The 141,626-nt window shown below is 50.0% G+C and overlaps 5 protein-coding genes, 1 long non-coding RNA gene and 1 pseudogene across 11 annotated transcripts in view; 2 read left to right on the forward strand and 5 right to left on the reverse strand.

Moving 5' to 3' along the window:
• On the forward strand, window positions 12,511-35,440 carry TNFRSF13B (TNF receptor superfamily member 13B). Of its 3 annotated transcripts, none has more exons than XM_018064822.1 (6): window positions 12,511-12,788; window positions 25,406-25,543; window positions 27,920-28,165; window positions 34,381-34,569; window positions 34,948-35,211; window positions 35,341-35,440. In XM_018064822.1, exons 1-5 carry the CDS (start codon window positions 12,737-12,739, stop codon window positions 35,196-35,198), a joined length of 876 nt encoding a protein of 291 aa, XP_017920311.1. In that variant the 5' UTR covers window positions 12,511-12,736; the 3' UTR covers window positions 35,199-35,211; window positions 35,341-35,440. The 3 variants fall into 3 exon arrangements, with proteins under 3 accessions (XP_017920311.1, XP_013827439.2, XP_017920312.1); XM_013971985.2 differs by having other exon boundaries at window positions 34,384-34,569; XM_018064823.1 differs by lacking the exon at window positions 25,406-25,543.
• On the reverse strand, window positions 41,439-60,463 carry USP22 (ubiquitin specific peptidase 22). Its single transcript, XM_018064824.1, is given in 14 exon segments — window positions 41,439-43,838; window positions 44,156-44,305; window positions 44,722-44,784; window positions 45,450-45,541; window positions 46,329-46,455; window positions 47,098-47,131; window positions 47,134-47,255; window positions 47,349-47,454; window positions 47,759-47,906; window positions 49,022-49,191; window positions 49,569-49,670; window positions 50,158-50,271; window positions 52,292-52,424; window positions 60,143-60,463. Coding segments are annotated over 14 exon segments (1,542 nt in total). The 5' UTR covers window positions 60,281-60,463; the 3' UTR covers window positions 41,439-43,795.
• On the reverse strand, window positions 76,380-82,204 carry LOC102173120. 2 transcript variants are annotated; one of them, XR_001919721.1, is made up of 3 exons: window positions 81,695-82,204; window positions 77,164-77,366; window positions 76,380-76,626 (listed from the first exon to the last, which is right to left on the reverse strand). It is a non-coding gene; the product is annotated as an uncharacterized LOC102173120 (long non-coding RNA). The 2 variants fall into 2 exon arrangements; XR_001919722.1 differs by lacking the exon at window positions 76,380-76,626 and having other exon boundaries at window positions 76,727-77,366; window positions 81,693-82,204.
• DHRS7B (dehydrogenase/reductase 7B) lies at window positions 104,327-125,373 on the forward strand. Of its 3 annotated transcripts, XM_013972217.2 has the most exons (8): window positions 104,327-104,498; window positions 106,115-106,250; window positions 113,639-113,817; window positions 118,036-118,145; window positions 120,774-120,990; window positions 121,331-121,423; window positions 123,413-123,565; window positions 124,909-125,373. In XM_013972217.2, the coding sequence occupies exons 2-8, from the start codon at window positions 106,129-106,131 to the stop codon at window positions 125,112-125,114; spliced, it is 1,080 nt and encodes a 359-aa protein (XP_013827671.1). In that variant the 5' UTR covers window positions 104,327-104,498; window positions 106,115-106,128; the 3' UTR covers window positions 125,115-125,373. The 3 variants fall into 3 exon arrangements, with proteins under 3 accessions (XP_013827671.1, XP_013827672.1, XP_005693686.2); XM_013972218.2 differs by lacking the exon at window positions 106,115-106,250; XM_005693629.3 differs by lacking the exon at window positions 104,327-104,498 and having other exon boundaries at window positions 106,111-106,250.
• LOC102185219 lies at window positions 108,195-108,761 on the reverse strand (annotated as a pseudogene).
• On the reverse strand, window positions 126,424-135,763 carry TMEM11 (transmembrane protein 11). Its single transcript, XM_018064825.1, has 2 exons — window positions 135,649-135,763; window positions 126,424-127,240 (listed from the first exon to the last, which is right to left on the reverse strand). Exons 1-2 carry the CDS (start codon window positions 135,708-135,710, stop codon window positions 126,724-126,726), a joined length of 579 nt encoding a protein of 192 aa, XP_017920314.1. The 5' UTR covers window positions 135,711-135,763; the 3' UTR covers window positions 126,424-126,723.
• Window positions 141,318-141,626, reverse strand: part of NATD1 (N-acetyltransferase domain containing 1) — a 7,518-nt gene continuing 7,209 nt past the window's right edge. The window contains exon 3 of the mRNA XM_018064826.1: window positions 141,318-141,626. This exon is cut by the window's right edge and continues 2,176 nt beyond it. The gene's annotated coding sequence lies outside the window, so the exon portion shown is untranslated.

Below are 141,626 nucleotides of genomic sequence, written 5' to 3' on the forward strand. Positions count from 1 at the left end.
GACTCACAGATGGAAAAAAAAAAAAAAAAGAAAAGGAGAGTGTGGCATTGGTATCCAGCAGGCAATTAATTAGGTCAATAGTACAGAACAGAAAGTTTAGAAATAGACCCACGGGTCTGGACAAGTGAATTTCAACAAAGGCGCAAAGGAAACTCAGTGAAGAAAGGCTAGTCTTTCAACAAATGGTGCTGGAACAATTGAAGTCTGTATGCAAAAAAAAAAAGGAAGAACTTGGATTTACACATAAAAATTAATAAGGGAAGGGATAGATTGGGAGCTCAGGATTGACATGTACACACTGCTATATTTAAAATAGATAATCAGCAAGGACCTACTGTAAACAAGTAAATAAACAAATTTAATACAAAATATTGCTAATATACTGTATACAAAAATCAACACAAAAGGGAACACGGAGCTTGATGTAAAACCTAAAAGTACAAAACTTCTAGAAAAATATATGAGAAAATCTCAGTTAAGCAAAGACTTTAGACACGACACCAAAAGCACCATAAAAGAAAAAAAAAATCAGCAGTTGAACAAATGCCTAGAAGGTTTTAATATTCAGAGCCATGCAAGAAAAAATTGATGAAATCCCCAGAGGGGCCTTGTTTACAACTGGTTGTATCTGCTCCATATTTTTCTGACCCGCTTTCTCTGAAGAAGCCCAGCAATGCCTTGTCCCATCCTGGAGATAACCTTTCTTGTAGTTTGGTTTCTGCATTTTCAGTCCAGCTTTTGCAGTTTACACCTGGGTGTAGCTGCACCGCATATTATTTGGGGTCTGTGTTTAACATTCACACCAGTTAAGCCACTTTTCTTCAGACCCCAGGTGACACACAGGATCTTACTTCTTCCTGCTGTGCAGCATCCCGCTGTCAGGACGTGTCGTGTCCCAGGTCCCTGTTGTGACCTCAGGCAGAGTCTGGGCAGGAGATGGACAGATGGAGATATAGAGCTGGAGCAGCCAAAACAAGAAGCTGCATGAATGTGGGCAGGGCTGGCCAGAGCTGTACCCCCACACTCTCCCCAAGTCTCTGCTTTCGAACATCCTTGCAGGGACCATTGTTCCCAGGGAGGGGGTTGTGCAGAAGCTCCTCCAAGGTCACCACGAGGTCTGAATCTGCATTACTCCGGGTAGTTCTACCCAAGAAGGTGTATGTGTGTGTGTGCATGTCTGTGTGTGTGCGTGTGTCTCTGTGTGTATGCACGCATACGTGTGTGTGTGCACACTCAGTTGTGTCTGACTCTGTGTAGGATGACTATTTTGACCTACAAATGAAGGCACCTCACAAAGGAATTTGCCCTGAGTCCCCTCCTGGACAGTCACCAAGAGGCCCCCACAGGGCTTCCTTTTCCTTTTTTGGCCCAGCCACGAAGTTCGCAGGATCTCAGTTCCCTGACCAGGGATAGAACTCAGGCCCTCTGCGGTGGACGCGCGTAATCCTCACCACTGAATGGCCAGGCGAGCCCCACCATGGGGTTTTCTTTACACAGTTCTGTCAGCACGACCCCATTGAACCCCTGCAATCCACAGAGTGACAGAGGACAGAGTCCTGGGTCCAGCCTCACCCCTGGCCCTTGCGAGCATGACTCTGTACTTCTGTCTCTTCATTGTGGCTGGGGTATCACAGCTGGAGCCAACCACCCAGAGAGAACCAGTAGGGGGCGGGGGCAGGGGCGGGGCCCTGGCAGGTCCTCAGAAACACTTCTCTTCTGTGCAAAGAACAAAAGTGCCCACCTTCCTCTCACTTCCTTTTTGGGGCCTGGGCGGTTGGCCTGTGAGTGGCCAGCTGCTATTTTTGGGTCTCGGCTGCTCCGTGTGAAACCCTAGTCCCTCCACAGAGGAAGTGGGGGGGCACCAGGTGACCTCGCCCTTGGTCTGGGGTGCGGCCAGCGCAGGTGCAGCGGTCAATCCTCAGAATGACACGCACATTGGAAGGCCGGGCAGGTTCCACAGGCAGATCTCCTAGCAGATAAGCGCCGAGCGTGGTATTCATAGCTGCTCAAATCAAAGGGCTTGCCGTGGGACCACGCCATCCCCTCCCCTGGTTTTGATGGAAGGAAAACAGGCCCAGGATATGGAGAGCCTGGGCTGAGGTCACACACAGAGCCTGGGACTCCTCCTGGGGGGCAGGGCTGCCCGTCTGGAGCAGGAACAGGATTGGTTTTCTTGGACACGGGGCCTCTCTCCCACCCACCCCCACCCCTGTGCTCCCAGTGGGCAAGGCTGAGCCACAGGGAAGCAGACCCAGGGCCATGAGCAGTCTGGGGTCCTGGGGTCTGCATCAGGGCAGACGGGGGCTGCCCCCCTCCCCAGCTCCCCGCCCCTCCAGGGCAGCCGTCTGCAGCCTTTTCTTCTGCACCATCTGGGCTGCTCTCTGGCTTCACTGTGACCCGATTTCACTGGAATGAAAGTGGCCATGTGGGGCCTGTGCCACGAGCCAGACATGGTCAGGGCTGTCCTCACAGAGGAGTGAGGTTCACACAGAGCCTTGCAGGAGCCAATGGGTCACATGAGCAGGTACCCGGCAAAGGGCTTTCCAGGCCAAGGGAACCCCACAGGCAAAGGCCTGGGAGGGAGCCTGGGTCTAGCGTGGTGAGCTCTGAGAAGGAGGGATTCGGTTTCCCAGGCAGAGGGTTCTGGGCAGAGAAGGACAAAGCTGTGTCCTGGGCTGTCGGTTGCCCTGGTCCCAGGCGGGGTCACTGGCACGGGCAGGAGAGGCCAGTGTGGAAGCCACCTGGCCAGGACAGGTGAAGGGCAAGTGGCTGGGAGGAGCCGGGGCTGGAGGCCAGAGTGGCCATCTCAAAATCACCTTGAAGGGACCCCTGCACCTTCAATGGACGGGGGTGTGGAGGGAAGTGGGGAGTTGGAGCCCACGAGTGCTATATATGCAGCACCGGGCTGACCGCTGGCTGTGCCATTCCCTGGATCCCCACTCAGCACCCAGCAGTCTGCTCGGCAAGGGCTCAGGAGTGGCGCTTCTATTGGTGACAAGACCAGGGCTACTGCTCACGGGGATCTGGGGCAAGTCTCCTCCTTCTCCATGTCCCCCTTCTTCCTGAATCAGATGCGGGGCCACTGGACAGGCATTTCCGGAGTGTCTCCTCCCACTGCTCCCCCAGGACACAGGTGGAGCAGCCCAGGTCCCTTCCAAGGACACAGGAGATGACATCTCAGGGCTGAAACAGGAGGCCGAGTGGGGCCGGGGACGGAGACTAGGGGTGCACCCGAGCTCTGTTGGCCGGGAGAGGCCTCCCGTGCCAATGGCGGAGCTGATGCACAAAGGAAGTTGGGCATCAGGCAGGCGGAGGGAGGGAGGGAAGAATGTTTCCAGCAAAAGGAACAGCATGTGCAAGGGCACTGAGCCACTTACAGGACGTGGCTGGTGAGACACTAAAGAGTTTGCAGGCAGAGAAGTGCCGACCGGTGGGCCAGGGTGACACAGGTGTGGGGCGTGGTTGTGAAATGTGTGGTTGTGACATAGGTGTTGGGGGTGGTTGTGACACAGATGTGCCATTTCTGCTTCTCTCCCTCGCATGGTTCACAGGAGGGTCTCCTGGCACCACTAACCCAGGCGACAGCCTCGTGGAGAGGGAGTAGGTGCTGGCCTTGCCCCACCCTGGGTGTCAGCCACCCTGAACCAGGAGGGGCCCCAGATGGGGCTGTGCCCTTCTGCTGTGGGCCCAGCTGCAGTCCCCATCACCTGAGAGGATGGTGGGTTGGAAGCTGGCTCATATAGTCCCCTGAGGGAGTGGGAGTGTGAACTCCAGGATTCAGAGCATCCTGACCCCAGCAGTGTCATTCCTGGAAGAAAGATTCAGGGCTTATCCTCCTGGGACAAGTGAAACCCACACCTGGTACACCCCACCCCACCCCATCCCACAGCCCACTGGGCCCCAGCGGCTTCCCTGTGGACTCAAAGGAAGGAGGGTCACTCTTGGGGAAGAGCTTAAGGTCTTCATTTCACCTGTCTTCATCGCCCACTTTACAGACTAGGAGACTGAGGCTCAGAGAAGGGATGCATTGGCTTGGACCAGGGCCTGGCTGTCTGTGCAATGCCGTCCCCACTGGGGACAGGGCCAAGGACTTAGGCCTCCCCAGAGCGCGAGATTTCACTCCCAGGTAAGCTCTGTAGTAAAGGAACGTTTGCACAGCTGTTTGTAATAACCCTGAACTGAACTTCCCAACGTCCATCAGCCTGAGGACGCAGTGGGTGACCCACAGCAACACAAATGACACAGGCAGAGTGGGGGCCACATCAACAGGCACAGATGGTCCCCAGGGGCTTCTCACCAAGGTCAAGATCGGGCAAAACGAGCCTGGAGCGAGGTGACCAGAAGGGAGGGGATGGCCCTGGGCTTCTGGGGGCCAGAAACCATCAGCCCAGGTGCCAGGGAGCCAGACGCTGGAGCTCTGTGTCACCCTCGGCACCAGAGCCCGGAATCAACAAAGACTGGGAGGCAGGGAGGAGACCCGGGAGGCCAGGGCAGCCTGAGGAGGACCTCGTCCAGTTCCGGTGCAGCTTCATGCTTCTCCCCAGTTCGCGGACCATGGACAGGTCCTTGCTGAGGCACCGCCGCTGCCCGTGTGGCCGGGTATCACCTTCTCGCCAAGGACCCACTTCTCCGGTCTCCTTCCTCTCCCTCCGCCCAGCTGAACCAGGAGGAGGCAAACGCGCAGCATCATCTGCTCTTGTTTTCAGCCTTCTTGTCCTTCCTCTATTCACTCGACATGTGCGTGCTGTGCTCAGAGCTCGCCGCTGGGCTGAGGGCCAGTCCCCGCTCTGCTGCCGCCTCCCAGCCTCCCTGCCCACCTAGGACCCGGGCGGAGGCACCTGCTCCTGGAGCGCTGCCGCTGGGGGTCGAGGGGGTGCCTGGAAATGTTCCCCCCAACACCACGTGTGAAACAGAGGGCTGGGGAGGGGCCAGGAGGGAGTGGGGAGAGCGGTTCCTCCTGCTTCCAAACCCGAGACACAACCGGCGTCTGGAGCCTTGCACTGTCCCCTCACCTGGCTACAACCTGCCCCAAAACTACAAGAAACTGGGAGACAATGCCCCTCTCCTTCCTGAGCTGCCCTGGGGAGAGGCATTGGACAGCCTTCTGTCTTCTGACCCAGAAATCCTGTTTAGAAAGCTGGGGACTATTTGTAAGGCTGGACTTTTTCATTTACAAACCATTTCTCTGCTCACAGCCCAGGGAAGAGGAAGCAAAGCTCGAGCCATTTTCTCCCCTCCTGGAGTGTTGGGCAGGTGGAAGGGGCCGCCTGGAGGGAAAGGTTTGGGGCTGGAGGCAGCACTCTTACCAGTTCTGTGACCTTAGGCAGGTGGGTGCATCTCTCTGACCCTCTGTGTCCTCTTCAGCAAAACAGAATAATAAATACAAGCATTTCCAAATGGATCAAGTAAGGTCTGACTAGGTAAAGTGCCTGATGCATAGTGAGCCAGTCATGGGTGGCAAGTGCTATTATTAACAGAAATGTGAGAGCCTTACGAGCTGAGGACAAGCACACTACATCCACAGGCCCCCTAACGGGGCTCCAAGGGCTTCCCTGGTCACTAACACAGCATCTGCCCGGCCTCGGGGGCCCAGGTGCACTCCCCAGGCCTCCTCCTTCCCCCTGAGTGACCACAGGCCCTCTCTCAATGGCCATTGAGCACGCGTGCATAGCCTCACCAGCAATCGGGAAATTAAAGCCACAACATACACTTTCCTCATGTGAGGTTGCCAAAAAATCTAAAAAACCCTGTCCTGCACAGAAAGAGACACAGAGGAATGAGGAAGGTTGCCCATCACCACAGGGAGTGAGTAGGATGGCAATAGTCACTGAAATCGGGGTGTGCAGACCTCAAGGTCTGAGGTCCTGCTGGACAACACCCACCCCCCAGAGAGATGCTTGTGTGTTGGCACAAAGAGACTACACAGATATCCCTGGGATACCGCTGCTCATAACACCAAAGAAGGAGAAACAGCCTAGGTGTTCAACCTCTGGGGACGGATGGGGAATGGGTGTGGGGTGGTGAGAAGGACCACACGAGGTCCACACCAGCAACACACCAGGACCACACCAAGACCACACCAGGCACACATCAGGTCCACACCAGGAACACACCAGGAATACACCAGGTCCACCACCAGAACACACCAGGACCACACCAGGCACACATCAGGACCACACCAGGAACACACCAGGAATACACCAGGTCCACACCAGGAACACACCAGGAATACATCAGGTCCACACCAGGAACACACCAGGAATACACCAGGTCCACACCAGGAACACACCAGGCACACATAAAGACCACACCAGGCACACATCAGGACCACACCAGGAACACATCAGGTCCACACCAGGAACACACCAGGTCCAACACCAAGAACACACCAGGAACACACCAGGAATACACCAGGTCCACACCAGAACACACCAGGACCACACCAGGCACACACCAGGACCACACCAGGAACACACCAGGAACACACAAGGACCATACCAGGAACACACCAGGACCACACCAGGAACACACCAGGCACACATAAAGACCACACCAGGCACACATCAGGACCACACCAGGAACACACCAGGACCACACCAGCACCACAGCAGGAACACATCAGGTCCACACCAGGACCACACCAGGCACACATCAGGACCACACCAGGACCACACCAGGAACACACAAGGACCACACCAGGAATACACCAGGTCCACACCAGGAACACAGCAGGAATACATCAGGTCCACACCAGGAACACAGCAGGAACACAGCAGGAACACACCATCAACACACCAGGACCACACCAGGAACTCACCAGGAACACACCAGGACCACACCAGCAACACACCTGAACCACACCAGGAACACACCAGGACCACACCAGCAACACACCAGGACCACACCAGGACCACACCAGGCACACATCAGGACCACACCAGGAACACACCAGGAACACAGCAGGAACACAGCAGGAACACATCAGGTCCACACCAGGAACACAGCAGGAACACAGCAGGAACACCATCAACACACCAGGACCACACCAGGAACACACCAGGACCATACCAGGAACACACCTGAACCACACCAGGAACACACCAGGACCACACCAGCAACACACCAGGACAACACCAGGCACACATCAGGACCACACCAGGACCGCACCAGCAACACAGCAGGAACACACAAGGACCACATCAGGAACACACCAGGTCCAACACCAAGAACAGAGTAGGAACACACCAGGACCACACCAGGAATACACCAGGTCCACACCAGGAACACATCAGGACCACCAGGAATACACCAGGACCTCACCAGGACCTCACCAGTAACACACGAGGTCCACACCAGGAACACACCAGGACTACACCAGGAACATACCAGGTCCACACCACGAACATACCAGGCCCACACCATGAACATACCAGGCCCACACCAGGAATACTCTAGGTCCATACCAGGAACACACCAAGAATGCATCAACCATGTGTGCACTAATCCGAGTTGACTGCAACAATGGGTAAAAACATGATGATATATACAGAGTTCTATTTATACAAAACATTTAAAAACGACATGCAAATAGTGCTATGTACTGTACGTTCAGAGATTAAACACGTTCTTTTGAAGGCATAAAAATAAGCCTGGAGGACAGAGCCGTGTTGATGAGGGTGGTTCCTCCTGGTGAGGGGAGGAGTCGCGCGGGGGCAGGCAGCTTCAGAGCTTTCACTGTAATCTTTTCTTTTGTAAAAGAAAAACTTGAAGGTGAATATGCCAACCTCAAAACATCATTCTGGGTGGTGAAAATACAGGTTTTGTTATATTATTCATTGTTATTTTCTGTATATTTTTTTCATCAAAGGAAACAAAAATAAAGCTCTCCTTCAAAGAGAACACAGTCTACGAAATGTGGGAGGAATGACAGCTTTGGAAAGCCATCAGTGAAAGGTGCAGCCATCACTCGCAGTGGCTGGGGACCAGGACGCACGGGGCGCCAAAGCATCAGCCACAGGTGACTGGTTGGGTGTGCTGGGGCCTTTACATGGGGACATCTGGTCCCGTCAGTGTCATGCGAGGCGGGTGAGCTGACACGGGGCTCCACTTGATGAGATGCAATAGGAAGGATACTCCTCACCTGGGGTTCTTCTCAAAATGTATGGCCTGACCCAGGGAAGTCCACAGAGACACTGTTCAGCATTCAGGACTCACAGAAGGAGGAGGAGGACAGGGTTAAACTAGGCAGGGAGGGGCAAGCAGAGAGGAGGCTGCAGGGCACTCCACGGGACATGCGACAGAAGACGGGAAAAGAAGAGAGCAAAGAAGGAGAAAGAGCAAAAGGGAGGGAATGATGCTGGAAGAAAAAGGATCTGAGACAAACCAACGGCAGGCGTGACCCTCGCTGGACCCTGAATCACAGGAAGCAGGCACGGGACTTCCCTGGTAGTCCAGTGGTTAGCAATCTGTCTGCCAGTGCAAGGGACGTGGATTTGATCCCTGGTCCGGAAAGATCCCACGTGCTGCAGGGCAACTAAGCCAGTGAGCCACGACTACTGAGCCCGCACTCTGCAACATGAGTGGCCACTGCAGTGAGAAGCCGGCACACCACAACTGGAGAGCAGCCCCCACTCGCTGCAGCTAGAGGAAGCCGGCACAGCAACCAAGACCAGCGCGGCCAAAAACACAATAAACAAATAAAAATTAAAAAAAAAAAGGAAGCAGCCATGAAAACTTCTTAGGACTGGGAACTGGGAACCTTAAATACGAGCGAGGTATTAGATGATGCCTTTGAATTATCACTGATTTTCTTAGCTATGGACATGGCAGTCTGTGTGCAAGAAGGCCCGCCTTTCTGGAGACGCCTGTGAGGCGTCCAAAAGCGCCGTCCTAAGGTCAGAAGAAGGTACCCGTCGAGACCGACTGCAGATGGCAGACCCTGCTGTGAACAGGGCTCAGCCCCTGCAGGTCCCAGGGGTGTTCATCTCACCCCACTTTTAACCTTTCTCTGACGTTTGAAGTTCTCATATCAAAAAAGTTTTGAGGGGAAAAATTTTTTTAATGGAAAACAAGTCTTTCCACAAAAAGCTATATATTCACTATAAAGAAACCACTGTTTGCTTCTTCGAAGTGGGTTTTGCTAAAATGCCGGCCTCCAACATTTCTGAGAAATTAGCACAAACTGTAGCAAAGAGGAAATTCAGCACCTCTGAGCTGGGTATGTAAATTAAATCATGAAAATCAGGGCTTTCGCTGCATTTCTAAGAAATGTCCTTTTTTGGATACTCTTGCTTTTGTCTTGCCCCTGGGACTCTCTCAGAGCGGGTTGGGCCTACAGGCGTGGGGCGGGGGGCGGCGGGGCCGCAGACAGTGCTGGGGAAGTGGTAGCCACCAGGCCCCGGGGGGCTGACACCACTCTAGGGGCTGGGACCTCAGGGCCCAAACCTCACACGCACATGTGGACAGTGGAGCCATCTCGCTGGAACATTCCGTCTGGCTGAGTAATTCCACCTAAGGAACTCAAGCCTTAGCAGGAGACACAGAAAAGGTAAAACACGCGTGCAAGGAAGGCGGGGACATTTAGAACAGAGCATGCAGAGCTGTTTTATTTTTCTGGATGAGCACAGAAGAGCTTATCTAAAAAGACAAGGACTTGACTGATAAGATGTATTAAGTGGGGAAAGGACCCTGTTAACAGTGTTTAATCTGAAAGAATAAAATGTGTGGGGGGTGATGAGGCAAAATCCATCAGCTGGTGAAACGTGCATCCAGGTTCTGGCAGAGGCCAAGGGGCCAGATCAGCTCACTGGCTGTGGCAGAGCCTCCTGTCCTGCCTGGCAGGAGAGGCCCTTCCTGCACAGGTTCAAGTTTCTCTTTACCATGTCCTGTTTAACTGTTTAAGGACACAGTGGAGTGGAACGAGCACCAAACCCTGAGGTTACCCTGTCTTTGCTCCAGTTCTAGGACTCTCACATCCCCTTGATGGCGGATCTTAAAATTAGAATCCCGAGTCTCCCCTGAGACACTGAGAAAGGGCTGCTTTCAGAATGAGGAGCAGAAATCTGGGCACCTGCTCTGAGGGCTCCTGGCACAAGGAGAGTCACACAGGGGTACAGTTCCTGCTTGGGAGGTGACAGTCCCTGCTGGGGGGAGTCACTCAGGGGGGCAGCTCCTGGTGGGGGGAAGTCACAGAGGGGGGCAGTTCCTGCTTGGGAGGTGACAGTCCCTGCTGGGGGAGTCACTCAGGGGGGCAGTTCCTGGTGGGGGGAAGTCACACAGGGGGGCAGTTCCTGGTGGGGGGAAGTTACACAGGGGGGCAGTTCCTGCTAGGGGGGTAGTTCCTGCTGGGGAGGACTCACACAGGGGGCAGTTCCTGCTGGGGAGGGCAGTTCCTGCTGGGGAGGACTCACACAGGGGCCAGTTCCTGCTAGGGGGGTAGTTCCTGCTGGGGAGGACTCACACAGGGGGCAGTTCCTGCTGGGGGGGGCAGTTCCTGCTGGGGAGGAGTCACACAGGGGGCAGTTCCTGCTGTGGGGGGAGTTCCTGCTGGGAGGGCAGTTCCTGCTTGGGGGGGGGGCGTAGTTCCTGCTGGGGAGGAGTCACACAGGGGTCAGTTCCTACTGGGGGGGTAATTCCTGCTGGGGAGGACTCACACAGGGGGCAGTTCCTACTGGGGGGGTAGTTCCTGCTGGGGGGAATCACACAGGGGGTAGTTCCTGCTGGGGGTTAGTTCCTACTGAGCAGAAGTCACACAAGGGGCAGTTCCTGCTGGGGGGCAGTTCCTGCTGGAGGGGCAGTTTCTGCTGGGGTGGAGTCACACAGAGGGGTAGTCCCAGCTTGGGGGTGACAGTCTCCTCTGGGGGCAGTCACACAGTGGGGTAGTTCCTGCTGCAGGGGGCTGTGGTGGGGGAGGGGTCCCACGGGCTGCCGTCCTATGTGAGCTTCATGTTCATTGTTTGGGCAGAAGGAAATGAAGCTCCCTGAGATTCCCAAAGGCCCCCAGCTTGTTCTGTCTGGTGTAATAGAATCTAACCTTGAGCAAAGAGGCTGGAAGAAAGAAGCGGTGATCCTATTTGTAGGTTCCCTGCCCAGGAGCAGACATGATGAGTCTGTGGTAGCATCCGAATGCTGGCTATTCTGGGCGAGGGGGCTGCTGCCTGTGAGGGGGAGGGAGGCCTTCTGGGGGCTGCAAACGTTTCAGATCTGGATCTGGGGAGCATTCCCTGGGTTTGCCCCCTCATAAGTAGTTGCTGGCCTGCCTGCTGATAATACTGTATTTTACTGCGTGTAAATGACACCTCCAATTAAAGAAAAGAGAGTCAACAAAACTCATTGCTTGTAAACAGTGTTTGAACAAAAGCATTAACAAGCTGTGATCAGTAGTAATACTGGTGGTTGGAGTACCTGAGACTTCAGCTCTCATTGCCCAGAACCAGGGTGGATCTCGTTTTTCATTTCATGCATAACTTTGCTGATGTTAGAACTCCAAAGGACGAGACCGTGTGTGGCCATAGAGACAGCAGTCGGTGCAACGGGTCTGTTCCTGGAGGCACCATCTGCTCACTCCTGGGAGCCAGCTTCTCTGTGAGGTGGTGAGAGCCCCAGCCCTGGGGGTGTGCAAGTCGGTGAGGAGGCCTGCTTGTCTTTGTTTCACTGAAAGGTCTCTTACTGCAAGAATCAGGCTGCAAACTATTCTTTTTAACTCGACCATCAGTCTTAACAGTCTCCACAACCCCGGTACAGACTTGCCTCACTGTCTATGATGGCTGCGTTGCGTTCCAGGCTGTGCCTGAGCCTTGCGTGCTTGGCCATCGCTGCCTGGTGGGTACTGGCACTGTTTCCACAACAACCGTGCTCTGCTGGGCACGCTTCGTGAGTGCCTGTGGCCCCTGGAGAAGAGCTCCTGGGTCATGGGGCAGGCATAGGTTCTCCATGTTACCTGATGTGGACATCCACATCAGAGGTATCGGTGTTGCCATCCACACGGAGGTACCAACACACTCTCTCACACAGGCCGGGGCTTGTGCCTCCCCAGATTTCCTCCACTCTCCATGTCAGCACACTTGAAGACTTTGTCATCCGGGGGGATGAAAAGTGACACTGACAGGGGCCGCAGTGCTCGTCCCAGACGCTGAGCCCTGAGAACCACCCTGAGGCCTGACGGCGCACTCAGCCCCTTCTCATCCCCACCTGTGACCTGTGCACCAGGGGCTGCCTTTACACCCACTTCACAGAAGGGGAAACGGAGGCACAGATAAGTTAAGTACTAAATTGCCACCATGGCTTCCTGCTGGGATGTGGCTGAGCCAAGACTCCAGCCCAGTCTGTCCATCTCTAGTTCAGCCTCACGACTGCTTGGCTGGGAGTCAGGTCAGGGGTTGGGAAGCACAGAGAATCATAATTCACCTGGCCTGGGGGCAGTCAGGGATGACTTCCTGAAGGAGGTGGGCCTGAAGAAGGAAGAGGAGGAGATGACTGGGCAATGAAAGAGAACAGGGTTGCTGAGAAAGAGGGCTGGGCCACCTGCTGCAGCCTGGCATGTGCAGTGCACCCAGGGGCTCGGCAGAGAGCACTCAGGGCTCCTGGAGCGCCAGGCGAGTCCACCCCCTTGGCAGAGACAGACAGCGCAGGTGCGGCAGGAGGCAGCCGCTGATTTACATCCTATAGGTGGGGGGAAAACCCAGGAAGTGCAGCCGGGCACTAACCAAATCTGGGCTAAGAATAAACGTCCTGAGTAATGAGTGGCCTGGGCCGGAGAAGGCAAGGTGGCCGCAGCCAGGAGGAGCCGAGTAAGTAGCCGGGAAGGCGGTGCGGGGAGGGGAGGGGCACGAGGGGGTTTGGCTGGGGGCTCCGCGTGGCCTTGGGGGTGCAGAGGGAATGGCACCTATGGCAGATGGATGAGCTCGGGACCCCCCGGGACTTGCTACCCTCCTGCACGTGGAGTGCCCAGAGACTGGGGGCCCAGGGTGGGGGCTGGCCTTGCTTTCCAGGGGAGCAGCCACGAGGCTGGAGGGTCAGCCACATGGGCACGAAGTCCCTCTACTGCCCAGGACCCAGAGCCAGGTGGGCCAGGACCCTTTTAAGACATTCTATGTTGAAGCCAACACACGCAAAAGTAGGAGAGCTTAAGGAGCATCCCACAGACATGGCCCAGCGTGTGCTTTCCAGGACCCTTGGGCCCTGCCAGGGCCTTCAAAGGCCATCACAGTTTTGATCTGTAAATACCTCCGGATCTCTCTCTTAAAAACAAAACCCCAAAGGCCCTCACGCCAGGACGACTTCTGCAAAGAATGGTTCCTCGGTGTCACCAAGCGCCTGGGTTCACACTGCCTGGCTGTCTTGTGTCTTTTCCAGCTGGTTTGTTCAAGTCAGGACCCAATCGCCATCCTTCTGGTTACACGTTTTAATCTAGAACATTCCCATCATGCCTCATGTTTTCCTTTGCTGCTTTTCTTTAATCAAAGAAACCAGATCATTTATTCTGTAGAATTGTTATCAGGGGAGGTTTTGAAGGTTTGTTCAAAGGCCAAAGCAGAAGGCAGCACCCAGGTCGGGCCAGGCTGTTCCATCCTCACACGCCAGGCAGGGAGCACAGCCCTTCCGTGATTCTCTTTGTGGGGAGCAAACACATCCCAAGACGTGTCCCCAGCTACGGCTTGAATATACAAGACTCCGGGGATAGCTGGACCAGGCAGGGACCAGGGGTCGCTTTGACAGGGTGGACCCCTCAGGTCCACAAGTCAGGAGCCTGCCAGATCTGGGCCTGGCACTGCCAGAGCCAGCAGGAGCAGCAGAGTCGGGCCTGGCTTCCCTAGTCCACTGACTCGCTGTGTTGCTAATTATAAGTCCTTAGGAAAGCCTGTATATTTGCCTGGGAAAAAAACATTCTAAATGATCTAACCCACCTGTTTGGTAGAAGTGGTAAAACCCCAAAGGACATTAAAGAAAGTAGAGATATTCTACAGGATTAAGGGGTGGGACTTCCCAGGTGGTCCAGTGGTTAAGATTTCCCCTCCCAACTCAGGGGGTCGGGTTTGATGCCTGGTCGGGGGTTAGGATCTCACCCTGGAGGACCCCCTTCACCTCTCTGGGCTCCTCTCCCTCGGTTGTAAAACAAAGGTCTGCCTCTGCCCTATCAGATATCCCTGAGAAAATGCAGCCGGGCCCTGAACCCACCAGAGCCCCATCTGAAGGGCGACAGGCGAAGGCTCTGAGAAGGACTACAGCTGGAAACAACACAACTAAACTCTGACTTTCCTTAGCCCAGCATTTTTCAAACTAACTTGACCACAGGGGCCTTTCTTGGTCCAGTGCCTATGAGGCCAGGCGAGTGAGGGAGACGGCAGACGGCTGGGGAGCACAGGAGCCCAGGCCTGCAAGAGCCCTCCCTCCTTCCCTATCCTGCCAGCCAGGAACAATCTCGGGTGTCTCCTGCCCTTCTTTGGGGCTGAGGATGGTTCTGGAACCTTACGTAGGTCCCAGGGGTGGAGGAGGGGTGCGCAGGGACAGCGCCCTTTGGTCAGCTGGGCGGCTGTCATCTGGCCCAGTGGCTCAGAGCCTCTCAACCATGAGTGGGTCTAGGTGGCTCCCATCTACCTCTGTCCACCAGCCATCACCTCCCAGAGGGCTGGGGGGTGGCTGGTGTCCCCCTCCCTTCTCCCCAAATGAAGGAAGGACCATCAGGAGTCTCCCTTCAATTCTGTTTGGCCCTTTTGCTTTTTAACTAATGCATAATTGATTTACAATGTTTGTGTTAATTACTGCTGTATCGCAAAATGACTGTGGATATTACAAGGATACTGAATATAGTTCCCTATGCTATAGAGTAGGATCTTGTTGTTTATCTACTTTATACATAGTAGTGTGTATCTGCTAACCCCAAGCCCCTAATTTAGGTCCTTTGCTTCGTGAATAGATGCCAGTCCCAGGTTGGGAGCCCAGAAAGTATAAAAGGTACAGAACACAGCCTTCCTCTCCTCCAGGTCCTCCATCTGCCCAGTTTTCCTGTCTCCTGCAATAAACAGCTTTCTTAAGAGAATTTACATGACATAAAGTTCACCAGTTTAAAATCTACAACTCAGTGTTTTCAGTATATTTAGAGTTGTGCAACATCTCTACCATCTAATTTTAGAGCATTTTCATCACACCACAGTCCTCCCCACCCCCAGCCCTAGGCTACCACTGTCTCTAAATTTGCCTATTTTGGATATTTTCTAAAAATGGAATGTGCTGTTTGATGACTGGCTTCTTCCACAAGCACAGTGATTCTGAGGTTCATCCCTGTGGCAGGGTGTCAGTGCTTCACACCTTTTTATGGCCAAGTAACATTCCGTTGTATGGGTGGGCCGCATCTCTCATGACTCCTGGTAGCACTAGTGGTAAAGAATCTGCCTGCAGCGCAGGAGATGCAATGGACACAGGGTCGATCCCTGGGTCAGGAAGATCCCCTGGAGGAGGACATGGCGACCCACATCAGTATTCTTGCCTGGAAAATTCCACGGACAGAGGAGCTTGATGGGCTACAGTCCATGGGGTTGTAAAGTGTCTGACATGACAGAGCACACACTGCTACATTACGATGGCAGTTCTGTGTTTAACATTCTGAGGAACTGCCAGACTGTCTTCCAAAGTGGCTGCACTGTTTTCAAGATCCTGCTGAACACACAAGAGTTCCGTTCCTCCCTATCTTCCCTAACACTTGTCCGTGCATTCATTTCCACCATCCCAGCAGGTGGCTCAGCTCGGTTTTGGTTGTTTCCCTGATGACAAATGCTGTTCAGCATCTTCCCATGTGCTTATTAGCCATTCAGACAGCTTTTTTGGGAAAATGTCTCGTTAACTCCCAAACCCACTTTTAAACTGGGTTGTTTGTCTTTTCATTATTCAGTTGCAAAAGTTTTTGCCTATAATCTGGATACAAATCCCTTATCAGATACTCGATTTGCAAATATTTCCTCCAAGTCCGTGAACCATTTTTGATTTTCTTGATGGTGTTCTGTGAAACACAAAAGTTTAACATTTTTATTAAGCCTTATCTCTCAATCTTCTCTTTAACCATTTGTGCATCTGGTCTCACTGCCCAGCCCCAAAGCATGAAGACTTACTCCTGTTTTCTTCTAAAAGTTGTCTAGTTACATTTAGGTCTATGATCCACGGTGAGTTACTTTCTGGTGTGAGGCAGAGGTCCACATTTCACTCTTATGAAAGTGGCTATCCAGCTGTCTCAGCACTATGTGTTGAAAAGACTATACTTTCTCCTGTTGAATCTTCTTGTTACTCTTGTTGAAAACCAACTGACTGTAAATGCTCAGCTTTAGTTTGCGATTCTATTTCATTGACCCATGTCTGTCCTTCTGCCAGCACCACACTGTCTTATTTACAGCTGGTTTGTAGTACATTTTGAAATTGGGAAGTGTGAGTCCTCTAAATTTGCTCTCTTTGAAGAGTATTTCAGCTCTTCTGGGTCTCCTGCATTTCCATATGATTTTAGGGGATTAGCTTGTCATATTTTGCAGAAAAGCTATCTGGGAATTCTATTGGGATTGCATTGAATCTGTAGAATAATTTCAAGAATATTGCTATCTTACCACTATTAAGCCTTTCCGTCTATGCATGTGGGATATCTTTCCATTTAACTAGGTCTTCAGGAATGTTTTGTAGTTTTCAATGTACAAATTTTGCACTTCTTTCATTCAATGTATTCTTAACTATTTTACCTAAATCACTGTTTTTGGTTTCCTATGTTTCCTTACAGTGTTTCTTTATGTATGTACCCATAAATGTAGATTAGAACTTTCTCCCTTTTTTGCAAAAAGAAAGAGAAGAAGGGAGCCTATAAGCCATGCTGTTATGGAACTTGTTTTTTTTTTTTTTTCCGCTTAATATATCTTAGAATTCTTTCCAGAGCAATAGAGAGAGAGCGTCCTCACTCCTCCTCTTCAGCAGCATCACAATCAGTGCCTCAGTGGATGCACCGTGCAGGAACCAGGACTGCTTCCCACTCCACCCGTCCTCCCTGAGGATGGCTCTGTGAGCATCTGCTCAGGACCCACTTATGCCCGGTACTATGGATGCCCACTATAGTGGGCTCAGAGACAGATGAGACAGTGTAAGGAGGCAGACGGGTACACCCCCGAATATCCAACTCAAGAAACATCAGCAGGCTGAGACATCTCTGGTGGTCCAGTGGCTAAGACTCTGCACTCCCCGTGCAGGGGGCCCAGCCTCCATCCCTTGCTAGGGAACTTGATCCCACACTCCACAACTAACAGTCTGCATGCTAAGGATTCCGAGTGCCGCAATGACCACAAATAAATAAATATCAGAAAGAAAGAAATGCCGCCAGGTAGAGGGTGCTCAGACTACATGGCCATCCAGGAAGGCATACCTGAAACATCTCAGAGGCCTCAGGTCACATGGCAGCTGCAGGGACAAATGTCTTTGGGAAGTTACAGTGTTTCAGCCACAAGCTGAGGTTCTGGGGGAAGTTCTCAGGTCTGGGGCACGAGTTTGGTGATTATGAAATGATTATAATTAATCCATTATGTTTTTAAACCACTTTATCCAAATAATAACTACCACCTGGCAACTGTCTTGGGTCAACTCTGTGCATGTCACATGCATGTCCATAAGGAAACCTCCTCTGCAAAGGAGCACACACAGTCCAGTTTACAGAATAGGAAAACCAGGGCGGTGCTGACCGGCTTTCTCAAGCTGACTGTGGTGACTCAGCTGCATTGCCCCCCAGCCCCCACCTCACCCCCCCACAGGCGCTGCTGCTATCATACACATTCTGTCCCTGAAACGCGGCAAATCAGGTTTCAGAATGAGCCAACAGGAGGCCGAAATTAACAACAGGAGGAACGGGGAGGAACGGTCATCCCCACCTTTCTCTCTTCCTTCTTATCCTCCCCCTCTCCTCTTCCTCCTTCTTCCTGATTCATAAAAGAGGGACTGTAAACACTGTCATTCTCCCACGTGTTGCCCCAAATGATGAAGCTACTCAAATTCTCTCGGAACCCCCAGCCCACCAGGTGCTCAAGGATAGACCGCTCACTTTGCTGCCAGCTAAGCCATTTGCCCCAAATGCAAAACCCTCTGCAGTTTTTCTCCCTCCTTCCTTCCTGTCACTAAAGCCCTGTCATTGCCCTGTTTACAACAGTGGTCGAAGGGTGTCCCCTGTCACGGGTGAGTGACTGTTCTACAGCAGACACAATTCAAAGTTTGAGTTATTCCCTGACTGGTGTTCAATCGTTATGACGATGTAAACTGTGTTCATAGCTAAGCCATGTACAGCTCACAGTAGCAACTCACCCCCAGCTCCGCGGCAGATCCAGCCTCTCAGCTGGGCCACCAGACTCCCTTATCTACAGTCGCATTTCCACTGGAGATGTTCCTCCCACTTCCCTCCTATGTTAGCTGAGCTACAGCTCCCGCTCAGCCTCCTGCCGAGTCCCGGGACTTTCTCCACCACCACTCTCAGAATTTCTACCTGTACCTCTTGGCTGCAATGAACCTGCTTTTCCCTCTCCTCCATCTGTTGAAAATCAATTGACTGTACGCAGACGGAGAGCTTACTTCCGGGTTCTGTTCCATTCACTGGGCTTCCCAGCTGGCAACCCACTCCAGTATTCTTGCCTGGACAAACCTATGGACAGCGGAGAATGTCAGGCTGCAGTTCATGGAGTTGCAAAGAGTCGGACATGACTGAAGCAACTTAGCATGCATGCATTCTATTCACTGGTCTGAGCATCTGTCTTTATTCACCATCACACTGCTTAGTTTAGCGTTGTAGTAAGTTTTGAAGTCAGGAAGTATGAGTCCTCCAACTTTGTTCTTCTTCAAGCTGTTTTTTTTAATTTTTTTCTCTTTTTTTTAATTGTAGTGGTTTTGGCATACATTGAGATGAATCTGCCACGGGTGTACATATTGAAACATGTATATTATCATATGTGAAATGAATCGCCAGTCCAGGTTCAGTGCATGAGATAGGGTGCTCGGGGCTGGTGCACTGGGATGACTCAGAGGGATGGAATGTGGAGGAAGGTGGGGGGGGGGATTCAGGATGGGGAACACATGTACACCTGTGGCAGATTCAAGGTAGTTTTGACTATTCGGGGTCAAATGCAATTTTTAGGAGGGGGGTTTTTCTATTTGTGTAAAAAAGTCATTGGGATTTTCTTAGGGATTATATTGCATCTGTGATCACTTTGGGTGGTACTGACATTTTAACAACATTAACTCTTCTAACCCATGAACATGGGATGTCTTTTTTTGGATCGTCTCTAATTTCAGCAGTGCTTTCTAGTTCTCAGGGTATACTTCGTCACCTTGGTTAAATTCACTCCTAAGTATTTTTTAACTGTTTATTTATATATGTATTTGGCTGTGCCGGGTCTTAGCTGCAGCATCTGGGATCTAGTTCCCTGACCAAGGATCAAACCTGGGTCCCCTGCATTGGGAGCATGGAGTCTTGGCCACTGGACCACTAGGGAAGTCCTTCCTACTCCTAAGTATTTAACTTATTTTTATGCCTCTGTATATAGATTTGTTTTCTTAATTTCCTTTTAGGATCATTCATTGCAAATATATGTATATGCAACTGACTTTTGTGTGTTGATTTTGTATTTGCAACCTTGCTGAGCTTTCATCTCTAACAGTTTTCAGTGTTTGAAATTATTAGAGATATTACATATAAGATCGTGTCATCTATGAACAGATAATTTTACTTCCTCCTCTCCAATTTGAACCATTTATTTCTTTTTCTTGCCTAATTGCTCTAGCTGAAACTTCCAGTACTATGTTGAATTGATGTAATAAGAGTAGGCATTCTTGTTTTGTTAACAGTCATAGGAGAGAAGCTTTCGATCCTTCATCACTGAGTGTGAGGTCAACTATGGATTTGTCATATATGGCTGTTATGTAGAGGAGGTTCTCGTCTATTCACACTTTAATGAATGCTTTCATTATGAAAAGGTGCTAAATTTTGTTAAATGGTTTTTCTGCATTGAGATGTCCCTGTAGTTTTTCCCTTCATTCTTGTACTGTAATAATGTACATCAACTGATTTTCATATGTTGGACATAGCACTGCATTCTGGGAAGGAATGAATCCTACTTGGTAATAATGTATAATTTTTTAACATGCTTTTGGATATGACTGGCTAATATTTTGTTGAGAATTTTTACATCTATATTCATAAGGCATATTGGTCTACAATTTTCTTTTCTGACAATGTCTTTATTAGACTTTGTCATCAGTATAACGCTGGCCTATTCACTGGTCACTCATTCTCAGGAAATGCTCTCTCTTCAACTTTTTTGAAAGAGTACGGGAAGGATTAGTTTTAACTCTTCTTTAAATGTTTGGTGGAATTCTCCAGTGAAGCCGGCGAGCCCTGGGCTTTTTGCCAGAAGGTTTCTGATCACTGATTCACCCTGCTTACTTGTTATAGGTCTGTTCAGATAGTCTGTCTCCCTGAATCAGTTTTTGTAGATTGCATGTTTCTAGGAATTGTCTACTTATTTAGATTACCCAATCGCTTGGTACACAACTGTTCACGGTACTCTCTTAAAATCTATAAAATGTGTACCAATGTCCCACTTTCATTTCTGATTTTGGTAATTTGGGTTTCCTCTATTTCTTTTTAAGTCAGTCCAGCTAAGGTTTCCTTAAATGTCTGACTCCTCGAATAAGGGAGGAGTTAGTTTCTTTGCTGTTGTTTTCATAGTTCACAATTCTCTCCTTGGCTTTGGATCTCCACAATTTCATTAGAGTGTGTCTCAAGGTGGGTCTCTAAGTTTATCCTGCTTGGAGTCCACTGAGATTCTCAGACGTGTATATACGTGTCTTTCCTAAGTTTTGGGAAGTCTCAAGCCATTGTTTCTTCTCTCTGGGGTTTGGAATTCCAAATGATTCCATACGGTGGTATATTTGATGGACTCCCACGAGGCCCTTGGGTTCTGTTTACTTTCCTTCATTCTTTGTTTCTGCTTCTCACTCTAAATAGTTCAGTAGTCCTATCTCTAGGCTCACTGATCCTTTCTTCTGGCTACTGATCTGCTACCGAACACCTCTGGGGAGGCTTTACATTTCAGTTATTGGACTTCTCCATACCAGAATTCATTTCCATCTTTTAATGGAATATTGAGAATGGTTTGGGGTTCACAGAAAAGTTGAGTGGAAATTACGGAGAAGTCCCATATACTCCTTACCCCCGCACAAGCACAGCCTCACTTGCTACCAGCATCCTGCACGAAGTGGCACACCACTACATTAACACATCGTTTTCACCCAAACTCCGCAGTTTACATCAGGGTTCACTCTCCGTGCTGCTGACAAATGTATAATGACCTGCGCCCACCATGACAGTATCACACAGAAGTCTCACGGCTCTGGATAGACCCTCTGCCCCACCTTTCCCTCTCCCTCCCCTCAGCCCCTGACAACCACTGATTTGTCTTCTGTTTCCAGGATGAAATATGGCTGAATCACAGTGTGTAGACTTTTTAGCTTGGCTTTTCTCACTTAGTCATATGCAGTTAAGGTTCCTCCGTGTCTTTTCATAGCTTGAGAGCTCACTTCTTACTAGTGCTGAATAAATTCCGTTGTTGGGATGAGCCACAGTTTATCTATCAGGTCATCTACGGAAGGGCGTTTTGGCTGCTTCCAAGCTTTGGTTCCTTTTTTACAATTGCTCTGTTTATTCATATCCTCATTTTGTTCATACATCCTTTTGCTGATTTCCTTTAGTTCTCTATGGTTTCCTTTAGCTCATGGAACACATTTAAGACAGTAGATCTAACATCTTTGAATAGTATTTCCAATGTCTAGGTTTCCCCAGGGATGGTTTCTGTCAAATCCTTTTTTTTTTTCCCCTCTGTGAATGTGCCATATTTTCCGGTTTCTTTGCATGTTCTGTACTTTTTTTTGAGAACTGAATATTTTGAGCATTATGTTGTGGTAACTCTGGAAATTTAATTCCCTCATTCCTCAGGGATTGCTGATTTTGCTGTTGTTGTTGAGAGCTGGAGTCTGTTTGTGACTTTTCCAAACTATTTTTGTAAAGTATGTATTCCTTGTGTGTGGTCACCAAAGTTTCTGTTCATCTCTGCAGTTAGCCAGTGACCTGACAAAGATTTTCCCCAAGTCTCTGTTGCTCCTGAATTTCATGATGATGGGTCTTGGTTTGAGAGAACTTATTGTGCAGGAGGCCTGATTGGCTCTTTGAATCTGGAGGCTAATGTCTTTCAAACATGTCTCTGAAACTGCCATTGATTAACATTATATCTCCTGAAATAATTCCATATTTTCATATCTTTTCTCTGTTTTCTGGGATGTTTCTTTAATTACCTCTTATAACCCTTCTATAGATGTTTTGATTCTAGCCATTATATTTTTAAACTTCTAGTCATTCTTATTTGTTCTATGCATATTATTCTTTAAAAGTAGCACATCATTGAGAACTCCTTGGCATCCAGTGGTTAGGACTCCGTGTTTTCACTCCCAAGGGCCTGGGTTCGATTCCTGATCAGGGAACTAAGATCCTAACTAAAATAAAAGTAGCACATTATCTTTTTCATGGATGCAAAAGTTCTCTTTCTGAGGATGTCTGCTGATTGTCTCTTAGTTTTCCTCTGTTCCCTGCATTGTCTCCATTGGCTCGGGGTAGGTTTCTTGTGCTTGCTTTGTCCCAGGTCTCTTTCACGCAGAGGTGGTTTTCCAATATTGAGTGACTCCTGGTTTACAATTCCGACTGTGGCACTGACAGCTGATTGGAAGTTGTAGGTAAGCAGACGGGGTTTTCATGTAGAAGTTTTGCTCCGAATGGTCAGGCAGCAGCGTGGTCATTTTTTTGAGAGAATCTCCCAGGCAGTGCCTCCAGGCCTTTTCCTTTGGGTCAGTTTTTCCAGAGCCAAGTGCTGGTTTTCTGCCACTTGCAGAACTGGGAAGGATGAATTTTTACAGACCTCGCCATGACACTTCTGAGGTATGGCTAGGGGAAGAGTGGACCTCAAAGCCACCCTCAACTGTGTCTGAGGTAACCCCCAACCTCCTGCTTGGGTGGGTGAGGGGCCATCACCTGCCTGGGGTCAAACCCTCTTTGTGTAAATTTCCCCCAACCCTATTCCACGGTTCTGCACTCCATCCCCGCTGTCAGAGGCACCAGAGCCTCCAGCTCCAGGAGCTTCCTAAGGTTCGGTGACCCAGTTCTGCTTCCTCTGCTGTGAACTTCAAGAGAGAGAGACGTCACCTGAAGCCAGTCACCCCAGGCCACCTGCTTTCCATCTTCCAAGATGTTGCTGTCATTTGTCCCCTGCTGCAGCTACTTCTTCCATTCTACTCTTGAGGATGACTATATATATATATATGTATATAATTTATTTTAATTGGAGGCTAATTACTTTACAATATTGTATTGGTTTTGCCATACATCAACATGAATCCACCACGGGTGTACACGTGTTCCCCATCCTGAACCCCCCCTCCCACCTCCCTCCCTGTACCAGCCCTCTGGGTCATCCCAGTGCACCAGCCCCAAGCATCCTGTATCCTGCATCGAACCTGGACTGGCAACTCGTTTCTCACATGATATTATACATGTTTCAATGCCATTCTTCCAAATCATCCCACCCTCACCCTCTCCCACAGAGTCCAAAAGACTGTTCTATACATCTGTGTCTGTTTTGCTGTCTCGCAGACAGGGTTATCGTTACCATCTTTCTAAATTCCACGTATATGCATTAGTATACTGTATTGGTGTTTTTCTTTCTGGCTTACTTCACTCTGTATAATAGGCTTCAGTTTCAGCCACCTCATTAGAACTGATTCAAATGTATTCTTTTTAATGGCTGAGTAATACTCCATTGTGTATATGTACCACAGCTTTCTTATCCATTCGTCTGCTGATGGACATCTAGGTTGCTTCCATGTCCTGGCTATTAGAAACAGTGCTGCGATGGACATTGGGGTACACATGTCTCTTTCAATTATTTTTAAAAAATTATTTACTCTTTTATTTGGCTGTGCTGGGTCTTCATTGCTGCATAGACTTTTCTCTGGTTGCGTTGAGCGGGGGCTACTCCCTAGTTGCGGTGCCTGGGCTTCTCATCGTGGAGAATGAGCTCGAGTGGAGCCCAGACTCAAGGACACTCGGGCTTCGGCGGTTGTGGCTCCCGGACTCTACAGCGCAGGCTCAATAGTTGTGGTGCACGGGCTTAGCTACTCCGCAGCATGTAGGACCCTCCTGGGTCAGGGATCAAACCTCTATTGCACTGGCAAGTGGATTCTTTACCAGAGTCACCAGGGAAGCCCCCGAGGACAACTCTCTTGCCCTGTCCTTTTAGTTTGGTTTCAGGAGGGAAGGAAGATAAGCCCCTGTGCTTAAGCTGCCAAGTCAAGTGGGAGCCACTGGTCTTTGCTTGGTGGTTTTTCATTAAAGAATAAGCAAAAACCTCACGATACCTTTAAGAGAAGTTGTTGGGGATGCAAATGCCATGAAATCAGACAGAAATTTAGAAAAGACTCAGCAACACACGACCAGCTGGGATAAGTCCCAGGCGCCTTGTGGAGCCAAAGAACCAGACACAGAAGTTCAAGACTGGGTGGTGCCAGCATCCTGCGGGCCTGTAGTTCTCAGGCTCAGACCAGGAGTCACCGCTGGGAGCGAGTGTTGGGTGGGGGGCCCACGAGAGTCACCAGGGGCAAGAAACACTCACCACCTTGGCACAGTGGCTGTGGCACAGGTGTGCACACATGGAGAGGTTTGTCAGGCTGGGCTTCTGAGACGGGTCACCGTGGGTCTCAGCAGAAGGGACGGGAAAGGACATTTATTGAGTGCTTGCTGTTTGCTAGGCGCTGGCTCGGTCTGCTTTCCTTTCTAATTCATTCATTTAATGAGCACCTACGATATCCAAGGCACCACTGAGATCCTGCGGACCCCGCAGCAAACAAGTAGCGCCTGTGCCTGCCAGGCCAGTGCTGGTTACCAGGGAGACATCAGGGAGGTGAGGTCAGTGAGAGTACATGCAGATGGGGGGCGAGGACAGGGTGTCAGAAAAGGCTTCCCCGTGAGAACGAAGTTGAAACAGATTCGACGGGTCAGGAGGAAGTGAGCAGCCGCCGAGCAGGAAGAGCATCGTATGCGGAGGGACCAGCGCACGCAAGGACCCCGTGAAGGCGTGCGTCCACGAGGGCAGAGAACAGGGCCGAGCAGGGCGCACTGTCTCGGGAGGGGCCTCCGAACCAGCGAGTCCCGGCTGGGAAACTGAGGCTCAGTGTGGCGGGTCCCGGCTGCCCAGCGAGCATTGCTGGGGAGGAGGCCAGCTTTGTCTGTTCCCCCTCCACTCACACATGGGAGGCCGCCTGGGCTACGGCCTCCAGCTGCCCTCACGCTTCCGCCTCTCAGCCCCACAGGGCCCGCGGCGGGGGGTGGCCATGGAGCCCTGCCCGGAAGAGCAGTACTGGGACTCGCTGCTGAACACCTGCGTCTCCTGCAAACCCATCTGCAGCAGCCAGATTCCGCGCACCTGTGCGGCCTTCTGCAGTGAGTTCTGGGGCCCAGGCCCTCGCTGCAGGCGAGCAGCCTCTACTCCTCACACATGGGGCCTGAGGGGGTGGAGGAGGACAGACAGTGTGGGACCCTCTGCCTCTGGACCCTCCTGCCAGCTTGCAGCTTCCCCAGGGTGCCCTGTTCCTTCCTGCCTCAGGGCCTTTGCACAGGGATATTTAACCAGGGTTCCCTCCTGCCTGACCTTTAGGTCTCAGCACCAAGTCAGAGCTCCTCTCTGACTGCCAGATGGAGAGTGGGCCCTCCTTCTCCGTTCTCTGCTTGCACTTCTTTCTGAGTCTTTTTACTATAGAAGTTATCAAACTGAGAGAGAACAGCATAACAAACCCGTCTACCCATCAGCAGCTTTAGAAATACTGCTTTTTTGGTTCCCAATCATTGTTTTAACTTGTGTATTTTAAAGTAAATAGAAGAACTCGTATCGTTTTACCTGTGAATAGTGGATCATGAATCCTTAATACATAGGCCTTCAAAATACAAACTCAACATTTTATCACTCCCAGAAGTAATTCTTTAACATCGTCTATACTCACGCCATATTCTGATTGTCTTGACAAGTGTATTTTGCTTGCCTGATGGAACTCATCATGACTTGTATCATGTTCTTTCCTGTGGGTTTGTTTTATGTGTGTCTCAACCACTAGACTGTGGGCTCAATTCCTTTCTTAAGCCTAGCACAGTGCCTGACACACAGTGCTTCATATAAATACTGGTGGAGTGGAGCTCAGAGAGGCTAAGTGACTTGCCCAAGAGCACACAGCATAACAGTGGAAGAGATAGGATTTGAAAAATGACTCTCTGACACCAACACCATGACTCTGAGCCACTATCCTTTAGTGAGGTGGTCATTCATTATGTTGACCGACAAACCCTGGAAAGAGGAATGGAAATGACTACATTTCATGGTTAAAAGATGAACCATAAAGCACCATACTGAGAGACCCACCAGCTGATGGGCTGAGGAGCATGGAGGTTTTCTTGTAGGAGGCACCACCTGAGATTGATCACTGAAGGCTGAGGATGTGGAGGCCAGATGAGGGGGAAGGGCATCCCCTGAGAAGGGACCAGTGTGGACAAAGGCCCAAGACCCAGAAAATACAGCAGAAACACTGAGGCCCTGTGGGGAGTCTGTGAGGTCTGGCAGTGAGGGTGGTGGCCTGCGGAGCTGTCACCTACACAGGCACATGGGGGACCCAAGGAGGGTAGGAGGTCGTGGCAACCCTGGGACAAGGCTGCCATTAGGCTAACTCCCCCTGTGCTGGGGTTGGGGGCCCAGGACCAGGGCAGGGCAAGGGGAGGTCCCAGATCTATGCCTCCCTGGTCTTGTCCTCTACTTTGAAAAGGACATAAGGGCTGGCATGTTGGCATTGCAAAGAGGCGTGGTGAATATTCTACTTAAACCTTGAGAGTTATTCACTATGTGTCAGGCACTGTGTTGGGGACTTCAAATCCTCATAGCAACTGGAAGAAATCACCATATTATATTGTGATTATCCCTCTCCTGGGAAACAGGAGACTGAGTCACAGGCCCAGCTGCCACGTGAAGTGGGGATGAGGGTGCCCCAAGCCTGAGTAGCTTCAAGGTCTGGCTTCTGGGCCTCTGTCGTGTGCTGCCTCCAAAATGCCTGCAAACCTGCCTGCAGGTCACAGTTCCATAGGAACAGAATCCTCCTTAGAGACAAAGGGGACCCGCCCTGCAGAAAGGCAGGTCTGTAATGCACTCAGAACTGCTCTCTGAGCAAGTATGAATGGCCTTCGTTTTGCTTCGCTTCTGCCCCTGGTAGTGATACATGTTTGAGCTCCTGTGACTCCCATTTATTATTAGGACAGGAAGAACACTGTCGTTCAAGCTTTCCCACCTCCTGTCCAGGCCCCTCCCCAACTCACCAAGGGGTATGCTGGCTTCCTTCTCCATTCCTTGTATTTATAAGAGATATGCTTCTCCTTTATGAGATTTGAAAAATCGAAACAAAGAACTCCTGTGACAACGTAATAACTTAGATATCAACGGTAAAATATAACTAGAAAATCTTTATATGATTAGTACTAGGAAATGCACTTTTAAATAATATGTAGAGCAAAGAACAAATACTAATGAAAAATAAGAACATTTTAAACTAGATATAGAAAAAAATACTACACATCAAAACACATGCAGTGCAGCTTAACAGCACACAGTAGACAAGATACCATCTAGTGTTTGCATCATGGAAAAGGACTGGGACTTCTCTGGAATTGCTTTTGGGGAACTGGACTAGGATTTTTTTTTTCACTGGGATGCCCTTTGAGGCCAAACCTGCAGGTCCTGTGTGTGTCCGTCACCCAGTAACATCATTGATCTCTGTCTCCCAGAGTCACTCAGTTGCCGCGAAGAGCAAGGCAGGTACTATGACCTGCTCCTGAGGGACTGCATCAGCTGTGCCTCCATCTGCGGACGTCACCCCAAGCAGTGCACACACTACTGTGAGAAGACGCTGAGGAGCCAAGTGAGCCTCCTACCAGAGTTCAGGAGACAGCGGGCCGGAGAGGCCCCGACCCGAGCAGACACCCTGGGGAAGCACCAGGTGCCAGAGCACAGAGGCTTGGATGCGGGTCCAGGTAAGCCACCTGCTGTGTTTGGCCTGCACTTGGTTCAAGGTCCAAGTGGGTAGAAGGCAGGCACCAGGCCTCAATAAGGAGGGGCTGTGAAGCAGGAAGTCCAGTGCATGCAAATAACCAGAAGCCAGACTGCGGGGTGGTCATCACAGGAAGAAAAACTAGGCAAAGTTTACAGAAGTCTGTGGGCAAGAAGAAAGCAGCAGCAGAAGAAAAGACCAGACAGTTAGGAGTCTCCTGACAGCCTCTGAATGAGCTCTCAGAACACAGGGCCACAAGTGACCAGCACAGCCAATCTGTGAGCAAGACCCCCAAGCCCATTCAGAGAGACGGAGACTCATCAGGGCCTACAGGCCATGTCTGCCCCACACAGTGTCCCTCCGGAGGTCTGGGACTTACACATGTCCCACTGTGTCCCGACACGTGTGTGTGCAGGTGAGGCCAGAGCTGGGCTTGGCAAGGACTGTAAACAGAAGGTGCTGAGTCCAGACCCTGAGTCCTAAGGGTGGGGGTGGGGCGTGGAGGATGGTCACACAGCAGAGCTGACCTCTCTCCATCCCCTCCTGCTCCCCACATCCTGCCCCCCGACTCACTCCGCACCCTGCCAACCCCCACCTCAGCCCACTCCACCTCTCTGGGAAAGGCCATTCCTTTGTTTGATGGGAACAGTGCAAGCTTAGCTGGGCTGGGGCTCCAGGCATCCACACCTGTGGCCACTTCGCTCCTGTCTCTGTCTTCACGGGGCTTCTCTGTGGGTCTGTCTTCCTCTTTCTAAGGACACTTGTCATTGAATTCAGGGCCACCCTCATCCAAGGTGGCCTCACCTCCAGATCCTTACATTTTTTTTTAAAGTTTTGTTTTGGCTACATCGGGTCTCAGTTGTGGCACACAGGATCTTCCCTGCCTCCTGCAGGGTCTTTCAGGGCTCAGTAGCTGCAGCTCTCAGGCTTAATAGCTCTGTGGGATGTGGGATCTTAGTTCCTCAAACAGGGACTGAACCCCCACCCCCTGCATTGTAAGCTGGATTCTCTTTTCCCCAACTCTACTTATTTATTTTCGGCTGCACTAGGCCTCTGCCCCTGCCAGCAGGTTTTCTCTCGTGGCGAGTTGCGGGCTGCTCTCTAGCTGTTGGGCATGGGCTTCAGTAGTTGTGGCCCATGGGCTTAGTTGCTCCATGGCATGTGAGAACTTCCCGGCCCAGGGATCGAACCCCTGTCCCCTGTACTGCAAAGCAGATTCTTAACCACTGGACCAGCAGGGAAGTTCCCCAGACCCTTAACTTGGTCACATCCATAAAGGCTCCTCTCTCACAAATCAGGTCACATGTGTGTGTAGGGTGCCTGCCCAGGGGGCTCCTTGGGGGCACATTGGCATATAGCCTGGTGGTCAGTCTTGTCCCTGGCTTTTTGCTTATCTTGGGGCATGGAGTGTTTTCTCTTCCCATCCCTGCCACTGCCACATGCAACGTCACCACTGTGAGGGCTGCCCCCAGGCCTGAAGCCAGGGAAGAGGTGCAGACAGCCTTGTGCACCTACCTCACTCCTCCCCAGCTGGCCCATTTGCTGGGCCAGGGCTGTAGGGATGCTGGCCAAACGTTCCACTGGGTCCGGCGGCAGCCAATAGCGTGGAGGCGGAGTGTCTGCCCCATTCCCCCAGAAGGCAGACCTGACCATGAGCACCAGTGGCCATGGGCCCAGGCTCAAATCCTGTCCTCCCTCGGCCACACCAGCCAAGCCAAAGCCACTAGGGCCCTCAGGATGGTCACAGCACTGCCAGTCTAGCTGGCTGGAGTTCCAGCCCAGCATCAGCAGTTTCCAGGCGAGACTGGTTCTGAGAACACTGTAAAGGGTTGAACAAATCAAATGGAAAGTTCAGTTCAGTTGCTCAGTCGTGTTCGACTCTTAGCAATCCCATGGACTGCAGCATGCCAGGCTTCCCTGTCCATCACAGACTCCCAGAACCTACTGAAACTCATGTCCATTGCATCGGTGATGCCATCCAACCATCTCATCCTCTGTTGTCCCCTTCTCCTCCCGCCTTCAATCTTTCCCAGCATCAGGGTCTTTACCAATGGGTTAGCTCTTTGCATCAGGTGGCCAAAGTATTGGAGTTTCAGCTTCAGCATCAGTCCTTCCAATGATATCCAGGACTGATTTCCTTTAGGACTGACTGGTTTGATCTCCTTGCAGTCCAAGGGACTCTCAAGAGTCTTCTCCAATATCACAGTTCAAAAGCATCAATTCTGCGCTCAGCTTTCTTTATAGTCCAACTCTCACATCCATACATGACTACTGGAAAAACCATAGCTTTGACTAGATGGACCTTAGTAATGTCTCTGCTTTTTAATATGCTGTCTAGGTTGGTCACAGCTTTTCTTCCAAGGAGCAAGCATCTTTTAATTTCATGGCTGCAGTCACCATCTGCAGTGATTTTAGAGCCCCCAGAATAAAGTCTCTGTTTCCACTGTTTCCCCATCTACTTGCCATGAAGTGATGGGACCAGATGCCTTGATCTTAGTTTCCTGAATGTTAAGTTTTAAGACAGCTTTTTCACTCTCCTCTTTCACTTTCATCAAGAGGTTCTTTAGTTCTTTGCTTTCTGCCATAAGGGTGGTGTCACCCACATATCTGAGGTTATTGATATTTCTTCCAACAATCTTGATTCCAGTTTGTGCTTCATCCAACCTGGCAATTCACATGAGGTACTCTGCATATAAGTTAAATAAGCAGGGTGACAATATGCAGCCTTGATGTACTCCTTTCCTGATTTGGAACCAGTCCGTTGTTTCCTGTCCATTTCTAACTGTTGCTTCTTGACCTGCATACAGATTTCTCAGGAGATAGGTCAGGTGGTCTGGTATTCCCACCTCTTTAAGAATTTTCCCCAGTTTGTTGTAATCCATACAGTTAAAGGCTTTGGTGTAGTTAATAAAGCAGATGTTTTTCTGGAATTCTCTTGCTTTTTCGATGATCTAATGGATGTTGACAATTTTATCTCTGGTTCCTCTGCCTTTTTTAAATCCATATTGAACATCTGAAATTTCTTGGTTCATGTCCTGTTGAAGCCTAGCTTGGAGCATTTTTGAGCATTACTTTCCTAGCGTGTGAGATGAGTGCAATTGTGTGGTAGTTTGAACATCCTTTGGCATTGCTTTTCTTTGGGACTGGAATGAAAACTGACCTTTTCCAGTCCTGTGGCCATTGCTGAGTTTTCCAAATTTGCTGGTATATTGAGTGCAGCACTTTCACAGCATCATCTTTTAGGATCTGAAATTGCTCAGCTGGAATTTCATCACCTCCACTAACTTTGTTCATAGTGATGCTTCCTAAGGCCCACTTGACTTCACATTCCAGGATGTCTGGTTCTAGGTGAGTGATCACACCATCGTGGTTATCTGGGTCATTAAGATTTTTTTGTACAGTTCTGTGTATTCTTGCCACCTCTTCTTAATATCTTCTGTTACGCTATACTGTTTCTGTCTTTTATTGTGCCCATCTTTGCATGAAATATTCCTGTGGTATCTCTAATTTTCTTGAAGAGATCTGTGCTGCTACTGCTAAGTCACTTCAGTCGTGTCTGACTCTGTGTGACCCAATAGACGGCAGCCCACCAGGCTCCCCTGTCCCTGGGATTCTCCAGGCAAGAACACTGGAGTGGGTTGCCATTTCCTTCTCCAATGCATGAAAGTGAAAAGTGAAAGGGAAGTCGCTCAGTCGTGTCCGACACTTCGTGACCCCATGGAATGCAGCCTACCAGGCTCCTCTGTCCATGGGATTTTCCAGGCAAGAGTACTGGAGTGGGGTGCCATTGCCTTCTCGGAAGAGATCTCTAGTCTTTCCCATTCTATTGTTTTCCTCTATTTCTTTGCATTGATTGCTGGAAAACCTGCTTGGAAATGAACCAAGCACTGCCCCTGGTGGCAGTGCTCAGAACTGCGCTTGCTGGCCTGGTTCTTAGGCAAGCACAGAGGTCACCTCCTTTCCAGACAGAAGACCCTGGGCCTGGGGTCAGCAGACAGCGAGGCACTGGGCCAGGCCGCTCCATCCCAGGGCCAGGTCACTAGGGCCGAGACAGGGCAGCAACCAAGCTGCAGACCTGAATGGCTTGGTGACTGAGCACAGGAAGCAGAGCAGAGGCCGGGACCCTGTGCTCCCATCTGGCAGCCAGCAGGCTCCCCCCTCTTTCCTGTCTGGAAGGGGTGACATCCATGAGTTGTGATGGGAGAGAAAAGGCATTAAGACCGAGGTTTGGGGCACGCTCCCCAGAAGCAATGCCTGCTGGGAGGCAGGGTTGTCGATTCCCAGGTGTTCCCATCGAAGCACATCTCATCCCAGGCTGTACCCCAAGTGCTCGCCTTCCCCTCCCTCCTCACTCCCTGCCCCTGAGGTCCAGCTCATCTCAGTATCCATCATGCAGCTGGTCCCCAGTCAAGGACTGCATCCACGTCACCGGAAGTGATAGTGCAGAGTCTGTGGGACTCTGAAAGCATGCCCGTGTCTCCAGCCTGGGTGCAGCTAGAAGGTGACACGTTCAATGGTTCAGCCCAGCCTGACCTGAGGGCAGAAATCAGGAACCATCTCCGAATGCCAGCAGCCAGTCTCCAGTCAGTCTGAGTGTTGGAATTCACGCTGAAAACACCTGAAATATGCAGATGTGTGGTTGTGAATTGACCTGGCGGTCCTGTGTACTGAGCAACGTCAGAGAATAGACGCTGGTGGCTGGTAATTCTGCCTCTGACGGGAAGGCTTGTCCAGCTGGCCTGATGGTTTCCCTTTATCCCGGGGTGCATAGTAGTAGACGGAGAGACCTGGGAACTGGGAAACATGGTGTCACCTGGTTCTGCACACCCTGTGACCTCTCCCTGGATCCTCTCACCTCTCAGGATCTTGGCCTCCAGATCTGTAGCCTCACTCAGGGTCTTTGCTTTCCCTCCCCCACCCAAGGCCTCTCTGAGCTCTGGTCAGCACCGCTGGCCTGAGGTGGTGACACCAGCCCGCTCAGAGCTCTGTAAACATCAAGGCAGCACAGGCCAGCAGTCACTTTATCCAACTCTGTCTTGGGAGTGTGTGTAAGGAAGAGGACCAGTGTCCATGCTCATCGTGTGTGTGTGGTTGGCCAGGCCCTGGCCTGGAGTCCATCAGGCCTGCCACTGATTCCAGCTCTGCAATTGGGACCACGGTGATTCTGAGGCTCAGTTTTGTTTTCTGCAAGATGGACTATAAGACGGTGCAACCACTGTTGAAAACCATCAGGCTCCTCAAATAGCTAACACAGAGCTGCCATCTGCCCCACACTCCACCCCTGGGATGCGTCCATGAGAGTGAACACAAGGTCCACATGGAAACCTGCAAGTTTGACACCACTCCAATGTTCCCTGTGGACAGACAAATGACACACGTGGCCACAGGCCTGAGCTTCGGAAACACACTGAGGGGCTGACACAAAGGCCCCGTGCTGCAGGTCTGACAGTGGCCAAAACTGGTGCAGAGACAGCCTAGTGGAGCCTGGGAGAGGGGAGTCACCACAGTGGGTGCGGGACTAGGCCTGCCCCCAGGCACACATGCAGCGGCTGCAAAACCCTGTGAACACACTGAACCCCTGCCTCCTCCACTTTACAGCTATGTAGCCATGGACTACACCTCAGTCTCTAAAGAGGTGACCAGCCCTCACTGCCAGAGCACGAGGATCTGGGAGATGCTAAAGAATGCACTGTGTGCTCCAAAGGCAGCAGGCGGCCAGCAGCCCTTCCTCCAGGTGGAGGGAGGCCCACGGCAGGTGACGAGGGCAGGGCTTTGGCTCAGGCCCTGAGAGGCAGAGGGACCAGCACCCTATTTCCCTAGGGCCCCCGGCTTTACCCCTGCCCCCCAAACTCAGAAGCAGCTGCACTGTCTCTCTCTCGAAGCTTGTGCCCACAGGCTGGACAGGCACACACCCTCCCTGGATAGCTATCTCCCTGTTCACCCAGCCACCTCTGGTACTGCCGCAAGTCACACGCCAAAGGAGACGAGAGCAAAATCGGTGTCCAGCTCCACCATCTCAGAGGCTGCTCCAGGCCAGGGTGGGAGCAGGCTAAGCCTGACCCTCCAAGGGGGTGAAGGGTAACCACAGAGCTTGCGTTGGGCTGACAGGGCAAGAGCGAGCATGGAGGAGGAGGGGCTGCTCCCTGAGGAGAGCTGCCTCAGGGAGGCCTTTCTCATTCTCACCCCGGCCTTGTCCAGCAGTGCCTGCAGGGCTGAAGCTGAGCGCTGACCAGCTGGCCCTGGTCTACAGCACGCTGGGCCTATGTCTCTGTGCCATCGTCTGCTGCTTCCTGCTGGCCGTGACCTGCTTCCTCAAGAGGAGGGGGGTCCAGGTCTCCTTCCCGACCCGCCCAGGGCCGTGTCCCACGCAGGCCAAGGCCTCCAAGGGTGAGTGTTCACTGGGGTCCCAGGCATCGCTCTGTCCTGGCCATGCCCTGTTTCTAAGTGGACAGCGCCAGGCAGCTCCTCCTGGGGAGGCCTGGATCTGGTCGGTGCAGCACCCGCTCAGACCAGATGAACAAGGTCAAACATCAAGGTGAGAAGAGAAGGGGCTTGAGGAAGGGTGGGTGGAGCATGGGATGGGGGTGTGAGGCCCGCAGCGCTAAAACCGGAGGTGGTGGGTCTCCTGGCACTTTGGGACTGTAAGGCCCACACCTGCACATCCGCCTCGGCGGAAGATGAGGGCGTGGCCGGGCTGCCTCCGGGAGAAGGCGGAGGAGGAGGAGGGGTCCGCGCCGAGGCCAACGCCCTCTCCTCTCTGCACAGATGATTGGATGGAAGCCGGCCGCGTGGTAGGGACGCCTCCCGAGCCAGTGGAGACATGTAGCTTCTGCTTCCCGGAGTGCAGGGCGCCCACCCAGGAGAGTGCAGGCGCGCCCCCGACACCCGTGTCCGAGCGCACAGGGAGGAGGGCGAGCCAGGAACAGAGTGCAGCCGGACAGCCCTGCGTGCGCGCTGCGAACGGCGGGATCGAGGTGGTGTACACACCAGCGCAGGAAGGAGGCCTGGCCACGTGAACCTGGGGGAATGGTGAGGGGGTACAGAGAAGTGGGGGACGGGGGTGGGCAGAAGGGGAGGAAGAGGTGATGGGGGCAGCGGGGAAAAGAGCTGGGGGAAAGGGCCAGGGACCTCATTCTTGACCCCAGGTCTCCACTGTAGGTCACCGTCACCTCAACGCACCTGCGGTAAAGGCACCGCCCCTGCTGGACTCAGCCCCGGGGCCCCTTGGCGGAAATAAAACCTCCCACACTGCCCGCTCCTCACTGTCCTGGTTTGGGTCGCGTCTCCCTGTGGTGACCACCCAGTTTCATGGCTCCTGCTGCCCCTGGGTTCCAAGCCTGGTCTCCGCGGGCCTGAAATCACATGTGGAAGGAGGTGGCGGGCTCTGCATGTGGCCGACAATGGTGCACTAGGGCTGTGCCAGCTTGCATCGACCTCACAAAACCCATTCCCTTCCGTGTCTCCTGGGAAGGCGTGAAGCAGCGTGCCCGTGTGCCCTGTACATGTGTATGTGCAGCGCTGCCCCACCAGTCAGGGGCGTGGGGTGGACAGAAGCTTGAGCCCAGGCATCAAGCTGCTTGGAAAGCCTGGGACCGTGCCACAGGTTCACGGGCGGGAGTGTGCTCATTTAGACACCAACCTGCACTACTGTTTAGTATTTTTCTTTACATCAACTTTTCTTTCAGACCTACTTGGTAAATTTTATGGATTTTGACTGGTAACACTGTATCTGAGCATTCACAAATTTTTGATGTTACATATATTTTATGTCTGTGCGCAGTCGCTCAGTCATGTCCGACTGAGTCCATGGACTGTAGCCCACCAGCTCTGTCCATGGGGATTTTCCCGGCAAGAATACTGGGGTGGGTAGCCTTTCCCTTCTCCAGGAGATCTTCCCAACCCAGGGATCGAACCCAGGTCTCCTGCACTGCTGACTGATTCTTTACCCTCTGAACCACTGGGGAAGCCCATATATTTATATCAATATCTATATGATATATATATTCTTATATAATACATATATTTTATATCAATATCTACATGAGCAATTAAACCTATATTTTAGTAGCGTTTAAACCTGAAAATACAAAACTATTCTAAGCAGGTACGTAGATAAACACAAGATTATGCAAACCATTCATCCTGTATCTCCCCAAACTGCCTGGCACCCCTACGTGCACCAAAGGTTCACACACACATTCCTGGAGGTGCAGACAGGAAATACACTCCCTCTTTCCCCATCCCCTGTTAACAGGCCCTGTCTGCTTCCCAGACTGGACGGTTTCAGCTCTGGACCCTCCTGCCTCCCCACCCAGGTGTTGCAGGGCTGTTCCTGCCATAGCAGTGACGGGAGGGGCTGCCCCGCCCTCATCCTGGGTTGCTAACGGCCAATGTGTGTCTCTGTCCAAATTTCCCTTTATAAGGCCACCAGTCACTCTCATGACCTCACTTGAACTTGATCATGTCTGTAAACCTGCAAACAGTGTTGCACTTAGAGGTTCTCGGGGTTAGGACCTCAACCCTTGAGAGTGGGGGGCATACATCCTACCCAAAACATGGTTCTTCCAGAGTCCGCCTCCACTTCAGCTGTCTGAAGGCACGGCTCTGACCTGCAGTTCAGAGGGGCCCCTGTGGCAATGGGGACGGCCTGGTGCAGCGTCTCTGGGCAGCCCTGCTGGATGCCAGCAGAGTCCTGGCACAGCTCTGAGCTGCACCAATGTGCTGGTGACGTGAAGGTAGGCTTGTTCCAAAGGTGTGCAGACTCCCTTTCCCTCTGCAGCTCTCTGAACCCAAGGAGAGACTTCTGAAGCGGGGGGTAGGGGAGGAGTGGGAGCTGCTGAAAACACAGGGAAATGCATGCCTGACTATATAGCTTTCCACAGACAAAAATCTTTTGGTCAGTTTTCCCACTGGTCTTTTGTATAAGTTTATGTGGGGTTTTTTGGCATCCTCTCCGCCTCGCCTTTTTAAGACCGAGTTTCCTTGCTGTAAAGAAAATCTGAAACTTTAAGTACCATTTTATCCATGTTTTCTGTTCTGATGGATCTGATTCCTGCTGCTTGCTGCAGCTGCAGCCCAGTTCCCGGGGTACCAGTCCTCACTGGCCTCCTTGAGGCCACACTGTCTCCCAGGCCCAGAGCTCAACTGAGAAGGTAGGGATGACAGAGTCTGCAGCGACTACTCAGCACTCATCCACTGTGGCCACTTACTGTGGCTATACCTGGCTGGCAAGGATGAGGCAGTGGGTCAGCCTGGGCTCAGCCCAGCTCTTACTGCCTGCCCCACTTCACCGTCTTTAGGTCCAGCTTTACTGAGATGTAACTGACAGGTAACACTGTGCAAGTTGATACATGGCACATTTATACATTGGGATATGCTCTGCATGGCGTCAGGAACACCTGGACCCCCAACCACAACCCTCTGGACCCCGTGAGATGATCTCTCATGTGACACGGCCTCACAGCGGGTCAGTCTCATCCCTGAGAGTTCATGCCTTTGGCTAGCATCTCCTCCTTCCCCAATTCCAGCCCCAGGTGACCACCACTCTGCACTTTCTCTAAACACTGGTCTCTACGCTTACCCCTCTCTACATTTTTGCAAGAGCTATTTGCAACATACACCTTTACTTGATGTCAGTTAACCCACAAGCAGCCTCACTTCATTTGGCTGCCCCAACTTCGTGTCGCTGTCCTGATGTCCATGATCCATCAGTATTATTTTTGCTTTAGAAACTCAGTATCTTAACAGTGATTAAAAATAAGAAAAACGACACCATGTATTTACCTTCAAGTCTAGAAATCATTTTCTGTGTGCAGACCCAGGTCTGTCCAAAGAGCTTCCTTCAGCACTTCTTGTGCAAGTCTGCAGGTGATGAATTTATTCTTTGAAAGTCTCATTTCTGAGATTTCTTCTGGATAGATTCTGGGAAGCCAGTTTCTTCCTTTGAGCACCTCAGAGACATTGCTCCACTCTCTCTGGTTCCCAGTTTCTGATGAGACAGCTGCTAGAATTCCCACTTTTGTTTCTTTGCAATGTGTGCCTATAAATTCTGGTTTTTAGCAGTTTGAAATGTGTCCTGGAGTTTTCTGCTGTGGGCAGGTTTGTTATTTACCCTGCTTGGGGCTCTCTGAGAAAGCTTGCATCTGCAGTTTTTTTGTTTTTCATCATGCTGTTGTCCTTTCAAACTGCTGGGTACTGCCCCACACCCCAGGCACCCTGTTCCTTGGGCTTCCGCCCCGTCCCTCGCTTTGGGTGGTCCCAGTGCCGCCTCCCTTGGCTGAGGCCAGTACACGCCCTTGTCACGCAGCGCCGCCACATTTGTCCAGGGTGTCCTTGTCACCATGATCGGGTCTCCTAGAAGGTCCTTCCAAGCAGCTCCCCCCCACTCCACTGAGGGCCCATCTGTTTCACACAGTTTCCGAGGGCCTTCAACACATTAACCCTAATGACTCAGAATCTCCACCTGACAGTTTCAACATTCAGGTCATCGGACTCTGGCTCTGCTGCCCTGTCTCTTGGCAGGAAGCTGTTTTTACTTGCTTTTTTGTGAGTCCTGTGCTTTTCCTACTGAACACCAGATCTCTGTAGGACGCCAGAGACTGAGATACGAAATTTCCATGCCTGGAACTGGCCAGCCTTTCTCTGCCCGGCCCTCAGTGAGGGGCCAAGTTGCTGAGTCACTGGCTGAGTTGGCTGGGTGGTTGTTGCTGGGATCACCCTGGGGCCCCTGGCTTCACCCGCCCTCGGGGTCATGCTCTCAGGTGGGAGCGGCTCCCCAGTTGCTGTGTGCCTTCCTGCCTCCCTCAACAGTGCACACCGTGTCACTCAGCGCTTCCCCCCATGGGGTCCTGTCTCGGCTGCTTGCCACCCCACCCCCCCGAGCAGGAGCCCTCAGCGTCCCGCCTGCTGGAGCCTCAGGGCCACACTGACCCTGCTTCTGCTTGGAGTCCACAGACGCATGGACCATCTCTACTGCACAGAGCATCACTCTGGCCCCCAAGCTGACAACGTCCTGCAGACTGGTTTTGACTAGTTGCTACTTTAGTAACAGTGAACTAAATAAAGCACGATTTTGAAAAAAATGTACAAGTGAACTTATTTAAGGAACAGAAATGAGAGTCACAGATGTAGAAAACAAAGAAGGATAAACTAGGAGACTGGGACTGACATACACACACTCCTAGACGACTGATAAGGACTTCCTGTGGAGCACAGGGAGTCTCCTCAATCCTCTGTAATGGCCTACATGGAAAGGTCATCTAGAGAGAGAGGGTATATGTGTATGTATAACTGGTTCACTTTGCTGTACAGCAGAAACCAGCATGACATTGTACATCAGCCATATTCCAATTTTAAAAAAATAAGAAATTAAAAAACTATAAATACATGAGAAACCCCCAAACTCATGGGGCCCCCGATTTGGTGGCGTTTCCAGGGATTCCATGGTCTGAAGCAGGAAGACAAGGTGCCGCACCCCCATACCCCCCGTGTGAACAGGCAGCCCTACTGACACATTTGGGCATGTTAAGTCCACCTGTCTACACTGGCAGCACATGGCTCCCAGTTAAAGCAGGACCTGCAGGAGCACAAGCGTGCTGCACGACCACTGAGCCTTAGGATGCATCAAGAGTCCAGCAGGGACCCCAGGGCACCAGCACAGGTGCTATGAGCACAGACCTCATCCCCCTGGAGGGTCCATCCTCCTCCATAGGAAGAGCCGCCGCTCGGGCCGAGCACCTGACGCGGACACAGCAACCACACGGCCCGAGCACCCTGCACACACGAGTGCGAGTGTGCGGCAGTGGACACGCACGGGCAGTGGGCGTGGTGGCTCCAGCATCCACACGCACCCTGTGACCAGGGTCCTGAGGGGCATCCCGAAAGACAGCAACAAAGGGCAAGTCCTCGCTCCAAGCAGAACTGAGTACTGTATCTCATCACCCACCTTGTCAGGAACGAGACTGGCCACAGGTACTGACCTATGTGGACATCTGGGGCAGCGCCAACAGCTCGCTGGACAGTTAGACTCAGAAGGAACAGAATTAAAAGGCCAGCGACAGAAGATGTGGGTGGGGACAGACCTCTCAGGTCAGGAACAGATTGTGCTCACCAAGAAGCCTGACAGAGAACACTCACCGGGTGGACAAAGCTGCCTGTTGTGGGTGCCGACGGCTCACCGCCCCCACTCCATTGCTCCAAGGGCCCACAAACAAAGGAGCCGTCAAAATGGGGTAGCGGGGGGATACTGGAACAGGCTCCATGTCAGGCCCCGGGTCCAGCTCACCAGTCACTCCCGTGGGATGCCTGCCCAGCCCAGCTCCCAAACCAGCTCTGAAGCCTGGAGGTCACCTCCCCTATCACAGCAGCAGGTGGCCACCTGCTGGCTGGCCGACTACACAGGGGTCAGCATGTCTCTGTGGGAAGGACCCATCTTCTGGACTCGGCTCCCCCTGCCCTGCCTGTCCACACTCCCCAGATCACGACGCTCCAAGAGCCTGACTGCTGAAGGCACGACTTCCAGGACAATCTAACACTTTTAACCAGACCATGGTCAGAGCGCACAGATCTCCGAACGGAGGGCGAAAGCTGGGGCAGGCGCGGAACACTACAGCTTTATGCCAACAACCCCACTGCAGGTCTTCATTCCCGGCCTGGACAACTCTGGGTTGAAGGTCTGTCTACGACCCTGGGGGCAGTTGGGGGCAGGGCGGGAAGAGGGGGGGGTGCCTTTCTGCAGGGATACAGCAGTGGTCCTGGTTAACGGGGAGAGACTGTGGGGGAAGGCACGGACGGCTACTCTGGACCCCGTGGACTTGCTGGCGCTTCCTGCTATTTCCGCGTGAGGGAACTCAAGACTGCACCTCAGGCATCTTGAAAGGGACGCTTCAGAAATGAAGGGTGGATGGGCTAGAGGGGCCACAGCCCATGACAAGCGCAGAATCAAACAGCACTGACCAGGCTAGGGATCTTCTCTGCTCACTGACTCACACTTGCCACCTGCTCAACAGCAGGGTGGCGTTCCCCACATCCCAGGTCCTGTGCTCAAAGTCTCCAAGGAGTCCTGCGTTTAAAGCCCCTCAGGTGACATTAAACTCAAAATCTGACGGACTACATGGCCCTGAGCCCCAGGCTCAAGTCACCATCGTGGCCAGGATGAGGAGATGCCAACGACATGGGACTTCCTGGCCCAAGGCAGGTCGGGGCTGGAGCTACTGAAGGGGCTCAGGAGGGCCCGCAGAAATGGGAGACCACCAGTCTTCAGAATAAAATGTAGCTTTATTACGACACAGGAAAGACTACAAGCCATTAGGGAGGAGAGGAGCCCAACAGTCCCTCAGGACGGCAAGGAAAGGGACATGGAGACATCCCCATGAGAAAACCCACAGCACGATCACTGGCATCTTGTTCTTATGATTTCGCTGTCAAAGTTACAGTAAATCAGTCACCTGAACTGTCAAAAGAACGGCAATTGGATACGATGGGAGCATCTACACCGAGCAAGCTACGACAGCACGAGTGTACACACGGCAGAAGGGCGAGTCCCAGGCGCTCTGGTGCAGGCAGGAGGGCCCCCACTCCCCAACTCAGGACACCCCAGAGAGAGCCGATGTCTCAGAGACAGTCACTTTGATACATGAGTGCAGGGGGAGGGGTCGCCCAGGAGTCCTCCGTGGTCCGGACGTCGACGCGAGTGGTTGTGAGAAACGGGAAGCTGTTTCCAGCAGCTGCATCGGGAGCTGAGAGAAAGGACTCCCAAACGCAGCCTCTGTTCCTGCCATCACAGCAGGACCTGGCACAGCTGAAGCGCCACGCCCACCCCGCCTCCACCCCACGTGGCTCTAACAGTCAAGGGGCGATCTCGTCAGCAGACACAGAGGTAAGTGCTCAGAAGACCAGGCCAGAGGGAGTAAAGAGCATTAATCCAGATATAAAAATTCAAAAATAACATTTAGAAAAGAGAAACCTGGCTTCACTGTCTCCCCATCCAGGAGCTATAGACATGAGTGCAGGACCCAGAAGGGGTGCAGGGAGGGACAGAGTGACCCAACAGAAACCCAAAGCCAGAATATCCACTCTGTCCCCACTTAACACGGAGGCCCCAGGCCCAAAGCTCCATAGTCACCTCCAGCCCAGGGCCCAGCCGGCAAGGCCTCTGCCCAGAGCCCTCAGAGCAGGCATAGTGCACGGGCCACGCAGGGTAGTTTCTGAGAACGGGTATCCACCTGCATGTCTGATGATGCTCACGGCTGTTTCAAAATAAGCTGAACAACTTGTGTTCCTGAAATACAGAAACACAACTAAGTGACCCTGGCAGGCGCTTGGGCTGTATCCGTCGGGTATGCTGTCCCGACCTAGGAAACCCAGCCAGCACCTTCCACCCTGCACAGCAACCACGCCGCTCCTGGACCTAAGCAGCTGATGAGCTGGACCCAGTCCACTGCCCGTTGGCTGAGAACTATGCTCACACCTTTACAGAGTGAAAAAAGTTAACACCCTGTAACATGGGAAACGTATGTGATATTCGTATTCCCACGCTCCTGTAAAGTTCTCCTGAACACAGCTACATCTGTCTCTGTGTCAGCTGTGAAAGAGACCACAGGGCCCACAAACCGGGAGCACCGACCACCTGGCCCTCTGCGGAAAGTCCGCGGACCTAGCTGCAGGGGATGTGTTCCTCTCCAGGAAGTAGCCCTCACAGTTCAGAACAGATGGGCTTATCCCCGTCTCCAGGTTGGACTCTCAGAACGGACAGTCCAAGTCAGGGTGTGGACAGACGGGTGCATCTGCTCCTTCAGCCCGTCCCACCGGCTCTGTCCCGGTCGTCTTTCCTGCTGCAACAGAAACAAGCAGAACGGAAAGCAGAGACCCCCAGCGTAGAACGCAGCAACAACCCCCAACCCTGCAAGGCCCCCCGACGCCATCCAACACGTCCACTGCCCAGCAGCGACTGGGAGAGCTTGTGGGCCAGGTGGCCAGGAAGGAGACACAGGAGAGAAGCAGTGAAACCACCAGACACGCTTGAGTTACTTAAAGACAGAGACTGTACCCTGCCCAGCCCGCTCCTTACCCTGGGCTCTGACACAGACACGGAGGTCCCTGGGGAGGAGGGGCGGGGGCAACAAAAGCAGCACCAATGAAGAAGCAAGACCCACTCTCCAGAATCAAGGGAAAACGATCTAAGGTTCAGTCTGAACTCGGTGATTCATTCACATTACTATCACTGCATTCATGAAATTCACGATCATGGAGAAGAGAGAAAGAGCGAGAATAAGAAAATGCCTATTTCTAGAAAACGGGGAGGTCCTTCCGCATGCAGGACAACGCTGGCGTCTGCAGGACAGACAAGCTGGAGGCCGCGCGGGGCTGTCAGCTCCGCAGGCTCCGGGCCCTGGATCCACGCTACGCACATTCAAGACCCGAAATTCACCAAGAAAGAGACTGCGAGGCCTGTATCTCCTCTTGGCCCGCTCTGAGCCCCCAGCCTGGAGCCGCTGGCACTCCAAGGGGCATGGGAGACACGCGGGCACTGTCTCCTTTGCCTCCAAGCCCTGGGCCCACCTCCTGCCAAGCATCTGCACAGCGTGGCCCTGGGCGTGCGGGGGCTCCCGCGGAGCTACTCGTACTCCAGGAACTGCTTGTGGTAGAACAGCAAGTACCTGCGGAAGAGAAGGCAAGCTCACCTCCCACCCAGGGCAGCCGCGGGGCACCTGTCCCCGCAGAGCTGAGGGCCCCAGCCCACGCCCCAGCCTGAGACCGCCCTCCCTTGGCTGGGGGTCCCTCTCTGAAGGATGCCTGCCCTGGGTCCCACCCACCCAGCCCTCTCAGGGCCACCACGGAATCTCAAGGCTGCCCCACTGCCTGGAACTCCAAGCCCAGATGCTGTCAGGGTCACAGCAGGTCATCTACGGCAGAAGCCTTCCAGATGGGCACAGCGGGGGCTGCAGTCAGGGGACCTTGGACCTGTGGGACGCACCCCTCGCTGTCCAGCACGTCCGCGATGCTGGCCTTGGTGATGATGGCGTCATCACATTTGAACCACTGGTCCTTGTGCTGTCGGATGAAGCTGGTGTAGTGGCCGCTCTCCAGGGTTCCCTGGTGGTTGACCACCGCAAACAACGAGTACCTGATGGGATGGCAGCAGGGACACAGAGATCACTCAATCCTGTCACCACCCAGGCCCACAGTCCCCACAGGGAGCAGCCCAAGAATGAATGCTGATGGGGAAGGGTAAGGGGACAGGCCGCCTGGGAGACACTGGAGTGGCTGCAGCCTCCCCTCAGCCACCAGTAGGAAGGATGAGAAAGGAAGACAGGGCCTAGTCAAGGTGCCGGGAAGGTCAGGCTCCTGCAAAAGGAGGTAAGCTTAGATGCAGGGGCGGGGAGGCCCTGCCTTCACAGAGGAGCAGTGGCAGCACTATAGGAAGCCAGCCAGTGACCAAAAGACACACAGCCTCCCGGGCAATGCAGGTGGGGCCTCCCAAAGGCCCAGGGCCCACTCTCGCTCAAGACGCTGGCCCGCCCGCCAGGTGGAGCCACTCACTTGTTGTCATTGTTGAGACTGTCTGTCGGCTGCTGGTACTGTCCGTTCATCCTGCTCTCTTTGCTGTAAGGACAGCAGCACACTCAGCCTCAATCAAAACGTTAACTGATCACCCTCACCAGGGACTTGCGAGCCATGACTATGTGGCTTCCACGCATCTGGTTCTCCCAAAAACTCTGCCTCAGGCAGAGACAGCCTCCAACTTACAATGAGGAAACAGGCCCAGGCTGGCCACGTGGACCATCCACACTGAGGTACAGAGCTGGAGTCAGCCAGGACCCACGGTTCCTCCAACCCATCCTGTCTCCCCACTCCACCCCTGGCCAGGGCATCAGCCTCACTGGACCTTCCTGGGCCCGGCCTACATGGGCTCAGGTCTCTGCTGCTTCGACAACCCCCCCCAGTCGTCCACCACAGCAGCCCTTGTCTGACACACTAGTAAGGGTCTGGGCGTTTTATGAAGGTAAATTTTAAGTGGTCCAGAAAACAAAGCAAATGACATCTGCAGCTGCAGAACCACCCTGTTGATTTGTATCCCACCCCAATGCCTGCGGCTGAAATGCTGTCGACGGGCAGACAGCTCCAGTCTGAGCCAGTGCTACGACAGCTAGTCGGAGGCCAGCCTCCCTCACACGGGGAGGGGTCAGGGGCTTCCAAGACATCAGGGCTCACGGGGCCTCACCAAGGACCTGGCACCACCCCCGCCTGACCATGGACAGAGAACAAACCTGGAGGCCATGAAGGGGGTCATGTCCAGCTCCAGGGGAAAGGACACGTAGGTGGTGATCTTACGCCGGAGTTTGGCTGAGTGTTCAAACCGCTGCAGGAATGGAGGGATGGGGGAGACGGGTTAAGGCTCCTCCCATCGTGTCTCTGGGGCTTCTAACATGCCTTCCTGTGTTTTTTTTTTTTTTTCCTTCCTGTGTTTTCTTAAGTGCCCCGATTCTGCCCAGAGCCAGAGCTCAGAATTCACAGGACAAACCCCATGGGGCTTAGCCCACCACCCCTGAAACAATGGACCTGACGACAGGTGTGGACATGACATAGTGTCTGGCAGGAAAAACAGAGCCCACGCCCCATGCCCTGTGCCCCCTGCTAGATAGGACACTTCCCCACAAAATGGGACACTGGACCCCAGCAAGGCAGGGCTGGGGTTCTGGGTTGTCTCACACCTTTAAAAGTCACAAAACGGAAGAATAAGCAACAGAGACCATTAAGAAATGCCCAAGAAGAGCAAACCCAGCAGCCCTGCTGCTATTCTTTCTCAGCTCATCACACAGGACTCACGCTTGTTACTAGCCCTTCACAGAAGGCCTGCTGACCCCAGGATTAGACCTTAGTGCAAAGGGTCTTTGCTTTTAAGTAAATCAGAAAACTTGGGGTGAGGATGGAAGAATTTGGAGGGGAGGAGGAGTAAACCCCTAACCACCCCGACCCAGAGTAACTTGCCCTGTTTCAGTTACAAAATAACTCCTTTTTGATTCACAGCAAACCTTCCGACAACAGACAGAACAGTCACTTACAGGAGGCACTGGCCTATGTGCTCCAGAGGCAAGGTGGGCACTGCACACCCAACCTCAGGCCCGGGACGTGCTCAGGGAACTCACTTTGAGGTGGAAGCAGGCCACAATGGGCAGCTTTTTCATGGTGAGCTGCTTGGTGGACTCCTGGTAGCTATGGCAACCGCTGCATTTGATCTTGGCACTGCTTCCTAAGTGCTCTGGTCTGGTAAATCTGCAACATGTCAAAAACGTGCACTTTTAGTTAAAAAAAAAAAAAAAAAAGGGAACACTAAGAGAGGAAAGAGAAAAGTTTATCATTTTCAGTGGGTTCATTTTATTCCTAAACACATGCACAATTAAACACGCTTATGACGTTACAATGAAAAAAGAAAAAAGCTACTTCTTCCTCTTCTCTATCATAAAGAATTCTCATCCTAAGTAATGATTTTCTAACTACTATAAGACACAGCAGTCAAATTACTCCCTGAAAAGTGAAAACCAGCATTCACACAAAACAGTATGTGAGTGGTTACTAACTGCAGCTTTGTTTGTAAGGGCCAAGAAAAACCTGGAAACAACGCAGATGTCCTTCAGCAAATCAGTGGTTAATCCATGCACACTGCAGAATACTACCGAGCAATTAAAAGGAAGCAACTGATGATAACACAACCTGGATGAGCCTCCAGAGATTAGAGTGGAAAAAGTCAACCCTGAGAGATTACATGATGTACAATTCCACTGATACAACATTCTTATAATGTGCCCCTCAGCTCCTATGTGGGAACGTGGGGCCCAGGGAGGTCTAGCTTTCTCAGGACTGCCCCCAAGCAGCCATAAGGAGGGCCCCCCTGCCCATGAGGCGTGGCCACCTCACCTCCGCAGGCAGTCAGTGAGGGTCGTGGTTCCGACACGTGGCTCTCCCCATTTACCACACTGCTCTCGCTTCCAGGGCTCAGCGGCCAGAAGGGGGTGGAAGAGCCAGGGAGGTCCAGGCTGATGTCCCAGAAGGGGTCGATGGTGGTGGAAACCCCACTAGGAGCAAGCAGGGGCACATGTGACCAAGGACGGCTCTGTGGGCAGCAGAGCGACAAGGCCCCAGAATCCTTGGGTGGGGAGAGCACTTACTGGCACACCTGGCAGGTGACGTCAGACTGCAGCCCTCCTGTGAAAATCTGGTCTATGATACAGTTGCAGTGGTTCGGGTTGTTGGCCTTCTTCCCGTTATCATCACCTGGGGAGACCACGGCTCTGTGACCCTGGGCCCCAAGGCAGCTTGCCATCAAGCCACTGAGCCTAGGGACAAGGCCGGTCCCCTAGGGCAGGTTGCAGCAGGAGGGCCTGGACCTGCCGTATGTTCCGTTTTCTTCTCTGTTTCTCCCTAAGAAGACCTGCCTGCCGTCTATCCGACACTAAATGTATCTCATGTCCAGTAACTGGTCCAGGAGCAGCCCTGTCCTCACCCCTGCTGGGCCCTCACTTTCGCAGCCCACACCCCTGCAGAGCCCACCCTGGAAGGTCGACCCCTGCAGCCCCACCTTTGCAGTGCCGGTGCAGGACGTCCAGGGCTGCGATGAGGAACTCGTGTGCATCCTGCTGCTCGTAGCCTGCCAGGTGCCGGGCGTGCGTCCACACCAGGTGCAGCAGCTTGTACGGGATGTGGGGGGACCGGTGCCCCGAGTAGAACTGTGCAGAGAGAAGGAGCGGTATCCTCGTCAGGAGCAACACAGAGCCCCCGCGTGCACACCCGACAATGAGTGGGCCAAGGTGGTCATCTCCTCTCCTCACGCAAACTGTGTTTTTATTTGGAGTCTGCACGTAAGTTTTCTCCATTCCCACCATCCGTTTTCTAGAAATATGTCAAAGTGATGAACCGTGGCAAACTTTCATCGAAACAGAGAGGAGGGCATGCCAACCCACTCCAGTACTCTCACCTGGAGGACTCCACTGGCACAGGAGCCTGGTGGGCTACAGTCCAAGGGTCCACAAAAAGTTGGACACAATGAAGCGACTAACACTTTTACTTTGGTCAAATGTGAAAAAATGTAAAAAAAAAGCTTTTTTTAAACACACACTCACACATATACACTAAAAGGTGACTTTTGTTCTGTGTAAATTGTACCCCCATAAACCGGAGCCTAAAAAGCAATGTGACAAGATGAACTGACCACCAACAGTGCCTGAATGAGACCCCCACCAGACTATTCTGGCCCAGTGATACCACTCAGCTTGTTCACTCCTGTAACGCCAGCCACTGCTGGCAGGCTGCAGGAACATGGGGACTGGATGGGCCAGGCCAGGGATCAGGAGACTTCTAAAAAGGGCCAAACAGTGAATAACTCCAGCACCGCAGTCAGGCAGGCTCCAGGCAGCCAGGGTACAACAGGGAAAATGAGAGGATGCAATCTAATGCCTGGGGCCAACACCTGAAGACACCTGGGTCCTTACAGCACCCGAGGAGCCTGACCCTGTCCTGCAGTCAGGCCCTGAGCCTGGAGGGTCAGCTCACGAGCCCATCAGGAACAGGGACCTCTGGTGACACAGTCAGCAAGGCTGGCAACGAGACCCACCGCCCTGTGGACAAAGCGGCAGGTGACGGACAGGGGCTGGGGGTGGCAACGGGGTCAGCGTCCGCTGCTCACACCCCGACTATGGCAGCAGTGAGCCTCTGAGAATGACGCCGAGTCTCTCAGCTGAGACCCCCTTGGGAAGAACACGTGGTTTCACAACAGAGGCGTATATGAGATGCCCACCACAGGGGAGGTGACAGAACCCCCCTCCGCCCCCTTCCTGCCCCGCACCTCCTGGAACAGGGAGGACATCTCGCAGACCAGGCAGGAGCTGGGGCTCTGCATCTCACAGCGGTGCCGGTCGGACAGGAAGAAGTCGCGCAGCAGGGGCGTGTGCGTGAGCGCCTGCACGATGCAGTTCATGAAGCACGTGTTCCCCAGGTTGATGAGGCCGCGCAGACCTGGCGGCAGAGGGCTGGGTCAGCCAGCATCAGGACCCCGCCAGCCCACGGTCCCGCTCGTGTGAGAAGAACGGAGCCTCTTTCCAAGGCTTGTGCTCCTCTTATAGGAAAAGGCCCCGAGGAGTGCTGACCCCAGCATTCGGCCTCCAACTTCAGCATCAACCATTCCGGCAGAATTGCCTGAAGGCCTCCAGTAACAAGGGCACAGGTCAGAGAGAAGTCTCCCCGACAAGCTAGCAGCTACGCCACGTCCCCTGCAGTCTCGGCAGGGCCAGGGAGACTGCTCACACTCACAACCGCTTCCTGAAGAGCCCCACCTGTGGGCTCTGCCCTGCCGGGCACACCCCTAAGGCCTCACCGGGCATGTGGCCACCCACCGATGGTGCAGTTGGACGTGATCTTCCGCCGCTTGGGGTTATGTTTCAGCAGCTCGAGCTCCCGTTTGGTCGGTTCCCACGTTGAAAACTTCTCCCCGACACCTAAGCGGTGGAGGGTGCTGTTAGCTACACTGCGTGTGTGAACCAGTGTGATGGTGGCAGTTTATTAGGCAGTGTTTCAAAGATGGGGTAATGTGGGGTCCTTCTAAGACCCTGTTCCAGACACTCCAAGGAGCTTCCTTCAGAGGATGTGCCCTGAGTAAGCCACGTTCCCGGAGGAGAGGAGAGCAGGACCTGTTCAGAGGGGTGTCAGCGGTCCTGAGACCCGCATCTCCTTGGCCTTAATCTCTGAGCAGAGGGACTAGGGCTGAACCCCTTGGGGCAGTCGCAGGCCTGTGAGGACCCAGGCAAAAGCACAGGTCCAGGAAACTGTGGGCACCACAGTGCTTCCCCGGGCCCCTCCAGAGCTTGCAGGAGGGACCAGGCAGGTATGGGGGCTCCTCCCCTCTCCCCGCGTGCCCTGACAGACGAGGGGCAGGGGACGCAGCCTAAGACACAACCAGGCTCACAGAGCTCCGGAAAACCAAACCTTGCATCTTCCAAGCTTTCCGCTGCTCCTCTTTGGCAATGATTTCTATGTCTTTGTCATAAATGTAGTCCTGACACAAAAAGCAGTAGATACCTCCGTACATGAGCTCGATGGCTGAAAGAAAGGAGAGAAGAAACAAAAGTTAAAGGTCGAAAGGTAATGCTTCAAGACACAAACACACACGTAAGCTTTCTGGGTAGCATTTCTCTAACCAGAAAATCCCACTATTACCAAAGGCTGTGCCCCCGCTTCAGACAGTGTGTCCAAAGCAGGTGAGGGACGTGAATTCTCCCTGGAAGCTCCCTCAAGGGTTGAGCAATCTGAGGGAGAAAGAGGCGCCATGTCCGTACTTTACAAAGGACCCAACCCCTCAGGGTATCAGGACCCTCTGCCTTTCCTGTGAAACAAGGGAAACTTGCATTCCTATCAGCCCACAGAGACTCCCGGGACCAGAGCTCTGTGACCCGGGCGCCCAGCAGCTCTCACTGTGCCAGGATGCAGGCAGCACAGCCGCCAAGCAAACAACCTGGACCCATGCCCAGGGCTTCCCAACACGCACGCGCGCGCGCGCGCGCACACACACACACACACACACACACACACACGCGCGCGCGCGCTCTTCCGTAAACATGTAAAGCTGGAGCCCCTGAAGGGAACACACACACACCCCCTCTTCCGTAAACACAGAAACCTGGAACACACACACACCACACACATTCTCTCTCTCCCCCGTAAACACGTAAACCTGGAGCCCCTGAGCCGCGTGCACACATACACACACTCTCCCCCTCTTCTGTAAACATGTAAACCTGAAGCACCTAAAGAGCGCGCACACGCACACACACACGCTCTTCTGTAAACCGCGTTCTAACACAGCAATGGGCGGGATCTTGCTCCTGTTCCGTGCTTTTGTCTCTTAAAAAAACTGACTCATTCTGGCAAAAGTAGAGGCAGAGCTTATCAAGCAGGCTGACAACGTGAACAAATACCGCGTTTCTAAAGTGACTTCTGTAGACGACACTGCGTTTCAGTAAGATTCTTCAGACAGTCTTTTAAGCGTAAAAGTGTTCCCACTTTTGCACAGCCCTCCTAACCACAGAGACTCTCAGCCCACATGTGAGAGCCCTACGTGGGTCTGGTCCGAGAGTCAGACTGCACGACCCTTGTAACCACAGAGGCTTGCAGCCCACATGTGAGACCCTACATGGTCTTCTCTGAGAGTGAGAAGTTCTCTATGAAGTTCTCTACTGCACACCAGAGGATCCCACCCCCCACCGTGACCATCAGCCCTTCTCTCTGGTTCCTCCAGGTAAGATCCCACTGCTGATTGCTGGCCCTACTGGGCGGCCACCCACCCATAGCCTCTGAAGCACCATCAGTGTCATCGGCGCTCCTTCCGAAAAGGCCCGTTAACACCTCGTCCTGGGCTGCCCCTCCCCCGCCTGGTTCAAGCTCTCAGCTAGAGATGAAGCACAACCTCTGGAAATGACTGAGTTCGGATGCCATCTCTACACAGAAAGACTGGGTCATAGGAAGCTGTGTTGTAGGAAAGGGCTTGTGGCCTGGACCTTGTGAAAGTGAGTTCCTTACAGGAATCCTCACCACCTCACCATCGTTTGACAGAAAACACAATTCTCAAGGAGAGAAAAACTTAGTGACAGCAGTCAGAAAATAAAGACTAGAGCAAAACTCAGCTTCGTGTAACCCCATCTTGATGCCAGCACCTCCAGCCTCTCCATGAACAAGGCAAATCCCTCACAGACAGCGCTAAACTCACCCAGTGCCCCCAACCCCATAATGACACCAATAACCTAAAGCTGCATGGAAGGCCTTTGCAGATTTCTGCCTAATCTAATACCTAACCATGCTTTTCAGAAAGAAAGACAAGTCTCCAACGTGCAGGAAACGCACTCTTCAGAGAAAGTCGTCCTTTAGGGTCACACAGCTCTACGTGACCTCAGGCAAGCGGGACAGTAACACTTGTGGACTTAGTTTCTCTCCCCTCCCCACAGGAGTTCCAAGGAGAGCACGGACCACTTCAGATAAGGGCAGACTCCTGGGAGAGCGGAAGGTCAAAGAGGCGAGTCGGGAAGATGACCCCAAAGCCCCGAGGTGTGCGTCAGGAGGGTCTTACCCAGGTTGTGCCTCTTGGACTTGGCGTGCTCGTGAATGTGCTTCTTCGTGAAACAGCCGAAGAAGACACAGTGCAGGCAGGAGTGCAGCCGGTTCAGGTGGAGGCCGCACACATGGCAGACGCATGACTTCGCCTAAAAGTCAGAAGAGAGAACCAGGAACCCGGGGTTCTCAGACTCACCCGAGCAAGGTGATTCCGACAGATGCAGCTCAAGAGGAAGCGGAAGCCTGGGTTTCCTCTCAAGGTCTCCCCACCTAAAAGATCTTTTCCTTGTCAATTGACCCAAAAGGCACGTAGGTCACTTAGCTGAGACTGGCTTCTTGAAAGAGGACTCAGCCAGTCTCAACCACCAATCCGAAGCCACTCAGACCAAGCATGTGAAGCTTCAGGAGCAGAAAAGGTCCTTCTGCATCCGAGGGCCCCTCCACCCCCAGGGCACCCGTAACCAGCACACCGTTTCAAGTTTGATATTCCAGGTTCCGAGACCACAGCAAATCTATAATCAATCAACAGGGATATGAATCAAAGCAATATACAGAAATAAGAAAAAGAATGGTTTGTGGGTGAGAACTATACCACAGAAACCTGAAGTTTTATAACCTCAGCAATAATGAGCACCATGGTAAACAATTCTCTTCTACCCAAGTATCTCTCCCCTCCCAGCAGGAAGCCCTGCTCCAGGGCAATTCCATAGGAGTAGGAGGTTCAAAGGAAAGACTTCTGAAATGTTGCAATACAAGAAAAAGTAATTGTATCTCCTATTTATTCTGCCAAAGATCAATCTAAGGAATTAACTAATTCTAACTGTTCTCCAGAACACAAGGGAAGTTTTAAGTTACATAATGGTTACTTGATGTGTAACAATGAAGGCTTCCCAGTAGTCTGAAAGTTTTCCTTTTATAAAAATAAGGTTAGGAACAGACTCCTGGAATCTGTTTACTGCTCCCAATGGCTACAGATGTAAAGAAAAGATTAAAAGGTGTTCCTTGTTTTTATCACTCTGGATACATTAAATGTATGACCATGGTTTTATTTAAAAAAACAAAAACAAAAAACACCTCTTCTATGACCTTAATAAACAAAAAATCCAATTGTTTATTAAAAAAAAAACAACCCAAACTCAAGACCAGCATGACTCTTAAAATATAAGCATATCAGGTTAAGTACATAATTTTAACACATTATTTCCCCTTAAAACACACACAAGTTTTAAGAACAGATAAAAATTTAACCCTTGAATTTTAAATCCAAATCTGCGTCACCTGTTCTTTTGCAGCACCTCCCAAAAGAAAAATCTGCTGAAAGAAAAAAGGCATCAAGAATTTTAGCTACACGAAAAGGGAACTACAAGAATTAAACACAGGCAGGTGGGCTACAACTAGAAAGAAACTGGTCACATCCTTAAACTATGAAGATCAGGGGAAGAAGGCCTGAGGTAACAAATACACACACACAATTTGACTAAGTCTTTTTCACACACAATAAAGCCCATGCTCAGGACTCATTTTAAGGCCCTGATTCAGATTTTACAACTAGGGCTCCCCTGGCAGGCAGTCCCAAGCACGAATCCATTTCCTGTAAACACCAAGGATTTGCCACATAGCCCTGAGTAAACAACTCTTGGATTAACTGGTGCTCCGCAAATAAAAACAAACACAAACCGAACCTCTTACAAGCCACTGACTCCAGCTGACGCTGATGGGCCTGAGAAGGAATGGGAGCTGCTTTTGGAATTCCCTGAGTAAATTCTCGGAGAAGGGAATGGCACCCCACTCCAGTACTCCTGCCTGGAGAATCCCAGGGATGGGGGAGCCTGGTGGGCTGCCATCTATGGGGTCGCACAGAGTCGGACACGACTGAAGCGACTTAGCAGCAGCACCAGAGGAAATTCTGGCCCCATTTGAGAATAAAAATGAGTAACAAAAGGAATGGATTATACACCCAACAACAGAAAATACCGAAGTCCACTCTGAAATTATACCAACACACACACTGCACAGTCTTTCCGTGGTGTTGCATAAATGTAACAATGTTTCTAACACCACCATCTGAACAGGACTGCAACAGCTGTGGGCCACCAACATTGCACAATGGTTCATTCATTAGTACACAGGCTAGGCTACTTGGCTACTGTAAGACAACCAATTGCTGCTTCTTTGTTACCAATACAGAATTGCTACACCAGTAAACAAGGACTTCTTCTGCTCATTATCTTTTCATTTTTGATGTCCAGTTCCACCCCCTCATCAGCCTATAATTTAATCAGCCACACCTGTGTGATGATTTGATCACTGCCTGTTAATCCTGACTACATAATAAAGCCTCCATAAAACCCCTAAATAATGGTGTTCAGAGCGCTTCTGGGGAGGTGAATGGATCTCTGTGCTGGGGGATGCACCCCAAACCCACTAGGACACAAGCTCCTCTGCTCTGGGTCCCCCAGATCTCACTTCAAGTATCTCTTCATCCGGCTGCTTATCTGTGTTCTTCATAATAACCTTTACAACAAACATGTGAAACTGAGTAATGTTTCCCTGAGCTTTGTGAGCCACAGGAGGGGAGCAGAGTCTTATGACTGGAGACTCAAGTGGGGCTGTCCGCTGGAACCTGCAGAATCAGACACTAACTCCAGGTGGGCACAGTCAGACTAGGCCAGGTTTGTGTGACACCCAGTTGGTGTTGGTATAGACTGGACAAAACTTGGTTGTGCTGGAAAGCATGTCCAGATAATTTAGTGGGATCACAAACTTCAGAGTCAGACTGACTTAATTTCAAAGCCCAAACTTGGCATTTAATCTGCAACCTTGAACAGGTCAGGAGACTTAACTGCCAAGGCCACCTAAAAAGTGTAACCTGAGTTCCAAAATCAACATGTAATACTGTGAGAGATGTTTTATAAGATGAAAAACACTATGTAAACACAAAGTAGTAGTATTAGAAATGAGAAATTTGTGAACCCAAGAGATGTGGGACCACACAAAGTCAAAGGCCACACACCTGGGCAGAAGCAAGACTCAGGCAAACACCCACCCTCCGACCTCAGTACTGACCACCTCAATCAGTCCTTAATTCACATTTTGATCACCTTCCCCACTGTCAATTACAAGTGCCTCCAGGGAGCCACTGGATTCTCCTAGAACCTCCTGTAACCTGCTGGTCCCACTTCATTCCCTAGAACCTTCAACAGGTGATGAAAGTGACTGACAGGCCCACTGCCACAGGAGCTGCCAAGGTTAAGATGAGGCAGGTCAGCTCGGTCCCTAGAAACCAAGTTCCCTTATTTGTACCTCACCTTTCAACATCTGCTGGACACCTGCCCCCTTAAGTATGGGTACTCAAGATAGTAGAACCTTCAGGAAAGACACAGCACCACTCCAGATCTTGCCAGAGGACCAAGCTCAGGTCTGATGGAGCCTCTGAGTTGGCTGCCAGCTTACAGGAAATAGAACAAAACATGGAACCTAAGCCTGCAGCCAGCAAATCCAGACCTGGGAATGATCCTGGCAAAGCCGGGAGCTCTTCAGCAGGTCCCTGTGGGAATGAGAGGGTCGAGGAGACCGAGACACAACAGCCGCACTGGGGCAGCACCCAGGGAGGACTGGCTGGGGCGGTGGGGGCAGGGGGGAGGTGCTCTGACCCTGCACCGGCCACACAAAGCTCGGACCTTCACAAACAGGGCTCAGGATTCCCTGCAAACCTGGAACCACAGCTGCGAACCCTGAGAACACATCAGACAAATCCAAACTGAGACACATCCTACAAAACACCTGATTAATACTCCAATACTTCTCAAAACCACTGCGGTCATTAAAAACAAACAAAAGGCAAATCTGAAAAACCATCACAATCCAGAGGAGCTGAGGGCGGAAAACAGGGGAGAGGAAAGACCAAAGGACTTCCCTGGTGGCCCAGTGATTAGGACTCCACTGCAGGGGGTGCAGGTTCAATCCCTAGTCCGGGAACTACGATCCCACAAGCAGAGGCGACAGAGGAGCCTGAGGAGACATGGACTAAATATCTCCTGAGACAGGACGAGAGAAAAAATAATCAGAGCTGACTGAAGTATGATCTTTAATTAATAATGATATATCAAACTTGTGCATTAGTTGTAACAAAACACACCACAGAAATGTAAAAACTTCACCATCAGCGAGATGTCAGGGATTGATACAGGACCTCTCTGTATTATCATTTTTTTAAAAATATTCGCTTACATTTTGGTTTTCCTAAATAGATAATATCTGTAAACAATAGGATTTTTGTTTCAGCCCCAACTCCCAATTCGTTATACTTTTTGTTCAGGTATATTGTCTAGAACTTCCATTGTCACTGCTGTTATTTAGTTGCTAAGTCGTGTCCAACTCTGCAACCCCTGGACTGAGGCCTCCCAGGCTCCTCTGTCCGTGGGATTTCCCAGGGAAGAATGAATACTGGAGTTGCCATTTCCTTCTCCATCTGCATTATCTCTGGTAACTTTTCTGTAAACCTAAAATCTGAATCTAAAACTACTGTTATTTATTAATCTGCATAGAACTAAACACACACACACACAAATGAGCAAAGGTGGAAACCAGGAAAATCAAGAATAAAGCTGTGGATTGTATCCATGTGGGCAACTGGTTTTAACAGTGAATTAGTCTTGCTAGATGTTACCATAAGGATAAACCCCAAAGGTTCTCTATTTTTCACAACAGCAGGTTAATCTACATTACCTCAAAAGGAGCAATGTTTTCATTTTCGATCTTTTATTTGGAACTGCCTGTCTCCTGCTCCCTGTGAGTGCTGCAGTGCTCAGGTGTACTAACCTGAAAGAACTAATTTGTCAATAAGTAAAGTACAAGTTAATTCCTCAAAGCAAGAAGTTCTGAAAAAGAAAACCTTATACCTAAAAGAATGGACATATCCAAACAATGAACTAAAAACCAAAACTGAATGGACAGGAGACAGCTGTCTGCAGCATTCTCACCATCATCCAAGTGCCTGGTCGAAAAAGACTAGTCACTGCAGTCAGTAACACTGGACATTTACCAGCTAAGTCTACCATCTATCTACCAGACGCTGTATGCTGTCACTCCAGGTATTCTGTCTAAGCCAGTGACAGCAGAACTGTTACTCTCCAAAGATGATTTCTACTAAAAAGTTCAAACATAAGAGATTCATTCAGATCTCTGACTCTAGAATTGAAGCAGCACTGATTAAAAGAGGTGACCAGTAAGAACCCTGGAGTAAACCTTTTTCTAAAATACACAGTAAAGTAACACTGAATCAAGATAAATAAGACCATTTTCCATCTTAAATGCCTCCCTCAACCAAAGGCTTGAACCATGCTTCTAAAATACTGACTACCCAGAAACAAAAAGACAATGTCTCCAGCCCCCTTTCTCAAAAAACCTCTCAGAGATTTCCAACCCAAAGGATTAGGAATGCTGTCACCAAATGTTGTACTGAGAAGACTGCAAGAGTAGTTTGCCATCCCCCAGATTACTGTCCAAACTACACCAGAATCACTAATGGCCCAAGAGTGCTGATGCTTCCTCACCTGTGGTGAAGTATTTCAGTAAAAACACTTATTATGACTACAAAAAGGGCTGTGTTTTTTGAGGAAAAGTTGCTGGAAAACTTCAGAATCGCAGAACAGTTCAGAGAGAGAGAAATGATTGCTTAAAAAACATTACCTGTCCCCCCAGCCAATGTCTATATATTTAAATATAAAACAGACAGGGCTAACTCATAACCACCAGGGGAACTGAAAATCTCTGCTGTCCTCATTGCTGGTTTCCGTCTTCACATACGATCCCTCAAGCGGCAAGAACCACGCCAGAAAAGCACAGCAGCTCGGAGTCCTCAATTCTCAAATCTGATCGAGCCCACCAAGAGAAGAAGCAGAGTTTGGATACAGAAGTCATAACCCACCTCTACTTAAAGGAGGGTTTGAACTCCTGTAGTTGTTACACTATAGCTTAGACTTCACTGTAGCTTCTTTGAGCAACTTCAATGAAGTTTCACTTAGGTTTAAGTATTTTATAGGCAATTTTTCAGTGTTAAAACCAAACTACTAAGCTTGCACCTCTTCTGAGAAACCTCTGCAAATTACCAAACGGACATTACTGTTTCTCAAACCAAACTCCGCCTTGGCTGGGCCACCACGATTCTAGAAGTACACGGAATCCCCCAAATTCAGGGAATAATGGATGGAGGACACAAGGATTCACTGGCGGTATATGACCATAATGCACGGCAGCAGGACAGACCCGAGTTCTGAAAGAGGCTAATACCTCACTTCTTGTCTCTCTGCAGCTCAAGTTCTCACTAGCGAGTAATACAGACGTGTGTCAACAATTTTCAAACTAAGCAATTAACATTAGAAGATTAATCCAAGTCACATGTAACAACAACAACAAAAGTGAATCTTTCCTCAGGAAATTCGGCAACGAGGGGTTAAACTTGACTCCTTGAAGCGATATTTAAAAATTACACATCTTAAGCAACAACATGGAGCAGTAAGTAACAAATCATCGCCTTTACAACAGAATCAACCAACTGATTTATTTTAAAGGCACACAACTCCATAAACAAGAACCTCACTCCCATCCTAGCAGAAGCCTGTTTTATCTCCGATTTCGGTTTATCCAAAGAGTCAGTTCTTCCCAACACCCACACTGATAAGAAGAAAGAAAACTGGTGCTTAACATTCCCTACGTGCTCAGCAGATGTTAGTTTTACCATAAAAAATGTTATTCAAGGTGGACATTGCCTAAAAGCGCCTGCCCTCGGGCTGCGAACTGCAAAATCGCCATACACGAAACAACACACTTTCCTCAGGTAGGAGGAGGGAATAACGCCATTTTCTAATTTTCAAATAGCTAACAAGCCCAAAGGCAGGGCACTGAGTACAGCTCCCTCGGGGAGGCGCCCGCGTCAGATAGGAAGCACCTCGGCCCCCCGTGCCGTCAGACAGGCCCCCTTTACACTGCTCCTGCGCAGCGACCTGCAAATCCCCTCATGCCAAGAGCGACGCGACTCGAAGCGCAGAGCCAGCGGCGCTCCGCATCCGCGCTCGCGCACACCTGGAGGGAGGGGCCGCATCCTGGAACGTCCCTGCGGACCTGGGCCGGGGGCGCCCCGCGCTGAAATGGGGGGCGGGGTGCGTCTTGTGGACCCTGCGACCCGAGGGAGCCCCGCGCTTAAGTGGAAGAGTGGGGGTCCCTGCTGATCTGGGCCGGGGAGGCGCCCCGCGCTGAAATGAGGTGGGGTGGGCGTCCTTGCGGACTCTGGCCCGCGCTTAAGTGGAGGGGCGGGAGTCCCCGCTGATCTGGGCCGGGGAGGCGCCTCGCGCTGAAATGGCGGGTTTGGGTGTCTTGTGGACCCTGCGTCCCTAGGGCGCCCGGCGTTGAAATGGGGGGGAGGGGGCCGGGCGTCCTTGTGGACTCTGAGCCCCGAGCTGAAATGGGGGGAGGCCGTCCTTGTGAACTCTGCGCCCAGAGCTGAAATGAGTGGCGCGCGTCTCTGCACACCCCAGGCGCGTGGCGGCTGTACTCGCGTCCCGGGGACCCCGCCCGACCCCCAGTCCCCGGCCCAGCGACCCCCAAGTACCCGCCAGAACCGCGGAGAATTAGCTCAGCGTGGGCGGCACAGGCCGCACCCTCCGCGGCTGCGTCCCCGCCCCGCCCCCACCAGAGGGTCCCCAGGACACGCCCCGAGCGGCGACGTCTGAGACCCTCCCCTCCCACCCGGCAGCCCCGGGAAAGACCGTCCCCGACGCCCGCCCACGCCCAACCCACCCCCGCCGCGGCGGGGGAGGGGACGGCGGAGGCGCGACCCCCGCCTCGGAGCCGCGCCGCCGGGGCGCACCTTCCGCTTGCGGGCCTCCGCCGAGCCGCTCCACACGAAGCACTGGTAGATGGCGCGCAGGTTCTGCTTCCAGTTGTCCACCTTGAAGCTGCCCAGGTGCGCGCAGCCCGGCGGCGTCACCACGAGCTCCGCGTCCATGGCCTCGCCGTCCGGCTCGGGCCGGGGCGCTGACGGGGACGAGGACGACGCCAGCGCGGCGCGAGGCTGCAGGCGGCCCGGCTGACGGACGGGCCCGGGACAAAGCAGAGGAACGCGACTGAGTGGCGGGCACCGCCCGCGAGGCGTTTGCAGGTCGCCGAGGCCGGGGCGGCGCTACGTCATCGTGGCCGGCGCGCCTGCGCTAGGCGAGCCCCTCCCCCATGGGCTGGCCCGGCGGGGTGGGGCTGCGGAGGCCCCGCCCCGTTCTCCCGCCATTGGTCGGCGGAGGAGACTTCTGACGGGAATTGGTGACTTCCTGCCGTCCGAGGAGGGGCGCGGGCGGAGGGGAGACAGGGCTGGTTTGCGCCGGCTGGGCTGCCGCAGGGACTGGCGGGCAGGGGAGGGCGGTTGCTGGGCGGGGCCCGGTAGCGGTCCGCTGAGCCGGATCCGGTGAGTTCGGACTGGAGCTCCATGTAGTCAGGGCTTCCGGGTAGGAAGCAGAGCATCACACACTCTCAGACTCGGTCCGGTTGGCCCACGCGTCGCCATCCCGCTGGGCAGCACGTTCGCGGGAGCGCGAGTCCCACGACCTCTGAGCGATCCTGTCCACCTGCGGGCCGGCCCCGCTGGTACGAGAGTTCCGTGAGGGCAGGTACGGGTTTCTCGGGGCCGGTCAAATGCGCCCCGCGCAGGCCCGCATCCCGAGAGAAAAGACAAATAAAAGATGCTGTCTGGCAGCCGGAGCTCGGGGCCCGGCGGCATGGGCCACCTGCCCGCCGCCTGCTCGGCGAGGCCTTCCTTCCAGCCTGTTGGACATTACGACCCCCTGCCCCCCGCCGCAATCCTTCACCTCCTTACCCAAAGAACTTACTCACTTTTTAAAAAAATTAACTATTTTCCTCAGTAGCACGAAAATTCCATGATGGTAATTATTTTTCTGTTTTATTAAAGTCTGTATCCAGCAGTGCCCACTGGTTATATGGAGGTCTTCAAAAATAAATGTTTAATTAGCTAATTAACCTAAAGAAACTTTTATAGGAGAAACTAATGCAGTCATTCTCAGACTAAAACACTAGTGAAGGCACATTACGGATATGTTAAAGGAGTGTCAGTCTAAAAAAAGTGAACTCTGAAATTTTAAGTTAAGAATTACAAATTCTATGGCATTCATCTCTATTAATGTTGCGTCTGTTGAGTATTCCAGTATTGTTCTTACGAAAATGACTCGGTTTCAAGAATATGCCCTTAGAATTCAGGCCCCTAATATCAAGCACATTTTTTATGAATTTGGTCATCCAAACATGGGAGAATTTCTATGCTCTCTACTTGAATTATAAGTAATGATTTCAAATGCCCTGTAATCAGAACAGCCTTATACATAAATAAAAGTAAAGCACAATATATCCTTGGAAAGCAATTCCCAACTGAGTCACAGTTAACACTGTTTAACACAACTTTTTTTTTTCCTAATGGGAAAAAAGCTGAGAGCATGCTAACTGACCATTAACAGGCAAATGAATGATTCAGTAAACTGTTGACTAGACTTTGTAGGGATCGCTACGCAGCTGTTAAAATGGATGACGTAGGTCTCTAAGTGCTAGTATCGATGCTGTGCTGGGCTCAGTCTGTCAGAAGCCCCTGGCTCTGCGACCCCAAGGACTGCAGTGCGCCAGGCTTCTCTGGCGATGGGAGTTCCCAGGCAAGAATACTGAAGGGGATTGCCATTTCTTTCTGCGAGGATCTTCACCACTTAGATGGAACCTGTGTCTGCTGCATTGGCAGGCAGGTTCTTTACTACTGAGCCATCTGGGAAGCTGATAATAACAACACTAGTATGGAAATTATATAAGATACATGAATAAAGCAAGTTGCAGAAAAATACAAGTAGTATGGTAATATTTATTGAAAAATAAGACTGTATGTAGGTGTATATTAAAGGGCTGGAAGAAACAAACAAACCCATCAATCATAGTTAATATCTGGTGAGGGAGAACTTCACCTGTAATATTTGAGTTATCTTATAATAAAAATTAATTATATATTATTTCATACTTAAAAATCACTAATGGGGCTTCCCTGATGGTCCAGTGGCTGACTCTACTTCCAATGGAGAGGACTGAGGTCCATCTGTTGTTAGGGAACTAGATCTCATGTGCCTGCAACTGAAAGATCCTGCCAAATAAATATTTTTTAAATAATTTATGCATTTATTTTTAAAAAATAAACTAATAAATATGCATGTTTATTTTTGATCATATTTGTGTATGTTAATCAATTTTGGTTTTCTTGGTTGCTCTTTTCCTCAGCTATTTTAGATAGAAAAAGTGGTGGTGATTAATATCTTGAAATGTTAAAATTTCTCCAAATCATGTTATGAGTTTCTAACCATAATTGTGTTAATAAAGTCATTGCAAAAGTATTATTTGGTTTTCAGTTTGAAATTAGTACTGCCCACTGTATTCAAACACTAAAACTGTGGTGTCAGGAAAAGTTTTTCTAGATGCTACTGTCAGCTTCTGTCCTGAGCAGTTTGAATGATCACAATTTCTTAATCAGCAGAGTTCATACTCTTCATCTAAACTCTCAAACCCACTGTTAAATAATAATCCTAGGAGAGTTGAACATTTTCTGTCATGCATGTGGGAAAAGGAAAGGGGCCAATGATCCCTGTGGTCAGATGTAACAGATATTAAGAATACACAGATTTGAATTACAAGACTCCCCCAGAGCCACAAACTATCAACTAATATAATCCTGTAGAAATAACGTCCTTTCTGTAGGTTGTTTTTTTTTTTTTTTTTGCTTTTGCAGAATGTGGCAACAATTTCTAAAGATTCTGTGTTTAAATAACACTTGCAAGAAAAATGTATTTTCATCACAAACAAGTTATAGTCACACCAGTCCCAATTTTGCATCAGAGGATGGGATCTTATGACCACTCTCAACTCACCATCCTATCAAACTAATTATTTTAAATTGTGATTATAACGAACTGTTTAAAGATTACATTATTTAAGATCGGTTATTTTAAATAGATTATTTTTTTAATATTTTATTATTTATTTATTTGGCTGTGCCAGGTCTTGGTTGCAGCATGCCGGATCTTTGAACACCGTTGTGGCTTGCAAGATCTTTAATTGCAGCATGAGAACACTTATAGGCAGCATGTGTGATCTGGTTCCCTGACCAAGGCCACCTGCATTGGAAGGATGGAGTTCTAGCCATAGGATCACCAGGGAAGACCCTAAATAGATTAATTTAAATATTTTATGGTGCAGAATATTCTCTTTAACACTTACTTCTTCGATTCTTCTTGAAGCTCCCTTTGTTAATACTTAAGATTTCCAGTTTTTAAGGCTTGGCTCTGAAATAGCCTCCTACTCAACATCACATGCAAAGAACATATCTATAAAGTGCCTTTTTGCCTGCAGAAATGGAGCAAAGACTGAATATGGATCTTACTTAATACTGACATGAAACTGAGGAGTGTATTGAATTTTTCTTCTTTGAAATTAAGCTATCCTGTATTTAACTTTCTTTGGGAAAACATACACGATAGTAATAAGCTCTTATATTTCTTGATACAACCACTTTACCATCCACACTTTGTGTAATTGTCATAGCAGCCCTGTGAAATAGGCATTAATTTCCCGTGAGGGGCCCTGTTTAGGCTCAGAGCATTTGTGGCAGAACGAGGATTGGCAGTCTGGTTTTGTCAGCCTTTGAGGACGGCGGTGATACAAATAGTAATGGCAACAACTAATGTTTATTGCATACTTACTCTGTACCTGGGCTTCCCAGGTGGGTCTAGTGGTAAAGAACCCGCCTGCCCAAGGCAGGAGACACAAGAGACACAGGTTCGATCCCTGGGTAGGGCAGATCCCCTGGAGTAGGGCATGGCAACCCACTCTGGTATTGTTGCCTGGAGAATCCCATGGACAGAGGAGCCTGGCGGGCTACGGGTCGCAAAGAGTTGGACACAACTGAAGCGACTTAGCGCACACTCTGTACCAAGCAGTGTTCCATTAATATAAACACCCTCCTGACAGATCAATGAAGTGGTTACAGAAACTAGCTCTATCTTAATACTGATGCACTACTCTTAAGCCTGCCACACCAAAAGATGTTTATACTACAAAAAGTAAAAAGGTTTACATTTCTAAAAACCGTGGATTCTGAGACACACCAAGATAAAGAAGCCTCCCCAAATTCTTTAAGCACAAACACCAAAAACCTGGCATTGCAGACAAACCGTGTCCTGATTTTTATGAATAAGACAGGAATATCTGGTTTTCATAAAAAAGACTACACTGCTAAATCACTTCAGTCATGTCTGACTCTGTGCGACCCCATAGACGGCAGCCCATCAGGCTCCCCCGTCCCTGGGATTCTCCAGGCAAGAACACTGGAGTGGGTTGCCATTTCCTTCTCCAATGCATGAAAGTGAAAAGTGAAAGTGAAGTCACTCAGTCGTGTCCGACACTTAGCAACCCCATGGACTGCAGCCTACCAGGCTCCTCCATCCATGGGATTTTCCAGGCAAGAGTACTGGAGTGGGATGCCATTGCCTTCTCCAAAAAAAGAGTACACTACCCCATCAGATTTTAGTGTATATAATAATCTGAACTCTATACAGTATTCCTGTTCATCTGCCAGTTTTTCTGGAAACCAGACTTTGTACGCATTACATGAAAGTAATATAGGCATTACTTCACTCAGTGCTCAAAATTTGTACACAAGGAGACTTCCTTGGTGATCCAGTGGTTGACTCCACACTTCCTTTGCAGGGGGCAGTGCAGGTTTGATTTCTGGTCAGGGAACTAAGATCTTGCATTTCCCACATCAGCCAAAAAAACAACCTCGTACACAGGGTTTTTTCCTTCAATCATTATCTTAGTCCAGAAACTGAACACAGAACAGCTAGGTAACTTGCCTGGGGTTGCCCAGCCAGAACAGGGAACTAGGCAATCTTTTCTCTAAGCTCACTCAGACCCTCTCTGCCACATTCCAGCCATTGTTTGACTGGTAAGCCCCTGCTTTTATTTTTTGGTTGCTCCATGAGGCTTGGAGGATCTTAGTTCCTGAACCAGGGATGGAACCCATACAGTGGAAGCACAGAGTCTTAACCAGTAGGAAGCCAGGGAAGTCCCTAGCTCCTACTTTTCTTTTTCCAGCTCTGTCCTAGCCACTGGGAGCACAGAGGATAAAAAATGCAGTCACTGTCCATAGACGTTTAGTTTTAAGTGGGGTCATCCGACAATTCGACAGTGGTTATCAGGCCTGGTGGAGACATGGCAGAGGGGTACACAGAGGCCATACAGGTCCAAGTGAGGGACAGCTCACCCAGTCATAGAGGTCAGGGTGGGTCCCTGGGACCAAGTCTTGAAAAACAAATAGGATTATCCAGATAGGGAAAGAGAGCGTGGGAGGAGGACCCATGAAAGCCACTGCAGTTATCTATTTCTGTGCACAAATCCTCATGGTCAGCGGGGCTGGCCAGCACGTCCTCTCTCAGGATCTCTCGTGGTTTCACAGAGGTGGCTGGCCCTAGCTTCATCCTTGAAACATCGGAGAGTTGACACCAGCTGGAGCCACAAATAGGGTTACCAGAACCTTTCATGCAGCCTGGACATTCTCAGCTGGATTCCAAGAGTAAGCGTCCCGAAGGAACCAGGACAGAGCTATCCCACCTTCACCTGGAAGTGAATGGCCTCATTTTGCCAGTCACAAGTCCTCCCAGGTTTGAGGGAAGAGTCTGCCTCTCTCTCTCTTTTTTAATTGAAGGATAATTGCTTTACAGAATTGTGTCGTTTTCTGTCAAACATGAATCCACATGAATCCGCCAAAGGTGAAGAGTCTGCTTCTCAGTGGCGGTTATATCGATGTCACTTCATCAGAGGATGTAGGGTGGGTGATAGCTTGTGGCCATTTCGGAAAATACAGTCTTCTCAGAAGGTCTGTAAGAGCCCCGAGTACTGGAGAGACGATGCTGTGTCTCCTCCCACCACTGAAATGTAACCCAAATACAGCTCTAGGCCACAATACAGGTGCATTGCAGTTCAGTAAAGTATTGGCTCTCCCATAATGACTCCTACCCCATCCTGGGGGTTGGGGGATGGATATCAACCATCAAACACCTTATGTATTTTTTCCCTCGCTTTCTTTTTTGGGGGGGATCCCTGCTTTGCTGGTGCTCAAACTACTCGTTAGGTGCTCCAGTGTAAGGGAACGGTATTTCAGGTAGAAGGAGGGGCACAGGAAAAGACAAGAAGTAAAAGAGCATGGGTAAGCTCACTTGAGTGAGCGGAGACTGGAAGGTGAAGGGGGAGAGGTGATGGCAGGAGGCTGAGAAGGGGCAGATGATGAGGGCCTGGAGCACCAATGACAGCAGCATGCACTCTTCTGTTCTTGACATCCTGAGCACTTTCCATACAGCAACTCATTTAAGTCAACATTCCTGTGAAGTACGCTATATGAGTATCTCATCTTACAAATGAGGAAACTGGTTAAACAATTTCTTCAGGCCTATACCACTAGTAGGAGGCAGAAATATGATTTAAGCTTAGGAAGTCTGGCCCCAGAACCTGCACCTTTTAACACAATATATTTATTTATTTGGCCGCACCAGGTCTTACTTGCAGTTGGATCTTCAGTCTTCATTGTGGCATACAGGACCTTTTAGCTACAGCATGTAGGATCTTTGACTGTGTGGATCACAATAAACTGGAAAATTCTGAAAGAGATGGAAATACCAGACCACCTGACCTCCTTCCTGAGAAATCTGTATGCAGGTCAGGAAGCAACAGTTAGAACTGGACATGGAACAACAGACTGGTTCCAAATAGGAAAAGGAGTACGTCAAGGCTGTATATTGTCACCCTGCTTATTTAACTTCTATGCATCATGAGAAACACTGGGCTGGAGGAAGCACAAGCTGGAATCAAGATTGGCAGGAGAAATATCAATAACCTCAGATATACAGATGACACCACTCTTATGTCAGAAAGTGAAGAACTAAAGAGCCTCTTGATGAAAGTGAAAGAGGAGAGTGAAAAAATTGGCTTAAAGCTCAAGATTCAGAAAACTAAGATCATGGCATCCAGTTCCATCACTTCATGGAAAATAGATGGGGAAACAGTGGCTCACTTTATTTTGGGGGCTCCAAAATCACTGCAGATGGTGACTGCAGCCATGAAATTAAAAGATGCTTACTCCTTGGAAGGCAAGTTATAACCAACCTAGACAGCATACTAAAAAGCAGAGACATTACTCTGCCAACAAAGGTCCATCTAGTCAAAACTATGGTTTTTCCAGTAGTCATATATGGATGTGAGAGTTAGACTATAAAGAAAGCTGAGTGCAGAAGAATTGATGCTTTTGAACTGTGGTAATTGAGAAGACTCTTGAGAGTCCCTTGGACTGCAAGGAGATCCAACCAGTCCATCCTAAAGGAGATTAGTCCTGAGTGTTCATTGGAAGGACTGATGTTGAAGCTGAAACTCCAATACTTTGGCCACGTGATGCAAAGAGCTGACTCATTTGAAAAGACCCTGATGCTGGGAAAGATTGAAGGCAGGAGAAGGGGACAACAGAGGATGAGATGGTTGGATGGCATCACCGACTCAATGGACATGAGTTTGTGTAAACTCTGGGAGTTTGTGATGGACAGGGAGGCCTGGCATGCTTTGGTTCATGGGGTTGAAAAGAGTCGGACACGACTGAGTGCCTGGACTGAACTGAACTGTAGGATCTTTAGTTGCGGCATGTGGGATTTAGTTCCCTCACCAGGGATTCCCAGCCTCCTGTACTGGGAGCACAGTCTTAGCCCCTGGACCACCAGGGAAGTCCCAGAACCTGCTCCTTTAACCAAAATATTGTATCACTAACCAATGGAATTTGCACTTCAGACTGAAAATGATAGGGAGTAATTTATTGAAAAATGAGACTTGATTATAACAAAAGCAGAGAATTCATACAGCTCTGCAAACAAAAGTGGCAGCTCTCTGAAGAGTTGTATAATGGTGCGCAGGTGCCGTATTCTGTACGAGTTCATTTGATACAACAGGATGCTAAGTCATTCTGTATAGGTAATGAGGTGGGAACCTGCCACCTACCGCCACAATCTTGGTGTAGTAACACTTCTCTACCCTCCACCCCTTCAGGGTTTCTCGCCTCACGATCTACGTGCAGTCTGTCTTCCACGATACCCTCTTGGTGAGTCACACCAGCCCCTGGGCCTGCACCCCACAACAACAGAAGAGGCTGCAGCAGCCCACTACCAGGATGCCGGCTCTTCCACCAACGCACACTAAAGTCAACGCCAGGTGCTGGATGATCCGGTCCACAGCTCCTGCAGGGCACCTCCAGTGAGCTGCTGTCCTTTCTCCATTTCCCGCGTCATACCTTGCAGGCCCATTTTCACGTTCTTACAGTTATCTGGCATATGCACACAACACTCAGTGCCTAACAGTGCACATACCCTGCCTTGAGCGACTGTTAGAAAATCTAGGGCCATTTAGTTCTGTAAAACCGTTTTCCTCATTTGATATACTTCTTCATCTGACAGTCTTCATGCTTGATGCATGTAATTCAAAGCACAGGGAATGTGCAATATACTATGGCCACTCCTTGGTGTACAAATAAGGCCAGTGGGTAATACCACCATGGTGTCTGTTTCACCCTAAATCATGTACAGACCGTGTCCCAGTTGGTGGTGTGGTGTGGAAAGGTTGTATACACCAAGGCAGGCAGGTACAGTCGGCTTCTTGTACATCACCCTGTTTAGTTCCTAGGCAAGTAGTCATCCATATGGCTCACATATCCACAAGGTCCCATGGGGAACAGGAACAACACTATTACCCGAACGATACCCTTGGACGATGCTAATGTTAACACAGAGGATTAGAGGAGTCCAACCTGCTGGGCCAACCTGTCTCTCCTTTCCACACAAAGGAGACTATGGTCTGTACTTCAACACTTACAGCAGATAGCCAGGAGAACCCGTCCCACATCAAATGATCCCCCCAGGGTGGGATATATTCTGCCGCTTCTTCACATCCTGCACGAAAGAGCACCTTGTCATTCCATTCAGCTGTCATTGAGTCTGGTTGAAAGAAGGTTAACTTCCAAGTCCAATTTGTGAGTGTCATGGGTTGAATCTGCCAGGGAAATCCCATGGCGGCCCCAACAAGCTGACACATTTTGTACTTCTGCATAAGTGTGGGTCCAATCTATGACTGGATTGCCATGACACACCTTTGGACAAGGGACAAAGACATTAAGAGCACCAACACAGGCAACTCGATTATTTAGTCAGACACAGGCAAGTTTCTTATCCTGGGAGAGAACAGTTCCTGCCATCAGGGACATATACACAGTATATACCCTTGCAGGAATTTTCCCAGTTTCCAAAGGTAAGGACACAGCCTTAACCTCAACTGTCTGGTCACCATATCCATCAGTTCCTGCACTAGGGCCTGGAAACTGCTCAGATTTACCATAGATGAGGCTACATTCAGCACTGGTTTCAACCAAGGCCATTCCTCTCTCTGTATGTTGCTCTAAGACCAGTAAATTGCAAGTTCTACATGGCGCCTCCAGTCCCCGCTTACTCCTTTTGGGCAAGAACCTTGGCCTAAGCCCTATTCAAACTGGAAACAGGCATCCCAAGAGGCGTCCTTAGAAGTTAGTAATCTTCTAACTGTACCACCCATGTCTCTTGCATGGGCATGTCCCACACTGCTGTTCTGGTCTCAGTTGCCTTCGTAATTCTGGAAGCGCAGCATTTGGCTGCTTATCAATTTTATTTCTGTCAACTCCCACTGCAAACAAATTGGCCCACATTTGGATCCATGTGACTCAGATGGGGCCCCCTTAGGGATCTTCACATCACTGGTAGCTTTTGCCTGGCACTCTCCCTCTCCCTTCCGCCTTTCCTACTTGCTACAATTGAGGCCACTTCATAGATGGGGCACCCCACAGAAGGCACAAGAACTGAAGTCAGGGATCAAAAAAAGGTGGACAGGGCATTGTTCAAAATGGCATTTTGCATGCCGCTTGTAACTTGTTCATCATCTGAGCTCTTTGTGTTCAGGTTAAACACGCAGGTTCAGGTTAGACTGTTTCATGCCTAATTCCCTTACGACCTGAGTCAATTTGGTAAATGTACGCCATTGACGTAAACAGTACCTGGGAGTTCCCACATTAGTCCAAACTGTTTGGATGGTTGATCCATTCCATCAGGGAGCGTGTTTGGTTGGGAGGCCCCTGCATATGCTGCCTCGTGTTATGCAATCTCTGCTGCAATAAGGGGTGAGTGGTCATAGATGCCAAACACTCTATTTCATCCCCTGTGCAGATAAAACTGTCTACCCCAGTGTCCCAGAGTTATGACACTAGATGCCCGCCCCCGCCCCCAGCCTCTGTTGAATGCTTCACCCAAATAGAACAACTCTGCTTGAGTAATGACTGACAGGTCATAAATTCAGTCATATTAGGGACCCCCTGGGATGATCCCCTTGAGCCAAAGGTTGTTTATGTTTCATCTTCTGCTGTACCTTGCTGTCTGAGGTGCTGGGTTCATCAAGGCCACACATCTTTGGCTCCAGCAAAAGTTCGTATGCACTGTTCTAGCTTTTCTGCCTGTCTCTGCAACTCAAAACCTGTGCAGCATCACGTAGGGCATTGTCCATATTCACTTTCAAGGCAGTCAAGAATATCCAGCCCAAGGTGCCAGCGGCAGTACCTGCCACTGTATCAAGTAGATGGGAACTCACGGCCTGCAACACTTTTCAGTTTTTCAAGGGTAGGAGATGACCCATCCTCTGCCTCCCAGCCTTCTAATGGGGCCCACGCCAGGACCATGGCCACCTGGTACCACATGCTGGGTGGCGGCCACTGGCTTCCTCCATCCATTGAAGCCTCTGGCTCTGCAACCTGCTGGGAATCCTGCCAATTACACCAACTGTCATGCTGATCACTGAACCCCAAGTAGGTAAAGCGTGAGTTGGGAGGCTGGAAGAAGACTTCAGATATGCTTTATTTGTGGATGGCTGGAGCAGCAGCCAGGGACTTCCACGCAGTCTTATATAGCTCTGAGAACAAAAGTGGTGGCTGTCCAAGGGTTATATAATGGTGTGCATGAGTCGTAATCTATATGAGCTCATTTGTTACTTAAGTATATTGAGTCATTGCCTACAGGAAATGAATTTTGCAATAAGAAGTTCATGATCTGAGCCACAGTCAGGTCCCAGTCTTGTTTTTGCTGACTGTATAGACCTTCTCCATCTTCAGCTGCAAAGAATATAATCAATCTGATTTCAATATTGACTATCTGGTAATGTCCATGTGTAGAGTTGTCTCTTGTGTTGCTGGAAGAGGGTGTTTGCTATGACCCGTGCATTCTCTTGGCAAAACTCTATTAGCCTTTGTCCTGCTTCATTTTGTACTCCAAGGCCAAACTTACCTGTTACTCCAGATATCTCTTGACTTCCTACTTTTGCGTTCCAGTCCCTTATGATGAAAAGGACATCTTTTTTGTGTTATTTCTAGAAGGTCTTGTAGGTTATCATAGAACCATTCAATATCAGCTTCTTCAGGATTAGTGGTTGGGGCATAGACTTGGATTACTGTGATACTGAATGGTTTGCCTTGGAAATGAACAGAGATCATTCTGTCATTTTTGAGATTGCACACAAGTACTGCATTTCAGGCTTTTTGTTGACTATGAGGGATTTCTTCTAAGGGGTTTTTGCCAACAGTAGTAGATATAATGGTCATCTGAATTTAATTCACCCATTCCAGTCCATTTTAGTCCACTGATTCTTAAAATGTTGATGTCCACTCTTGCCATCTCCTGTTTGACCACTTCCAATTTACCTTGATTCATGGACCTAACATTCCAGGTTCCTATGCAATATTGTTCTTTACAACACTGAACTTTACTTTCACCACTAGATACAGCCACAACTGGGCATTATTTCCACTTTAGCTCAGCCTCTTCATTCCTTCTGGAGCTATTTCTCCACTCTTTTCCAGTAGCATATTGGCCACCTACCAACCTGGGGAGGTCATCTTTCATGTCAGATATTTTTGCCTTTTCATACTGTTCACAGGGTTCTCAAGGCAAGGATGTTCTAAAATGGTTTGTCATTCCCTTCTCTAGTGGACTACATTTTGTCAGAACTCTCCACCATGACCCATCTGTCTTGGGTGGCCCTACAAGGCATGGCTCATAGTTTCATTGAATTAGACAAGGTTATGATCCATGTGATCAGTTTGTTTAGTTTTCTGTGATTGTGGTTTTCATTATGTCTGCCCTCTGATGGAAGCGGATAAGAGGTTTATGGAAACTTCCTGATGGGAAGGACTGGCTGTGGGGAAAACTGAGTCTTACTCTGGTTCTTAGGGCCATGCTCAGTAAATCTTTAATCCAATTACTCCTTTAATCCAAAACAAGACCAGGAGCTGACTGTGGCTCAGATCATGAACTCCTTATAGCAAAATTCAGATTTAAATTGAAGAAAGTAGGGAAAACCACTAGGCCATTCAGGTGTGACCTAAATCAAATCCCTAATGATTATACAGTGACAGTGACAAATAGATTCAAGGGACTAGACCTGATAGACAGAGTGCCTGAAGAACTATGGACGGAGGTTCGTAACATTGTACAGGAGGCAGTGATCAAAGCCATGCCCAAGAAAAAGAAATGCAAAAAAGGCAAAATGGTTATCTGTGGAGGCCTTACAAATAGCTGAGAAAAGGAGAGAAATGAAAGGCAAAGGAGAAAAGGAAAGATATACCCACCTGAATGCAGACTTCCAAATAGCAAGGAGAGATAAGAAAGCCTTCTTCAGTGACCAATGCAAAGAAATAGAGGAAAACAATAGAATGGGAAAGACTAGAGATCTCTTCAAGAAAATTAGAGATACCACGGGAATATTTCATGCAAAGATGGGCACAATAAAGGACAGAAACAGTACAGACCTAACAGAAACAGAAGATATCAAGAACAGGTGGCAAGAATACACAGAACTATACAAAAAAGATCTTAAAGACCCAGACAACCATGATGGTATGATCACCCACCTAGAGCCACACATCCTGGAGTGTGAAGTCAAGTGGGCCTTACGAAGCATCACTATGAACAAAGTTAGTGGAGGTGATGAATTCCAGCTGAGCTTTTTTCAGATCCTAAAAGATGATGCTGTGAAAGTGCTGCACTCAATATGCAAGCAAATTTGGAAAACTCAGCAGTGGCTAGGACTGGAAAAGTCAGTTTTCATTCCAGTCCCAAAGAAAAGTAATGCCAAAGAATTTTCAAACAACCGTACAATTGCACTCTCATATGCTAGCAAAGTAATGCTCACAATTCTCCAAGCTAGGCTTCAGAGTATGTGAACTGAGAACTTTCAGATGTTCAATATGGATTTAGAAAAGGCAGAGGAACCAGACATCAAATTGCCAACATCTGTTGGATCATAGAAAAAACAAGAGAATTCCAGAAAAAATCTACTTCTGCTTTATTGACTGCCAAAGCCTTGACTGTGTGGATCACAACAAACTGTGGAAAATTCTTCAAGAGACGGAAATACTAGACTACCTTACCTGTCTGAGAAATCTGTATGCAAGCCGAGAAGTAACAGAACTGGACATGGAATGATGGACTGGTTCCAAATTGGGAAAGGAATAGGTCAAGGCTGCATATTGTCACCCTGCTTATTTAACTTATATTCAGAGTACATCATGCAAAATGCTGGGCTGGATGAAGTACAAGCTGGAATCAAGATTGCTGGGAGAAATATCAATAACCTCAGATATGCAGATGACACCACCCTTATAGCAGAAAGAGAAGAACTAAAGAGCTTCTTGATGAAAATGAAAGAGGAGAGTGAAAAAGCTGGCTTCAAATTCAACATTCAAAAAACTAAGATCATGGCATCCAGTCCCATCACTTCATGGCAAATAGATGGGGAAACAATGGAAACAGTGACAGACTTTATTTTCTTTGGCTCTAAAATTACAGATGATCGCTGCAGCCATGAAATTAAGAGATGCTTGCTCCTTGGAAGAAAAGCTCTGACAAACCTAGACAGCATATTAAAAAGCAGAGACATTACTTTGTCAAGAAATGTCCATATTGTCAAAGGTATGGTTTTTCTAGTAGTCATGTATGGATATGAGTTAGACCATAAAGAAGGCTGAGGGCTGAAGGATAGATGCTTTTGAACAGTGGTTTAGAGAAGACTCTTAAAAATTCCTTGGACTGCAAGGAGATCAAACTGTAACAGGAGGGAAAGAGACAGGGCACAACTTTTGAAAGAATGACATAGCCGAAGGACACAACATAAACTAATTACAATCAAATGGGACCAAGATGGCAGACAAGACTAGACCTTGATCTTCAATCAGCAAGTGAAATGACACACCCAGAGGTGCCCTGACAGTTCCAAAGCACTGACAAAAGACCAAGGAGTGGGCAGTGGCCCAAATCCTGGCAATCTCCACCTCTTCCCAAAAATAGTTGGAATAATTCTCCCACTCATTAGCATATGAAGCTACCCAGCCTATAAAAACTAACCATGCCATGTTTGGCGGCTGCAGTGGCCCTCTGTGATGGCCCATACTCTGTCTGTTGAGTGTGCTTCTGTGTGAATCTGAATAAATCCACTTCTTACCTTTCACTTTGTCTCTCACTATATTCTTTCTGTGATGAGACATCAAGAACCTGAGCATTCAGTTCAGTTCAGTTGCTCAGTCTTGTCTAACTCCTTGCGACCCCATGAACCGCAGCACACCAGGCCTCCCTGTCCATCACCAACTCCCAGAGTCCACCCAAACCCATGTCCATCGAGTCGGTGATGCCATCCAATCATCTCATCCTCTGTCGTCCCCTTCTCCTCCCTTCAATCTTTCCTGGCATCAGGGTCTTTTCAAATGAGTCAGCTCTTTGCATTAGGTGGCCAAAGTATTGGAGTTTCAGCTTCAACATCAGTCCTTCCAATGAACACCTAGGACTGATCTCCTTTAGAATGGACTGGTTGGATCTCCTTGCAGTCCAAGGGACTCTCAAGAGTCTTCTCCAATACCACAGTTCAAAAGCATCAATTCTTCGGCGTTCAGCTTTCTTTATAGTCCAACTCTCACATCCATACATGACCACTGGAAAAACCATAGCCTTGACTATTATTAGGCCCTGAAACCAGGTACTGTGGGTTTTGGCTGGGTTCAAGTCCTAGCCATGGGTGCAAGTCCCAAGCAGAGTTTTGGCTGGGTTCAGGTCCCAAACTAGGTTTTGGATGGGTTCGAGTCCCAAGCAGGGTTTTGGCTGGTTTCCAGTCCCAGCACATGGGTTCAAGTCCCACTCCGAGATTAACGGTTTCAAAACCAGTCAATTCTAAAGAAAGTCAGTCTTGAATATTCACTGGGAAGACTGGTGCTGAAACTGAAGCTCCAGTACTTTGGCCACCTGAAGAGGCCAGTCATTAGAAAAGACCCTGATGCTGGGAAAGATTGAAGGCAGGAGGAGAAGGGCATGACAGAGGATGAGATGGTTGGTGTCCTGGTCTGGGTGCAGGTTGGAAAAGAATTTCCAGACATGAGACAGAATGAGAGGGGGAAAAATAAGTTTATTAGACTGGGAGAGGCTGTTAGAACAGTGGGCCAGCTAAAGGGAGAACAATGTTGAACAGGGGTCCTTAGCCCACCTTTATAACCAGGGTACAAGGAGTGGGATTAGGTTCTTGTGGGGCTTTTGCTGATTGGATGAGGCATGTATACTGGGTGGGGGAAGAGTAGGGCAAATACCTTCTCCCTGTGGGGTAGGAGGAGAGAGATTATACAGTTCCACTAATAGTTACAACATGGGGCAGGGTCTGGTTTTTCTGTTCCTATATTCCAAGACCCTACTTGGTTTTATCTGCTCTTTCCTTCTTGGGTCACTGCAGTTGTGTTGCAGGAAGGGGGATCCCTTCCAGGGCCCAAAACTGGGTTCTTGTCTAACACTCGGAAATGAATTGCCCAAGGAGACACATCTGCTGACAAAGCAAGAGATTTTATTGGGAAAGGGCACCTGGGTGGAGAGCAGTAGGGTAAGGGAGCCCAGGAGAACTGCTCTGTCCTGTGGCTCGCAGTCTCAGGTTTTATGGTGATGGGAAAATTTCCAGGTGGTCTTTGGCCAATCATTCTAATTCAGAGTCTTTCCTGGTGGCGCATATCGCTCAGCGGAGGTGGACGCTAGTGAGAGGGATTCTGGGAAGTGGACGGACACACAGTGTCTCCTTTCAACCTTTCCCGAACTCTTCCGGTTGGTGGTGGCTTATTAGTTTCATATTCCTTATGAGGATCTCCTGTCATAAAACAACTCATGCTGGTGCCTGGCCAGGGTGGGCGGTTTCAATCAGTGTGCTTCCCCTAACAGTTGGATGGCATCAGAGACTCACGGACGTGAGTTTGAGCAAGCACTGGGAGATAGTGAAAGAGATAAGCCTGGCGTGCTGCAGTCCATGGGATCACAAAGAGTCCGACAAAACTGTGACTGCACAACAACAACAGGAAATGAGGTGGAGCCTGACTCCGCCATCTTGGTCCGGTAACAGTTCCCTTTACAACTCGCCAACGGGCCATCCGCCCTTTCTGTCGATTTCCTGACAGCCCACTGAAAGATTATACCTTAACTGCCTGTTAGTGAATGATTTGGGCCGTTCCTGGGTTTGGGTGATTACGAGTGGGGCAGGCAGGCATGTAGCGGCACTTCTGTTGGTGGATTACAGGGTAGGATACCCTTTTAGCATCAAATCCTGAGACTTTCCCATAGAAAACGGGCGGGAGACACCGACCCCCGAAAAGCCGGGCCCCTTCCCGGTTTCAGGGACCCATTGTCTCACCTCGTGGGTTGGGGCCTCCTGTCTGTCACAGCTCCCAGCCGACGTGTCAGCAGGACGCCGGAAGTGGTCGCAGGCTGCTGACGTCCTACTGCCCGCCTACCTGCGAAGCATTCTGGACGTGCAGTCCCCTGTGGGGCAGAGTGACCTAGAGGGACGGGTGGTCTCTCGGCGATGCCAGCTGAGAAGGGCGATGTTTCTTTCCCCTACAGTGAGGGAAGGGGGTTTTGTGGGGATGAAGGAGCGGGAAGAAAGCAGCATCATCATGGCACCCAGTGCTGGGAAGGTCAGCCAACTGCCCTCCTTAGCGCTTTCGAGCCCTGGCCTCGGAGCCTGATTGGCCCGGTCGCCAGGAGACTTCTTGATTGACAGTTGGGAGCCCTGACAGAGGGCGATTCCTGAGGGCCATCGGTGGATCCGGGCTTTTGCCCAGTCCTACGGTGATTCCCCAACCTCCCGCTGTCGTTTAGGTCTCTGGTACTAGAACCCTTGCGAGCGCCCGCCCCCAGGGCCTACCTCTTTAGTTGGGGGGCAGGCTTTGAATCTCCCGGCTTTCAATGTCAGTTGAAAAAGAAAAGTGAGTAACTCGTGGGAATAAAAAATGCGACATCTGAGCAACAATAGCAGAGAACTGTACTGCATAGGGAACTATATTCAGTATCCCGGGACTAATAATGGAACAGAATGTTTAAAAAGTGTGTATGTGTATCACTGAGTCACTTTGCAGTACAGCAGTAACACAACATTTTAAATAGTCTATATCCTGGCGGCTCAGACCATAAGGAATCTGCCTGCAATGTGGGAGATAGGGGTTCGATCCCTGGGTTGGGAAGATCCTCTGGAGGAGGAAATGGCAACCCACTCCAGTATTCTTGCTTGGACAAAACCATGGACAGAGGAGCCTGGTGGGTCCATGGGGTTGCAAAGAATCAGACATGACTAAGCAACTAACACTTTCATTTTATACAACTTAAAAAAATTAAGAACAAAACAAAAAAGAAAAATAACAGTAACATCCCATTCCCCAACAATTACCAGGAGGACGGTATCCATTTCACAAAGGACCAGAAACCCAGAGGGAGGAAAGGAAGTCAGAATTTAAGAGAATTCCAGCCTGCAAGCATTTTCTGGTCCCTCAGTTATGAGGCTTGCCACCTTCAGTCTGCATTCAGTAATACACCAGTTTAACATTTGGACCCCAAAGTGCCATACCACCTCAAAATAACTAACCATTGTCCATATTCCCTTTGTAGATTAGCAGTCCCCAGGCAGAAGGCAGATGAACCTCCAGGGTAAAGCAACTGGAGATTCATTCCCTCTGGACTGAAACTCTAAGACAGTAATAGCAGGACAGTTAAGGGAGGAGGCTGGGCCATGCCCAGACCATGTATCTCTCATTACCGAAATTCAGAGACCTCCCCAACCACAAATGAGCAGAAAGCCTCCAGACTACAGGCCAAAGGGGGAGCAATGTCAGGGAATACCCAGATATGTTTGTGGTAGGATCCATTTTGGCTAAGAGAGATGTGTGCTCACATGGAAGGATCCTGAGATATATCAAATATAGACTGTGAACCAGGCAAATCAAAATTATTGGCCAAAGGAAAACTGGAAGAAATGTCCCATATAAGTGATTCAAACTGCCAAGAGGGCGCAACTCAGGGACTCTCCTTCTGAGTCTGCCCCTTGCCTATGCACACATACTGTACTTTTTTTCCTCTTTGTAAACACTTTACTTGCTTCACTACTTTCTGTCTTTGTGGAAATTCTTTTCTGCAAAACCAAAGGGCCAGGGCACTTGTCCCTGATCACCGGTCTAGTGGCTAGGATCTGGAGCTTTCACCTATGGGATCCAGCCCAATTTCTTGTTGGGAACTCAAGCTTTGCTCCAAGCCCTTGCAGGCTGAGGCCACCCAAGATCAGTCTTATGACTTCATAAATCAGAACCTGAATTACAAAGGGGGAAATTAAGTATTCATAACCTCAAATTTATGATGATGCTTTCAAGTTTCATGTCTTAGGGCTTCCCTGGTGGTTCAGTGGCTAAGAGTCCATGCTCCCAATGCAGGGGGCCTGGGTTCCATCCCTGGTCAGGGAACTAGATCCCACATGCCACAAGTAAAGAATCCACATGTTGCAGTGAAGATCTTGCGTGCCACAAGACCCAGTGCAGCCAAATAAATATATGAAAAAATAAAGTTTCATGTCATAAACTTTCCTCAATAAAAGGCTATTAATAGGAGGGGGAGAAAGGACAAATAGAGCACAGAGAAATTTTAAGGCAGTAAAAATATATGATATTATAATCATGGATATACATCATTATACGTTTGTCCAAACGCTCAGAATATAGAACAAGAGTGAACCCTCAAGTAAAGTGAGCACTTGGGGTGATTATGATTTGTCAGTGTTGTTTCATCCTTGGTAGAAAGGGTACCATCTGATGAGTGATGTTGGTAATGGGGGAGGCAATGCATGTGTGGGGTCCCAGGTGGCTTAGTGGTAAAGAATCCATCTGCCAATGTAGGAGACGGAGGAGATGAGGGTTCGATCCCTGGGTTGGGAAGATCCTCTGGAAGAGGAAATGGCAACCCACTCCATTATTCTTGCCTGGGAAATCCCATGGTCAGAGAAGCCTGGTGGGCTACAGTCCATGGGGTCACAAAGAGCTAACCATGACTGAGCCACTGAGCACGCAATGCATGTGTACAGGCAGGAAGTGTATGGGAAATCTACCTTTCCAAACTGCAATTTTTAAAAAGTCATTAAAAAGAAACGGTTTTTAACACTTAATTTGTGCCAAAAAGGGTAAGGTAGAGAAACACAGTTCCTGCCCTCAAGAACCTGCCAGTTGGACTTCCCTGCTGGTCCAGTGTTTAAGAATCCACCTGCCAATGTGGGAAGGGAAATGGGTTTGACCCCTGATCTGGGAAAACTCCACATGCCATGGAGCAACTAAGCCTGTGAGTCACAAGTATTTAGCCCAAGGTCTAGAGCCCATGGGGGCTTCCCTGGTGGCTCAGACGGTAAAGCGTCTGCCTGCAATGCGGGGGATGCGGGTTCGATTCCTGGGTTGGGAAGATCCCCTGGAGAAGGAAATGGCAATCCACTCCAGCACTCTTGCCTGGAAAATCCCATGGATGGAGGAGCCTGATAGGCTACAGTCCATGGGGTCGCAAAGAGTCAGACACGACTGAGAGACTTCACTAGAGCCCATGAGCTGCAACTACAGAGCCCATGTGTCTCGACTACTGAAGACCATGTGCCCAGGGCCTGTGCTCCTGATATTCTGCAGTTAGCTATTACTACCCACAGTTGTGTCTTTCACACTTAGGTCTACAATCTGTGGTGCCCTGTACCAGGTGTGAGGTCTTGTACCAAGGCCACAGATGGCAGAGCTCCACAGCAAGGTCATCTCCGGAACTGACTAAGTCCCACTGTAACTGTTGCCAAGAACCCTCCTAGGCTTTACTGGCCACCTCCCTGACCGCATATTAGGTAAAAATACCCACCCAGCTACTCACCCTATAGAGCCTTAACCAATCACCTAATACCACCCTTCCAGCAGGAATTTTTCTCTTGAGTCTATAAAAATTGGCTACAAACCCATGAAAAGGGGTCTCAAGCTCAGTGGTAAAGAATCCACCAGCCAATGCAGGAGACGCAGGAGACGCAGGAGGTGCAGGTTCAATCCCTGGGTTGGGAAGATATCTTGGAGGAGGAAAGGGCACTCCACTTAGGTATTCTTGCCTGGAAAATTCCGTGGACAGAGAAGCCTGGTGGGCTACAGTCCTTGGGGTCCCCTAGAGGTGGACACGACTAAGCACTGCTAACCCATGAAAAGGGTCTTCTCTCCCGGATCTGTCGGGATGTTGGCCCACTGTTCTAACACATCTCCTGCTCTAAGAAACTCTATTCTCCTCTCATTCTGCCTCATGTCTGGAAATTATTTTCCAGCCCTTGCACAGACCATGACACAACGCATTTTGAACTTATTTTCTTGCATGAAGTAGGGGTTCATCCCCCAACCCTGACAACCACATTCAACAGATCAAGCTCTTTTTCTTGCTAAGAACTTTCCTATTGCATTACTGTGACTCCTTTGTGAGTCACATACCCCCGTGACTACATACCCCCGAGTCTGTTTCTGGCCTCTCTTCTTTCCCATTTATTTTTAAATTTATCTTTCAGCCAATATCACACGGCTTTAATCACTAAGGCTTTATACTACCTAGCATACAGTCTCATGACTTCCCAGGTGGCGCTAGTGGTAAAGAATACACCTGCCAATGCGGGACACGCAAGAGAGACGACTCCATCCCTGGGTCGGGAAGATCCCCTGGAGAAGGAACTAGCAACCCGCTCCAGTATTCTTGCCTGGAGAATCCCAAGGACAGAGGAACCTGGGCGCGCTACAGTCCATAGGGTCGCAAAGAGTCGGACACCAGTAAGCCGACTGAGCACACACATTCCCCAACTCTGTGTTCCCTGCCCTCCCTTCCCCCCACGCCAGCAGAGTGCACGAAACTCACACCGTGACTTTCTTAATTTCCCTCCGGAATGTGGAAGTAGGGCCTGTACACCAGAGGACAACGTTCAGACCACCCCCATCCCGCAGCTCCTCCCTGTGGCTTGAGGGGCGCACGCGCAGTCTCACGGCCGTGATTGGACGGAGCCGTATCACCGGGCGAGGGAAAAATACGTCACGGGCTGGTGGCATTGACGCGTCATGGTCTCCGCAGCAACCAGGTAGGGCTGCAAGCGGGGGAACTTCGGTGGCTACTGGGGTCCCGCTCTAAACTGAGGCGCGCGGCGGATCCCGATTCAAGCGCGTCGCTCCCTCTTGAGGGGAACGAAGCGATGTGGAGGCTGAGCGGACCCGGAGGGGCGCCCGCGCAGGAGTTCGGGCTCGGCGGTTTTTTGGTGCAGAGCCTCTCCTTCGCTACTCTCTGAGCGTCGGTTTGAATGTGAAAGTGAAAGTCGCTCAGTCCGACTCTGCGACCCCATGGACTACACAGTCCACTGAATTCTGCAGGCCTGAATACTGGGGTGGGTAGCCTTTCCCTTCTCCAAGGGATCTTCCCAACCCAGGGATCGAACCCAGGTCTCCCGCATTGCGGGCGGATTCTTTACCACTGAGCCGCAAGGGAGCCTCGATTGGCTCGGCTACCAGTGGGTGTAGGCGGGCGGCTGATCCGGTTACCCAGGTTTCCCCGATTCCGCGCCTGGCATGGCCGGGGCTTGAGGCACCTGCACCGTGCAGAGTTAGGGCAGCAGGTACCCTTGTTCAGAGGCAGAGCAGGGTGGTGCCTGCTGCGCGCCCGCGGGACGGCCACGACGTCTCAGGCTCTTGCGGCCCGTTCTCTGCCGTCTCCAAGTTGTGCGGCTTGGACTTGTGTTCTGATGTGCAGAATGCCCACCTATGAGTTTGTTGAGAAGCGAGATGAGGTTGCACGTGGATGGTACACGATCCAGGAAGTGCTTTTGATATCTCCAACCCGTGTGTGTGGAAAACAGAGAAAGTCAGTTTTTAGAACTAAGGGAGGACGGAAACAAAGTTAAATGGGGTGTACTGAGGAAAACCGAATGCCACAAAAAGGGTGAAGCTGGTGACCCTGGGCTCTAGAATTGGAGGACACCAGAGCAAAGGGACATTTTGTCATTAAGGCATGGAGTTTCCTACTAGGAAGGAACGGCAGTTGTCCTAAAAGTGAAAGCCAATTGTTCCAACTACATGTGGCACAGAACAGGCTCAACAAATGGTACCCATAGAACCCTATTTTTAGTTTGTTTTGCTGTAGTGGTTTGAGTTGACAAGTTACTTTTAAAATAACTTTTGACCTTTATATACACATATGTTTAGTGAACATAATACTTGGTTCTCTTAATGGAATTACCAGGAAGTGCTTTTCACATCTTCCAACCTGTATGCGGGGAAAACAGAGAAAGTCAGTTGTTAGAAAAATGGCAGATAGAAAAAAAGATCCTCAACGTGGTGATACAGGGATTGCTGAGTCGTGTCCGACTCTTCCTGACCCCATGAAGTGCAGCCGGCCAGGCTCCTCTGTCCATGGAATTTCCCAGGCAAGAATACTGGAGTGGGTTTCCAGTTCCTTCTCCAGGGGTTCTTATGGACACAGGGATAGAACACATTTTGCCTCCTGCATGGCAGGCGGATTCTTTACCACTGACCACCAGGGAAGCCATGATTCAGGGATAGAATCAGCAAAAATGATCTAATTCTTAAGAAGGATAGGCAGGGAAATGACTTTTTTGAGAGCCCACGAGAATGACTGTGTGGATATCTCTTACTCCTAATGCAGGAGAGTGTAGTGAGTGGCATGACTGGTACTCCAGACCATTTTGGGTGCTGAGAGCACCCACAGCCAATAACTGAGGGAAGCAGGCTTTTAAAGGTAGGCGTCTAAAAATAAATAAATAAATAAAAATAAATAAAGGTAGGGTTCTGGACTTCCCTGGTGGTCCAGTGATTAAAAATCCACCTGCCAATGTAGGAGACTCGGGTTCAATCCCTGGCCCAGGAAGATTCCACGTGCTGCAGAACATCGAAGTCTGTGAGCCACAATTAAGCCCCTTCGCCACAGCTGCTGAGCCCGAGTTCTAGAGCCCATGCACCCCAACTGGAGAAGCCACTGAAATGAGAAACCCACATACCACAACTAGAGAGTAGCCCCTGCTTGTGGCAACTAGAAAAAGTCTGCACACAGCAACAAAGACCCAGCACAGCCAGAAATAAATAAATAAAATCATTTAAAAATAAGACTAGTCTTCTATATAAAACATACTCATTCCAGTATAGGCATTGCTTTTGAAGAGGTCTTTGCTCAAGAATTTATATTTAAAGGTAATCTGAATTGTTGCCATAATACATCTTACCAGCCAGATGGAGGTTCCCAACTTTTTCCGAAGGTAATGAGGCTTCCATTTTCTCCTGTGGCTTATGTTGGGTGGGAGTGAGATGGAAGGAAGGGGTAGGGTTGTGATTAGGCCTTGGTAAAGGGTGACCAGTGACACTGAGTGCTCCTTCTCTTTGGGATTCTCTTGGTGGCATTTTGCTATTCCCTGAAGCAACATGATGAGATTTCCAGATTTACTGAAGTATATGTTATCCTAATAGGGCTTGCTTTAAAGGAAGGCATCCTGAAAATGGGTATACATGGAAATAGAGGACCATTTAGTTAATCATTTTTCTTTGCAACATTTGGAGATTCTTTGGGATCATATATTTTATTCCAGTTCAGTTCAGTTGCTCAGTTGTGTCCAACTCTTTGCAACCCCATGGACTGCAGCATGCACGGCTTCCCCGTCCATTACCAACTCCCGGAGCTTACTCAAACTCATGTCCATCGAGTTGGTGATGCCATCCAACCATCTCATCCTCTGTTGTCCCCTTCTCCTCCTGCCTTCAATCTCTCCCAGCATCAGGGTCTTTTCCAATAAGTCAGTTCTTCGCATCAGGTGGCCAGAGTTTCAGCTTCAGCATCAGTCCTTCCAATGAATATTCAGGACTGATATACTTTAGGGTGGACTGGTGGATCTCCTTGCAGTCCAAGGGACTCTCAACAGTCTTCAACACCCCAGTTCAAAAGCACCAATTCTTTGGCGCTCAGCTTTCTTTATGGTTCCACTCTCACATCCATACATGACTACTGGAAAAACTGTAGCTTTGACTAGACAGATCTTTGTTGGCAGAATAATGTTTCTGCTTTTTAATATGCTGTCAGGTTGATCATAGCTTTTCTTCAGGGAGCAAGTGACTTTTTATTTCATGGCTGCAGTCACCATCTGCAGTGATTTTGGAGCCCAAGAAAATAAAGTCTCACTGTTTCCATTGTTTCCCCATCTATTTGCCATGAAGTGATGGGACTGGATGCCCTGATCTTAGTTTCCTGAATGTTGAGTTTTAAGCCAACTTTTTCACTCTCCTCTTTCACTTTCATCAAGAGGCTCTTTAGTTCTTTGCTCTCTGCGATAAGGGTGGTATCATCTGCGTATCTGAGATTATTGATATTTCTCCCAGCAGTCTTGATTCCAGCTTGTGCTTCATCCAGCCCAGCATTTTGCATGATGTACTCTGCATATAAGTTAAATAAGCAGGGTGACAGTATACAGCCTTGACATACTCCTTTTCCTATTTGGAACCAGTCTGTTGTTCCATGTCCAGTTCTAACTGTTGCTTCTTGACCTGTATACAAATTTCTCAGGAGGCAGGTCAGGTGGTGTGGTATTCCCATCTCTTGAAGAATTTTCCACAGTTTGTTGTGATCCACACAGTCAAAGGCTTTGGCGTAGTCAGTGAAGCAGAAGTAGATGTTTTACTGGAACTTTCTTGCTTTTTCTGATGATCCAACGGATGCTGGCAATTTGATCTCTGGTTCCTCTGCCTTTTCTAAATCCAGCTTGAACATCTGGAAGTTCACAGTTCATGTATTGTTGAAGCCTGGCTTGGAGAATTTTGAGCATTACTTTGCTGGTGTGTGAGTACAATTGTGTGGTAGTTTGAACATTCTCTGGCATTGCCTTTCTTTGGGATTGGAATGGAAACACCTTTTCCAGTCCTGTGGCCACTGCTGAGTTTTCCAAATCTGCTGGCATGTTGAGTGCAGCACTTTAACAGCATCATCTTTATTTCAGTATATTAATTAATAGGGTGGGTGGGGTTTTTTATTGTAAAAAACACAGACTCTGGGGAAGAAAAAAAAACATTTAAACTATTGGCAAGGATCTTTGTTTTGATTTTTTTCTATGTTGTAGATGGATTAGGAATCTAAGATCATGGCATCTGGTCCCATCACTTCATGGGAAATAGATGGGGAAACAGTGGAAAAAATGTTAGGCTTTATTTTTGTGGGCTCCAAAATCACTGCAGATGGTGATTGCAGCCATGAAATTAAAAGACGCTTACTCCTTGAAGAAAAGTTATGAGCAACCTAGATAGCATATTCAAAAGCAGAGACATTATTCTGCCAACAAAGGTCCGTCTAGTCAAGGCTATGGTTTTTCCAGTAGTCATGTATGGATGTGAGAGTTGGACTATAAAGAAAGCTGAGCGCCGAAGAATTGATGCTTTTGAACTGTGGTGTTGGAGAAGACTCTTGAGAGTCCCTTGGACTGCAAGGAGATCCATTCAGTCCATTCTAAAGGAGATCAGCTCTGGGTGTTCATTGGAAGGACTGATGCTAAAGCTGAAACTCCAATACTTTGGCCACCTCATGCCAAGAGTTGACTCATTGGAAAAGACTCTGATGCTGGGAGGGATTGAGAGCAGGAGGAGAAGGGGATGACAGAGAATGAGATGGTTGGATGGCATCACCGACTCGATGGTCATGAGTTTGAGTAAACTCCAGGAGTTGGTGATGGACAGGGAGGCCTGGCATGGTGCAATTCATGGGATCACAAAGAGTCGGATACGACTGAGCGACTGAACTGAACTGAACTGAATGTGTGGCATATATCATGCCATGTAGTCAAAAAGAAAGTACGTTTTTAGTTCCGTTTGTACAGATGAAGAAATTGAGACTTGGGGAAGTTAAATAGTGTGTCTAAAATAGGAAGATCTAAGTGAAGATGGAAACAAAGTTAAATGGGGAGTTCTGGGGGATGTGGAATGCCACAGGAAGGGGGAAGCAGGTGACCCTGGGATGCTGGAGGACACTGGAGCAAAGGGCCGTTTTGTCATTAAGGTGTGGAGTTTCCTACTAGAAAGGAAGAGCAGTTGTCCTAAAGGCGGAAACCTGTTGTTCTAACCACATGTCCTGGACTGAGGTCAGCACTGCTGGACTAAGGTCCTTTAGGTTTTGAAGCCCAGGTTTGGAATTTCCTTCCCTGAAATAATGGATTCCTCATGTGCTTTACTTTGAGAGAACCTGATGCTGTGCACAGAATCCAGGAAGTAAATATGTGATCACCTGACATCCTCCAAGACGCTTGGTTCTCTGCTGTTGCTGTTTAGTTGCTAAGTTGTGTCGGACTCTTTGAGACCCCATGGACTATAGTTCATCAGATAGACAGGTCTATTTCATGATTCTTTTAGCTGATACATTCCTATAGTATCATCTAGAAATACTTTTTTATTCTGTAACTTCCCTGGTGGTCCAGTGGCTGACTCTGCACTTCCAGTGCAGGGGGCCCAGGTTCAATCCCTGGTTGGAACTAGATCTCACATGCTGCAGCTAAGTTCTCACACTGCAGCTAAGAATTCTGCTTGCAGCAATGGAAGACCGAAGGTCCTGCAAGCTGCAACTAAGACCCAGTGCAGCCAAATAAATAAAAATAAATAAATGCTTTAAAAGTATTTTTTATTTAGATTTGCAACTATATGTTTGCATTAGGGAGCTGTATTTGTGCCTGAGTCTAGAGCATGGAATGTGTCTTCCCTACCATATACACTCCTCTTTTTCTCCATTTTCTAAGAAAATAATATTTAATAGTCACTGAGAGTCTTAGCACTATGCTAAGCAGTTATTGGATTATTCAATCCCTACAATAATCCTGTAAAGTAGGAATATTTATCTTAATTTATAGTGGAAGAAGTGAACTCAGGGATGGGAAGAAATTTATCCCTGAGATAGTAAGGGCAGAGTCAGTTTCATGTCACTCCAAAAGCTAGTGCTTATCTGTATATTTCATTCATCCCTTCATTCACAGATATTTAAGGAACAGCTGGTTTGTACCAGCAGTTGCTGTATATTGGGGATACACTGATGGCCAAAGCAGACACAGCCCCTGTCCTCAAGTAGCAACTTGGGTTGAAGTAGCAACTCATCAGCAATGAGTCTAGCATGGGAGACAGAATGCAAGTAGAAAATGACCAACTAAATATTGACAGTGGTGGTGGTACCCACCGTGGAGACAGTAGAGGGGGCTGTGAGGATATATAATGGGGCCACTGGCAGCACTTGAGGTGAGGAAGGACAGGGTCAGCTTTCCTGAGCAGGTAGTATTCAGCTGAGACCTTAAGGACAGACTTGGAATTCAGCTGAGCAAAGAGTGAAAAGAAGGAGGACTCACGTGAGACCCCAAGGGTCGGAGGGGCCGTGTCTGGTCCTTATGGGCCAGCGGTAGAGAGTGCTTCCAAGGCAGACGCAGACACAGCTTGGAACTCATTTGAGCAATGCTGCACCCCAGGATGTATTTGCTTTCCTGGTAGCTCAGTTGGTAAAGAATCTGCCTGCAATGCAGGAGACCCTGGTTTGATTCCTGGGTTGGGAAGATCCATTGGAGAAGGGATAGGCTACCCACTCCAGTATTCTTGGGGCTTCCCTTGTGGCTCAGCTGGTAAAGAATCCACCTGCAATGTGGGAGACCTGGGTTCGATTCCTGGGTTGGAAAGATCTGTTGGAGAAGGGAAAGGCTACCCACTCTAGTATTCTGGCCTGGAGTGGACTGTATAGTCCATGGGGTTGCAAAGAGTTGGACACGATTGAGCAACTTTCACTTTCATATAATCAACTCCACAGACTGTGTCAGTATTCCAGCTCCTGGTCTCCTCCTTCAGATATGGTTAGGCCTCTGGTTGCCTTGGCTGGGGACGGGTGTCTGGAGGAGCAGAGACCTCAGTGTCGGTAACTTGTGTGGCAAAACTGAATAAACAGGTGTTGCCAGTGTTGTATTTCATCCTGTTTATCTCTGGTTTGCAAAATTATTTAACATTTTTTAGTCTCATGATGGTCCAAGTCCTATGTTAGCTACCTAGGCTACAAACATGTATTTATTTGCCTTCCATTTAAGATGCTACAGTTGTTCTATCAATATTATTCTTCAGTTGTGTTTATTTGCCATCTGCTGTGTGCTGGGCATTGTGCTAGGGACATAGCATGAGCAAACAGACATGTTCTCTGTCCTCCTGGAGTTTAAGGTCCCATTTGGGGCTGGAGGACAGAGAGGGAGAGGGAGTGAGTCAGGGAGATGGGGCTGGACAGGTAGGCAGGGGTCAGACCTTGCAGGCCTCACAGGTCATGAGAGTTGTTCAGGGCTTCTGCTCAGAATGGTGGGAGGCCATTGAAGGATCTCAATCAGGAGAATAGAACCAGCAGGTGTATTTATGAAAGATCACTCTAGCTCCTTCTTTGGTGGAGGTGGAAGTCATGGGTGTGAGAGCTATTTAAAAGGTAGGATCAGTGGTAATACGTTCATTCTGGGCTGAGACAGAAGAGGGAAGTTCAGGGCTGATTTGTTTTCTGACCTGTGTGCCTGAGATCAGAACCCAGAGGAAGGACATAAGTTCAGTTTTGAGTAAGATGTCTTTGCAGTAATCTAGGTGGGGTGTCACACAGCATGTGGAATCTTAGCTCCCCAGCCAGGGATGGAACCTCTACCCGCTGCAGTAGAAACATGAAGTCCTAGGCCCTGGGCCGCCAGGGAAGTAAGTCCCCACCTTTTCCTTATTGAGAGAGCTGTCAAAGTGGGACCAATGAAGTGGTCTAATGACAATACAGTTTTGCTACGTTTATGCTGAGGAAAGATAAAAATAATATCTCCTGCCACCCTGGAAACTACTGTCCACAAATGTGGAGAAGGAAGTATTAAACAGGCACTAACCGAAAGTGGGATACAATAAAGGCAGTCTGCTAATGAGACTACAAAACAGAGACACCCTTACCATTTGTGGACCATTGCATACAAAGTCTCAAGATTAATGATAGTTTGTCTCCTTGTAAAAAGATGAGACAGCACCATCTTCTGTATGTGCTTTCATCCTAAATTCACCTGGTGATTGGGGTGGCCATCTGTGCTATTTTTCTGAAGGAGAAATAAAACATCCTTAATTTCTTACTTATTTATTTGTTTGGCTGCACTGGGTCTCCATTGCTGTGCATGCACTTTCTTTAGTTGTGGCGAGCGGGAGCTGCTCTCTAGCTGTGTTACACTGGCTGCAGTAGTTGGGGCTCGTGGGCTCTAGAGCACAGGATTAGCAGCTGTGGTGCACGGGCTCAGTTGCTCCATGGCATCTTGGAATCTTCCCAAACCAGGGATCAAACCCATGTCTCCTACACGGGCAGGCGGATTCTCAGCCACTGGACCATCAGGGAAGTTCATTTCTGGAAGAGGCTGAAACTGGTTAGGTGAAGTTTGGTCACATGGACCTCAGTATCAGTGACTCCATTTAACACCAGTCTCAAAGCACAAGACCTTTGGTAGGTAATGTTATGATTTTATGCAGAAATAAACCCTCCGTTTGTCTGCTCTGGAAGCTTGTAAATATGGGGATGGAAAGTGATATTGAATGGCCTGTAAATTCTGCTCGGAAGCTAAGGAAATTCAATGGCCTCTCTTCTAGATTCTACCTGAGCTGTCCCTCCCGTCTTCTGAAGTTCAGAGTAACCTGAGACTTGGCTCCTAAACTGCTTACTGGAGGTTCAGATCTGTTGTTGGCAGCTGAAGTGATTGAGTATTGCTTACCAGTAGTTTGAATTCATTTGCTGTAATCAGCTCTTTTTTTTTTTTTTGGCTGTGCCATATTCTAGTTCTCTCATCAGGGATTGAACCTGCACCCCTGCAGTGGAAGTGCAGAGTCCCAACCACTGGATCGCCAGGAAAGTCCTCAATAAGTAATTTTTAAAATTATGGTAATCTTTTTCAGACAGTGTTGCTCAAATGGTTACTCTTCAAAAAGTTTACTTAGAATTTTTTTTTTTTAATACAACTTTGTAGGAAAATGTCTGTTATATTCATTGGTGTGTTGCATGTTGTAGAATATTGTATTGTGTAGAAGGGTCTCGATTAATGAAAAAAGAGAAGGTTGATTTATTGTTCATTGGTGAATGAAAAGAGATAAGGAAATTTTAACTACAGTTGACCCTTGAATAACATGGGTTTGAACTACAAAATCCATAGAGTTAGAATAGGCAGGTTATTAAACAAACAAACAAAAAAACCCCACCAGTAACTATACCAGTCTCCAACAGGGAAGATCAGAATCTAGAGTTGCTGCAGTGTAGTGTCAGAATGACACTGATGTAGTCGCGTCAGGTGTAGTATCAGGTGTTCAAAAAAAAGTTATAAGACATGAAAAAACAAGAAAGTGTGACTTGAACTCAGAGGGTAAAAGCATTCCATGGAAGCTGACCCTCAGTTCAGTTCAGTCGTTCAGTCGTGTCCGACTCTTTGCAACCCCGTGAATCGCAGCACGCCAGGCCTCCCTGTCCATCACCATCTCCCGGAGTTCACTCAGACTCACGTCCATCGAGTCAGTGATGCCATCCAGCCATCTCATCCTCTGTTGCTCCTTCTCCTCCTGCCCACAATCCCTCCCAGCATCAAAGTCTTTTCTAATGAGTCAACTCTTCGCATGAGGTGGCCAAAGTACTGGAGTTTCAGTTTTAGCATCATTCCTTCCAAAGAAATCCCAGGGCTGATCTTCAGAATGGACTGGTTGGATCTCCTTGCAGTCCAAGGGACGCTCAAGAGTCTTCTCCAACACCACAGTTCAAAAACATCAATTCTTCGGTGCTCAGCTTTCTTCACAGTCCAGCTCTCACATCCATACATGACTACTGGAAAAACCATAGCCTTGACTAGATGGACCTTTGTTGGCAGAGTAATGTCTCTGCTTTTGAATATACTATCTAGGTTGCTCATAACTTTTCTTCCAAGGAGTAAGCGTCTTTTAATTTCATGGCTGCAGTCACCATCTGTAGTGATTTTGGAGCCCCAAAATAAAGTCTGACACTGTTTCCACTGTTTCCCCATCTATTTCCCATGAAGTGATGGGACCAGATGCCATGATCTTTGTTTTCTGAATGTTGAGCTTTAAGCCAACTTTTTCACTCTCCTCTTTCACTTTCATCAAGAGGCTTTTTAGTTCCTCTTCACTTTCTGCCATAAGGGTGGTGTCATCTGCATATCTGAGGTTATTGATATTTCTCCCGGCAATCTTGATTCCAGCTTGTGTTTCTTCCAGTCCAGCGTTTCTTATGATGTACTCTGCATAGAAGTTAAATAAGCAGGGTGACAGTATACAGCCTTGACGTACCCCTTTTCCTATTTGGAACCAGTCTGTTGTTCCATGTCCAGTTCTAACTGTTGCTTCCTGACCTGCATACAGATTTCTCAAGAGGCAGGTCAGGTGGTCTGGTATTCCCATCTCTCTCAGAATCTTCCACAGTTTATTGTGATCCACACAGTCAAAAGCTTTGGCATAGTCAATAAAGCAGAAATAGATGTTTTTCTGGAACTCTCTTGCTTTTTCTATGATCCAGCGGATGTTGGCAATTTGATCTCTGGTTCCTCTGCCTTTTCTAAAACCAGCTTGAACATCAGGAAGTTCATGGTTCACGTATTGTTGAAGCCTGGCTTGGAGAATTTTGAGCATTACTGTACTAGCATGTGAGATGAGTGCCATTGTGTGGTAGTTTGAGCATTCTTTGGCATTGCCTTTCTTTGGGATTGGAATGAAAACTGACCTTTTCCAGTCCTGTGGCCACTGCTGAGTTTTCCAAATATGCTGGCATACCGAGTGTGGTACTTTTACAGCATCATCTTTTAGGATTTGAAATAGCTCCACTGGAATTCCATCCCCTCCACTAGCTTTGTTCATAGTGATGCTTTCTAAGGCCCACTTGACTTCACATTCCAGGATGTCTGGCTCTAGATGAGTGATCACACCATCGTGATTATCTGGGTCATGAAGATCTTTTTTGTACAGTTCTTCTGTGTATTCTTGCCACCTCTTCTTAATATCTTCTGCTTCTGTTAGGTCCATACCATTTCTGTCCTTTATCGAGCCCATCTTTGCATGAAATGTTCCCTTGGTATCTCTAATTTTCTTGAAGAGATCTCTAGTCTTTTCCATTCTGTTGTCTTCCTCTATTTCTTTGCATTGATTGCTGAAGAAAGTTTTCTTATCTCTTCTTGCTGTTCTTTGGAACTCTGCATTCAGATGCTTATATCTTTCCTTTTCTCCTTTGCTTTTCACGTTGGCCCAAATGTTGGAGTTAGAGGACAGAGACTCCAAAACAGCTCTTATAAATATGTTCAGATAACTAAAGGAAACCAGGTTTAAAGAGTTAAAGGGAAATATGATGACATTGATCCTACAAATTGATCCTATAAATACATAATCTGAATAAAGAGAGCATATAAAAGAGAACCAGGTACCAACTCGAGCTGAAAGGCACAGTAACTGAAATGAACGGTTTGGAGGGACTCTAGCAGATTTGAGGTGGCAGTCAAACTTGAGAAAGATCAGTAGAAACCATCCAATCTAAAGAGCAGAACAAAGGTGGAAGGCAAATGAAGAGAGCTGCAGATGTCCACAGGATATCAAGGGTACCAACCTTTGGAAGTCCCGGAAGAAGAGGAGAGAGAGAATGGGGTACGAAAAAAGTATTTAAAGAAATAATGTCCTGATATCTCCAAATCTGATGGAAAATGTTATATTAGTTTCCTATTGTTGCTGTAATAAGTTACCACAAACACAGTAGCTTAAAACCCCACAAAGCTATTATATTATGGTCTTGGTGGTCAGAAGTCCTAAAATCAAGGTGTCAGCAGGCCATGTTCCTTCTGTAGACTCTGGAAGACAGTCTGTCCACTTGCCTCCCCCCGTCTCCAGGCCACCGGCATCCGTTGGCCCAGGGCTTCCTCACATCACTTCAACCTCTTGTTGCTCAGCAGTTGTCGTATCTAGTCTATGACTCAACCCTCCTCCCTCCCTGCGTGAGGACCCCTGTAATTATACTGGGCCAGATATATTCAGGATAATCATCCCATCTCAAGGTCCTTAATTTCACTATATCTGAAAGTCCCTTTTACTGCATCAGTTTGATAACATACTCATTGTTTCTGGAGGTCCACATATGGAATCCCCCCATCTTTGGGGTGTATTATTCAGGTTGCTGTATACATTAATATACATATCCAAGAAATCCACGTTAAATATAAAGACACATATAGATGGAGAGTGAAGGGAGAGAACCATGCCAGCACTAATGAAATAGGAGTAGCTATATTAATTTTAGAGAAGACTTCTGAGTAAGGACAGTGATCAGGAATAAAGAAGGACATGGCATAATGATAAAGGGGTCACTACTCCAAGATGACATGACATTCATCAATGTGTGTGTACCTAACATCAAAGTGTCAAGCTACATGAGGCAAAAACCGATAGGACTCCAAAGAGAAATAAATGAATTAGTATCACTGGAGACCTCAGTACGACTTATCAGAAACAGACAGATCCAGCAGGCAGTAAAGCAGTAAGGACTTCTTCTAACTCAATAGTATCATCAGTCACCTGAGTATCACTGACATCTGTGGTCTGCTTCATCCCACAAAAGTACATCACATATTCTTCTGAAGCTGGACCATGTTCTGGGCCATAAAGACACACCTTAACAGATTTAAAAGAATAGAAAACATACTGCTCTGAGACCACGATGGGACTAAAGTAGAAATCAGTAACAGAAAGCTAGAAAATCCCCAAATACTTGCAGATTAAACAGTACATGTCTAAATAACACATGTCAACAAAGAAATCTTTAGAGAAACTTAACAATATTTTGAACTCAGGGAGTTCCCTGGCAGTCCAGTGGTTAGGCCTTCGTGCTTTTCCTGCCGTGTCCCGGTTTCAGTCCCTGGTTGGGGAACTAAGATCTCACAGGCTGCACAGAGTGGTAAAAATTTGGGAGGGGGGAACTAAATAGAGATGAAAACACAGCTTATACACAACGTGGAGGAAGTAGTGAAAGCAGTGCTTAGAACTGTATAGCGTGGAATACACATATTAAACAAGAAGATCTGAATCAACCCTTGAAACTTCCACTTTAGGAAACAAGTAAGCAGAAAAAAAATTACAGAAACTGGAGTGGGCCTGGGACAGTCAGGTGACTTGCTCTGCAGTAACCTGGTCTCAGGTACCATCGAAGGTCCAAATCAAGGCCCACCCACCTTGCTGCCCATGAAGATGGCACTGCCACTTGACATGGCCAGTTTGTTCCTCTTGATGTTCTATTTGGTAGTATTTTTTAGCTAGCTTTACTTTACAAGGTTGATACTTAGAGTGTAGCTAATTATTCACTTTTCTAACCTTATTTTAGCAAAGCTGAGCATGAAGGAGAAATTATAGAAACGCTCGAAGAGGAAAACACAGCAAACTCCCATATACCCACTGCCTGGTGTCAATCCCGGTGTCAAAGGCATTGGCATTTTGTTACACTGGGAGCAAAGAAACTTAAATCTTGCATTTCCTGGTTCATATATTTGATTTTAAAATGTGTTTGCTTTCACCTTATTCTGTGGCTAAGCTTATTAATGCTAACATGACCAGAAAAATTTGTTATTTAACAGTGTATATTGACTTTCTGGTTTAAATGCAGTTTAAGAAGATAGCCTTTTTGTTGTTACATACTCTAACAATAAATGTGGTGAAAGCATGAATGACATTTTTGATTTAAGGTTTTTTTTTTTTTCTTTTACTATAAGCTCTGGACTTTGCCAAGTAATTTTTTCCAAGCCTGAAAAGGCTCTGAGTGAGAAATATGGGGGGAAATTGGTGTGGGGAAAAGTAAAGCTGCCAACAGTGTTTGTTGAGATAAACAGCTTGACTGATGGCCGCTGTGCCCTGACCTTTGGCGACAGGGCTATGTCCTTGGGGAGTGATTGGTGGGGTGCTGGAAATAGTGACAGGGCCCCGGCAAAGCTATTTTTAAGTGAAAGCTTAGCGGCTGGCTCTGGGAAACCCTCTCTGGTTACTCTGCTTCTTCAGTCCTTCCAGGATGGAGGGTCCTTTCCATATATTTTCTGGCATTAAAGTGAGGATGCTTCAAGTGGAAGCATTATAAAAATGGCCTCAGAATAAAGGGCCTTTCATAGTTACATTTCACAATTATGTTTTCATTTCTAAAAATAACTTGGAGTTGGAAATCAGAGTGAACCATCATCCTAAGTAAATTGTCTAAGAGAGAACAGTGGGCCAAGGCAAATCTATCCAAATCCATGAGGAAATTAATGTTAGAATTTTTAAATTATCTAATTTCAGGCATGAACGTGCTTGAAATTAGATAGCATTTAATGTTTTATCCTTTATGAGTGACATACTTAAATATTTTATTGTAAAAAAATATACATAATTTAAATTTACATCATTAACCATTTTTAAAGGTATAGTTCAAAGGTGCTAAATACGTTTATAATGTACCACTATCCCCACCATCTGTCTCCAGAATTCTTTTCATCTTGTAAAATGGAAACTTTGTACCCATTAAAACACAGCTCCCCATTTCCTTCCCTGCCCCCAGCGCCTGGCAACCCCCAGTTTTCTGCCCCTACGGATTTGACTACTCTAAGTAGCTCATGTAAGTGGACTCATGTTGTATTTGCTTTTGTGTCTGGCTTATTTCACTTAGCATAAACGTTTATAAGGTTCATCCATGTTGTAGCATGTGTTAGAATTTGCTTCCTTTTCAAGCTGAACTGTGTGTCTATATCCTGTTGTATTCACGTATCACGTTTTGCTTGGGTAGTCTCTCTGTGTTTTCTCTGTTGTGCATAATGCTGCTGTGAACATGGGGGCACAGGTGTTTTTTCAAGACCCTGCTCTCAGTTCTTTTGCATGTGTATCCAGCTGTAGAATTGCTGGATCATGTGATAATTCTATTTTTAATTGTTTTGAGGACGCTCCATAGTGTTTTTTTCAGTGGCCATACCATTTCACATTCTCACCCACGGTGCATAAGGTTCTAATTTCTCCATACCCTCACACTTTGCATTTTCTGTTTTTTTTGATAACGGTCATTCTAATGAGTGTGAGGTGATATCTCATTGTATTCATAGTTATTATTTGCATTTTACTAATGACTAATGGCAACCCACTGCAGTACTCTTGCCTGGAAAATCCCATGGACGGAGGAGCCAGTCCATGGGTTAGCGAAGAGTTGGACACGACTGAGCGACTTCACCTTCATTTTTCACTTTCATGCATTGGAGATGGAAATGGCAACCCACTCCAGTGTTCTTGCCTGGAGAATCGCAGGGACAGGGGAGCCTGGTGGGCTGCCGTCTATGGGGTCACACAGAGTCGGACACGACTGAAGCGACTTAGCAGCAGTAGCAGCAGCAGTGATATTAAGCATCTTTTCATATACTTATTGGCTGTTTTTATATCTTCTCTAGAGAAATGTCTATTCAAGTCCTTTGCCCATTTTTGAATCAGGTTGTTTTGTTTCAAAGTTTAGGAGTTCTCCATATTAGATATTTGCTCTCTTATCAGATATATGACTTGAAAATATTTTCTGCCACCTTGTGGGTTACGTTTTTACTCTGTGAATAGTGTCTTTTAATGCATAACACATAAATATTCATGAACCAGGGTATCTAGTTTTTCTTTTGTTACCTCTGCCTTTGGAGTCTTATCCAGGAAATCATTACCAAGTGCAATGCAAAATCAGCTTTTGCCTGTTTTTTTTCTAAGAAATATGCTTTAGGTCTTACATTGAGGTCTCTGATCCATCTTGAGTTTATTTTTGTAAAAGGGTCCAAATTTGAACTTTTGCATGTGGATATACAGGTTTTTTCTTTTTTAATTTGATTTTCTTGTCTTTGGCTGTGCCACACCGCATGAAGAGGGCATGAGATTGAGCTTGTGCCGCCTGCAGTAGAAGCATGAGGTCTTAACCACTGGACCACCAGGGAAGTCCTTCGATATCCAGTTTTCTCAGCGTCATTTGCTTAAGAGACTGTCCTTTCCCCATTGAATTGTCTTAACATCCCTATCAAAAATTATTTGGCCATATATGCAAAGGTTTATTTCTGGGCTCTCTATTCCATTGGTCTATGTCTGTCTTTGTGCCAACACACTGCTTCGATTACTCTAGCTCTGTGGTAAGTTTTGATATTAGAAAGTGGTTCTTCCAGCTTTTTTGCTCTTTTCCAAGATTCTTTTGACTGTTTGGTTCCTTTGAGACTCCATGTGAATTCTGGGATGAGTTCTTCTCTTTCTGCAAAAGACATAGTAGGGCTTTTGATAGGGACTAAATCGAATCTGCAGATTGTTTTGATTAGGATTGACATCTTAATAGTAGTAAGTGTTCTACTTCATGCACGTGGTATATGTTTCCATTTATTTATGTCTTGTTTAATTTCTTTCAGCAATATATTGTAGTTTTCACTGTATAAGTCTTCACCTCCCTGATGTATTCTTAAGTATCTCATTCTTTTAGTTGTTATAGTAAGTGGAATTGTTTTTGTACATTTTTTCAGACTGTTCATTTTTCATGTATACAAATACAGCGGAGTTTGTGTGTGTGTGTTGACTTTGTGTCTTGCTGCTGAATGGATTTATTCTAACACATTTTATTTTACTTAAGGTTTTTATGGATTTATTTGGCTGCACCTGGTCTTAGTTGTGGCATGCGGGATCTTTAGTTGTGGCAATGTTGTAGCCACGTGTTCTGGGAAACAAACTCACTCAGAAGGACAATGCAGATAGTGGAGTGCAGTTTATTACACCGGTGGGCCCAAGGCAGAGTCTCCTCTTAGCCAAGGACCCCGACCAGTTTTTGTGAAAACCTTATATACCCTAAGTGTACATGCTCAAAGCCACCTCCCCAAATTCTCTGAAACTAGTCTGAACAAAGGAAAAGAAAGATACAATCAAAGTTAACCTGTGATTTGTATGCCTTAAACCTGTGATTCGTATGCCTTAAGCCTAGGTAGTTAACAGTGGCCAATTATCAATAGGCCTGTGGTCATACCCCAATAAGCGTAATAGAATTTATGATTCTATTTGGTTACACAGATAATTAGGGTATTCTTTTAGGAAACAGAGAGTCTAGGTACAAGCCCTGGGGCTCTTCCATTGAGGAGGAGGGTCTGGTTTTCCAGTTGGTATGTCGTTTCATAGATATTGGGCATATAGCCCAAAGTCCACAGTCCCACCCGAGCTGGAGTCCTGCTTTCAAGATGGAGCCTGTTCTGTCTGTTTCTTCCTTCAGCAAGTGGGACTTTTTAGTTGCAACGTGTAGGAAGATGACGCAGTAGAAGGACGTGCATGCCTCTTCTCCTGCGAAAACTCAAACTTACAACTTGCTGCTGAACACCCATCAACAGGAGAATGTTGAATTCCACCAAAAAAAGGTATTTCTCATCCAAGGGCAAAGGAGAAGACCCAACAAGATGGTAGGAGGAGTGAAATCATGTTTAGAATCAAACCCCATACTTGCCAGAGACATTTGGAGGTCTCAAACAAAAATCCATGTGCACACCAGGACCCAGAGACCCCACAGAGACTGAGCCAGACCTGCCTCTGAGTGTCTCCTGCGGAGGCATGGGTCAGCAGTGGGCTGTTGCGGGGACAGGGGCTCTGGCTGCAGCAGACCTGGGAGGCACTGCATGTGACATAGATCCTTTTGGAGGAGGTGGCCATTAGCCGCACCATAGAGCCACTGAGCAGATGACTGGAGAACAATTATATGAAAGAAGTTCTTGCACTGTTGCGAAAGTTCTAGGACACACAACAGATTCCCCAACCTATGGATCGGGCAAAGGGACTGAGTACCCACAGGGAATTTGACTTTGGAGGCCAGTGGGATTTGATTTCAGGACTTCCACATGACTGGGGAAACAGACTCTTGGAGGGCAGGAACAAAACCTTGTGCACACCAGGACCCAGGAGAAAGGAGCAGTGACCCACAAGAGACTGACCCAGACTTGCCTGTGAGTGTCCAGGAGTCTCCAGCAGAGGCGTGGGTCAACAGTGGCCTGCCATGGGGTCGGGGCACTGAACACAACAGTGCTGGCATAAGTCCTCTTGATCCCTACCCTGAGGCCAAACAACAGGAAAGGAACACAGCCCCGCCCATCAACAGAAAATTGGATTAAAGATTTATTGAGCCTGGCCCCACCCATCACAACAAGACCCAGATTCCCCCACAGCCAGTCCCTCCCATCAGAAAGCTTCCACAAGCCTCTTATCCTTATCCATCTGAGGGCAGATAGAATGAAAACCACAATCACAGAAGATTAACCAGACTCATCACATGGATCACAGCCTTGTCTAACTCAATGAAACTATGAGCCATGCCCTGTAGGGTCACCCAAGACAGATCGGTCATGGTGGAGAGTTCTGACAAAATGTGGTCCACTGGAGAAGGGAATGGCAAACCATTGAGCATTCTTGCCTTGAGAACCCATGAACAGTATGAAAAGGGAAAAAGACGACACTGAAAGATGACCTCCCCAGGTTGGTAGGTGTCCAGTATGCTTCTGGAAAAGAGTGGAGAAATGGCTCCAGAAGAAATGAAGAGGCTGAGCCAAAGTGGACACAGTGCCCAGTTGTGGATGTGTCTGGTGGTGAAAGTAAAGTCTGATGCTGTAAAGAGCAATATTGCATAGGAACCTGGAATGTTAGGTCCATGAATCAAGGTAAATTGGAAGTGGTCAAACAGGAGATGGCAAGAGTGAACATTGACATTTTAGGAATCAGTGAACTAAAATGGACTGCTGCTGCTAAGTCGCTTCAGTCGTGTCCGACTTTGTGCGACCCCATAGACGGCAGCCCACCAGGCTCCCCCATCCCTGGGATTCTCCAGGCAAGAACACTGGAGTGTGTTGCCATTTCCTTCTCCAGTGAAAATGGACCGGAATGGGTGAATTAAATTCAGATGACCATTATATCTACTACTGTGGGCAAGAATCCCTTAGAAGAAATGGAGTAGCCCTCATAGTCAACAAGAGAGTCTGAAATGCAGTACATTGGTGCAGTCTCAAAAATGACAGAATGATCTCTGTTCACTTCCAAGGCAAACCATTCAATATCACAGTAATCCAAGTCTATGCCCCAACCACTGATGCTGAAGAAGCTGAAGTTGAATGGTTCTGTGATGACCTACAAGACCTTCTAGAACTCACACCAAAGTAGGAAGTTAAGAGATACCGGGAGTAACAGGCAAGTTTGGCCTTGGAGTACAATATGAAGCAGGGCAAGGCTAACAGAGTTTTGCCAAGAGGATGCACTGATCATAGCAAACACCCTCTTCCAACAACACAAGAGATGACTCTTCAGTTCAGTTCAGTCGCTCAGTTGGGTCCGACTCTTTGCGACCCCATGAATCACAGCACGCCAGGCCTCCCTGTCCATCACCAACTCCTGGAGTTCACTCAGACTCACGTCCATCGAGTCGGTGATGCCATCCAGCCATCTCATCCTCTGTCGTCCCCTTCTCCTCCTGCCCCCAATCCCTCCCAGCATCAGAGTCTTTTCTAATGAGTCAACTCTTCGCATGAGGTGGCCAAAGTACTGGAGTTTCAGCTTTAGCATCATTCCTTCCAAAGAAATCCCAGGGTTGACCTCCTTCAGAATGGACTGGTTGGATCTCCTTGCAGTCCAAGGGACCCTCAAGAGTCTTCTCCAACACCACAGTTCAAAAGCATCAATTCTTCAGCGCTCAGCCTTCTTCACAGTCCAACTCTCACATCCATACACGACCACTGGAAAAACCGTAGCCTTGACTAGACGGACCTTAGTCGGCAAAGTAATGTCTCTGCTTTTGAATATGCTATCTAGGTTGGTCATAACTTTTCTTCCAAGGAGTAAGCGTCTTTTAATTTCATGGCTGCAGTCACCATCTGCAGTGATTTTGGAGCCCCCAAAAATAAAGTCTGACATTGTTTCCACTGTTTCCCCATCTATTTCCCATGAAGTGATGGGACCGGATGCCATGATCTTCATTTTCTGAATGTTGCGCTTTAAGCCAACTTTTTCACTCTCCTCTTTCACTTTCATCAAGAGGCTTTTTAGCTCCTCTTCACTTTCTGCCATAAGGGTGGTGTCATCTGCATATCTGAGGTTATTGATATTTCTCCCGGCAATCTTTTTTTTTTTTTTTTAAATTTTTATTTATTTATTTATTTTTTAAATTTTAAAATCTTTAATTCTTACATGCGGTCTCCCGGCAATCTTGATTCCAGCTTGTGTTTCTTCCAGTCCAGCGTTTCTCATGATGTACTCTGCATATAAGTTAAATAAGCAGGGTGACAATATACAGCCTTGACGTACTCCTTTTCCTATTTGGAACCAGTCTGTTGTTTCATGTCCAGTTCTAACTGTTGCTTCCTGACACATGGACAATACTTTGGCCACCTGATGTGAAGAACTGACTCATTGGAAAAGACCCTGATGCTGGGAAAGATTGAAGGCAGGAGGAGAAGGGGACAACAGAGGATGAGATGGTTGGATGGCATCACCAACTCGATGGACATGAGTGTGAGCAAGCTCCGAGAGCTGGTGAGGGACAGGGAGGCCTGGCGTGCTGCAGTCCACATGGTCACAGAGTCAGACACAACTGAGTGAGTGAACTGATGGAGGATCTAGCTCCCTGAACAGGGGTCGAATCCCTGCCCCCTACATTAGGGGCATGGAGTCTTAGCCGCTGGACCACCAGGGAAGTCCTCTATTCTAACACATTTCAAAACACATTTTTGTGTGTGTGTGTGTTGTAGTCCTTAGGATTTTCCGCAAACAAGATCCTTTCATCTGCAAACAAATAATTTTACTTCATCCTTTCCAATTTAGATGTCTTTTCTTTCTTTCTCCTACCTAATTGCTCTGGCTAGAATTTGCAGTCTGTGTTGAATAGAGGTGGTGAAAGTCAGCATCCTTGCTTTGTTCCTGATCTCAGAAGAGAAGCTTTCATTCTTTTATCGTTGAGTCTGATGTTTGATGGAGGTTTATTAGTCTATGACTCTTAATTGTGTTGAGTAGTTTCCTTCTGTTCCTAGTGCTTGCATCATGAAACGGTGTTAAATTTCATCAGATGCTTATTTCTTAATCAGATGCTTTTTCTGCATCAATTGAGACAATCATGTTTTTATTTCCTTCAGTTGATGTGGTGTATTACATTGCTTACCTTCATATGTTGAACCAGTCTTACATCCCAGGAACAAACCCCACAGGGTTGGGATGTATAATCCTTTTACTATACTGCTAAATTCGGTTTGTTAGGGGTTTTTTTGTGTTGCTGTTCAAAAGGGATATTGGTCTGTAGTTTTCTTACAGTGTTTTTTCTTGCTGGTCTCATGGAATGAGTTAGAAAGTGGTCTCTCCTAAAACTCGGGAGTTGCAGCTGGCAGCTGCCCTGGGGTGGGCTGTGTGTGGTGTGGCCAGCACGCCTGTTTGGGTGGTTTTGACTTTGAATCAAAGCTTCAGGTGAGGCTTGTCCTCTAGACAGGCTACCTTATCACAAGTCTAGTCATTTGTTTCTTTTCTTATTATCAGTCTGTCTGTCTGGGCTGTGAGCTCCGTGAGGTCAGAACCTGTGTCTCACCGGTCCATCGCCCTACAGCCCTGGCCCGCCCAGCTCCTGGTGCAAATGGCAGCCGACGCGCCATAGATGAATGGGTGGGCCAGAGCCATCCTGGAGCTGAGCTGAGAGGCTCTGCACGTGACATGTGGTTGGAAAGTAGAGAGCTTGGTCTTTTTGCTGAACGGCCTTCAAGATGGCTGCCTGTGTGCAGCTCCTGTCTGAAATCCTCCCTGGAAGTGCCTTTTTTCAGTCACTTTATGAGTCAGCAGGACGTTAGCATTTACAGAGGGCTTCCCACGTGGTTTCTCATTGGAATAGTCAGCTCCATTTTGTACGTTAGCACAAGTTAGTTGCAGAGAGCAAATCTGCTCGCGTGTCAAGGACACAACAGGTGCGCTTGAACTGCCCTCCCCAGTGCCCGCTTGGTACTTTTTCTGCTTTACCACTGCAATGACCGCCTTGTGTGGTTTCTCTTGGGGTGGTGGTGCAGGTCTGGTGTGTGTTCTAGGAAGAGGGCAAGGTCGCGTGGGCATCTTCTAAAATGAATACCAAATTCATTCTATAAAGCGCATTAGGAACCAGAATTGCTTTCCGTGACATAGTGTCTGGGCAGCTATCGTTAAGTGTTGTCTTTAAAAGCCGAAGGCACCCTGTGCTTGAGTCAGCAGTCCCCCTGCAGGGTCTGGAGCTCTGTCTGGCACCCCTCTTGCCACCTTCCCTGCCGGGCTGTGGGCAGTCGGTGCTCAGCGTCTTACTGCAGAGCAGTGCCCGCTTCAGTGTGGTTGCTTTTCCAGGACGGGACGCCCCAGAGCTGGTCTGAAATACTCTCAGGCCTTCCTCTTGGTTCTGTCTTCACTAATGCTGGCCTGCACTCCTTTAAACTGGGGGCCCTAAGGCTGGCATCTCAAAATACACCCCGCAGGCCACCCGTCCGTGGCTCGTTCCAGCATTCCAGGGAGGGCCTGCTGACCTGAAGGTATCCTCTGGCCTCCCGTCTGAGTCACTCTGCTTCAGGTCAAAAGACCAGAGAAGATTCGGCGTTGGGAGCTGCCGCTGGTGAGGCGCCGGCCGCCTGAGGTAGGTGCTGTCTCGTCTTCGCTGTCGAAGATGGCCTTCGCTGCTGCTTCTCGTACGCTTAGGACCACAAAAGAGTGGCTTCCCTCTGTTCTTACTTTCTGAAATTAGATGTGTATTTTCAGATATGGGTCACAAGCATGACCTGTAGCTTAGGTCACCTTTAGCAGAACAGCTGTGTGGAGTTAAATGTGGGCTGTGGGAACGGGAGCCTGACTCCTGTCGCTGCCAGGCCCCTCCTTGCCGTGTGGCCTCCGTGTCCTGCCGCCCGGTTGGAACCCCTCGCTACCCTTTTGCCCCATTTTCTTGTACTTAACGTGGCAAATTATTTCATGACTGACCCTGACAGACCTGAACTCATCATTATCTTTGACTCTGGAGGGTTCTCAGATCCCTGCCTTTGATTTTCAGATGTAGCTGTTAATAGTTTAATTTCTGTGTGTGGTTTTTGAGTGGATTCTAACAACCTGTTTTTAGTGAAGTTTCAGTTGATTTTATTTTTGTAATTGAGAGAAGAAAGGGATCTTAGGAACTGATTCCATCTGTGAAATGCAGTGTAGGATTTTGACTGAAGGATGGAAGATGGAACAGATGGCATAAGCAGTGACAAGCCTACTTCAGGTTGATTCCTCGGAGCTCCAGAGTGAGGTTCTGAAAGCCCGTCTAAAGAGCCTTAGTAGAGAGCAGAGAGCAGTGCGCACCCACTACCTTCCTGCCGCCCGTGAAGGGGCTCTTCCACCTTCATGCGCTTGACTTGGGCCTGGAAACACTGCTGATCCCGGGCTCCTGACTTGCCCTGGAGAGAGTGGGCGTGGCTCTCAGTGTGTGGTCGTGCTTCCATTGCTTCCAGTCCAGGGGACACCTGCCTGGTGCGTGCCCCGCCTCCCCTCTCTCCACGTGCTTTCCATCCTGTCTGACTGCACCTCGTGCTATAAGCTCATCTCCAAACGCTGGGAATCGTGAGCAAGATTTTTTTCCCCACTCCCCCCCTTTTCTTTTAACCTCCAGTCTTGTATTCCATTTATATCTACAGCTAGCAGTTAAGCATTTTGATATAAAATGCAAACCATATAAACACATGTGCCATGTTAAACTGTGCCCCCCCGCCCACCAATACACACCCTTTGGTTTATATAGGAGATTTCTTTCCTGATCAGGAAATATGGCCAGCCGAGACTCAGTTCTTTTCTGCTCTTTTGCTCAGAGAAGGCCCAGACACCGCACCAAGGCCACTAAGTTACTTCTGTGTCTCGCTCTCTTGGCTGCCCGCATCGGTGGGAGTGAGACAGAAAGGAGTCAGCATAGCTGCCTCTGAGAGTCTGGAAAACCCAGGGGCCCATTCGTGTGGCCGTGTGCACGGCAGAGCAGAGTGAAAGCTGGGAGATCTTTAAGAATTTGAGAAACTCCCAGAGGGAGACTGTCAATGTTTGCAGCTTCACCTGTTCAGGGAAATGACGCTGAAACTGAACCTGACTCTAAAATAAGTGGCTTGCTCTGGGGTGTCCCTTTTCCCACCATCGTCCTGAGCTGCTGGGCAGAGTGGGTGCTGGTTTCCAGTTTACTTTACGTTCTGATTCTGAGAACTTGCCAGACTGAATGCAGGTGCATTCTCCTTACAGAAAGTGGGCCGAGAATGGACCCCCTTCACCTGGTGCCGTATTTGCCTCGGGCAGAGTGGTCCCCGGGGCCGGAAGACCCAGGCTGGCGAGCGATGTTGTGTCAGGGGCTCAAGGAACACCAGATGTGTCCAAGACGGTGTGTGGCTTCTCTTGTCTTTAGGTCAGAGGTGCTGACTTGGGCTTTGAAAAGGTGCATGGAGCTGTGTTTGTGTCAATGGTGTGCTTTGCTGGGTGAGCTCATCTTCATCCTGCTCCTCCCTGGCTGTGAGGAAGGGGTGGACGGGACGTTGCAGTCCTTGTCCGCTCTCTGCTTGCTGTGTCAGCCTCCGTGACTGTTGTGGCAGCCATGTTTCCTTTTTTTGTTTTTAAACTTTGATTTGGTGTTGTGTAAACTTCTGCTGTACAACAAAGTGACTCAGTTGTATATATACTTCTTCATATTCTTTTCCATCATGGTTTATCATAGGATATTGAACATAGTTTCCTGTGCCATACAAGTAGGACCTTGTTGCTAATTCATTCTATATATGGTAGTTCGCATCTGCTATTTCCAAACTCCCAACCCCCCCTCCTCTACCCTTTCTCCCCCTCAGCAACCAAAAGTCTGTTCTTTACGTCTGAGTCGTTTCTATAGATGTGTTCGTTTGTGTCACGTTTTAGATTCTACATAAGTGATATCATATGGTATTTGTCTTTTTCTTTCTGACTTACTTCACTTGGTGTGATAATCGCTAAGTCCGTCCGTGTTGTTGCAAATGGCATTATTTCATTTTTTATGTGGCTGAATAATATTCCATTGCGTGTGTGTTTGTGTGTGTGTGTGTGTATACACCACATCTGTATCCATTCATCTGTTGATGGACATTTAGGTTATTTCCAGATCTTGTAAACAGTGCTGCTCTGAACCTAACGATGCGTGTACCTTTCTGAATTACAGTTTTGTCTGGGTGTATGCCCAGGAGTGGGATTGCTGGATCGCATGGAAACTCTAGTTTCATTTTTTGAGGAACCTCCATACTGTTTTCCATACAGGCTGTACTAACTTACATTCTCACCAACAGTATAAGAGGGCTCCCTATCCGCCAGATCCACTGCAACGTTTCCTTTTAGTCATGGCCCTTCTGACTGGAGAAAGTTGGCCCCTCACTGTGGTTTTCATTGGCGTTTCTCTCCTGATTAATGGTGATGAACGTCTTTCCATGGGCCTGTTACCCATGGACGTCTTCTTTGGAGAAATGTTTATTTAGGTCTTCTGCCCATTTTTCGATTGGGTTGTTTATTATTTACTTCTGTGAGCTGTTTATATATTTTGGAAATTAAGCCTTGTTGGTCACATCATTTGCAAATATTTTCTCCCATTCTTTTCTTTCTTTTTTTTTTTTTTTTTTAGTCTTTCATTTTGTTCTTGGTTTCCTTTGCTCTGCAAAAGCTTGTAAGTTTGATTAGGTCCCATTTGTTTATTTTTGCTTTTATTTTTATTTCTTTGGGAGACTAACCTAAGAAAACATTGGTACCATTTATGTCAGAGAATGTTTGGCCTGTGTTTTCTTCAAGGTGTTTTATGGTATCCTGTCTTATATTTGGGCTTCCCTGATAGCCCAATTGGTAAAGAATCCACCTGCAATGCAGGAGACCCCAGTTCTATTCCTGGGTCAGGAAGATCCGCTGGAGAAGGGATAGGCTACCCAATCCAGTATTCTTGGGCTTCCCTGTGGCTCAGCTGGTAAAGAATCCACCTGCAATGCGGGACACCTGGGTTCAGTCCCTGGGTTGGGAAGATCCCCTGGAGAAAGGAAAGGCTACCCACTCCAGTGTTCCGGTCTGGAGAATTCCATGGACAGTCCATGGGGTCACAAAGAGTCAGATACATCTGTAAGTCATTTTGAGTTTATTTTTGTGTATGGTGTGAGGGATGTGTTCTAACTTCATTGATTTACACGTGGCTGCTCAGGTTTTCCAGCACCACTTGCCGAACATACTGTTTTCCCCCCATATTGTATGTTCTTGCCTCCTGTGTTGAAGATTAACTGTCCATAATTTTTTTAATTTTACTTTTATTTGCATTTATTTTTTGCGGCATTTATTCCCAGGCCATGTGTTTTTGTTTCTTCAGTTTCTTCTGGGATATCTTTTTCTTCTGTGCAACCTCTTCTGGTTTAGGAACAATCCGTTCTTTTTCAGTAAGGATCATCTCAATGTGGCAGGGAGAGCTCATGTAGGGGTTTATCCGACCATGAGCTCTGTAAGTCCTGCGCCACATCTTGGGGGCTTTGTTCACCTGGATGTGCTCAATGACCAGAGAATCTACATCTAAGCCCTTAAGTTCAGCATTACTCTCTGCATTTTTGAGCATGTGTAGTAAAAATTCAGCACTCTTTCTGGGCCACTGATCCTGCGTCCAGCCCCACTGTTTGGCCTGTGCACACCTGCCAGCTCCACCGTTGTAACGATGGAATGGCGCGCATTGCTTCTTTAAAGTGACATCCTTCAGAAACGTGGTGGCTTTTCGGATATGCATACCCTTTATGGCCTGGGCAGTTTTCACGAATGTTCTTAAAGTGAACACGAAGATTTGAACCTCTTGATTTGCATGATTTTGTGGGGTTTTCTGGGTCAAGTGAATAGCGCACCATTTTTAGGGGTCACCTCAGGCTGCTTACTGGAAAAGTGTCCATAGGTCTTTGAATTTATTTCTGGGCTCTGTGTTCTTTTCCTGTGATCCATGTGTTCATTTCTGTGCCAATACCATGCTGTTTCAATGACTGTAGCTTTGTAGTTTTATCTGAAGGCTGGGAGGTTTATGCCTCCTGCTGTGTTCTTTTTCTTCAGGATTGCTTTGGCAATTCAGGGTCTTTAATGGTTCCATATAAGATTTAGGATTATTTGTTTTAGTTCTGTGAAAAATGTCATAGGTAGATTGATAGGGGTCACATTAAGTCTGTATATTAGTTTGCGTAGCATGGCCATTTTAACAATATTCTTCCAACTGAAGAACATAGGATATCTTTCCATTTCCTTGAATTACCTTCTATTTCCTTTATTAATGTTTTATGGTTCTCAGCATATAAGTCTTCTACCTCCTTGGTCAGGTTTATTCCTGAGTATTGTATTTTATTTGTTTCATGCTGTTTTTAAAGGGGTTGCTTGTTCATTTCTGGTATTTCATTGTTAGTGTAAAGTGATGAAACCAATTTCTGTATGTTAATATTCAGTATTATTTGTTTATTTCTAAATTTTTGGCTGTGCTGGGCCTTCATTGTGGTGCAGGCTTTTGTCTAGCTGTGGTGAGCTGGGGCTGCTGTCTGGTTTGGTATGTGAGCTCATTGCAGTGGCTTCCCTCTTGTGGAGCACAGGCTCTAGGGAGCTTGGGTTTCAGTAGTTAGGGCACATGGGCTCAGTAGGTGCAGCTCCTGGCTCTAGAGCACAGGCTCAGTGGTTGTGGTACACGAACTTAGTAGCGCCATGGCATATGGAATCTTCCGGGACCAGGGGTTGAACCTGTGTCTCTGTATTGGCAGGCAGATTCCTATCCACTGTACCACTAGGGAAGTCTGGGATATGGGATTCTGTCTCTTTCTTCCTATTTGTTACTTTAATTAAACCAGGAGGTTTATGAGTCATAAACATTAAATTACAGCAATATTTGATGAGTTTCCTTTATTTCATAAACCAGAGACCCCTTCAGACAGCCTTGGAGATCTGATTGCTGTGAAACTGATTCCTGGGCTTTCAGTTAGTGATGGGTCATGATGCTGCTGGTGGTGCCAGCCGTGTTTACTGAGCTCTTACCCTTGGCCAGGGACCGTACACATACTTATATGTGCTAATTCATCCTTCGTAACAAACCTGTTTTACAGAACTTGCTTTACAAACTCGGGTGCCAAGACCCCAGCGGAGTGGTCCCCACACAGGCTGGTAAGAGGCCGAAGCAGGTTGTGCCAGCCGGGCGAGGGCTCGTCTTTGAGCCCCTGTGCTGCCACCGCCGTGTGTTCGTGTTCTCCAGATGGCCTCGGAATTTGGGAGGCAACAGGCTGCGTGCTGGTGCTTGGTGCTTCACTTTTAGCCTTCAGTGAAGCCTGAGATGAGCAGACTCCACAGGGCTGTGGTCTTCGGAAAGCTGAGACTGTTGTCCTTCCATAAGCAGTATCCCCACCTCCTGGGCTTCCTGGGCAGTGGCTGGGCCTGGGTCCTTTGAGCCAAGCAGTGTGCTTCTTCTTGGGACCTACCTGGTATGAGGATCTGGGGTTGCCAAGGGGATAAAGCTCTTCCTGCACAGCCATTCTGCTGGGTGGAAGTGTACCCACTGTGAAGGCCCGCAGGCAGCACCCACAGATCCATGGGTGCCAGAGGCACTCCTGCCTGCACTGAACCTCTCTGAGAACTTCCTAGGTGCCAAACAAAGGACCTTTAGGTCCTCGCCTTGCTTCTGGAGCTCAGCCCCACCTGAACGTTCAGTTGAGGGCAGGCATTGGTGCCAGTCATACCCAGGTAAAGAGCTAGGTGCTTTGGAAGCCACTTGGATTGCCAGGACATCCATGTGTGGGCTTGGCACAGTGTCGGGTGAGAAGGGAATGTGCCTACTTAGCAGACAGTAGCTGAGGTGTTTCACAAGTAGATTAAGTGGCGGTTGATAGGAAAGAGTCATTTTTGCAGACGTTTGTCCACGGATGTTAATTTTTTATGCTGATTAAGAATTTAGGTGTATGGGAAAGGCAGGTGAAAAGTTAATCTGAATACTGAAGTAGCTTCGTTGACAGTTCCGATTGGAACAGAGCCTGTAGCGTAGATCAGGATGGCCCTCACAAACCTGGACGTCAGGGTTAGCGCAGCGGAGGCACACACACACAGGTGGGCCCTTGAGGGTTCCGTGTGTGCCCACCTTTGAGGCACCAGAGTGGGTGCTGTCGTGGGAAGACGGGAAACACGTCCTTATATATGTGGGGCTGAGTGCTGAAGAATTGATGCTTTTGAACTGTGATGTTGGAGAAAACTCTTGAGAGTCCCTTGGACTGCATAGAGATCAAACCAGTCAATCCTAAAGGAAATCAGTCCTGAATGTTCATTGGAAGGACTGATGCTGAAGCTGAAACTCCAATACTTTGGTCACCTGATGTGAAGAACTGACTCATTGGAAAAGACCCTGATGCTGGGAAAGATTGAAGGCAGGAGAAGGGGACAACAGAGGATGAGATGGTTGGATGGCATCACTGCCTCGATGGACACGAGTTTGAGCAAACTCCAGGAGTTTGTGATGGATAGGGAAGCCTGGCATTTTGCAGTCCTTGGGACTGCAAAGAATCAGACATGACTGAGCGACTGAACTGAACTGAGGGCTTGGGATTGGGCAAGGACACTGAAGTCATTCAGTCTGACGAATGATTGAAGTCCCTTCTGATTTGCAGCCCTTCTTCTCTGAGCCCCTAATCTCATGGTCCTGGAGGGCCTGGGGCCACCTTCTCTGGGCAGCACGCATGGTACTGTTCCCCTCAGCTCCTCCTCAACGTGCCTTTAGGCCCGTGTCTCCCCTCTGGGCATGGGGGTGTGGAGAGTCGGGGGGTAAGTCCCGGAAGGAGTGGACAGTGTGCACGCTGTGTGCCCACTGCCATGGCCTCCCGATTTTGGGGGGGACGTGGCTCACCAGTGACACTGGGCGGGCACAGGCCACAGTGTCCAGGGCCTCCGCTCCAGGCCTGAGTCTGCACCCCCATCGCAGAGGGTGCTCACCATGCTGTGAGTCCCTTGGGGCGTCCTGAGGCCCATGGCCACTGAGGACACCGTCCAGGGAATGTCTCTTCTGAGAGGAGTGTAAGGGTTGTATGGCTTCCTTTTTCCTTTTTTACAGAAAAACTTTTCTCATTTCACAAATACCAGGAATTGGAAATAATATTCAGTTCAGTTCAGTCGCTCAGTCGTGTCTGACTCTCTGCGACCCCATGAACCACAGCACGCCAGGCCTCCCTGTCCATCACCAACTCCCAGAGTTCACTCAGACTCGCGTCCATCAGGTCAGTGATGCCATTCAGCCATCATCCTCTGTTGTCCCCTTCTTCTCCTGCCCCCAATCCCTCCCAGCATCAAAGTCTTTTCCAATGAGTCAACTCTTTGCATGAGGTGGCCAAAGTACTGGAGTTTCAGCTTTAGCATCATTCCTTCCAAAGAAATCCCAGGGCTGATCTCCTTCAGAATGGACTGGTTGGATCTCCTTGCAGTCCAAGGGACTCTCAAGAGTCTTCTCCAACACCACAGTTCAAAAGCATCAATTCTTCAGCGCTCAGCCTTCTTCACAGTCCAACTCTCACATCCATACATGACCACTGGAAAAACCATAGCCTTGCCTAGACGGACCTTAGTCGGCAAAGTAATGTCTTTGCTTTTGAATATACTATCTAGGTTGGTCATAACTTTCCTTCCAAGGAGTAAGCGCCTTTTAATTTCATGGCTGCAATCACCATCTGCAGTGATTTTGGAGCCCCCCAAAATAAAGTCTGACCCTGTTTCCACTGTTTCCCCATCTATTTCCCATGAAGTGATGGGACCGGATGCCATGATCTTCATTTTCTGAATGTTGAGCTTTAAGCCAACTTTTTCACTCTCCTCTTTCACTTTCATCAAGAGGCTTTTTAGTTCCTCTTCACTTTCTGCCATAAGGGTGGTGTCATCTGCATATCTGAGGTTATTGATATTTCTCCCGGCAATCTTGATTCCAGCTTGTGTTTCTTCCAGTCCAGCGTTTTTCATGATGTACTCTGCATAGAAGTTAAATAAGCAGGGTGACAGTATACAGCCTTGATGTACTCCTTTTCCTATTTGGAACCAGTCTGTTGTTCCATGTCCAGTTCTAACTGTTGCTTCCTGACCTGCATACAGGTTTCTCAAGAGGCAGGTCAGGTGGTCTGGTATTCCCATCTTTCAGAATTTTCCACAGTTTATTGTGATCCACACAGTCAAAGGCTTTGGCATAGTCAATAAAGCAGAAATAGATGTTTTTCTGGAACTCTCTTGCTTTTTCTATGATCCAGCGGATGTTGGCAATTTGATCTCTGGTTCCTCTGCCTTTTCTAAAACCAGCTCGAACATGAGGAAGTTCACAGTTCACGTATTGCTGAAGCCTGGCTTGGAGAATTTTGAGCATTACTTTACTAGCGTGTGAGATGAGTGCAAGTGTGCGGTAGTTTGAACATTCTTTGGCATTGCCTTTCTTTGGGATTGGAATGAAAAGTGTGGTATCAATTTCCTCGAAACAGGTTTCTGAGGGGACTCTGGTGGGTGCTGACACGCTCCAGGAGCGGGTCCTCAGCCACCCAGCTCAGCCTGCGATGCGCACTTGTGTCCCTACAGAGAGGAAACTGGTTCTACCCCGCTGAACGGTCCACATGGGGTGCGGGGCCTGGGGAGATCCTGCTGGGCTCAGAACTGAGGCCCAGATGCAGGATCTGGGGTCTGTGTCAGACTCAGGGGCAGAGGGTGGCCAAGTCCCTGGCATCCCCCCAGCTCATCACTAATTTATGTGCTTTGTTCTTCCAGGAAGAGTCTGCTGAGGGCGCGGGTCATGGACTTCATCACCTCCACAGCCATTCTGCCCCTGCTCCTGGGCTGCGTGGGCCTCTTCAGCCTCTTCAAGCTGCTTCAGTGGCTGCGCATGAGGGCCTACATCCGGAACGCCGTGGTGGTCATCACTGGCGCCACGTCGGGCCTGGGCCGAGGTGGGTCGTGGGGCAGTGCTGTTGGGGAGGGGCCAGGGGCGCGGGTGCAGACACGTGAGGTCAGTTGGTGACTGGGCAGCGAGGGCCTCTCTGTCCCTGGTCCAGGAGGAAAAGGCCATGGGAGCACCAGGGCTGGAGGTGGCAGCCAGGGAGAAGGCCACACACGCGTCCGGGGCGGCCTCAGTGCCGGTCAGTGTGGAGATGGGCGTCTGTATGTGGCGGCACCCAGCTTCCCAGTTGTTCAGTCGCTCCTTCATGTCCGACTCTTTGTGACCCCAAAGAGGTCCCCAGAGATGGACTGCAGCACGCCAGGCTTCCCTGTCCTTCACCGTCTTCCAGTTTGCTCAAACTCATGTCCATTGAATTGAAGAATGTTTTTGCTTCTCTGAGGGTCTTTACTGGATTCATCCACATCCCTGGTTTAAGGCTCTGGAGTCACCTTCTCCTTGCTGCTCTTCACGGGGCCTCCAGCTGTATCTGGGCAGATCAGGACAGCATCAACGAGGCATCAGCTGTTCCTTAGCCGGTCTCCAGTTAAGCTTGGTTCTAGTCTGGTTCTAGATCCACATGGAGCTTCTGGGTCCCAGGCTGCCATCAGCAGAGTGTGCTAGTGCAGGTTTGTCGGAGTCTGCACGTGTGCCATGCCACCCTACATACTCCCCATGCTGGCGCTCAGTTCCGTGGAACGAGGCCGAGAGGCGCCTTGCGGTGGGGTATACCCAGCACCGTTGTGTCTCCCACCACGTGCTGGGACAGATGATGGGAGGCAGGGTCCTCCCCTCAGGGCGCCCAGGTCCTGCAGAGAGGAGGGACTTCTGCCCGTGTGTACCCCATGTGTTCCCCGCAGCCGGCAGGCCCGGCACCCAGGTGTGTGCTGGCTCGGGTTCATCTCCCGAGTCCTCCACACGCTCACAGAAGGCGTGACTCCTCCTGGGATCTGTAGGCAGAAACCCGAAGCCAAATGGGAGCCCGCGTCTCCTCTCCCTGGGGAGGCGGCGACGGGGGCAGGAAGGGCCCAGAGTAGCAGGGCTGTGCGGGGACTGCAGGAACCTGGGGGAGCAGATGAGGACTGGACTGCTGGTGGCCAGGGGGCCTGCAGGCCTCAGGGGGCAGGGGTCCGTGCGTGCGCCAGCATGGTGTTCAGCTGAGGTCTTGGGGGTGACCTGAGGTCTGTCATCAGATCTCCCGGCCCCAAGCCACAGCCGAGCCTCTGACCTTACTCAGCTCTAAATATAGATTCTTAGCGGCCTCAGCTTCGCAGCAGAGAAGCGTTTTTTAAACGTCCTTGAGGAGCACCTGAGGGTTGGCTGTGCGGGAGAGGTGGGCTGCGGGGCCAGCGTGTGCATGCGCAGGGGAGAGGCCGTCCTCCCTTCGCCCGGTTTCCTCCTGCAGCACTGGGGCCTGTGTGGCCTTGAGTGACTGCTCTTCTTGCTGTTTCCTGGGTCTCGTCAGAGGGCCAGGAGGCCGTGTGTCTCTTCCCCTCCAGCCTCAGTACAGACACCCCTTGGCCACTGCCCATGGGTTGTGGGGAGGAGACCTCGCCCACCCTCGTGGCTCTGCCCACGTCGGCCACCTGGAGGCCTGGCAGACGTGCCGGGCGCTCAGACGGCCCTCCGTGTTCCTCCTGCTGTGTCTGCCGGCTTGTCCTGTGGATCACAGGCGCCGGGTGGAGGGGCACGTCTTGGTTCTGCGGCTGTGAGCAGCTGGGGGGCTATGAGCCAGCAGGGCTAGAGGCCTGGGGACGGGCTGGCAGCCGAGATAAGCGTGCTGCTTCTCCCTCCACCCTTCTTCCTCTCTATCAGCTTTTCTCCCCAGTCTGTTGTTTGCATCCCCGTCACTCCTGAACAGGCTCTAATTTCCTCCCTTTGTTTCGTTGCGGCGTGGATGACAGTCTCCAAAGCCGTGTGGACCCCTGTGTCCCCCACCTTACGTCTTGGTGGCAGCTCACAGAATGTCCCTTGTGGTGGTCAGGTCAGGATGAAACGGGATGAGGAAGCCAGCAGGGCTTTGGGAATGGTAGGAAACTAGCCTCGGGAATGCTGAGGGTCTCTGTGAGAGCACCCCCACCCCTACCCCACCCCACCCCACCCAAGGAGACTCATCTGGGCTCTGACCCAAGCAGCCCACCCAGGGCCAGAGCAGGGGCTCGACTCAGTCTGGGTTTGAGCCTTTGGTCAGGGTGGGCTTCAGGGAAGATGACACCACACGACCTGAACCTTCTTCCAGAAAGCTCCACCTGGATCAGGGGAGCGAGTGAGACTGCTGGAGGAGCTGTGTCTGGAAAGAGGGCGTTGTCACCCGGAACCTCCTCCCTCCTTTGCTGAGGGATGCTGGCATTAGGCCCTCACTTTGGCTGGGGAAGGATGTCGCCTGGACCCCAGAGCCTCCTCCATCCCTGGATCCGTGCCCCTCCTGTGAGCCCACAGCACTAAGACTCCACTTGACCGCTGGGCCCAAGACTCAGTCTGATACCTAGGGTGGCTGCATGGTCAGCTGGGGCGGTGGGGGCTGCACAGACCTGCTCGTGGGCACCTGAGCGAGGCCAGACCTCCAGTGAGGAAAGGCTGTGGCCCTTTAAACCCCATGTTTCCATTTTTGCCAACATCCAGTTTTTTACTTTATTTTTTGGCCTTGCGGCATGGCATGGGGGATCTTAATTCCCCAACCAGGGATTGAACGGTCGCCCCCTGAAGTGGAAGTGGGGAGTCCTAATCAGTGGACCACCAGGGATGTCCCTTGAGCAGTCTAAGGCGGCGGCTTAGAAACACACTTAGCCCTGGCTGGCACTTTCTGTCTGCCTGAGGCTGCTGTGATGCGCTCAGTCCTCACAAGAGGGAAGTGAGGATGTGGAGGCCTCTCAGGGAGACTGAGTCCGTCCTCTTGACCTAGGGGCTTTGAGCTTCGCGGTAGTCACCACTCGGCTGTGTTTGGGGCATCACTCCTTGCTCCCGCCGCCCTTCCCATTGTGGTCTTGGGGTTCCCAGGTAACCCTGGCTGGCCCAGTCCTGGTGATTCTGCCCCCACCATGGCCAATCTGGCCCTTCCCTCGAATTCTCGACACCAGAGCTTGGAGGGAACGGGTCAGAGGCCCCCTTGTGTGGCTGGGGAGTGGTGTCTGTGGGAACCCAGAGTTGTCTGCAGCCCCATCCCCTCTGTGGAGAGGCTGGGGGATGAAGTGGGGAAGGGACCTGCCAGCATTCAGAGAGCTGGGCTCCTGCTGCCTGGGACCCTGTGCAGCCCACTCCTGTCCCCCTGTCTGGACCGTTCAGCTCCTTCTCTGAATTTCTGAGCTGCCTGGAACCCTCCTGACAAGCCTGCTTTTTGCTTTGCCTCCAAAGAATGCTGATGAAGACAGGTGCCCAGGCAGTTTCAGACTCTGCCCTGCCACGGTCTTAGTTGTCACCTGGATGCTCTAGTTACTCAGAGGAGCCTGGTCTCACCCCCCTGCCCCCGATCATTTTAAAATGATGTCCCCCTTATTGTCCCCCTGCTGTTCTTTAACCTCCTTGCAAGGCTGTCAGCCTCCCCACTTTGTCCTCACTCTGTGGAGAGGAAATGGCAACCCACTGTGGTATTCTTGCCTGGAGAATCCCATGGACAGGAGCCTGGCAGGCTACGGTTCGTGGGGTCACAGAGAGTTGGACGCAACTGAGCAGTGTAGTGTGCAGAGAGCATGTGTCTGTGAGCCCTTGGGCCTGGGCAGTCTCAGGAGGAACAGCCCTGGGGCGGGGGTCTGGGGGGGTCTCCCCACCCCCTCTCACCAGAGTCCTGTGTCCACAGAAGCGCTCCTGGCAGACATGTGCCTGTTGTATTGAGGTGACAGCAAACCACTGGCCTCGGTGAGGGCGTGCAGGGGAGCTGTTCCGGCGCTGCTGACTGTTGGGCACATCCCTTGCCTCACGGAGCTTCTTTGCAGTGACAGTGGGAATCCTGCTCACAGCAGGGGTCAGAGCTGAAGACTGTTGGAAAATCCTGAGCCTGGTACCCAACAGTCTGTCCCCCGGCTCTAGCCTCCCTCCTGCACATGGATGGGTTGCAGCCCTGAACACGGCTCTGCGAGGGCCCTGACTCCCAGCCCCACACCCCTCCATGGCAGGGCTAGTACCGATGCTTGGGGAAGAAATGGCCCGCGGTTTGAGGCTGGGGAGCTGGGAGCTGAGCTGACGGGGCCGAAGGCCTGGGTCTGCCCAGATGACAGGCTGCCTTCTTGTCCCCTAGAATGTGCCAGAGTTTTTCATGCTGCTGGTGCTAGGCTGGTGCTCTGTGGCCGGAATGCTGAGGCCCTGGAGGAGCTCAGCCGAGAACTTGCTGCTTCCCGGACTCCGGAGGTGAGTGAGCCTGGGGGACTTGCCTGGGGAAGAGGTGCAGCCCGTCCTCTGCGGGTCTTCACAGTAGACTGCGCTCATTCCCACCACTCTGTACCACTGTGCGCTTAGAGAGGTCTCTCTGCGAGTTCTCCCCGTCCCCCCCAGTACCTGTTCATCTCTTTTTGGTGGTGGGAGGTTGGCAATGACTTTTAAAGTTTATTTGTGGGCAAATACACATATTTATCATTTAAACCTCTTACAAGCTTACAGTTCAGTGATAGTAAGTGCATCCACCATGTTTCTAACGATCACCTGTCTGTCCCCAACAAAACTTGGGTTCCCACTTAAACAATCCACTTTTTCCTCCACTTTCCAGTCCCTGTAAATGTCTATTCTAGATACCTCATAAAATTAAACTGTCTTTCTATGACTAGCTGTTTCTCTAAGCGCAGTGTCCTCAGGGCTCATCTACCTTACAGCATGCGTCCGAACTTCTTTCCTCTTTCTGAGGGACTGGTATTCCGTTGTGAATACAGATGTCCTGCACTTGGTCTGTGCATTTTCTTGGCGCACTGCAAGGCATCCCCACCTTGGGCGATGGTGAATGATGCCGATGTGGACCCAGGTGGACACGTGTCCGCTCCAGTCCCTGCTTTCAGCTGTTTTGGACATCCCTGGGAGTGGAATGGCAGGGTCTGTGGTAGATTTAGTTTAACCTTTTGAGGAACTGCAAACCGTTTTCCACTGCAGCTGCACCAAGTTACAGTCCCACCAGCACTGCACAAGGGTCCTGACTTCACATCCGGCACTTGTTTTCTGTTTCTTAATTATCCTGTCCTAGGAGATATAAGTGGAATCTCGCTGTGGTTTTGACTTGCATTTCCCTAATTACAGGTGGTGTTGAGCATCTTTTCATGTGCTTATTTATGTATCTCAATTAGAGAAATGTCAGTTCAAGTCCTGTTCCTGATTTTTAATCAGGTTGTTGTTGAGGAGTTGTGTGTATATCCTAGGTACTGAGTGTGTGTGCTCAGTCGTGTCTGACTCTTTGTGATGCCATGGACTGTAGCCCACCAGGCTCCTCTATCCATGGGATTTTCCAGGCAAGAATACTGGAGTGGGTTGCTGCTTCCTTCACGAGATCTTCCTGACTTAGGAATCAAAACTGAGTCTCCTCCTCCTGCATTGGCAGGCGGGTTCTTAACCCTTGGACCACCAGAGAAGCCCTTGAGGCCATGTTTGTACATGGTGATGGGTAGGACTCCAGCTTCATTCTTTTGCACGTGGATATCTAGTTTGTCCAGAGTTCCTTTCCCTCTTGAATGGCCTTGGCAACCTTGTCAAAAATCTAAATTTGAGGGTTTATTTCTGAATACTTTATTTTGTTCCACTGATCTATATGCCTGTCCTTATGTCAGTACCATACTGTTTTAATCCACGTCGTTCAGTAGTAAGTTTCAAAGGCTGAAAGTGTGAATCTTCCAACTTTTTGTCTCCAAAATTGTTCTGCTATTCCTGAATAGCCACTGCACTTCTATATGGATTTTAGGATTCTTTTTTCCTGACAAAAATGGCATTGAGATTTTAATAGGAAGTGTGTTGAGTCTAGATCACTTTGGATAGTATTGTCACCTTAACAATGTTCAGTCTTCCAATCCATGAACATGGGATGTCTTTTCATGTGTTTAAATTTTTATCATGTGTCTTACCGCCTTCCATGTACAAATCTTTCACCTCTTTAGTTAGATTTATTCCTAAGGGTTTAATTCTCTTAGCTGCTATTATAAATGGTCTTGCTCACCTAATACCCTGTTCAGATTATTCATTGTTGGTATGTAGAAACATGGCTGGGTGTTTTGTATTTATCTTGTATCCTGCAGCCAGGACAAGAAGACACAGATCGGCCATCAGAACAGCATCCATCATTGGAACACAGCCCCAGTGTTTGGGAGACAGGGTTTTCCTTGGCTCCTGAAGCTGCACAAGAAATGTGGGTTGCCTTTCTCACAGCTTCTCATCACAGAGCTTATGGTTGAAATCAGGCAACATTTTCTATACTTTGCTGGCTGAGCAGGCCCCCTGGAAGCTGCAAGTGTTCCAAGAGTTTGACCACAGAGCTGAGTCGCTTCCATTGAAATGTTCAGGCAGAGGGCAGCTCCTGCGCATCCTCTCCGACTCCACACCCCTCCCTCATCTGCGTAGGTTCAGGGCATCCTCTGAGTCAGAATGTCCACTGGTCATTTTCTTCTTGCGATGTTCTTTACAGCTTTAGTGTGTCAGTCTTTCCCATGAGACCAGATGCTTTGGGACAGAGACGTGTCTGCCTTGCTTTTACTGTCTCCAGCATGGGGCACATAGGAGTGTATAACAGTGTTTTGTGAATAAACTGACTTTGGCTTGAGAGGCATAGCAGCTCTGTAACATGGGACAGTGTACAGCATCCTGCTGGCCCAGGGTGGAGGGGGCCCTGCTCACCTTGTCTGTGACCCCTGCCCACAGCGCTGCCCAGGTCAGGTGTGAGCGTGACGGGCAGGCCACGTTCTTCAGGGAAGCTGCAGCCTGTCCTTCACGCTAGGCCACCCCCACCATGAGGAGCCAGGCCAGACCATCACTCTGAAGGTATGTTTGGCTTCTGTCGCACTTGACCAGGTGCAGACACACAAGCCTTACACGGTGGCCTTCGACCTCGCAGACCCTGGGGCCATAGCAGGGGCTGCCTCTGAGATCCTGCAGTGCTTTGGCCACGTGGACGTGCTCATCAATAATGCTGGGATCAGCTACCGAGGCGCCATTGTGGACACCAGCCCAGACGTGGACAAGAGGGTGATGGAGACAAACTACTTTGGTCCAGTAGCTCTGACAAAGGGTAAGGCCTTGGGTCAGAAGGGAGAAGCGCCCAGGCAGGCTGGCATTGTTTCCATTTCCTGTGGCTCCTTCTTCCTGGACCTGCTGTCTTACTCCACCCTGGGGTCAGTGCTGTCCTTGCGACTCAGGGTTGGCTTTTCTGGGCCTGGGCCTGCGCTGTGTTGCTGCCTCCACGTCCCACTGTGTTTGGCAACCTACCGGGTGCAGGCAGGGCACAGCAGAGGCATGCTGTCGTCCTGCCACGGTTCTCACAGCAGGGCACAGGGGGCTGAGCACTCTCAGATGTGGCCCTCCCCAGGCTCTCCATGTGAGCAACGGTGACCTCTGCCCTCTCCCCATAGCGCTCCTGCCTGCCATGATCAGACGGCGCCAGGGCCACGTGGTTGCGATCAGCAGCATCCAGGGCAAGATCAGCCTGCCTTTCCGATCTGCGTGTGAGTGCTTCCTCCTCCCGTCAGACGCTCCTGCCCCCACGTCCATTGCTGTTTACCCCTGTTGTGAAGACAGCAGGCTCCTGGTCCAGAATTCAGACACAAGAGGGACGCTCAGCACAGAGCATGTGGGGACCTGAGAGGCGTGCACCCCTGAGCAGAAGCCTGGGCTCAGTCCCAGCTCCACTCCTCACACCACGTGTGACCGCGTGCCAGGCCCCCTCCCAGTGCCACCACCACCATCAGCCCACAGGTGCTGCCCCTCCGTCCGGTTACTGCACACGCCTCCAGAGTTCTGCGTGTGATGAGACGTGCAGTTCTGTGCTTCCATTATCCCGCTTGACAGTATCTTTCCACTCAGCTCCCGACTTGCTGAGCGGATGGGCGTCATGTAACTCGGTTGTCTCGGTGCCTGAGGGGACTGCCTTCCTCAGTGGCCAGCAGCAGGGATGTGCTGCGTGCAGCATCCTTCAGCGTTTCTCTCTGGGCACTCACTCGCTGTGAGAGGGTTTCAGTAAGATTAGTTCCAGAAAGTGGGAATGCTGCCAGCTCAACCTCAGTTTAGACTCACCTCCCAGTGTGCACAGCTGTGCCAGGATGGTGGGACTGCACCATCACGGGGCACCAGCAGGCAGATTCGTTTAAAAATGTTAGAGGTAATGTCACAATTACCTCTAAACTGTCCTGGTAACTGCATTCTTTGGTTCAGTCTGCAAGGAAACACTGTTGTAACCGAGCTCCCCACCCCCAGATACCTGAGGCAGCTGCGAGGAAGGGGTATGTGGAGGGGAGAGGGCGTGTGGAGGGGAGGGGCAAAGCCTGGCGAGGACGGCCACATGGCACCCTCAGCTGGACAGGGAGCCCATCAGAACTGGACGCAGCCCAGCGCTCCTGGTGCAAGCGTGTATCCAGGGCCAGCTGTGGGGCTTGTGAGCCCACACCAGCTCCCTCACCCCTGCGGCCACACTCAGGATACCCTGAGACGCCTGGGGATGCCATGTCCACACTTGTCCTGGGCTGGTGGGTGGCTTCCTCAGGAAATGTGTGGGCATCACAGCTGGCAGCAGGGGCCACACCAGGCATTCGGGGGTGGGGGTGGGGGGGTACACAGTGCTCTTTGTACCGAGTTGTTTCTAGATGTCACTGGATTTGGTCTTTCTGAATTTTATCGTCCTCTTGGCTGTGACTGCGTAAGTCACACTTGGTTGGGAAGCTTCATAACCCCCAGGCTGGACAAGGTGGTGCCTCCTGGGCGCACTGGCCAACCCACAGGCAGCGCTCCCCAGTCATGAAGTGTTGGGGGCGGGGGGCACTTCATCCTCTTGGGGCTGTTGTGAGGCCAGGTGGGAGGATCCAGGAGGTGAGCGCGCGGAACTCTGGGGACTCTTCCACACAAGAGGCTGCCCCGGGGGAGCTGACAGACTTGAGGCCTGGAGTGGGTTTACACACGTGCTGCCATGCAGGCAGGGAGCATCCCTGGACATTGATTTTCAGTGATGAAACCTAAAACAACGCTGAGCCCATTCTGTGGCTATGACCCTGAGCCACATGGCAGCTGCCCAGCCAGCCTTCCACATAGAGAGAACCCTGAGCACGAGTAACATGGACCACAGGAGCAGCCTGTGGCCATGCCCTCGTGTGCAGGGACCTGGCTGGCGTGAGACACCAGCAGCCTGGCCCCTCTGAGGAACTGCGCTGAAGGTGTGGGGAGGACTTTCGCTTTCTTCCTTTAGTTTCTTCTGAACTATCTGAATGTTTTACACAGTAGACTTTAAACTTTTAATTTAGATTAAATTCACACTTAGAACTTGCAGGAGCAAGAATGCCCATGAACCTTTGACTGTATGTGCTATGTCGTATTCTGTGTGAGTTGAGTACATGTACGTTAAGATGCACAGGGTATTCCCTGAACTGGAGTGGGAGACCTGATGCCCTCCTGTTCAGGGTCCTGACGGGCATCATCCTACCCTCCCTGGTCACCGACCTTTGCAGACGCGGCCTCCAAGCATGCAACCCAGGCCTTCTTTGACTGTCTGCGGGCTGAGGTGGAACAGCATGACATCGAGGTGACGGTCATCAGTCCCGGCTACATCCACACCAATCTCTCCCTTAATGCAGTCACAGCCGACGGGTCCAAGTATGGAGGTGAGGCCCCAGCGTGCGTTCCTCTGTGAAAGCTCCCTGATGATCTTGCAGTTTTCATTCAGAGTATCAGTTTAAACCACCTGACATTGTGAGGTTGGTCATGTATACTGATGACCGACCTCAGCACCAACCATCTCTACCCTGAACCCTGTAGGCTGGAGGAAGTTGTGGGAACAAGCCCACACCAGCGCTTGGGAGACGCTGACAGGACTCCAGCTAGCCCGCTGTTAGTGCTAAAGTGACCAGGCCAGGTCTCTTCCCGTGAGGTTCCCCTGCAGTGTTGGGAGGACAAGACTTCAGGGGTAGGCAGAGGCCAAAGACAGCACAGAGCTGACCTGCAGTCAGCACTAGTGGCTGGATCAGCAAGGCTCAGCGTGCAGGTGGGGCCAACCAGGACCAGCTGGCTTTTGCCTCCCCAGCTGGTGGACCCACATGAGTTGCCTTCCTGCGCCTGCTCGGGGCCTGCCTCCTGGGACATGCTCCTGGGAGTATGCTGGGTGTTCATTAGGGGCCTCCTGGCCAAGCCTGAACCAAGACCACCCATGCCCAGGACAGCAGCCCCCTCACTCAGCAAGGCAGCAGAAGCCGTACAGAGGCACGGGGCTGGGTAAGTTCATATGTATTTATTCCCAGGATGGCAGCCATGCCCCATGACTTGTGGCATCTAGTTCCCTGACCAGGGATTGCACCCATGCCTCCAGCATTGAAGTAGTCTTAACCACGGCACCACCAGGGAAGTCCCAAGAATCTTTCTTAAAAACTTCCTCTGTGGCATTTAAAAATGAGCAGCCACCAGAAACCTACTGTTCTGTTGATGGAGGAAGCTGGGCAGTATCGTGGCTGTGGGTGGCCTCCCCTCTGCCTGCTGCTCCTGCTTTGTGGGCACAGTTCACCAGTGACAAGGGAAAAAGTAACATCTTGTGCCCCTCCCTGCATTGACCTCTGGTCCACAAAACAAACCAAGGCTTCCTTCCTGCCTGTCACCCATACACCCAAGACACAGGCCCTGCCACCTGCCTCGCTCCTCTCACTCCAGCCAGCGTGCTCTGCAGCCCTCCCACCCACCTGGCCCCCTGCCCTGGCACAGCACCCTTAGTCACTGGTTGCCCCAACTGGCTGAAATGCCCCAGGTCAGGGAGTGAGGGAGCATCTGCTGGGCACCCCCTGGCTATGGACTGAAGTTCTGAGCTGTCTACCTCCCTCCTTGGACTGCAGGGATGGTCGCTGCACCTGCTGCCCAAGCCCCTGGGAGAGCTCCCTGGGGGACCCAGTGTCCAGAGTTGACTCAGGTCCTCCTTGGGGCTTCTGCCCCCAAGCTCAGTGAGTTTCCTGTTTCATTTCAGTGATGGATGAGACCACAGCCCAGGGCCGAAGTCCTGTGCAGGTGGCCCAAGACATCCTGGCTGCTCTGGGGAAGAAGAAGAAGGATGTGGTGCTGGCCGACCTGATGCCTTCCCTGGCTGTTTACCTTCGAACTCTGGCTCCTGGGCTCTTCTTCAGACTCATGGCCTCCCGGGCCAGGAAGGAGCGGAAGTCCAAGCACAGCTAGTGCCCATCCTGGTGGGCAGGTGGGGCAGTCACTGCTCCATGGGGACTGTGTTGGACTTCTGCCTCATGGGTGGGGAAGGAGGGAGACGTGCTTTCCCTGCGGACCCCTGGCCAGGCCTGCTGGTGGGGGACGGGAACTAGGAGGACGTCTGGGAACCAAGAAGGGTGAGGGACAGCTTCCTCCAGGTGGAGGGTCTAAACTCTGGGACATGAAATAAAGGAAGGAGCCTGAGAGCTGTGGTCCCCGAGGGCAGGCAGAACTACGCCTCTTTCATACCTCAGCCTCTGCACCTTAGGGCCAGAAGACACCCTCATGTCACCTGAACCTGGTTCTCAGGGAGGAGGCAGCGGCCTTCACACTGTTGACGGGACCCCCAACGTCTTGGTCAACGCAGCAGATGGTCAGCATGGGACTGGCCTCCCTGTTGTTCAGTGCGTGGAAGCTGCCCTCCTGCACCAGGCTTGTTTCAGTGACAGCTTCTGCTCAGCTGCCCTGACGTGGCCGCTGTTTGTCTGCCTCTGGCCACCTCCCCCAAGTCTGGTCTGCAGGCAGAGCCAGGCTCCCTTTCCAGATCTGGCCCCCACTCCGTTCCAACCCCACAGGCTCAGGAGGGTGGTGGGCACTGCACGGTGGACACGAGGTCCAAATCACTGCCAGGTTACCTGTGGACCATATGCCACTCAGCTGAAGACTAGCATTCCCAGGCCTCTTGGAATTAAGTCAGAGTTTCTCTAACTGTTCTAAAATCTTTGGCTCTCCCCTGGTAAACAAATGGCCCCGTCGCCCCATGCACCTCAATGCCTCCCCTGCACCCCTTCTCACTCTGGTATCTGACCTTCCCGAGGGACCCTCTGAAACTCCAGGTGTCACTCACACATGTGCTCTCAGGGGGGCCTGAGCAGAGTCTTGGGGTGGCAGGGCCCCCTCTTTGGTGGAAGACAAGGGGAAGTCTTCCCTCAGCCTGGGGCAGCAGGTTGAACTCAGGGTCCACAGCAGGACAGCTTCGATGCTTAAAAAAAGACACAGGCATTAGTTTGTTTTCCTAATCAGAACCTGGACAACAGACCCCAGGCCCCAGCTCTCTAGGCAAACTCAGCAGAGACCCAGAGGCTGGCAGGCCTGGCCTTGCCCCGCCCCACCCGAGCAGCCCCGGGCAGTGCTCCTTGAACAGAGGCCCAGGTGAGACCTGAGGCTCCTCTGGGAGGGGTTGGGCCTGCCTGGTGAGAGGTTTATTCTTGCTGCAAGTGGTGCCCGCTCCTGCTGCCTGCATGCTCCCACCAGGGCCGTCACGAGAGCAGACACCTGGAGCTGAAATTCTCATCATTTTAATGGTCACTAGCCTCTGGCTGGCTCTGGATGGTACAGTTAAATGACACACTTAACGACCCCCAAGCGCGTCCACACCCCCTCCGGAGCCTTGCTTCCATCACATCCTGCTGCCCAGTGGGCCTTCCACAGCCGCAGGCCCCATGGTGGCGGAAATCCACATCTTAGTGTGACGAGCTGAGAAAGCCCTTGGTGCACTTGTCACCTGTTATTTCTTTAAAATAACGACCGTGACGCCAGACGCCTCCCCAGCCTGGCCGCCTCGCGGCTCGGCGCAGTGCGGTCATACCGCGCAGAGCTCGTAGATCTTCTTGACACAGTACACCAGGGCCGCCAGCGCTATCGTGTTGTGCAGTCTCTTTCTGTGCAAGTCGTCCTTCCGGACCAGCACCACCGGGGTGGACGAGGTGAGTGTGTGCAGGGGCAGGCGGGACAGTCTGTAGGCGTCGTACTCCACCTGGTACTTGCAGCAGGGGTCAAACTGCCAGGAGATGCCGTAGAGGGTGCAGCAGGCCAGGCTCAGCACGCCTGCGGGCAGGGAGATGTAGTGGGAGTAATCCAGGGGCAGCGCCAGCGGGGTGAAGAGGCAGGCGGTGCCCGCCAGCACAGTGGTCTTGTGCAGGCAGTTGCCCACGGTGATCCAGCGGGCCGTCTCGTCGCCGATGCGGGTGGGCTCGATCACGATGTACTTGTACTGGGCTTCCAGGGCCTGCTCCAGCTCATACTCAAACTGGTCTTGGGCGTTCTCCCCGTTGTAGATCTCGTGCACGATGTAACAGTCTGTGGCCGACAGGCTCACCCTTAGGAAGGAGAGGTGAGGAGAAAAAGGAGACAGTTAGGCACTGGTGGCTGTTCTGTGGCCGGGAGATACAGAGGCAAGCCTCCCACCACCCCTCACATACCCAAAGGCCACTGGGAGCAGGGCTCAGAGCTTCCCAGTCGGCAACCGCACACGTTGGGACCAGGGAAGGCGTGTGGAGTGAGGTCACCCCAGAATCTCCATGGTCAGTGTTTCCTTTGAAGCGGGAAACAGTTGTGTGTGCAGGGCAGCAGAGGCCGGACTGTCAGGCAGAGCTCTGGGAGGATGGAGGGGCAGTGGAGAGCTGGCTGCTGGTGCCCTTCTGGTCATGCTCCCAGGGGATTTGGTGGGAAAAGCTACCCAAGCAAACAAGTGCGCACACTCAGGAAGCAGAGCTTCCTTCCAGGCGGATGAACAGTGGGCCTGATGCTCTCCTGAGGCTGCAGCGGGCACGGTGAGGAGGCACCACTGGCCTCCAGGAGTTAGGCAGGGGCTCTTTATCCTGGAATAGTTAACTGTAACTAAGGTGGGCTCGGGGAAGCCCCCCAATTAAGTCACAGGCCCCCATTAAACTGTGTGTGGGAAGAAGCCGTCCCCTGGGGATGGGACACCCCCAGGCACTGGCTACAGGGTCCAGTTAGCAGGGCAGCCTTTCTAGGCAGTTAATGAGCTGAACCACCGAAATCAATGAACCTGGAAGAGATGGTCTTCCTCTGGGGCGTTGCTGGAGTCTCCTGATTTGGTTTTTTAACTCAGAAAGGAGACAGGCTCCAGGTGGGACTCAGCTCCTTAGCAGACAAGCAACCTATGAGGCATGACTTCAGTCTCAGAGGAGCCATCCTGGCCTGGGATCTCCTTTGTGCTCTCAAGTTCATAATTGAGACAGGCAGCCAGGCAGCGGGAGAGGAGCTCGGGGAGGGCAGGGCGGGGTCTGTACACCCTGCTGACCCACAGAGGGGGTTCTGTGGGTGAGTCCTTGCTGTCGGAATCCAAGTGGAGCTTTCTGGCCACTGAGTCCCTCTGGAGCACTGAGAGCAAGACACACAGACAAGGTCGGAATTACAGAGCATTCTTGCCCAAACCCTGATCTACCTGAGTGCAGTGCTCTGCTTGCCTGGCAGACTGTGGCCACCCCAAGTGCAGTGACAAGACAGGCCCAACAGGAAAGCATCAGTTGAACAGATTGTTCCATATCGGGGGCATGTCAGTGGGCAGGCCCCACCCTCACCTGATTGTTCACCCAGCCCTTCCCAGCTCCCTGGCCTTCACCTCTCTGGCTGAGCTAGCACCCACCCTGGAGGAAGGCTTCCCTGGCTCCTCCCACAGACATGCTGGGCAAGGCCATCCCCACTGATTGGTGCGTGTGCCACAGGTCCCTCCAGGCTCCTGGCTCAGCCCAGACAGGACAGAGAGCAACAGTCAGTGGACAGGGGCAGGCAGGACGGCCCGGCTGAGGGGGTGTGGACCAGGTGATCACCCGCTGTGGACTCCTGTCCATCACCACGAACCAACCCTCCTAGGGGCCCTCTCACACAGCAGGCTAGGAGCCAGCCCAGCGGGCATGCCACCCTGGGCTCACCACTACTTCTGCTTCAGAAGCCAAACCTCTTTACCCTCAGGAGAGGATGGACTGCAACACCTAGAGAAACAGGTCCCCTGCAGGGATGGGGACAAGTGCAAGGTCCACACAGACTCACAAGAGCCGCTCACTCAGAGGACCCACCCCGTGGTCAGCACCCACACCCTCAGCTGGGGTGCCCTCCACCCTGCCTAGACCCCCAGATCCAGCTAGTCCCCCCCGCTGACAGAGACTACTGCTTCAGAAGCCGGGGCCATGGCCACCAAGCCTGGCTACCCCAGTGCCCACTGGAGGTATCAGCCTGTGTTTCTGGGTCAAAAGTAACCCAGCTAAGGAAAAAACCCACGTAGAGGGTTACCTTGAACCATCTCAGCATCACCAGCCAACTTGAACCCTGTACACAAACGCAAATTAAAAACACCACCAATAGCTAACTGGGGTCCTTTGAGCCTTACTAAGGGACTGTATTTTTTCATTTTGTTGAAGGCGAGAAATGAACAGTAAGAGAACACAGTAAAAGGAGTCCATATTAAAAAACAAAACTGAGAGCAGGCTGATAATGGAAAAGCCTTCTAAGAAAGTGAAAAAGTCAAGAAGAGGAAAGTGTTTGTAGCCTGCCATCTTCCGTGCTTTTCTGTGAAAGAGTTGCGTTTGCTTCTACATGCACAGAACGCTGCTGAGCAGATTCAAGACCTGAGAGTTATGACTGTCCCTGGGGAGGGAGCAGAGTGGGTCCAGTAAGAAAAGGAGCCGATTTTACTACCTGATTCGGAACCCTCTGAATCCAGCAGGTTCTGTGGAACTAGTGGGACTGGCCAGTGCACAGCACGGCCTGCCAGGCTCCTGCTGCTGTGGGGTCAGGGGCTGATCATCTTGCTTCCAGCTAGTCGGTCTCCCCTCTCCTCATGCGAATCAGCCCCAGCAGCACCCAGGAAAGTCATCAACGGCACCCTGGGGACCCCATGAAAAACCCATAGGACAGACCCCACACCCTCACAAAGCCAGTTTCAAAGGAACCTGGGATTACAGAGACCTCAGGCATGGAACCCTCAAAGTCTGGAGACTCCTCCCAAAGTCAGGGTTGCACAAGAATGTTCACAGCAGTACTGCTTGGTGAGAGCAGAAGGCCCCTTACAAGAGCAAAGAAAGAGACACACACACACGATCAGAAGCACACAGAGCCAAGCAAGTGTCACACACACACACGCACGCACGCACGCACGCACGCACACACACACACACACGGTGTCACGGAGATGATGCAGAGTTTAGGAGTGAGGTGGTTGCTGTCTGCAGGGAGGGACGTGTGGCCAGGGAAATGCTAGCACTTGGTTTATTGATCTTTTCTAAATTATGGTAAAATACATTAACAGGAAATTTACTCTCTTAACCAGTTTAAGTATATAGTTCAGTAAGGTTAAATACACTCACTGTTGGGCAACCAATCTCCAGAACTTTTTTGTCCTGCAAAACTAAAACTCTGTCCCCATTAAACCACAACTCCCACGCTGCCTTCTGCGGTCTCTCCATGAATCTGACTGCTCCAGGGCCTCGTATAGGTGGAACCACGTGATACTTCTTTTAGCAGCTGGCTCATTCCGCTTGGCATAACATCCTTACGGCTCATCCACATCGCAGCGTGTCAGGATTTCCTTCCTTTTTCCTTGTATGTAGAGACCACATTCTGTTACCGATCCATGGTTGATGGGTAGGTTTCACCTTCTAGCTGCCGTGAACATAGGTGTAAAAATATGTCTGAGTCCCTGCTTTAATTATTTTGGATATATACTTAGAAATGGAATTGCTGGACCATATGGTAGCTCTATTGTTAATTTTCTGAGAAACTTCCACACTGCCATAGTGGCCGTACCAATTTACACTCCCACCAACAGTGCACAAGAGTTCCCTTTTCTCTGCATCCCTGCCAACACTTTTGTTTTCTGTTTTTTCAACAGCAGCCCTACAGTGGTGTGAGGCGGCATCTCACGGTAGTTCTGATTTGTGCTTCCTACATGACCGCTTTTATTGAAATAGGTTCACCCACTTACACCGCACAAGTCAGTGGCTCGACACTGTCACCGAGTTAACACACAATCAGTTTTAGAGCGTCTTCTTCATTTCAAAGAGTAACCCCGCTGCTCCCCATCCCCCACGACCCCCGTTCCTGGCAATCACCAACCATTCCTGGCAATCACCAGCTGACTTCCCGACTCCACACCTGCCTCTTCTGGGTGTTTGGCAGGAAGGCATCGCAGGGCACATGTGCTGGGGCTGCTTTCTTCATTCAGCCTCATGCCTCCAGGGCCCCACATGTGGTAGCAAGTTTGCAACTTTTCACATGTTAGAGAGGACTTTTGATGGATTTAACATACAATTTTTATAACTCCAAGACAAGATACCTGCTGGAAAGCATTAAAGATGCTATGTATGAGAAAGGCCAATTTGGATGGTGGCCCAACAGGTAACTTTTGAAATTTTACTTTTCTTCATGGTTTTCTGTACTTTTCAAAAACAAAAAATAAATACCCGTTTATTTTATAATGATAAAGTTTTATACAGTTTTTCTTAAACCAGTAGCTTTGTATACCTTGAGGTAGAGGAAACCAGATAGGCCGAGGCCTCCAGCTGAGGGGAAGGAACCCCTCCTGCTCCAGCAACTTCCTGGGCCCCACGAAGAGGCCTGCACTCCCGGGGCCAAGGTGGTCTCACAGCCTTGTGGTCTGTGTCCCTGTCCCACTAAAGTGGGCACTGGCCCTGCAGCCCACCATCTTTTCTGGTCATGCTGGAGCCAGGTGAACTGAACCAGGACAAGGACCTACATTAGGGACCTTTTTTGGAGTGGCCCTGGGCTCCTGTACTCAGCTCAAACACAGAAGGAGGTGACGCAAAGCTCCTTGAGGGCTGTGACTATCTTCATCCCAGTCACCCTCTGCCCCTGCCCCGGGCCCGAAAGTGCCAGGTTCCCAACAGACTTAGAGAAAGTACTTTGGAAGGGAGTGACAAGAGGGCTTCCTGGGTGGTCCAGTGATTAGGAATCTACCTTGTAATGCAAGGTCCTGGTCTGGGAGGATCCCACATGCGTGGGGCAACTAAGCTGGTGCACCAACTACTGAGCCTGTGCTGGAGCCTGTGCCCCCCAGCAAGAGATGCCACCACAATGAGAAGACCACGAGAAGCAACTAGAGGAAGCCAGCGTGCAGCAATGAAGACCCAGCACAGCAAAAAAGAGTGACGAGAGAAAATTACAGTAGTTAGAGCACCTGTGGCTGAAGAACTGTTAAATTATTGTAAAAATTAAACGAATGTATTGTTAAAAACTATTAACGAAGTTGCTTCCCACCCAGGAAGTATGGGGTCATGTGACCACACCAGGTGGTGGCCTTTACCAATCCTCCCCTCCTCCACCTCCCTGGGGTCTAGGAAAACCCACTTTTGGTAAACACCAAATTACTTCCTCAGGAGCCAAGGAAATTGGTAAAATCCTATGCTGTGGACTCAAAGGCCAGTTAGGGACTTCCCAGGTGGTCCAGTGGTTAACTATCCACCTCCCAATACAGGGTACACAGGTTCAAGTCCTGGTTCGGGAAGATCCCACATATGCATTGTTGATGGGAATGTAAATTGGAGCAGCCACTGTGGCAAATGTGTGGAAGTTCCTCAAAAAAATAGAGCTACCATATTATCCAGCAATCCTGTTTCTAGGTATAGATCCAAAATAATTAAAAGCAGGACTCACATTCAAACACATTTTTGCACCCATGTTCACAGCAGAATCAATCACAACCGTTAGAAGGGGCAAGGAAACTGATGAGCTGCAGCGACTGAGCCATGTGCTTCCACTCAGAAAGGCAGGCCCACGTGACTCAAGGGAAGAGTTGGTGCTCCACAAGCAAGACCTGATGCAATAAAACAAACAAAAAAAGGGCGGGGGGATACTTCTCTAGTAGTCCAGTAGTTAAGACTCTGCCTTCCAATGCAGGCAATCTGGGTTTGATCCCTGGTTGGGGAACTAAGATCCCACATGCCTCATGGCCAAGAAAACAAAACAAAACATAAAACAGAAGCAATTTTGTAATAAACTCAATAAAGACTTTAAAAGGGTCCAGACCAACAGCTTCTACTGGAAGCCTAGGGATTCTCTTAAAAAAAAAAAAAAATTAACACAACATTGTAAATAAATTCTACTTCAATAAAACAGACGTTAAAAACATGCAAGCGGCTCTCATTCTTTATTTCCATCCCTCTCTTATCCTGGTCTAGACCACCGCTGACTTTTCTGTTCTCTATCTTCTCCATCCAGTATATGAGCCACAAGCCATGGTTGGCTACTGAGCATTTGCAATGTGAGTACTGTGGCTGAGGAGCTGAAGTTTTCACTTTAATTTAGATTTAACTGCTGCAAATGACAAGTGGGCACTGAATTAACACAGCTCTAGACTCAAGAACCAGGTAAAGCGAGAACCCACGCAGTGTCCCTTCTAAACTGGACAGCCACTAACACAGAGATGACAGCAGCAACTCCTGCCAACCGTCGGGCACCAGGCAGGGCCTTCAAGCACAAGGCAGGCTTTGGAGTTTTCAGCCACGGGCAAATCTGGAAAGCCTGCCCAAAGCATTGCTCAGCTCCAGCCAATGCCCCACACCAGACCATGTTTCCTAGAGTGTCAGCATAAACCAGATTCCAACCAAGGGTGTGAGACAACTTGGGAAAGTGGTCTTACAGTGTGGCGCTGAAATCTGAGTCAGCACAAATGTGACATGGAACAAAGTCATTTAAGAGCGCCATAAACAGCCTACTGTAGTCACGGAGCCTCTAGTCGGCCTGGGCTTCAGTCTATGCTGTGGGCAGTTAATCCGCCTGCCCCATCCCAAAGTACTCCCACCCACTGAGCAGGAATGGAGGTGTGCCTGGGCGGGTTAGGTTCCACCCCCGGCCTCAGTGTGCAGCTCAGGGAAACCAGGCCCAGGCAACCGCTCCTCCAGCAGAGCAAACAGAGGGGTCCCACCGCCACACCACGTTATCTAGGAGGAGGGCAGATGGTGCCACCCAAACCACAAAACTAGACGCCCCATTCCTGGCTGACACACAACATGTGCATGTACAAGCAGAGCCTGCTGTTCAGGCCAAAGGGTGTAGTGGGAACACTTAAGGAGACCTGGCATGTGACTGCAATGAGTCAAGCTGTCAGGTAGGAATGATGAGCACCTGCCCTGACCAAAGAGAGCCAATGAGAGCTTTCCAAGGGGGCTTTAATGTGAAGTTTTTCCATTTACAAGCACTGGTAACTTAAATTCTCTTAAAAACTGAGGGTCACAGTCAAGGACTAGATTCAGCCTTTGGGATCTGCATTTGCAAACTCAATTTTGAATTAACACTTGTCTTAAACCAAAGAGGAAAAAAAAACCCCATATCTAATTTCTTAGATCAGTAAAGGCTTCTGTTTTGCTGGCACGGTGCTGTATGAAGTCTGGGTCTCCCCATTTGGCTCTTTCTGTTGTTTCTATCCAGTAAGGTGATCACCTCCTTAACTTTTTATGGTACAATCTAAGAAACGCTGGGTGGGAGTTGGAAAAACAAAAGTACCTGCTAGCCATTTACTGCTGCTTCTTAAGGAAGAGCAAGTGCAAAAGAGACAAGGTTGGGTAACTCTGGGCTCAAAAATAAAATGTAAGCTAGAGGGTTCTATCAACACAACTAACCTCAGCTAGTAAAGAATCTGCCTGCAATGCAGGAGACCCGGGTTCGATTCCTGGATCGGGAAGACCCCCCTGGCGAAAGAAATGGCAACCTACTCAAGTATTCTTGTCTGGAAAAATCCAATGGACAAAGGAGCCTGGCAGGCTACAGTCCATGGCGTCCCAAGAGTGCGACACGACTTAGCGAACTAAACCACAACCAAACAGAAGGCGACCGCAAAGAGTAGGTGGTGCAAACAATCAAAGAAAAAGAATAACGCCGAGTAGTTGGGAGAAAAGGCGGGGGCGAGGCGGGGAGGGGGGGAATATAACTTTTCTGTTTAACAATCCTCATTGGGGGAAAAAAGAAAACAAAACACCATGGAGATCCTGCTGATTTCTGCCGCACCAGCCCACTAGTAACAGAAGGGTCAGGACAGTACAAAGCGTGTGACTCCACTAGTACATCTGCTTTCCCAAACTTCTGGTGTCTGAACAGCTTCTACTAAGCTGAAACTGTTTTCCAGAAGCAAAAACTGTAAATTCAACACGAAACACGACAACTACTCCAATCTCATCTAGAAATGAGTCCTTCACATCCAGATCCACCTTGGAAGAACCAAGCCCCCGGTTCCCTACTCACGCACATTCGTTAGGGAAGGTCACTGCAAAGGACTTCCACAGCAGGGGCGCTCACGGAGACGCCTCCAAAGTCCCATGGATCACCCCCGGGCGAAAGCGGTCAGCTCCCCGCCCGGAGCAACAGCGCGGAAAGCTGAGGCCCCTCGGTAACCGTGCGGTCCGTCCCGTCCGTCCCGCACCGGCTCCCTGAGAAAGCGTCCCCTTCTCCGTCCCGAGAACCACTCCTCGCTGCGGCTTAGAGAAGACTACGCGCGCGGCCAGGCGGGCGGGGGCTCCGGCGCCGCTCGGCTCGCTGCATACAGGCGGGTTCCGCCGCGGCCCTACAGTGCCCAGCCAGCCATCACCCCTCCCCGAGCCGCCCGCTGAGACCGCGTCGACCGGAACTGAGACCCCGCGAGCCCGGAGGCGGACCGGGGAGAACCCCAGGGCGGAGGCGGGGACGGCGCTGCAGTCCAAAGAGCCCTGCGGGTTTCCCGCCCTAAACAGCTCGCGGGCAGCAGCCCGCGCCTCACCTCTCTCGAGCGCCGCCACCGCCGCTGCCCGGGCCGAGACGCCTCCTTCCCCACGCGGCCATCTTGGAGACTCTCCGCTCGCGAACGCCTCGCGCCGGGCGGCCTCGCGACACCGCGCGGGCGGGAGGGAGATGTAGTCCAGCTGCCTTCCCGGACAGCGCGCGAGGCGGGAGCCCGGCCCCGCGAGACTACAAAGTCCATAATGCACAGCGCCCCGGAAAGCCCGCCCCGCGGCCGCCTGGGAACGCGGGCTCAGACAGGCGGCGCTGAGGGTCCACTTCCGGACTAGACTTCCCCCCGGCCGCCTGTGCTTCGAGAGCTTCGACCGCTGAGGTCACAGAAGGGCCACTGCCACTCATCCCCCAAATACTCGGGAGGCAAAAGAGACGAGGTCCCCGCCGCCGCGGAGTCCCTGCTGCCCGACTGTTGGCCGAGTGGGTTTGGAAGCGGAGAAGGGGGAAAACGTAAAAGTGCGATGGCTGCAGAGAGAGACGGCCGCGCGCATGTCCCACCCGCGTCCGGCTGCGGTAGCGAGGACACAGCCCCACTCTCGGGTGTCTTCGAAGGCGGTTGCTGGCTCCTCACCCCGCCAGCGGGAGCCCTGCCTGGACGCTGCCGAGTCGGGAGTGCAGACGGAGCCCAGTGACTCCTGCCGGCTGTCCCTTCCTAGTGGGGGCTGATCTGGGGGCCCCTCGCAGCTCTGGAACGTATAGTCCCTCTCCTGCTTCCGACCGATAGCCTTGCTAGACATATTAATTAGACCTATGAACATTTGAGCAACTCTCCTGTCGAAATTTGCTCCGAGGTCAGAGACGGGAGAACCACGGGCCTGCTCTCAGCCTTCGGGGCTGGCGGAACCTGCTGAGCCAGGGCCAGTGGGCTCTTTGGTGTAGGTGCGGTTCCTGTCTTTGAGGATTCCCCAGGATTTCCTTCCGGTTCACAATCTACAATAGTCTTAAATGTCAAATCCTCTTAGAAGCTCTCAGTACCTACAAGATGCAACTCAGGCTCCTTAGCGCAACCCGGAAGCTCCTCCGAAATAGAGATCGCGCCCCATTGCAGCTTCAGCTACCTCCCTTTCCTGCCTAAAGCTGGCCAGGTTAGCAGATTCAGAGAGTGCGAGTTGAACCACAGACGGTCCATGCTGTGCCTAAACTGCCTTTCTCTCCCCACCAACCGCCCCTCAGCAGTACCTGCTCTTCAGTTGGGGTCACAGTTCCACCTCCAGATGCCAGCACTACTAGAGATAGATGAACGATGACCACATTGTCTTGTGGTTAGTCTGCTTTCTCTAGTTTGCTGATTCAGAGGGTTTCCTAGGGTTCTAGAACAGCTGGGTTTGAAGTGTGGCTCTCCATCTGGGACTGCTTATTTAACTGCTGTTTCTTTGCCTCCTGGTTTCCTTGGAGTGATACTAGCTAGCACCTCTCCTAAGAAGACCAATATGAGTATTACATAAGGTGACACCTGAGGAACTCGGCACACAAGTAACAATCAACTGACTTAAGTCACGACAAGCCCTGTTCTAAAAAATTGAGTGACTTTTATCTTCACAGCAGCCCGATGAAAGTGATACTGTTATTATTAACATCATTTTGCAAATGAGAAGAACCTACCTGATTCACTCTCTGACCTCATGTGCCAGGATTTGAGCCCAAGTTGTCTGGTTGCTGAGATTTTGCTCCTTATGGTACCACTCAGGAAGAGTCAGGCTGGGGTCTAGTGCACAGAGGAAAGTGCTCAGAAGCTGTGGACCTGGGATCCTCTCCCTACACTTGCACATAACTTCTAACAGGCTGTTTGCCTCAGCCTGCTAACTTGAGCAGAGACACCTCAGAATGTCACCTCTTGATCACTGCTAATACACAGATACCCGGAAGCATCACAGTCAGGTTTCCCTCCGCATATAGTAACAGCTCCCACTGAGGGCACAATCTGAATGAGTTGGAATTCCTGTAGGCCCCCAGGTACCACTGACTGCTGGCAAAGAGGTAGCCTACAAGGGCAGATGGGTTCTAGCTGGTCTGGCACTCAGAAACCATGTGCCACTTCCCTTACCACCCTTTTCTTCATTCCTTTTTTTTTAAAATTCTTCATTTTTTAAAGGATGTATTTCTTTATATATATATATATATATAACTGGAAAAGTTTAAGTTTTCATTCCAGTCCCAAAGAAAAGAAATGCCAAAGAATGTTCAAACTACCGCATAAGTGCACTCATCTCACACGCTAGCAATGCTCAAAATTCTCCAAGCTAGGCTTCAATAATACATGAACAGAGAAATTCCATATGTTCAAGCTGGATTTAAAAAAGGCAGAGGAACCAGAGATCAAATTGCCAACATCCCTTTGATCACAGAAAAAGCAAGAGAATTCCAGAAAAGTATCTGCTTCACGGACTACGGCTGAAGCCTTTGACTGTGTGGATCACAACAAACTGGAGAATGAGATGGGAATACCAGAGCACCTTACCTGCCCACTGAGAAATCTGTATGCAGGTTAAGAAGCAATTGTTAGAACTGTACGTGGAACAACAGACTGATGGACTGATTCCAAATTGGGAAAGGAGTACATCAAGGCTATATATTGTCACCTTGCTTATTTAACTTCTATGTAGAGTACATCATGAGAAATGCTGGGCTGGATGAAGCACAAGCTGGAATCAGGATTGCCAGGAGAAATATCAGTAACCTCAGATATGCAGATGACACCACCCTTATGGCAGAAAGTGAAGAGGAACTAAAGAGCCAGTTGATGAAGGTTAAAGAAGAGTGAAAAAACTGGCTTAAAACTCAACATTCAAAAAATGAAGATCATGGCATCCGGTCCCGTCACCTCATGGCAAATAGATGAAACAATGGAAACAGTGAGAGACTTTGTTTTCTTGGGCTCCAAAATCACTGCAGATGGTGAGTGAAATTAAAAGATGCTTGCTTTTTGGTGACAAACCTAGACAACGTTTTAAAAAGACATTACTTTGCCAACAAAAGTTCGTCTATTCAAAGCTATGGTTTTTCCAGTAGTCATGTATGGATGTGACAGTTGGACCACAAAGAAGGCTGAGTTAAAGAAGTGATGCTTTTGAACTGTGGTGTTGGAAAAGACTTGACAGTCCCTTAGACTGCAAAGAGATTGAACCAGTCTGTCATAAAGGAAATCAGTCCTAAATATTCATTGGAAGGACTGATGCTGAAGCTGAAGTGCCAATACTTTGACCACCTAATGCGACTCATTGGAAAAGACCCTGATGCTGGGAAAGATTGAAGTCAGGAGGAGAAGGGGATGACAGAGGATGAGATGATTGGATGGCATCACCAACTCAATGGACATAAGACTGAGCAAGCTCCGGGAGATGGTGAAGGACAGGGAAGCCTGGCGTGCTGCAGTTCATGGGGTCACAGAGAGTCAGACATGACAGAGCAACTGAATAACAACAATATATACATACATATATATAATTTTATTTTTGGCTGTGCTGGGTCTTCATTGCTGTGAGGACTTTTTCTAGTTATGGCGAGTGGCAGCTACTCTCTAGCTGCAGTGTGAGCTTCTCGTTGCAGAGCACAGGCTATAGGGCACATGGGCTTCAGTAGTTATGGTTCTTGGGCTCTAGTTGTGGCACATGGACTTCGATGCTCCGCGGCATGTGGGATCTTCCTGGATCAGGGATCGAACCTGTATCTCCTGCACTGGTGGCAGATTCTTTACCAGTGAGCCATTCATTCTTACAGCAAGTAATTACCATGTGCACGCTTAGTGCCCAGTACTCTTAGGCACTAGAGTCACAGCATTTAGTAAGACAAACACTTCCTGGTCTGGGACTTCCCTGGTGGTCCAGGGGTTAATACTCTGTAATTCTAATGCAGGGTTTTGATTCCTGGTCAGGGAACTAAGATTCCTCATGCCCTGCAGTTGGTCTCAGTTTCCAGTCCACTGGGATTAACAACTATTTCCAGAGTGATAATAAATTAAGCAGAATGACATCATAGATGACTTGGAGGTTACAGGTGGTTAGGGGTCCTTTCAAGAGATGGCATTTGCATGGGGCCTGGAGGAGGAGTGTGCAAGGCAGAGCTGAGGACAAAGCATTGTGACTCAGTAACGTGACTAGGGTGACAGGAGAGATACTGGGTTTGCCTTCAGTTAGTCATTTCCTCTCTGAATATCACCTTTCTCAACTGTAAATGGAGTAGTCAGCGTCTAATTAGGGAAAAAAAAATCCACCCTAGGTATTTCAAACAAAATGGATTTAATACAGGGCATTGTTTGTGGAAGTGTTGGGCAGGCCAACTGAATCACTATCTTGAACACCTGAAACTTATTTAATTGTATAGTAACTATACCTCAGTTTTAAAAAAACAAAACTGCTTTCTTTTACCCAGAGACTGAGAGCTGTGTGTGCTGGTCTCTCCTGCCATCTAACTCCGGACTTTGAACCACCCAGGTTCACCTTGCCAGCCAGGCTGCCTTGAGGAGACCCTGCCTCATGCTGTGAGCAAAGAGCCCTCCCCAAGTCCAGATCGCGGTGGGCTTGTGCTGTCTTCTTCCCATCCAGGCCTCAGCACGCAGGCTCCTTGTTTGTATGCCTGGAACCTGTCCCCAGCCTCCTCCACAGCAGGTCCCATCCCCAGTGTGCGACAGATAGACAGTCAGCTGTGGGGATGGCAGCTCTGCAGGCTAGAGGAGCCTTGGGCCCCTGAGCTGCTGCTTGGAGGAAATCCTTGACACGTACGTGGGCAGGAGAGTGAGCAGACTCCCAAGAAGTGGCTGCAGGGGATACCAGAGGGGGAGGACCAGTCAAGTGGGTATCTGTAGCACCCAACACCCACCCCGGAGCCACCTGGCTGCTGGCTCCTGCCCTCCCTTCTCCCACTGGGACTTCGCTGAGCCTGTCCTGTCCCTGCCCCGTTTCATTCAGGTTCGGGTGGAGAGTAGCATGGGTTTTACTTCTAGAGCCCAGGCTGCCATAGGGCAGTTGCTGGACGTGTCCCCAGGGATCACCCTGCAAGGGCCCACCACAGGACACTGACGTAGGGGGGCAGGAACTGGGTATGGGTCCTGTTGGCCTCATCTTTCTGTAGCCTGCTGACCCCCCACTCCCAGCCTCCAATTCCCAATACCTGGTTTCTCACGGAGCTGCTATGGAAGCCAAGCTAGTCATGACCACAGAGGGCCCCAGGGGGACCTAGAGAACATGCTCCACCCTGGAGCCCTCAGGCTCCAGACTCCATCCCGTGTGTCCTAAGTGCTGCTGGCCCTGGCCTGCCTGAGTGCTCTGCCTCCCCCACTGGACAGAAGCCCCGAGAGGGTTCCTGGGGGAAGAGGGGCAGATGACATGATGTGACATTCTCCTCCTGGTCCCCAGGTCCAGCTGTTCCCAGTGAAGGGAACCTCCTGCTGGAGGCCTGACCATGACCTCAGTCAGAGGGGCCCATGCCCGGGAGGAGGTACAGGCGCAGCCAGCAGACCCCTGGATCCTGATGCCACCTGCACCTCAGGGCCTCACTTCCCTGCCAGTGAGGATGCAGGAGTCCAGACACCTGCCAGGTCTGCCCTTCTCGCTCCTCCCACTCCCGAGGGCTTCCCACCCCAGGCAGGGAGCCTGGCTGCCCTGGGGGTGGAGCGGAGGCGAGCACCCCTGCCCTTCCAGAAGCAGTCCTAGAGCCACACTGGGTCACACTTTTTATTGAAATGTCATGCACTCCGTCTGGAGACCAGCTCTGGCCCAGACGCCACCTGCAGCAGGTCCTGAGTGGGAAAGGCACATGGGTGGCCGCCTGTCTCAACTGGGTGAGACCTACCAAACGGTCCGGGCAGAAGAGCATGTGACCATGGGGCCATCTGCTGGGGGCCTGATAGGTCTCTGAGCTTTCCCGTTCCCTGCTGGCGGCACACAAACTGACCCACGTGACCTGCCTCCTGAGTGAGGGTTCCCCAAGTTTCCTGGGATGGGTGGGGCGGGAGGGTGAGGCTGAGAC

This window comes from Capra hircus, chromosome 19, assembly GCF_001704415.2.
Source record: "Capra hircus breed San Clemente chromosome 19, ASM170441v1, whole genome shotgun sequence".
In the NCBI taxonomy this organism is placed as follows: Eukaryota; Metazoa; Chordata; class Mammalia; order Artiodactyla; family Bovidae; genus Capra; species Capra hircus.

What these genes read in the sequence shown, in the direction of transcription:
- TNFRSF13B (XM_018064822.1), top strand. Translation starts at nt 12,737, where the DNA reads ATGAGTGGCCTGGGCCGGAGAAGGCAAGGTGGCCGCAGCCAGGAGGAG. An exon ending in CCGCAGCCAGGAGGAGCCGA is followed by an intron (nt 12,789 to 25,405) that starts GTAAGTAGCCGG and finishes TCCGCCTCTCAG; the next exon opens with CCCCACAGGGCCCGCGGCGG. An exon ending in GCAGGCCAAGGCCTCCAAGG is followed by an intron (nt 34,570 to 34,947) that starts GTGAGTGTTCAC and finishes CTCTCTGCACAG; the next exon opens with ATGATTGGATGGAAGCCGGC.
- TMEM11 (XM_018064825.1), bottom strand. Translation starts at nt 135,710, where the DNA reads ATGGCCGCGTGGGGAAGGAGGCGTCTCGGCCCGGGCAGCGGCGGTGGC. An exon ending in GGTGGCGGCGCTCGAGAGAG is followed by an intron (nt 127,241 to 135,648) that starts GTGAGGCGCGGG and finishes CTCCTTCCTAAG; the next exon opens with GGTGAGCCTGTCGGCCACAG.
- DHRS7B (XM_013972217.2), top strand. Translation starts at nt 106,129, where the DNA reads ATGGACCCCCTTCACCTGGTGCCGTATTTGCCTCGGGCAGAGTGGTCC. An exon ending in CACGTCGGGCCTGGGCCGAG is followed by an intron (nt 113,818 to 118,035) that starts GTGGGTCGTGGG and finishes CTTGTCCCCTAG; the next exon opens with AATGTGCCAGAGTTTTTCAT. An exon ending in TCCAGTAGCTCTGACAAAGG is followed by an intron (nt 120,991 to 121,330) that starts GTAAGGCCTTGG and finishes CTCTCCCCATAG; the next exon opens with CGCTCCTGCCTGCCATGATC.